The sequence below is a fragment of the Stegostoma tigrinum genome, chromosome 17, assembly GCF_030684315.1.
Source record: "Stegostoma tigrinum isolate sSteTig4 chromosome 17, sSteTig4.hap1, whole genome shotgun sequence".
Lineage (NCBI taxonomy): Eukaryota > Metazoa > Chordata > Chondrichthyes > Orectolobiformes > Stegostomatidae > Stegostoma > Stegostoma tigrinum.
The window spans coordinates 51,689,214-51,833,392 of NC_081370.1; the positions used below are offsets into that span (position 1 = coordinate 51,689,214).

At 40.7% G+C, this 144,179-nt stretch overlaps 1 protein-coding gene and 1 non-coding gene across 5 annotated transcripts; both read left to right on the plus strand.

Annotated features, from left to right (window-relative positions):
* Window positions 1–6,634: 6,634 nt before the first annotated feature.
* On the plus strand, window positions 6,635–114,926 carry ckap5 (cytoskeleton associated protein 5). 4 transcript variants are annotated; one of them, XM_048545281.2, is made up of 46 exons: window positions 6,635–6,749; window positions 14,402–14,553; window positions 17,840–17,929; window positions 29,642–29,835; window positions 34,164–34,370; window positions 34,602–34,773; window positions 34,856–34,985; window positions 35,722–35,819; window positions 37,075–37,188; window positions 38,329–38,433; window positions 39,879–39,968; window positions 42,254–42,418; window positions 42,528–42,656; window positions 47,860–48,033; window positions 48,444–48,545; window positions 50,966–51,076; window positions 52,272–52,364; window positions 53,610–53,795; window positions 54,481–54,575; window positions 54,890–54,947; window positions 55,033–55,158; window positions 55,447–55,580; window positions 59,012–59,186; window positions 60,008–60,121; window positions 62,255–62,383; window positions 62,459–62,653; window positions 63,112–63,232; window positions 63,693–63,796; window positions 67,726–67,851; window positions 69,268–69,417; window positions 71,355–71,558; window positions 74,500–74,635; window positions 75,314–75,507; window positions 80,703–80,872; window positions 90,705–90,728; window positions 91,567–91,746; window positions 93,208–93,328; window positions 97,280–97,459; window positions 100,059–100,246; window positions 102,116–102,194; window positions 102,292–102,480; window positions 103,178–103,315; window positions 108,520–108,603; window positions 109,499–109,664; window positions 109,784–109,941; window positions 113,785–114,926. In XM_048545281.2, exons 3-46 carry the CDS (start codon window positions 17,873–17,875, stop codon window positions 114,016–114,018), a joined length of 6,099 nt encoding a protein of 2,032 aa, XP_048401238.1. In that variant the 5' UTR covers window positions 6,635–6,749; window positions 14,402–14,553; window positions 17,840–17,872; the 3' UTR covers window positions 114,019–114,926. The 4 variants fall into 4 exon arrangements, with proteins under 4 accessions (XP_048401238.1, XP_048401237.1, XP_048401239.1 ...); XM_048545280.2 differs by lacking the exon at window positions 14,402–14,553 and having other exon boundaries at window positions 6,641–6,749; XM_048545282.2 differs by lacking the exon at window positions 14,402–14,553 and having other exon boundaries at window positions 6,641–6,749; window positions 109,787–109,941.
* Window positions 97,843–97,950, plus strand: LOC125459585 (small nucleolar RNA SNORD67). The gene has a single exon (XR_007249052.1). It is a non-coding gene; the product is annotated as a small nucleolar RNA SNORD67 (small nucleolar RNA).
* Window positions 114,927–144,179: the final 29,253 nt, after the last annotated feature.

Sequence of the window (144,179 nt, forward strand, 5' to 3'; positions counted from 1 at the left end):
CATTAGCAGATGTGCAGGTGAACATCTGCTTGATGTGGAATTTCTTCTTGGGGCCTGGGATGGGGGTGAGGTGTGAGGCGTAGGGTCAGATGTCTCACTTCCTGAAGTTGCAGGGAAAAGTGCCAGGTGAGGTGGGGCTGGAGGGGAGTGCGAAGCAGACAAGGGAGTCACGGAGAGAGTGGTCCCTCCAGAAAGCAGATAAGGGCGTGGAGGGAAAAATGTCTTTGGTCAAGGGGTCGGATAGCAGATGACGCAAGTGTTGGAGGATGATGCGTTGATCCGGAGGTTGGTGGGGTGGTACGTGAGGATGAGGGGGATTCTGTTTTGGTTGTTATTGCGGGGAGGGGCTGTGAGGGATGAGTTGCAGGAAACGCGGGAGACACGGTCAAGGGCGTTCTCGACCACTTTGGGGGGGGGGGGTGGGGGGTTGCGGTCCTTGAAAAACGAGGACATCTGAGATGTACGGGAGTGGAATGCCTCATCCTGGGAGCAGATGCGGTGGAGGTGAAGGAATTGGGAATAGGAGATGCCTTTTTTCAGAAAGGTGGGTGGGAGGAGGTGTATTCAAAGTAGCTTTGGGAGTCGGTGGGCTTGAAATGGATATCGGTTCCTAGGTGGTTGCTGGAGATGGAGACAGAGAGGTCCAAGAAGGAGAGAGAGGTATTAGAGATTGTCCAGGTGAACTTAAGGTTAGGATGGAAGGTGTTAGTGAAGTGGATGAACTGTTCAAGCTCCTCGTGGGAGCACGAGGCGGAGCCGATACAGTCATCAATGTAACGGAGGAAGTGGTGCGGTTACAGAATTTAAAAACTGTTGACGACTCTTTGAGCAAATTACAAATTATAATCTAAATTAGGTTTGCACCAGTTGAAGGTTTACACTCTTCTTTGTCCAGCAAATGCACATACTGTAGACAGTTACGTATACTGGTCGTGGGTTGTAAAGCCAATGTTTGAATTTGCGAATAAAGCTAATATTGAAGGAAGGTTGATTTCTGCTCTTGTCCTTCACTACTTTGGTGTAAGATGTTTCACTGCCTTGATCTCCTATCGACATTTAAAAAGATAATATGGCTTTCTATCTCTTTTATGATGACTCCTGAGCTCCATAGTTGGTCACCTGAGATGTGTCAATAATTTTATTGACATGTAAGTGAGAAAACGTCCCCCCACATCTATGTACTTTGGTTAGTCAGAACCAAAGATTTCTCATCGATGAACCATGTCACAACAAAACTAGTGAACAGTGCACCAAATTTTCTGAGTGACATATGAACAGGAGTAGACCATTCAGTCCCTCCATCATGTTCCACTATTTCAGGAGATTATGGCTGATCTGTGGCCAAGCTCTATATACCTGCCTTTGGCTCATATCGCTTAATATCTGTGCTTAACAAAAATTGATCTATCTCAAGACTTAAAACTAACAAATCTGGCATCAACTGCCTCTACCACTGTGTGTGTGTAGAAGTGCATCCTATTATCTGTACTGAACTGTCTAGCCCTAATTCTCAGACTGTGCCCTCTAGCTCTAGAATCTCAAAACAGTTGAAATAATTTATCTTTACCTACTGTATTTTTTCCCATTACTATCTTGAAGGCTTTGATCAAATCACCCATAACCTTCTAAATTCTAGGGAAAACCGGCCTAATTTGTATAATCAGAGGAGCAGGAAAGTTGACATTTCGGGTCAGGACCCTTCTTCAGAAATTTTGAGTTGTCAACTTTTCTGCTCCTCTGATGCTCCTGGCCTGCTGTTTTCCTCCAGCTCCACACTGTGTTGACTCTGACTCCAGCAACTCCAGTTCTTGCTATCTCTAATTGGTGTAATGTCTCCTCATGACTTAACCCTAATAATCCAGATGTCATTCTTGTAAACCTATATTGTATTCATTCCTAAGGTAAGAGATCCATCACAAGGCTTTCTAGATCTTCCCACTGTTCTTCGTCTCAGTACAAAATTATGTTGTCAAAGTCCGAGGCTCACTGTGTGTGTGAACTGTTACCTTTCTTTATGCCTGACTCCAATTGTTGCTAGCATCCTGCACTACCATTTAACATCTGATATACTTGCTCTCTTCTCTTCCTCCCGACGATGATTTTGATTCAAATGTTCAAGTGACATAACTGATTCTTTTTCTTGCAATCTGCAGTATATATCAATTGGGTCATTTTATTACCCCTCTTAATTACCTTCCATGGATCACTGAATTACACGTTTACACACTAATACCTTGTCTCCTGGCTGAAATCTAGTTGCAGCATGCTTGCCTGCCAATCCCTTCTTCTCTGCTTGTGATGTTTTTAAATATCTACATTTCTCTAGAAGCAATGGCACATAATCCAACATTGAGGATTTGACATTTTTGCCATAAAAACTTCTCTGTTATCAATATTATGGTCTTTTTATTTCATGCCTATTGATCAATTTGAATGAACTAAACAGAGTAGATTTATTTACTGTGTCCTTAGGTTATTTGTATCCTTGGCCCTGACGAGTGCAAGTACTTTCACAAAGGAAGAAACAAATCCTACCTGTTTCTTCGAGCCTAGAGTCCTTATGGAAGCTGGTTGTAAAATGACTCCTGTAAGGAAGACAGTTGTTCCAGAAAACGGTTTTCCTCCTTCTGCCTAACTTCTGGCACAGCATCCTAGCAGTTGGACAATGCCATTATATCCAGCATTCTCAAAGCAGAATTAGACAGGGTATCCATTCACATCATTTAAATACTGTAAATCACAGCATGTAAGACAACACCACCATTTTTCAGTATGAAAAAGCACATTTTTGCACATGCTTGATATATAGGTCAACCTCCATTTTCTGTCACAATGTGCTTTACTCTCTTTAGTAATAAGCAGCACTTGTTAATTGAACGTTTCACTTACGAGTATTTAAACTGGGTGCAAGAAATCAAACAGGCAACATCTGAATGTGCACGGGGAGGGGGTGGTTATGACAAGCCTGTACAAAGAACACAAATAGCAAATGACAAAGATGGTGATTAACTGCACCATTATTCACCTATACATTTGACATTTAATTTGACTGTCACTTTTGGGTTCATTTTTCAAGGCTTCAAAGTTTGACTGATTAACAGTGACCGATACTTTGGAATTCTGAAGGTTGGGCAGATGTGCTGGCGTACAGTACAAGAATGTCCTGCTAGTTGGGATTAGTGTTGAAACAAGATTGGTCCCATTATCTGTACTTAAAACATTCCTTTTTTACTTCACTACCCCTCATCCTGATGCTCATAATTCATAATTTGATTCAATCTGACACAGATAGGTTATGATAGTTTTATAATTTACAGATATTTGTGTAATTGTTTTACATTCAGCAGCACCAGGAAAGCCAAGAAGAGACAGCAGGTTACCTCAATCACCGAGTAGTACTGTCCTATCCTAATTTCCTAAAGGATGGCCTTGGGATCATAACAGAAGACTCTTATTTCCTAAATTAGTGACAGAAATATTACATTTCCACATTTCTCATCCTGTAAAATTCTCATCTCTGTAGAAGGCAGACTTAAAGTGCACTCTGTCGTGAGGCACAGCTTCAGACCATTAGTTTGTTTAAATGCATTGGCCTAGAGGTATTATCACAACAGTTAATCCAGAGACGTAGGTAATATTCTGCGTGCCCAAGCTTGAATTCAATTAAAAAATTGGAATTGAGAGTCTAATAAAGACCAAAAATCAATTGTCACAGAAAACACACACCTGGTTCACTAATGTACTTTAAGGAAGGCAAATGCTGACCTTTCCTCATGTGACAGCAAATGTAATTGATTCTTCAATGCTCTCTGGGCAAGTAGGGATGGGCAGTAAATGCTGTCCCAGCAAACAACATCAATATCTCATGAACAAATTAAAAATATGTTTCGACGGTTAGGGCATGGGAGGCAATGGCCCAGTGGTATTATTGCTGGACTGTTAATCCAGAGGCCCAGATAATGTTCTGGGGACCGGCGTTCAAATCCCACCACAGCAGATGGTGGAATTTGAATTCAATAAACATCTGGAATTAAAAATCTAATGATGACCATGAATTCTTCGTCAATTGTCAGAAGAACCCATCTGGTTTACTATTGGCCTTTTGGGAGGAAACTGCCATCCTTATCTGGTCTGGTCTACGTGTGATTCCAGACCCACAGTAATGTGGTTAACTCTTAACTGGCCTCTGGGCATGTAGGGATGGACAGCAAATACTGCCTAGCCAGTGACGCCCTCATCCTGTGAATGAATAAAAAAAGCATACATTTCCTGCATCAGTGATAATGGGAACTGCAGATGCTGGAGAATCCAAGATAACAAAGTGTGGAGCTGGATGAACACAGCAGGCCAAGCAGCATCTCAGGAGCACAAAAGCTGACGTTTCGGGCCTAGACCCTTCATCAGAGAGGGGGATGGGGAGAGGGAACTGGAATAAATAGGGAGAGAGGGGGAGACGGACCGAAGATGGAGAGAAAACAAGAAAACAAGATAGGTAGAGAGGAGAGTATAGGTGAGGAGGTAGGGAGGGGATAGGTCAGTCCAGGGAAGATGGACAGGTCAAGGAGGCGGGATGAGGTGGTAGGTAGGAAATGGAAGTGCGGCTTGAGGTGGGAGGAAGGGATGGGTGAGAGGAAGAACAGGTTAGGGAAGCAGAGACAGGCTGGGTTGGTTTTGGGATGCAGTGGGGGGAGGGGAAGAACTGGGCTGGACCACTCTCTCCGTGACTCCCTTATCCGCTCCACACTCCCCTCCAACCCCAACATACACGGCACTTTCCCCTGCAACCGTAGGAAGTGCTACACTTGCCCAAACACCTCCTCCCTCACCCCCATCCCAGGCCCCAGGATGACCTTCCATATCAAACAGATGTTCACCTGCACATCTGCCAATGTGGTATATTGTATCCATTGCACCTGGTGTGGCTTCCTCTACATTGGGGAAACCAAGTGGAGGCTTGGGGACTGCTTTGCAGAACACCTCCACTCGGTTTGCAACAAACTACTGCACCTCCCAGTTGCGAACCATTTCAACTCCCCCTCCCATTCCTCAGACGGCATGTCCATCATGGGTCTCCTGCAGTGCCACAATGATGCCACCCAAAGGTTGCAGGAACAGCAATTCATATTCCGCTTAGGAACCCTGCAGCCCAATGGTATCAACATGGACTTCACTAGCTTCAAAATCTCCCCTTCCCCTATTGCATCCCAAAATCAGCCCAGTTCAAGCCGCACCTCCATTTCCTACCTACCACCTCATCCCGCATCCTTGACCTGTCCATCCTCCCCGGACTGACCTATCCCCTCCCTACCTCCCCACCTGTACTGTCCTCTCTACCTATCTTGTTTTCTCTCCATCTTCGGTCCACCTCCCCCTCTCTCCCTATTTATTCCAGAACCCTCACACCATCCCCCTCTCTGATGAAGGGTCTAGGCCCAAAACATCAGCTTTTGTGCTCCTGAGATGCTGCTTGACCTGCTGTGTTCATCCAGCTCCACACTTTGTTATCTTCCAGTTCCTGCATCATTTGGGTGGATAATATAATTAATAAAGATTGTTTTCTTCTTAAACATCAGCTGACATTCTCCAGCTTAAACTTTCAACATCAACTCGCCTCAGCTTAGATAGCTCTGTTAACTCTCTCACATGGGACAGAGATTCCTGGCTCTTAGATCAAAATACATTGCCCGTCGAATGCACATGGCACCTATTTCTGGTATATTAATTAGTCATCCCGAGGATCATTTTGCCTGTTCGCCTGAAATGCCCATGTTTCTTCCTCAGAGACAGTTCCCTCTAGGTCGAGGATGAGTTGCTCCCACTTTGGTTGGGTGGGCTTGGAGATGACTAGTAAGTGCATTACACACTCGACTGACTGCCACATGTAGGCCAGGTTGCGAACGATGTTATCATTTAGTCAAGGGTCTCTCCTTTGTTCACTGAGCAGATGGCGTTACTGTCCTGTCCAAACATTGAGCTGCCATGATCTTACCCCATCAGCCAACCCCAAAACCTGAGAAGCAGACCGAACTATGTGCACTTTTGGGCACTGTACTCCAGAAAAAAAGACCATTTAATTAACACAAGTGATGCAAACCAAAATAAAATCTAATTTGCCACAAGGGCGTGCTTGAATGGGGGGGGGGCGAAATTTGAGAGGGGCGGTTTTAGTGCCGTTTTATCGGACGCATTTTTCCAATAGATTTCGGAATAACCGGCCAGATACATCCTCCACATTCGCTCTCAAACTCGAATATTTTTTCCCGCCAGCCTCCGACGGTGAGCCACGGAGACGAAACGGCTCCCATCCCTATAAACAAAGAGTTAACACCGTGAAGAAGACGAGAGGAAGCAAGCACCAACCGTCTCCACTGGCGAAGCCGCCCGCCCAAACCATCAAACAAACTTCCCACCCCCCGGAGTCGTGCTGCCTTTGGTGACCACCCACGGGTGGTTTCGCATTCCTATTGGTCACACTAACTATCAATCCATATGTCTGCCCCACCGACGCGGCAACCCAGTGCGTTTGAATCTGTCCAATGGGAGAGGTGGTTACAGATTTGCCTGGCGACCAATCAGGTGGAGCGTTGCTCGTGCGGGTGGGTGTGTGAGGGGGCAGGTTGGGGGGGAGGGGTGGGGAAAAGGATAATTTCAAACGCGCGTCTGCACTAACGGTCCCGTTCAACGGTGAAAGGCGCTTCTGTTGTTTTCAAATAAAAAGCAGGTGCACCCGTGGGACTGCGATCGGATCGGTAAGCCCGAAGCGAACGGGGGGGGCGGGGTAGTAGGCTTGTTGTTTATGCTGCCTTGGTATTTATGAAATAAATGGAAGCGTCACAGAAAGGTGAACTCCATTTTCTCCTCCTCTGGCGTGCGGGCCGGGACAATGAACCGGTTTGTCGCTGTTTCTTTCCCCGAAAAGCTACCTCCGCTTCCTGGGCCTGGGGCTCTGCGAGCCTGGCAGCGAGCGCCTTGTCTGGCGGGCTCGGTTTAATCCTGTCACCGCCGCGCCTCGGTGTTTGTGAGGCCGGGCGGGGGGAGGGTTGGAGGCCCCGCCTTAGTTTGTGGGGCTGGAGGGGTGGTGGGTGGTTGGTGGTGCTCTTGGTTTCGAACACCCTCGTTCTCCCTGTAAGTTGCTGTCTAGAAAAAGATGGATGTGTTTCATGGGCGATTGCGGAGAGTGCGATGATGAGGGCACTCGATCATCGCCACCAACCTCTTCTTCTTTCCCCCCCCTCTCTTTTTCCACACCCGTACCATTTGGATGCATGTTTTTTATTTTGGACTGGAGGAGACGAGTTGGATCGTTTAATTTCAGACCGATTCCTCACTTCTTGAGGCTTTCGAGAGCCGCTTGAGGCCTTCGGACTCGCTGGGTAGAAGGCTTGGCTCGGGTGGAGGAATCTAGAGATGCTGTACCTCTGGGATGGGGGATTGGAGCCCGTAGTCTTTCATGGTATCCACGGATTTCCACATCGCTGCCCTGTTTTTAAAATGGACATTTCTGACCCAACATCTCTGCTGTTTTTTTTAAAATCCCCCCTTCCCTTTCCAAGGTGCCTATTGTTTAAAGGGCCTGGTTCAGACTGTTGTGCGTATTCCCCAGGCCTGCTCATGGGATGGCAACAGCGCAGTCATGCGGTTTCCACCACTCCAAAATAAATGACTTACAGTATTTGCATATGATGGTTTAAAAATAATGTTGACATCGTAACCAGGTCATTCTTCCCGCACCTCTGAGCGGCGCTACGTTGACCCTTCCCTGTATCCATCGGTAGCTTGTATTTATAAATGCATTTTAAGCACCGTCGCTGCACCTTCACCATTACCTTCACGGAAATCTGAAGTTCTTTTATAATTTCGATTATTGTTCATCATAGATGTGTTTTGATTGGGACTTTATTGTATGTGAACCTGCAAGCGGTGAGTGACGTTTGGGTAGCATCTGAGTCAGATGAGCTTTGCTTTGGTAATCTTTTGGGGGAATTCTTTAATTGTGTTAGCTTTGGCAGATAAATGTTTAACACTTGAAAGTCCAAGGATGCTCTGACCATGAAGCCTTGATTTTGTAAGTGTTATACTTGGTTGGCTTGAGCTCTTTAACAGCATTTCCGTTAATGGGATAAAACAGCATGAAACTGGAAGAACACAGCTTGCCAGGCAGCATGAGAGGAGCAGGAAAGTTGATGTTTTGGGTCAGCGCCCTTCTTCAGAAGTGCTGATTTCCTAAGCGTGTTGAATGAACATTACTGGTCAGTAATTTGACTTGTGGCTACTGGTGGACTTTTTTAGGCAAGAGTCTGTCAAACAATAGGGGGCATCAGGGGCCTTTTCTCCCCTTGATCAATCAAATTCAAATAACCCGTTTATGAGAAGTGTTGAAACGGAACAGGGAAGTGTAAGTTGAAATTTGAATTCAAAGTCCAGTCAGGCAAAGAAAGCAAAATTATTGGAGGGCAAGGGTTGTATTGATAGAAGTAAATATTATTTCAATTAATTTGCTTGTTGAGAGTATTTTAGGGTTTTTAAACTTTTGATCTCTTTTAAAAAGTTTAGCTAAGTTGAACTTTTGTTATTGTTTCATTCAGTGTTTGCCCATCTTAGACCTTTTGGTGGTTTTGCTAACGCAAATGTAGAGCCCATATTTATCTTACTGTGTTTTGAGCTCAGGGGATTCACCCGAGGAAAAAGACTTTTTTTCCTGAATATTAGTAGAAGGAATGACAGACAAATCTGGGAATTTAGGTGTAGAGGCATTCATTAAAATTAATAGCTTCAACAAGATATCTACATGATTATAAAAACAAGAATAACATGTGACAAAGTGCAGAAATGCAGTTGTTATCAGAGTCTCCACAGTTGGGGCATCAGACATTGGAGATGCTACTGGGAGGATTTAGAACTAAGTTAGTTGGAGCCATGACAGCAATGGGAAATAACTGGTTAGGCTTGGTTTGTTTTCTTCCAACAAGAGGTAGTGCAGCTTCCAAACTCTAAGCTACTAAAAACTAGACTAAAATCCTTGTTCTGTGGGAGTTTGACACCACCCGTTCAGAGTTCATCTGTTGTTCTAACGTTTTTTTAAAAAAGAACCAAAGGCCTTGAGCTACTTACTTTATTGGCTTTGAGCTGATGCTCAGCATCTGTTGACCTTTCTTTCCTTTAAAAGGAATGGACAAAATAAACTTAAATAAAAGAAGCATCAATATACAAACATAAGTATGGAGCTGGAGGAATACAACTGGCCATGCAGCTTCAGAGCAGCAGGAAAACTGACGTTTCAGATGTGGACCCTTCATCAGAAATGGCAGAGTGAGAAAGGAGCTCTGAAGGAAATAGAAAGGTTGGGGGGCGTGGTTTGAGGCTGGGAAAGGTACGTGTGACTGCGAATAGGGAGTGCAGGTAGGCAGTGGCGGGGATTGGTCAATGTGGTGGGGGTACTGGATAGGTGCGAGAGAAGACGGACAGGTTAAGGAGGTGGGGATGAGAGGGAGGATTGATCATGGGTTGAGTCTGGGGGTGGGGAGTTTTTGAAACTAGTAAAGTACACGTTAAGACCATTGGGTTGCTTGCTCCCAATATGAAATGTGGTGCTGCTCCTCCAGTTTATGGGTGGCATTGTTGTGATACTGGAGGAGGCCCAGGATGGATGTGTCGACATGGGAGGGGGAGTTCACGTGGTTCGAGACTGGAAGGTATTGTCACTTGTCGTGAACTGAGTGCAGTCTCTCCGAGACTCAGCTTGGTTTCACCAATGTAGAGGAGGGTGCAGCAGATGCAGTAGACCACGTTAAGGATGTGCATGTAAACATCTGTCTGATGTGGAAGGTTTTCTTGGGTCCTTAAATGGAGTTGGGGCAGGTGTAGCACTTCCTGTGGTTGCAGGGAAAGGTGCCCGTGTCGTGGCGGTAGTGGAGAGTGGACAAAGGAGCTGCGGAGACTGGTCCCTACGGAAGGCAGATAGGGGAGAGGAGGGAAATATATCCTTTGTGGGATCAGATTCCAGGTGGCGGAGAATGATGCATTGAATCTGGAGGTTAGTGGGGTGATGTGAGGACAAGGGGGACTCTGTCTTGATGCAGGGAGGGAGTGTGAGGGCAGGGGTGCAGAGAACACGAAAACGCTCTCGACCACTAAGTGGGGAGAAGTTGCGGCCCTTGAAATACAGGGACATCTGGGATGTTTGGGAGTTGACTGTGGTGGGATTGGGAATAGCGGATCACCTTCTTGCAGGAAGGTGTGGCCTAGGTATCTGTTTCAAGCCCACTGACTCCCACAGCTATCAGGGATGGTGACAGAGGTCGAGGAAGGAGAGAGAGGTATCAGATCGTCCAGGTGAATTTGAGGTTGGGGTGAAAGGTGTTATTAAGGTTGATGGACTGTCCAGACTCCTCGTGGGAGCACAAGACAGCGCTGATACAGTCATCGATGTAGCGGAGGAAGAGGTAAGGGATAGTGGCCAGTGTAGCTGCTGAAGAGGGACTGTTCCACGTAGCCTATGAAGAGGCAGGTATAGCTTGGGGCCCATGTGGGTTCCCATGGCAACCACCTTGTGGGAGGAGTTGAAAGGGAAGTTAAGGGTAAGGATGAGTTCGGTTAAGTGGATGACTGTCAGTGGAGGGGGACTGTTTGGGCCTGCGGGAGAGTAAGAAGCGGAGGGCTTCTAAGCAATCTGCGTGGGGAATGCAAGTATTCCAGCATTGGCACTTCTTACTATCTCTGAGTGAATGTACAAAGATAGCTTTGTTTTAAGAATCTTTAGTCTTGTGGTATTAGTAGACTACAGTACGTACACCACATTCACTCTAAACATGCACACATTCAATTGTACAGTCCATTGCAGTCTGTCTTTGTTCCTGCCATTGAATGCTTCCGTCTTCCTCCTCCAAAGTTATAACAATGTGTTGGCAATTAGAACAGCTCATTCTGTCGCATTGCAAAAATAAGCCGCATCTAAACGATCTGGAATTTTCATCCCTATATATTTCCAAGGGGTTATAATCAGTATACGCCATTGTCTCAGACTCATTACTGGCAGCATAAATGTTGCAATGCTAGCACTATACTCAAGATCTCCTAAAATTTGGAATATTTTTGATGATTAACCACCTTTTGGAAAACGCACCCAATAGGTCTTTTTGTTGTCTTGCAAAGAACAGCAGCAACATCCTCATCTCTCACATCAATTGCTACCTTGAATGGCATTGTGTAGCTAGATGTGGCTAAAACTGGGGTGGTGGAAAACCATTTTTAGGCTGCCAGATACCTTCTGACATTCCACTGAAATTTTCTGCACTTATTCAGCAAGTCAGTGAGTGGCGCAAACACTTTGTTAAAATTCGGAATGAACTCCCAACCAAAATCAGAGTCTCTGGAATTGTTGTGTTATCATCTTTGACGGTGTGGGAAACTCCCCAGTAATCTTTGTCACATGGGGGCGTTTGGCCCAGGAAAATGATTTTGTGAGCTCACTCTTGGCCAAGTTTATCACCAAGCCTGCCTCCTGAAGTTGATCAGATAATTATGATAGATGCTCCATGTGTTCTTTGTGTGTGACTAAAAACTACCAGATCACATGACACAATAAGTGACTATTGTTTAATCTTCAGTGTGGCTGGCACATTTTTCATACCAAACGATATGACTTTAAACTAGTGCAGTCCATTCAGTGTCACGAAAGCCAAAATTTCGTTTGTTACTTTTGGGTAAAGGTGCCTGCCAGTATCCTGAGTAAGCCCAACTTTGAAATATAAGCTGCTTGTCCCACCTTCTCAATGCAGTCTTCCAAACAAGAAATAGGATCTGTCAGATTTTGTAACTGCATCAACTTTGCGACAGTCCCCACGCAGTCCTTGAATTCCATCTAAGTTTGGCACAGTTGCTATGAGTAAGCTCTGTTTGCTCTGACTGAGTTTGATTATACTGTCTCTGACCATGCAATCGACCTGATTTTGAACCTATACCAACTCTTTAGAGTGTTAAATCTATAAGCATGTTGCTTAATTGGAACAGCATTTCTTATATCTACATCTTGTCTAATTAGATTAGTACATCCCTGTTTATTTGCACATCTCCCATGTGATTGTAATAACTTTCAAGTCATTTTGATTTTCCTCTGGAGGGTAACTTAGCCATTTATCCAATTTTTGAGAACTTGCTGATCCTCCAATTTAGTTTGAAGAATGTCCAATTCAGATTCATCTGAACTTGGTCCTTCATTCTATGTAACCAGTAACACGTTCTTCTTTTTGCTTTCCTTTCCTATCAAAACACTGCTTGAGCACATTCACATGACAGATTTTTTAATCTGGTGTTTTATCAATTAATTCACCTCATTCAATTTCCTTTTCATTTGATAAGGCCCCATAAACCTTGCCTTAAAGGCTAATCCACCACTGCAAGTAACACAAACGGTTTATCTCCACCAGCAAAATTATAAATTTTTGATTCCTTATCTGCTTTATCACATGCTGTGCTACTTTTAAATGCTGACTAGCCAACTCTCACTCCTTAATCTGTCCCTAAAATTTGACACGCAGCTCAAATATGTGGTCTGTGATTTCTGACTCATTAATTTCACTAGTCCTCTCACCTCATGCCCAAAAACTTACTTAAGTGGACTGAATTTAGTTAATTTATTCAGTGCATTCCTAATTGCAAAAAGTACAAATGGAATTCTTTTATCCCAGTCCTCTCGTTTTGACTGTAAGCCCGCAACATGGTATTTAAAATTTCCCACTGTCCTAATGCTTGCTGCGATTCTGGATGTAACGCAGCGGATTTGAATTGTTCTGTTCCTAGGCGCTGCGTGTAAAATTCCTTGAATGACTTTGTAAAATTTGACTCTTGATCCAGTTGTATTTCTGTGGGCAGTCCCTATCTCTAGTAAAAATTGAGTATTCTTCTCCAGTACTTTCAACTTTGTTACTGTGTAATAGAATGGCCTCTGGTAACCATGGTCATCAAATACTGATTCTTGCTTTTTGTGTGTAGGACTTTAGAAATCACGTAAGACTCTTGTAAAAAGGTTTCTCAGAGGTGGGAATGGATTTTAAGTATGCTGGTTTTATCACTGCCTGAGGCTTTCCAATTAGCTGACATGGCAAAAGTCAGACATATCCTTGTGCATTCCAGGCCAATAAAAATGGTTTTTGTATTTTGGCTTGAGGTTTTTCTTACTCCGAAATGACCAGCTAATGATAATTCATGTGCTACCTGAATACCAACTTTCTGTAACCTACTGGTAATACCACTTGATGAACTTCTGGCCATTTCTCGTCTGCCTGAATGTGGTGATGTCCATTTCCTCCTCCATATTACTACTTTGGGCCTGAGACAGAACTGAGAGCATGGGAACAGTATTGAAGTAACAGGCAACTGGAAGATTGAGGTCATTTTTATGGACAATGTAGGTGTTTCGCCAAGAGGCCATCCACTCTACATTTCATCTCCTAATGCAGAGGAGACTGCATTGTGAGCAGCAAATACAGTAGGTGATGTTGAATGAAGTGCAGGTAAATCGCTGCTTCACCCAGAAGGTATGTTCAAGGCCTTGGCTAGGGAGCAGCTAAATGACAAATGTTGCACCTACTGCACTTGCATGGGAACGTGCTATGGGAAGTGTTGGGAGTAGGAAGGGTGTCCAGCGGGATCAATCTCTGTTGAAGCTGACAAGGAAGGGGGAGTGTGTCTGAGGTGGCGGAAATAGTGCATCTTCCTTCACGCTGGTTATGACGAGAGCCTGTAAAGAGCTTTGCCCCTGACTTTTTTTATAGTTTGTTACGGTGCCTTGGTGCTATACGTGGTCAAGGGCAGTCACACTCTTGAGTGCATCTCTGATCAGTTTTTGAATCAAGGTTGTAATGAAGCCCGGAGCTGAGTGTTCTTAGCACAGTTGAGCATCACTTGCACGCGGCTTGGTAATTGGCTTCTTTCGATTTGTCCTGCTTTTGTGTTCAAAACCGCCTAGGCTACTGTTCACAGCTACCGTTGTTGCCGTTTTGTACTGGAAAAGCTTGGCTAGGGTTTCAGCTTGTTCTGCAGCACTGGTCTTTCAGTATTTTTGCTGGAATATTGTCAGGGCCTACAGCCTTTCTGGTATCCAGTGCCTCTGTCTGTTGGAAGTTCCTATGGAATGAATCAAATTTCCTGAGAACTGGCACCTGAGATTCTGGGAACCTCTGCAAGATGCCAACCTGGATTAGACTTAATCTTAGGCCAGTTTGTCAGTAATAATAGTGCTGCATGACGCTTTGCGATAGAATCCAAATCCCCTACTCCGAGTAAATTCTGCACGTTAGAGCCACCCTCATTGTTTTCTCCAAGCAGTGTTCAACATGAAATACTGCTTCATAAGCTGAAGGACTGAGGGTAGGTGATAATAACAGAATGCTTCCTTATCCAGGTTTGACTGGATGCCGTGAGACTTCATGAGATCGGAATCTTGTGTCGAGGACTCCTCGGGCAACTCCCTGCTGTCACCATACCGTTGTGCTGTCACGTCTGCTAGGTCTGTTTAGTGGATACCTGAAATATTGCTACCTGAAATTTATCTAGGTAAATAACACGATGAGAATTTCTATTAAAGTTCAGTTCTCTGATTGTAACCTTACTAATTCACAGAAAAAGTGTGGGCACGTTTCACCCTGAATTAAAATGTTGCTAAACTGTTGTCTGTATGGGACACTCTATTTATGAAACAGTTCTCAAGATTTATTTTTCCAGTTAAGGAAACGTATCACATCCTCAAAACATTTTAAGATTCTATGTATGCCACTTATTGTTTGAACTACTTGCTCAAAATCTGAAAAGATGGCTTTCATGCATAAAAGTCAACCTGTCTGATCTAAGATTTTATATTGGGTCACATTGTATTTTTTTTAATGAAAGGTTTGAATAAAAGTGAAGCAATATTTGGATCAGGTGCCCATTTACAGGAGGGGTGATTAATGTGCTGGATTGCTTTAGAAACATACAGTAACTTGTGTATTGGTTGGGAGTGAGGGTGGTTATGGCGGTCTGAAAATAAGTTTGTTTTGGGATGAATAAATCAATAGGTTGAATGACCTTCCTCATTCAAAATTTGTGATCTTCAGTAGTTTACAGCAAGATGACTCATCTGCCTTGATAGATTTATGCATAGCATTGTGTTTTGTCTGCTGGTCACTAATGTGTTATGTTCTGTGTTCCCTAGCGCATGTGACTACTGATAGAACTTGTGATTTAGTCTGTGTGAATTTTATATTATTTTGGGAGAGAAACACTTGATCCATTGGAGAGTTTTTCTGAGTGGCCCTTTTCACAGACTTTGAATTTCATGAGTAATGTCTTGTATCTAGATGAGAGATCTTGGGGAAAATCTAGATGTTTTGCGTTTTGGTGTATACTCTGCTTGTTTAACTATTGTACCTTGTAAACTTGCAGGCAGAAAAGCTGCTTCCATCTGTTTTCTGTTAAAGCCTGTCATTACTCTGTTACTATTCTCACTGCATTTGGTTACCAGATCATTCATAGTCTTGGCATTCTTTTTAAATCAGCTCGTTGGGACTTGGGTAACAGAAACTTTAGAATGGTAATTTAACTTTGAGGATTGATTGAGTTAAAATGGTGCCCAGTGGACTAGGTTAATGATGTTTGATGAAAACTTGCTAGTAAAGTTAAGTTGGCATATATTAAAGCGGCTTTTGCTTTTTGCACGCACAGGTATTGTGTTAGCATGCATTTTGATCCCACCGAAAAGGTTACATTTTATTTTCCAGCTTGTTTTAGGAGTTGCGATTTGCCAGTGAAAGGTTTAGCCTCCATTCTCCAAAACGGCCATACAATGGAAAAATAACACACTTTGCAATGTGATACAAATAATGCAGCAGGCAGCATATACAAAGTAAAATGGAGATAGTGGTAGTAAAGTGAACTGTCACAGCTGCGGCTTTCATCAGTTTGAATGAAGGATGATTGGTGGCCAATTACTTTGTAGATGTTCCCGAGGACCACCTTACACTTCCTTTTTACGATGCTTTGTTTCATTCGTGATTCTTAAGTTAATGAAGCAGCCCATGCTCAGAGGTGCAAGACCTGTTAAACTTACAAGCTTTGACTTATTGGCAAGCAAATTGAAATTCTGTGAGGAAATCACATCTTTCAGTAGGTGTCTAAACATTGATATAAAGTGTCAATGTTTGAAATTTCCAACTAGCAAAGTCAGGGTACAGCCTTGACGAGAAATTCACTGAGCTACCCAGGTGAAATCACTTGGTTATTAGTGGGTTAGAGGCTGTCTATTGTGTCCATTTTAGCTGCTTGGTTCCCCCAAGATACCCTAATGCCTGCAGGACACAAGTCAAGAGGTAGCTAAAATACTTTCTGCCTTCATAGGTGCAATTGGAATAACAGACTTGTGGGTACAGTGTGTACTAGCTTGAACTTAAACTTCTACACCTTCCATTTCCCACGATCACAAGAGAGGAAATACAGTGGGAGTGGAGCATCATTTGTAAATTTGCCATTCAGGTCTCATGCCATCCTAACATTTTGTGTTTTAGAGCCTTACTTCAGTAATTGCTGAAAATCCTGAATCCAGTCTTCAAAATGACTAGATCCTTTCATACTTGCTCCTTCAAATTTATGAAATTCTTTTCTTTCATAGCCTTGCTTTTGTTTACCTTCCCAATTTTCCCATCTTATTGCTCCATTTTCAGTGCTGTTGTTCTCTAGGTGACATCCCTAAAGCCATTTAATCTTAGTCCTTTCAGATCATGGTTCCCTGTGCCCATGGAGCCTCCTTACTGATGTTTCTGCTGTCCTGGGATGCTGCCCCAAAATCTGAAAGGCCCACTTTTCAAAATAATGCTGCAGTTGGAGACTGCATTCAGGACTGTCTGAACTCTATCACTTAGACTGCTGTGCTGCTGATGTCTTCCCCTCAGTAACATTCAGCATAATGCTCTTTATTAGTATAAAGAATAAAATGCCTGGGTAATTCAAAAGTTTACCTTACCTCTTTGGAGTTTAGCAAATCTAGAGAAGATCATTCTGAAATGCTGCTTCTACATAAATTATTTCTGATCACTTAAAGTTGAAACCTGCAGAACTAAACTGTGTTTCAAGCTGGTTATGTGGCTATGACATGAAGTTTTCATCTGTGGGTGAACATGAATGTTCCAATTTTAGTGCCTATATTGCATTGGAGATGCTTTGAAAGCAATTTGATTGCTCAGGAACAAGATCAAGACTGATTTTTATGCTGCCATCTAGTGTTTTGGATGTAGCAGTGTAGTTAGACAATAAGATATAGAGCGGAAGTATGCCATTCTGCCCATTTGAGTCTGCTCTGCTATTCAATGAGATCATAACTGAGTTGATAATCTTCAACCCCACTCCTACCTTATCTCAATAACCCTTGATTCCTGGAATGGTTCAAAGTCTGCCGCCGCCTTGAATATACTGAATGGCCCAGCCCCTCATACCATCTATATGGTAAAAAATTCATCTTAAGAGTTCTTTTCCTGTACCCCCTGTGAGGACAAAATCCCCCTGTTTTAAATGAACAGCCCCTAATTCTGAGATTATATGCTCTGCTACTAAACTCGAGAGGGAAGCAGCCTTTCAACGTGTACCCTGTTAAACCTCCTGATAATTTTGCATTTCAATATGATCACAATGTGCTGAACTCCAGAGATGAAGTAAACCTGTTCAACCTCTCCTAAAATCCTTGCATGTTATGCTGTTTTGGATTCTGACTAAATGAGTGAAGAGGCAGAAAAGAATAATGAGATTGTGGAATCCACCAGTGTTATGGTACAGTGAAAGATGGCTTGGGTAGTAATACCTATTTATTTTCCAGGTTGCTGTTTACCGAGTACATTACGTAAGGATCATGGGGGATGAATCCGAATGGATGAAATTGCCGATTGACCAGAAATGTGAGCATAAGGTATGTGTCAAATTCTTCTTTAGTTACAAATTTTATTGGAAAGGTCACTAAATATTTATGCAGAATTAATTAAGCATTGATCAAATCTGTGATAGGTATGTGTGCAAGAATTTTCATTAAATGTATTGCGTAACATATCAACGATGTAGTTCAATTCTACGAGTTTTCATTGTTCATTTGTGGGACAAAGATGTCACTAGCTAGGCAGCATTTATTGCCCAGAGGGTGGTTGAGTCAACCACATTGCTGTGGGTCTGGAATCATTAGGCCAGACCAGGTAAGGATCGCAGTTTCCTCCCCGAAAGGACCTGAGTAAACCAGATGGGTTTTTCCGACAATTGGTAATGGATTCACAGTCGTCATCAGAATCTTAATTCCAGATGTTTACTGAATTCAGATTCCACCATCTGCCATGGCAGGATTTGAACCTGGGTCCCCAGAATGTTGTCTGGGTCTCTGGATTAAATGCCCAGTGATAATACCACTGGGCTGTCGCTTCCCCTAGAGTGCAGGGCTAGAAATCTGAGGGACTAGAATCTTTTGAATGGACAGTTGAGAAAACAGGTTTGTTTTTTTTTGAAACGTGAAATCTCTGGATTTTAGCAGTAAGTACAAAGCTGGCTAGTTCTGATAAGCCTTTTATAAATCGCTGTTTAGGTCTCAGCTGCGTTACTGCCCACATACATATTGTAGAAGATGTGGAGCTGGGTACAGAATACTGGGCTTCTCCTTTTGTAACAAGTGACTTGTGAGAGGTCTTCAAAGATCTTTGGCCAAGTGCATAAGAAACTGTTCCTACCTTTTCTCTCTCTCCCTCCAATACCTTGGCATAAGGGCCAGATACTAGTTGGTGCAGATTTGAACAGTATTGCCAAAAAACTTTGGGGTGACAACTTTGTGTTCAAAACGCATCTTTATTTGGCGTACGCAGTCTGAAATGATAGTGGGAGTTAATTCAGTAAAGTTGGATAAATAGGTACATAACATTAATAATTTTGATTTTAGGACTGTGGCAGGTTAAAGAGAAAGAAGCTAGCATCTGTAAGACCAACAATAAAGTTTTTTTTTGAAGACTGGGTTCTTTTCTAGTTTCAGTCTAACTCTTATTTTAAAATTCAAGATATTTTCCGTCAACATGTTCAGAAATGTTGTTACACACCACCTGGAGCAGGTGGGACTTAAACCTGGGCCTTATGGTTGAAAGTTACGATTTCAAGGTGGGAGGGGAAATGTTTAAGGGAGATATGCGTGCACAGTTCTTTATGCAGAGGGTGGTGGGTGCCTGGAATACGTTGCCAGTAGAGGTGGACACGATAGCGTAATTCAAGATGTATCTAGACAGATACATGAATGGGCAGGGAGCAGAGGAATACAGATCCTTGGAAAATATGCGACAAGTTTAGATGGAAGATCTATATCGGCGCAGGCTTGGAGGGCTGAAGGGCCTGTTCCTGTGCTGTAATTTGCTTAGTTCTTTGTTAGGGACACTACCAGTGCACCACAGACCCCTTTTAATCCACCTGGTGTTACCAGGTGGTCTCCCATCCAAGAACTATGCAGGCCTGAGTCAGTTTGGATTCAGATCATTTTATTAAGGCTGTAGGCTTGTAAAAATTATACAATTGCATTTAATTGAGCGCCCTCTGCTCACGAAGCTGCTCAATTCCTTGATGCTGCTCCACTGTCTCAGGTCAACTAATTGTGATGGACAACAAATATTTGCCAAGCCAGGGCTACCCACCAGACAGGATGAGTTGGCAGAGGCTCAGATGATGTGTGGGAGAAGCTAAAGAAAAATAAAGCAGAAATTACTGGAGAAACTCAACACATCTGGTAGTGTTGATGGAAAGAAAATAGTTAACGTTGAGTGCCAGTCTTTTCAGAACTGATTACCTCAGTTTTATTTGTGGATGGGAATGTTTTTGAGTTTGGCTAGCTGCTGAGTAATTGGAAAGGGAAGTAGGAGGTGCAGAGAAATTTTCATCTGGCTGATGAATGGTCATGAACTCCTGCTTGTGAGGATGGGGCAGTTTTAGAAGATAGCTGGGTATCTGCTGGTTTTAGTAACAGATTCATGCCTACAATTGCCAGGGTGGAGAAGATGCAGTTTGGAGCATTCTGAGCAATTACTTTTCAGCAAAGGAAGACGTCAGCATTCTGAAGTTCCCAAGGGCACTAATATTTGAAAGACTGACTTTGTATTTATGTAGCATGTAATTTGTGTTTATACTTGATGCCACTAGCACGTTATACTGTGTGAAATATTTTAGAAGTGTCATCATTGTTGTAGGAAATGCAACAGTCAGTGCACACGCAAGAATACATTTTGGCTGGAACCCAGGATAGTGCTGTCACACTTCTGCAAAGTGGTGTCATGAAATCTTTTACATCCGTACAAGCCAACAAATCGGGATTCATCTCACTAGCATCCCATTCTATAGATGGCTCCTCTGACACGACAGTTCTCCATTGGTATTGCACTGAAGTGTCAGTAATTTTTGTATTCAAGTCTCGTGTTGGATTTGGACATAGAAACATGTGACTAGTGAGAATATTGCCCATGGGGCCATGGCTGACACTTGTATTAACTTGAAAAATGGAGTTACCAAAATTACTTTTAATGAAGTAAATGCCACGGATGAATGACACTTTTGCAGGACCAGATAACTTGCGTCCCTTGCCTCAAAGAATCTAGTGAGAAAATTGCATATACAAAAATCTTTTTGACTTAAGAATTTTTTCGAAGGAAATTTGCACACTTCATTTGATTATTCATATGATGAAACAGGTAAATTATTTGCCAGTTAAATTAACACTTATGGTCAGGATCCATTAAGGATCGGTGACTGAACATTTTGAAAACTTGCAGCTCATCAGGGAGCCATTATGGGTTGATACAAGACGAGTTATGTCTGAACTGGATTAAACATTTTTTCTTAAAGTGGGCAGGGGGTATTCTATGAAACACCTATGTAAATAAACATAACATTCCTAATAAGTCACTGCTGATTTAAATTTGAATTTGAACCATGTGGATTTGAATGTACCCTTTTGCCTGAATAGGAAATTCCCTGACTGCTAAGAGACAATGATGAAAGGAATGCACAGTACTGTAATCAACAAGATGTGGTTCCTGGTGTCAAAGTCAGATCCAGCTTGAATAGTCAATAATTGACACTCCATTGATCACTTGGTAATAGCATTGAGAGCCACATCCAAATTTGCCAATGGCACACAGGCATTCAAGTTCCATGTATGTATATGGAAACATAATGTAACTAAAACTGTGAAATGGGGATTTTAAAAAAAAGGAAAAAAATTAACTCAGTTGTTAGTTGGTGTAGTCACTTCATATAATAAAAATGTCTAGAGTTGTTACAGAAGACCAAGAATCAGCGGTGCTTACCAGCAGCAAAAACAGACGTTGCTGGAAAAGCTCAGGTCCGGCAGCATCAGTGAAGAAAAAAGTAAATCAGTTAACGTTTTGGGTTGGTGACCCTTCTTCAGACCCAAAATGTTAACCTTGATGATTTTTTTTCACAGCTGCTGCCGACCTGCTGAGATTTTCCAGCAACTTCTGTTTTTGTTCCTGATTTAGGCTACCTACAGTTCTTTTGGCCCTTACCAGGACACCTTGCCACCAAAATTGCCAGCTTCCAGCAGCTTGTTAGACAGTGGCGAAAACAATTGTCCGTTATGTCACATCGGCAGCATTGAAATTCATAGATGTTTTATCAAATTGCCAGCATCTGAATGTGAACTAGGTTTGAAAATAGTTCTAGTTGATCTATTTAAATGTTAACTGTCTTAGTTAACCTGGAACAGGATATGACTGAAGACTTCACTGTTGCTGACATGAAAAAGTAAAACTGATGATTTATAAACTTAATACCATGCTGAAAAATCGAATTCCCTAAAGGAGGTTTTATGTCTATGAAAACAGTTTGGATAAATGACGATGTGGTGAATGTGTGAATTGACAACATAAATTAGTCATTTCAGTGAGCTGCTTTAAAGAGCTCAACTTAGTAATGTGGGATGCATGCAGATCCAGTGTAACTGCTTCAGGTGTCTGAAGAAATATTACTCAAGTAGAAATAATTGGGAGGGGGAGTTCTGTGGCAAATGTGTAAGTTTAACCATGTTTGCAATTGAATGGGTTCTTGATTAGAAACAAAGGCTTCAGGTGGAAAGAGTTACTGTCCTGCCTGGATTTTTTGAATTTTGTCTTCAATTCGTGGAATGTTATTTGTGCATGGACTGGCATTATAGCCTTTATTTTAAAATGCAGAATATCCAATTCAACAAAGAAGCTGAAGATCTGTTAGAGGGATGATTCTGAAACTGAAAGCACCAAACCTGAATCAGAGTAGGATCTGACTATGAATTTGTCAGCACTTTTTTGTAGAAAGTTTTTTAATCTCATTCTACAAGGAAAAGTTTTAAGAACACGCATTAAATATGTCCCACTGAGGGGGATAAAAAGACACTGGCTATGCGAACTGTACTTTGTTATATAAATGAACATCAGTTCATATCTTGGTTTATAAGTAAACCTGTGTGTTTTTGGAAGGATTATTCAAAGCATCAATGACAAATGTTAGACATCACAATCTAAGACAGTTAACATTTTTAGTTTGTGAACTTCAAGTTCATATGTCTCAAATGACAACAGTAACAATGACAATACAACACAAGAACAGGTCCTTCAACCCACTAAGCCTATGCCAATTAATCCTCATTTTGACCTGCTGCTTACTGCCCATGCACAGTTACTCTCCTGATTCACCTCCCATTCATATGTCTCTCAGTGCCTTAAGTGTTGCTAACTTGCCTGCTTCTACCGCCTCCACTGGCTGTGCATTCCAGACATCCACCACCCACTGAAATTTTCTCTGCACTTCAGTGCTAGGCTTCCTCCTCCTTGCCCTTGAGCCTGTGTCCTCTGTAACCTCTGACTATCCACCCAATCTATGAGAGATAATGGGAACTGCAGATGCTGGAGATTCCAAGATAATAAAATGTGAGGCTGGATGAACACAGCAGGCCAAGCAGCATCTCAGGAGCTCTGATGAAGGGTCTAGGCCCGAAACGTCAGCTTTTGTGCTCCTGAGATGCTGCTTGGCCTGCTGTGTTCATCCAGCCTCACATTTTATTATCACCCAATCTATGCCTCGCTTTAGGTTACACCTCAGCCTTCTCCTTCCCCCCCCCCCCCCCACCCCCCCACTGGAAAGACAGCTCAATCAATTACTCGAAAGAAATAAAATCCTCCAGACCAAGCACCGTCCTGGTAAACCTTCTCCAAGTGACTAGAACTGCATGCAGTATTCTAAATGTGGTCTAACAAAAGTTTTTTTTTATATACAGCTTAGATGTAACTTGCCAACTTTTATATTCAGTGCTGCTTCAGAAGGCGGCACGGGTGCTATATGCTGCCTTGACCAACTTATCCATCTGTGGGGCACTTAAAGGGATCTGTGGACCTGTAGACCTAGTTCCTTCTGTATGTCAATGCTGTTAAGGGTTCTGACATTTAATGTCTAATTTACGCCTGAATTTGATCGTCCAAATACATCACAAATTGCATTTGTCCAAACGAATCTCCATTTGCCATTTTTCTGCCAAAATCTGTAATCTATTTATATCCCACTGTATCCTTTTGACAATCATCCTCACTCTCTGCAGCTATGCCAATTTTGGTGTCATCTGCAAACCTAGTCAGACCACTGCATTTTCCTCCAGATCGCTCTCGTATGCGTTACGTATTACAAACAAAGTTCCCAGCATTGATCCTTGCAGAACACCACGAATTACTGATTTTCATTCTAAAAAGCTCCCTTCCACAACTGTGTTATATGACCAAGCCTGTTCCATATCCATCTCACCAGCACACCCCGATCCCATGAGACTCGACCTTTGGTACCAGCCTGCCATAAGGTCCCTTATCACATGGGTGGTGTCTTACTAAAGTCCATGTTGACAACATCCACTGCCCTTCCCTCATCAATCATTCTTGTCACCACCTCAAAAAAAAACTCCATTTGCAGGGAAGGTCATGCCTCACCGTAGACTCATGCTACCTATCACTAATAAGTCCTTCCAGTTCCTGTCTCTCTATCTTCAACAGCATCCCCACCACTGATATCAGGCTCACCAAACTCTAATTACCAGGAATGTCCCTGTTCCCCTTACTTAACTAAAGAAACAACACTGGCTATTCTCTAGACCTCTGGAACCTCTTCTGAGGCAAAAGAAAGCATGCAAAGATATCTGTTAAGACCCCATTTTCTCCTTTGCCTCCCACTGTATCCTGGGATAGATCCCATTTGGCCCTGGGGACCTGTCTACCTTAATGCATTTCAAAACAGCTAACACTTCTCCCTTCATTGTGTTGACCTGCCCAAGTGTAATCTCACATCTTTCCATAACCCTGACATTCCTCATGCTCCTGTCTTTGGTGAATACTGACTTTCTTCCTTTTTTTTTAAAAAATCATACTCCTTATGGATCGCGCCCATTTCCTCAGGCTCCCCACACAACCTTCCTCGTTTATTCTTAAGTGGGCCTACTCTTGCCTTAGCAAGCATCTTGCTCCTAATATATGTATAACCTGGCTTGGGATTCTCATTAACCCTGCTGGCAAAGGACATTTTATAGCCTGTTTCGCCCTGCTAACTCTCTGTTTGAGCTCTTGCTTACATTCTATATATTGTTCAAGGACTTTGTTTTTAGATGCCTAAACCTTGAGTATGTGCTTTTTTTTGACTCAACTGATTAATTCCCCATCATCCAAGGTTCCCGAATCCTGCCATTCCAGTCCTTTATTTTCACAGGAACGCTTTTGTCCGGCACACTGATCAACTGGACTTTAAGACTCCCAACTATCAGATGTGGATTAACCCTCAAACAGCCACTCCTAATTTACATTCTTGCCTGAGTTGGTTATAGTTGACCTTCCCCAATTTTAACAGCTTCACCCAAAGTCCTTATCAAAGTCCTTATTGTAAGTATCCAAAAACCTGTGGAATTATGGTCACTGTTCCCAGAAACTTTGATCACCCGACTGGGCTCATTTCCCAGTGTCTGGTCAAGTATGGCTCCCTTGCTTGCTGTATTATCCATATACAGTCTTGAAAAACCCTCTTGGACACCTAACACATTGCTTCCCATCCAAATCCCCAGCACTAAGGAAGGCCCAGTCAATTTGGGGAAAGTTAAAATCACCCACGACAACAGTATTATTTTCACGTCTTTCAAGAATCTGATTACATATCTGTATCTCCTGCTGGGAGCTGGAAAGTCTGCAGTACAATCCCAGCAATGTGATTGCAACCTTCCTATTCTTGAGCTCTACCCATAATGCCTCACTGCAAGATCCCTCAACACAGCTATAATATGTTCCCTAGCATAATGCAAATCTCCTCCAGAATATTTGAGATTACTACCTTTTGTGGTTCTGCCTTCTAATTTCATGCATATTTGCTTGTAATCCCTCAGCAAACCCTTTTTCCCTAATCTTAAATGTCACTGGTACCTGCATGGATCCAATCACTGGATCTTCCCCTCCCATTTCCTAAGTTCCGGTTCACCCTAGATAAGATGGTCTGAGTGGCTTTAAGTTGGCATCGCAGCTTTTGGGCATCTGTCTTTTCTGCAAAGTACAGTATCAGTGACCTGATCTATGCTTGTACCCCTATTGCTAGTTTTTCTTCTCCTGTACGACTGCCAACCCCAACTTTGTATCACAGTCTCATTCTCATCCCTATAGGGACAGAGTTCTTGCTCTCAGTGGGATAGGGGCACCAGCTGAGGTTTCTTGGGAGTTAAATTCCAGATCCTAATAGCTACATCACTTGTAATCACTGAGATAGCAGGAACTGCCGATGGTGGCGTTTGAGATAGCAAGGTGTAGAGCTAAATGAACACAGCAGGTGCTGCCTGGTCTGCAGTGTTCATCCAGCTCTACATGTTGTTATCACTTGTAATCACATTCTGTTATTCCTAAAAGTGTCCAGCTAATGCTTCACCCTCACCCCCTGCCCCCACTCCTAGTGCTCACACCTTGAACACTGACTCATCATGCACTAGTTCCCACAGAATACAATACCCAGTTATCTCTCTTCATTTAGTTGCTTAATTTGGATGTGAAGTGTTTGACCTAGTTTACTAATAAGCCTGTTCAGAGGTTGTTATTTCATATCTCTGGAGTAGATGGGATACTAGTAGGAACGCTTAAAAACTGCACCACAAGCTAGTGTTAAGTGTTTGAAGCAAGTTTCCTAACTACTCTTCAGCTGTAATAAATCTCCTGGTTGAAATGACTGCCATTTGGCAACAGCCACCAATCATCATGTGTGTTTTTGTGTGATGTAACACCTTGCTTCTGGAATGCAATAGGTTGAAAGGGCTCTCTGCTAGTTTTTATCACCCACTACTGCTGCCCTTCTTTTGCAGGTTTGCTCCTTTTTAGTGTGCAGCAAGCCAGCATCACTCCTTTTCAGTGTGAAGATAGCAGATTTCCTTCTGCAAAGTTTTTGCATGATTGCCATTAGACTAATTTGTGCTGAATTCCAGTTTCACCATCTGCCATGGTTAGATTAGAACCTGCATCTGCACAATGTTAGTCCGAGGTTCTGGATTACTAGTTCAGTGATGTTCCCACTATGTCGCCCCCTTGAAGCGTTTTGTCAGTCATCGAGGTGTACAGCATGGAAACAGACCTTTTGGTACAACTCGTTCATGCTGACTAGATGTCCTAAATACATTTTAGTCCTGTTTGCCAGCATTTGGCCCATATCCCTCTATATCCTTCCTATCATATACCCATCCAGAAGCCTTTTAAATGTTATAATTGTCCCAGCCTCCCCCACTTCCTCCGGCAACTCATTCCATACATGCACCCCCCCCCCCCGCATGTATAAAGTATTCATCCTATCCACGCCCCTCATGACTTTATAAACCTCTATAATGTTACTCCCCTGCCTCCAACAGTCCAGGGAAAATAGACCTAGTCTATTCAGCCTCTCACTATATCTCAAACCCTCCAACCCTGGCAACATCTTTGTAAATCTTTTCTGAACCCTTTCAAGTTATTTTAGTCTCTCATTTTCTCGTGATTTATGATCCATGAAGTATTTAGATACCTCATTGAAACATTAATATTATTGATAAATTGGAAAGCTCTATTTTAAATTTATCAAAGCTGGTCATTGAAATAAGAAATATAAATTAGTACAAAATTTAAGAGCTATTTTCAGGATTGGCTTTTGAAAAGTTCATGTTTTCATTGATCAGTAACTTATTCAAATAAAAATATCAGGGTTCTAATTAATGCTGATGTAAGCATTGGAATGAACTTTTGGACCAAATGATCTTTGACTCTTGTTTTCATGACCTAGAATGTACATGCTCATGGATGTTGGACAAGAATGAAATGGCCAGCAGTCTTCAGACCATAAGACAGGAGTAGACATAAGTTTGAGAGCGGTGGTAGTAGGAGGCCATTTGGCCCATCAATCTTGCTTTGCCATTCAATAAGATCTTGGCTGATCTACGTGGTCTCAGCTCCACCCACCTGCAATATCCCTATAACCCTCAATCCCCCTACCATGCAAAAATCTATCCAACTGTGTCTTAAATATATTTAATGATGCTGCCTGTGCTGCTTCCTTGGGCAGAGAATTCCATAGATTCACCACTCCCCTGGGAAAAGCAGTTCTTCCTCTCTATCCTAAACGTACCACCCCCACTGTTGAGGCTACGTCCCCTAGCTCTAGACTCTCCCACCAGTGGAAACAACTTGCCTGCCTCTATCTTGTCTATCTCCTTTCTTTCACAACTTTATATGTTTCTATAACATCCCCTCTCACTCTTCTAAATTCTAGTGAGCACAGTCCCGGGTGACTCAACACCTCCTTTGATCAGGGCACCTCCTTTGATCAGGGCACCTCTTCATCTCCAGAATCAGCCTGGTGAACCTCCTCTGCACCACCTCCAAAGCCAGTATATCCTTCCTGGAGTACAGAGACCAGAATTGTGCTCAGTATTCTGGGTGTGGCCCCACCAGCATCTTGTACATTGCAGGAGAACTTGTCTCCTCTTAAAGTCAATCCCTCTAGCAATGAAAACTAACATTCCGTTTGCCTACCTGTTACCTGTTGCAGCTGTAAATTGCTAAAAGTTGGTTTATGTACAAGTACTCCTCAATGTCTCTGCACAACAATGTGCTGCAATCTTTCACCATTTAAAGAATAATCAGATCTACTATTTTTACTTCTGAAGTTGATAACCTCACATTTTACCAACATTATATTACATCTGCCAGACCCTTGCCCTATCTTTAACGTATCTACATCTCTCTGTAGACTGTCCACGTCCTCTGCACCATTTGCCTTGCCACTCAAATTAGTGCCATCAGCAAACTTAGATACATTGTACTCAGCCTCCTTCCAAGTCATTTTTATAAATCACGAACAGTTGCAGGCCCAGCACTAACCCCTGTGCCACTCTGCTCACCACCGATCTCCAACCAGAGAAGCACCCATTTATCCCAACTCTGCCTTCACTTGATTAACTAGTCCTGTATCCATGCTAATACATGCCCCACAAGTCCATGTATTCTCTTATTTTATGGATGAGTCTTTTATGTGGTACCTTAACAAATGAAATGCCTTCTGGAACTTTTGAGTATACAACATCCACCTGCTCCCCTCTATCCACCGCAATTGTTATATCCTCAAAACTCCAGTAAGTTTGTCAAACACGACCTGACCTTTCTGAGTCTATGCTGTGTCTGCCTGATGGAACCCTCACCATCCAAATGTCTCACTATTTCTTCCTTAATGTTGGCCTGAAACATTTTGCCGACTGCAGATATTAAGCTAACTGGCCTGTAGTTACCTGCCTTTTTCCCTACATCCATTTTTTAAACCGCAGCGTGACATTTGTGGTCTTCCAGTCTGCTGGGACCTGCCCAGAGTCCAGCAAACGTTTTGGTAAATTACCATTAACACATCTAAAACTTTTGCCATTTCTTTCAGCACCCTGGGATGTATTCCATCAGGACTAGGGACTGATCTACCTTTAGACTCTCTAGTTTGCTTAGCACTACTTTTTTTAGTGATAACAATTGAATTGAGTTCCTCACCTCCCATCACATGCCAAAAGGACAATGTTAAATATGTTAGACATATCTTCCATGTGAAGACTGCAACAAAATAGTCATTCAAGGCCTTGGCCATTTCAACATTACCCAGTTTTAATTACCCCTTTTCATCCTGTAGGGACCTACGTCCACTTTAGCCACCCTTTTCCATTTTATATATTTACAAAAACTTTTCTATCTGTTTTTATATTCTGTGCTAGTTTGCATTCATAATCTATATTTCCTTCCTTTTATTGCTTGCCTCATGGTTCTTTGTTTTTTGGAGTTTTCCCAATTTTCCTGTTTGCAAATACTGTTGGTGATTTTGTAAGCCTGAGTCTGCTCTGCAATTTAGTGAGATCATAGCTGATTTAATGCTTGTGAAAACCTGTCTAATGGCACATAATTGTGTGGTGCTGAGTGTTCTTGGGTGCTGTGGAACTAAAATTTAAAAAGAGGTGGTGTAGACTCTGGTAGCAAGTAAATTTAAACAAGGCAGCAAAGTAATATTGGTTGGCCTATTGTGGATGGTAACTGAACACATGAAATTTCAAAATGTCTTCTAGGTGTGGAAAGCTAGACTGAATGGCTATGAAGAAGCTGCAAAATTGTTCCAGAAGATTCAAGATGAAAAAAGCCCTGAATGGTCCAAATACTTAGGATTAATCAAAAAATTTGTAACCGACTCCAATGCGGTAGCCCAACTAAAAGGATTGGAAGCAGCACTTGTTTACATAGAAAATGCTCATGTAGCAGGGCGGTAAGTTCTTAGAATGCCACAAGAATAGTTTTTTAGCCTACAAACTGAGCATCTAGAAATATTCTCGCTGAATGATTGCAAATGTTTGACTTTATATTTGTATGATGTTTGTTGCTTGGATTTTGGAACCTTTTACCACTTCACTATGGAATTGCAGGATTAAAAAAAGACCATAAGAACTAGGAGCAGGTATAGGTTATCCGATCCCTTGAACCTGCTATGTCATTAGATATTATTTGGCTGATCCTCCAAATGCTGTTTTCCTGCCTTTTGTTTTCCTTGATGCCTTTAAAATCTGTAAACCAATCCACCTGTTTCTAGTATATATTCAGTGTCTTGCTCATCAGAGCCTTCTGTGGTAGAGAATGCGACAGACTCGCTGCATTTGATGTTTCCTCATCTAAGTCACTAATGGTCTACCCATACCCTGAGATGGTCCAAATATCCCATTTCCCTTCCTAATTGCTTGTTGCACATGCCTGTTAACTTTCATTGACTGACTGGAGCATGGGTCACCCAGATCATTTCTCACACCAATAAATCAGCATTTAAATGATACTCCTTGCTGTTATTCATTATGAAGTACATAACCATCACTTTAGCCATGTTATACTGCATTTGTATTTGCCATTGTTTGCCCACTTACTGCACTTTGTCTTAATCACCTTGCAGTCTCCAAGTTTTGGTCTAGTCCTATTTTGTGTGGTCAGTAAACTTGGAAATGTTGCATTTGGTTCCCATATCCAGGCCCTGCCACGTGGAAATAATCCACTTATTCTTGCTTTATTTCCTGTCTACCAGTTCTTCCTCTGTCACTATAAATCTGCTAACCCATGTGTTTTAATTTTTCCCACTAACTCCTTCAGAAGAGTCTTCTGAAAATGCAAATACATCACATCCAGTAGTTAAGCATAATTTTCCTTTCATAATCCCATCTTGGCTTCATCCAATCACAGTAATGCTTCCCAAGACCTTTGTTATCACAACTTTTATAATCTACTCTTGTGTTTTCCCTATTGTTGATGTTAGGATAACTGGTCTGTAATTTTTTTTTTCTCTCCTTTTTGTAAAATTGTGGGAGACATTTACCACCTTCCAATCTGTAGGACCTGCTTCCAAGTTTGTAGAATTTTGGAAGATGACCACTAACACATCCAACATTTCCATGGCTACCTCCTTTAGTACTCAGATGTAGATTAAGTGTTTTTTTTTTGGCAGATAACCAAATATTGGTTATAAGTATTGTAGTTAGATATGTAACTGCTGTATCAGCATGCTTGCATGGCTCAAGAGTTGAATGCCTATTAAAGGAAGCGATCTCAGTTTTAAAATGGTTACTTCCGACTGCAGTCATGTATTCGGTAAATGTTCACTGCATCTGTTTGTCTTTCTGAATGATTGCATAACAGGCCGTTGCTCAATTATTGTCTATCAAAGTCTTTTACAGTGATAAAATATCTTTTTATTTTGATTTAACGTGGTAAGTTAATCGCCCCTAACAGTTTAGTTATGTCTCGACTTTTTTTGTTTTCTGCAGAATAAGCATTTATTTTAAGCAAAAAAAATCAACCTTTGGCTCATGAGATAGTAGGAACTGCAGATGCTGGAGAATCTGAGATAACAAGGTGTAGAACTGGATGAACACAGCAGGCCGAGCAGGAAGGCTGACGCTTTGGGCCTAGACCCCCCCCCTCCAAAAATGGGGGAGGGGAAGGGGGTTCTGAAATAAACAGGGAGAGAGGGGGAGGTGGATAGAAGATGGATAGAGGAGAGGAGACAGACAAGTTAAAGGGGCCGAGATGGAGCCAGTAAAGGTGAGTGTAGGTGGGGAGGTAGGTCAGTCCAGGGAGGTTGGACAGGTCCTCAGTAAAGGGCTCACCTTTTTGTCCTCCCCCACCCACACATCAAATACTGGTCACATTTGGACATCGAGCAGTTTTTCTCTCCACCTCCGAGTTTACTACTTCAACTGTGAGCCTAAGCCTAACCCTGCCTCCACATACCCTCCTCCTGGATGCCCTCCCCCGCCTTCTAACCTCCCTCGACCTCTTCATCTCCAACTGCCTTCGGGGCTTCAGTCACCTCACTCTCCACCCCTGTCACCCACTTCAACCTCTGCCCCGCAGAACGTGCAGCCCTCCACTCCAATCCCAACCTCACCATAAAACACACGAACAAGGGAGGTGCAGTTGTAGGATGGCACACTGACCTCTACATCACCAAGGCCAGGCATCAACTCTCTGACACTCCTGACCACCAAACCATTATCTCCCAAACCATCCACAATCTCATCTCGGGTGACCTCCCACCCACAGCCTCCAGCCCCACACTGCCCGCTTCTGTCTCCTTCCCAAAATCCACAAGCCTGACTGCCCTGGTCGACCCATTGTCCCAGTCTGCTCCTGCACTTGCCCCACCGAACTTATCTCCACCTATCTCGACTCCATTTTCTCCCCATGAGTCCAGGAACTCCCTACCAATGTCTGTGACACCAACCATGCCCTCCACCTCCTCAAAACTTCCAATTCTCCGGTCGCCAACACCTCATCTTTTACAATGTCCAGTCCCTATACACAGTTGGCCTAAAGGCTGTCTGCTTCTTCCTGTCCCGCAGGCCCGACCAGACCCTTCCACCGACACCTTCATCCTCTTAGCCGAACTCGTCCTCCTCCTCACAACTTCTCTTTCAATTCCTCCCATTTTCTACATACAAGGGGGGTGATCTTGTGTATGCGCACAGGCCCAAACTATGCGTGCCTCTTTGTAGGTTACGTGGAACAATCCCTCTTCCGTACCTACTGTGGCCCTAAATCCCACCTCTTCCTCTGTGGCATTGACTGTATCGGCACTGCGCCGTGCTCCCACGAGGAGCTCTAACAGTTCATCCACTTCACTAATACCTTCCACCCCAACCTTACGTTCACCTGGACCATCTCTGATCTCTCTCGCGCGCGCTCTCTCTCCTTTCTGGACCTCTGTTTCTGCCTCGACACCAGTATCCATTTCAAGCCCACCAACTCCCACAACTACTTAGAATACATCTCCTCCCACCCACCTTCCTGCAAAAACGCCATCACCTGCCCCTGCTCCTCACGCCCATCTTAGGCCCCAAGAAGAATTTCTACATCAAGCAGACGTTCCCCTGCACATCTACTAATGTGGTATACTGCATCCGCTGTTCCCGTTGTGGCCCCCTCTACGTCGGGGAAACCAAGCAGAGGCTTGGTTTCCCCTTTGCAGAACACCTATGCTCGGTTCGTAGTAAACAACTACACTTCCCAGTAGCAAACCATTTCAACTCCCCCTCCCATTCCTCAGATGACCTGTCCATCCTGGGCCTCCAACAGTGCCACAACGATGCCACCCGAAGGTTGCAGGAACAGCAACTCATATTCCGCTTGGGAACCTTGCAGCCCAATGGTGTCAATGTGGACTTCACAAGCTTCAAAATCTCCCCTCCCCCTACCGCATCTCCAAGCCAGCCCAGCTCGTCCCTGCCTCCCTAACCTGTCCTTCCTCCCACCTATCCCCTCCTCCTACCTCCTAACTTCATCCTGCCCCCTTGGCCTGTCCGTCCTCCCTGGACTGACCTGTCTCCTCCCTCCCTCCCCCACCTACACTCACCTTTTACTGGCTCCATCCCTGCCTCTTTGATTTGTCTCTGTCTTCTCCACCTATTTTTTTCTTCTTTCCATCTTCTATCTGCCTCCTCCTCTATCCATATTTATTTCAGAACCCCCTTCACCTTCTCCTATTTCTGAAGAAGAGTTTAGGCCTGAAACTTCAGCGTTCCTGCTCCTCTGCTGCTTGGCTTGCTGTGTTCATCCAGCTCTACACCTTGTTATCTCAATCGTTTACTCATGTTCTTTGGAGTTAATGACTTTGGTGAAACCATTGGGAAATACTTGGAGAGCATTCGTTTTGGTTCATCAGTTAGACTACAGAGAAAGTTGGGATGCGTTGTTCTGTTCTACAAAACTCCAGTGACCAAGTGCCACCTTTATTTTGCCACGTGTCATTGTCATTCTAACAGAAGACAGGCTTCTAACTTCCATGCAACAGTACCCTGAACAGACCAGTAAAATGACTGACCAAACAATGTTTGTTTGGTTTTTGCTGAAATTGATTTTTGAAGGATAAATGGTGGGCAAATTACAAGAGAATGTATGTTTCTAATAGTCTATGGCTTCTTTTGCATTTACTTGAGAGGGTGGAATAGAATTGAGATTGGAACCTCTGGTAACTGAAGCTATATTCAGTTATAGTTGCAGAATTATGTAGCTCCTTTTGAAAATTGTTAAACTATTTAATGTATTTTATGATTTCAGAACCACTGGAGAGGTAGCGTCAGGAGTTGTAAATAAAGTGTTCAACCAACCGAAGGCAAGAGCCAAGGAATTGGGAATGGAAATATGTCTAATGTATATAGAAATAGAGAAGCCTGAGCCTGTTCAAGAGGAGCTACTGAAAGGACTGGACAACAAGAACCCTAAAATTGTTGTGGCCTGTATAGAGACAATAAGGAAGGCTCTCTGGTAAATATGATGTATCTACTGCGTATTTTTTTTTCTACAACTGTAAGAATCATTCCAAAATGGCTTGTTTCCTTGTATTGAATGTTGTCATTTCCTGCCTTTTCTGAATTATGCACCATAATATGTCTGGTACTTAAAATATAACTTACCCTATCTAAATTGTACTTTATCTGTTTTGAGGAAAATCCAGGACAATTGTGCAAAATAGTGATTTTTCCAATTCCGTTTCAGTGAGTTTGGTTCAAAAATTGTACAACTCAAGCCAATTGTCAAGGCTTTGCCAAAATCATTTGAATCTCGAGAGAAGGCTGTTAGAGATGAAGCCAAATTATTGGCAGTGGAAGTCTACAAGTGGATTCGTGATGCCTTACGACCACCACTGCAAAATATTAATTCTGTGCAGGTATATTTTAATGTTTGTTCTGAAATTTGTAATTCATGCATCTAAACTACTGTAGAGTTGAGAATGGGTTTTTTTTCCTCAGTTGAAAGAACTTGAAGAAGAATGGGTTAAATTGCCAACTACAGCTCCCAGGCAGACCCGGTTTTTGCGTTCCCAACAAGATCTCAAAAGCAAGTTTGAACAGCATCAAGCAGGAGGTGATGATGAGGAAGGTCAGTGACATGCTTCAGAGAAAATCCTGTAAATTCACTGTTCATCAGGATCTTCGCTTATTGAATCCTTCATGTGGTACAGGTTTTGACTCGAAGATCCTGAATTTTTGGTAAACTGCGGCAAGAGGTTCCAGTGGATTAATAAAATACTTAAGTTCAAGTATTTTTTTAAGTGCTGGAAATTCTTGGGTCTGGCACCTTTGGGAGAGAAACTCATTAGTGTTTTGGGTCAAGGATCCTTTTTCCTCTTCACTGAAGAGAGAGATAAGTGTAGTAGGCTTTTGAGGGTGTGAGGAAGAGGAGAGTTTTCAAGTGTGAAAGGGATTGTCTGCCATTGGTTAGAGGGTGTGAGAGATTTGCTTCAATAACTGTCTGTACCCAATAGTTTCATGTTCTTGCCACCTTTTTATTGTTTTTAAGGTGAAGAAGTTTGGTTGAGTTAGGGATGGGCACAAAACGCTGCCTAGCCAGCGTTGCCCTCATCCTGTGAGTGAATTTTTTTTAAAAATCCCTATTGGGTTTCCTGATGGCCTCTTTCACCAAGAAGGGAGTCTCAGCCTGCCGTTCCTTTTAAGTATATACTTTGAGAAAATGGAAAATAGACAACCTGTTGCAAGGGACAGAAATCCTTATGGTGAGCATTTGTTAATGTCAGTCCCAGTTACAGCTTAAATTTGACAAATACTATAACTTATTATGTCCTTTTTGTAAAGATACCTAATGGTTTTCTTCATAGGTGATGAGGAAGATGAAGCCCCCGTTGTGGATGCGTATGACCTTTTAGAACCTGTTGAGATACTTTCAAAGCTTCCTAAAGATTTCTATGAAAAAATTGTAAGTGTAATCAAGTTTGTATGCACATTTTATATTGCAGAGAGAATTATAACTTCCTTCATAATTGTGCAGTTTGATTAAAACACTGGAGAATATTTTTGTAATTTTGATAGCATTCAGCAACCTTTACATAAAGTTCAAATGTATACTTACAGTACTGCAGTTCAAAACATAATTTCATTAAATTGACCATGGTTACTTGATAAGTTGTATACTGATTGGAAATTTTGAAGACTTGTTACCCTTTTTCCTGGGCTGATGGTTCTGCATTTGAAGCTGGTTGTTCTGAAGAAAGTATTTATAATGCAGAAATCTTTACCTTCTGTTTCTACAATCAAATGATATTGATGGATATTGGATCTGTTTCAGACTTCTAGTGAGCGCTTTAACCTATTGCTTGACTTTAGGCGAATAAAGTTCCAGTCGGCTTAGATTACCTGATTTTGCTACCGGGCCTCTTACATGTGCCCAATGTTGTTGCAATATTGCAAACAAATCTGTTTTTGAAACTCATTTTGGTAGCTTGGGAATTCTACAGCATTTAAAAGTAATGTTAGCTGCTCACTTGGTTTTTTTGTGTGTGTGTGTGTGTGTGTGTCTGTGTCTCTGAGCCTGAGAGAGAGAGAGAGAGAGAGAGAGAGAGAGAGAGTGTGTGAGGTATATAAAATATGATGTCATAGCTGGGACTATTCAAGAAACCTGGCTTTTTGCAAGGTTTCTTAAATTTCAAGCAGCCATTCTATAGGGGATCTTTAATTCTCTGGATGAGGGTGTTGGGCATTTATTGCCCAAGAGTCTCACGAAGGCCAGACCAGGTATGGATGTCAGTGAACCAGATGGGTCTTTATGATAGCACTTGTTTTGGATGTGGTTGCTGTTGGGTTTGCTTTTTTTTTCAAAAAATGCCAGATTGTTTGTTTTTTTTGAATCCCCAGATGCGGGATCTGCATTGCTAGTTGTGTGACATTACCGCTATGCTATGCCTTCTTTGTTGATCAATTAGCAAAAAACCCCTGTCGCCATTCAATCTGAGTAAAAATCTTTTTGATAAGCATGACCTGTGTTAAACTTTGCAATTTGACTTAAACTGGAGTTTGATGCAGAAGTTCATAACTACAAAGCACTGTTAATTAACTGGTGTTGGTAAGTGGCCATGGGTAAATCCTGAGTTGGTTATTCTAATGTTATCAATTAGCACACTAAATATGCAGTGTTCAAACTGACCTGGTGGCTTCTTTTATTTTAATTGAAATAGGAGGCCAAAAAATGGCAGGAGCGGAAAGAAGCCTTGGAAGCACTTGAGGCGCTCGTGAAAAACCCCAAACTAGAATCTGGAGATTATGCAGATGTTGTGAGAGCGCTGAAGAAAGTAAGTGTATATATATATATATATATATATATATAATCAGTCGGGCTTGTGACAAATTGTGCATAAAATTTTAAATGGCTACAGTATTAAATATTCCTTTGTCGAGCTGCTCATTCTCAATTTCTCACAGGTATATAAAATGCCTTTTTTAACCCTTTTAACTTTAACTTTGTTTGCTGAATGTATGTGGTTTTCCAGAATGCAGTAAGACTTCAAATTTAAGATCTTGATATCTGTACCAGTGAATTCTAAAAGTTCGGCATGTAGTCAGGAGTGTAACATGATAGCTGCAGTTTCTTCGGCTACAATGGGAGGTAGTTGCCAAGACTGTTTGCAGCTCAGTTTTTTTTTTGTGTTTTGTTATACTTCTTCATTATTCTGGTTTTGTAAGCTCAATTTCTATCCTGGAAATGCATTTTCAACAAATTTGACTACTGCCAGGAAAATTTCAGTTGGTTGAATTATGTTATTTGGTGCTGAGGTTCTTCAGGTAGAATGAATGGCATTACAAATACCAATTCATATTTGACTTTTCCTTTTGAAAAGGGCGATTGTCCCACATATCATATTCAGCACTTGACTCTTAACTTTTCACTCTGCTGCTTCATGATAAATATGTCCATCTCTCGAGAGTCAAACTGAATCTCTGGGTGTATGCATACCTTATTCAGACTGATAAATAACTAGTATTTCAAACTTGGCAAAGATTCACTCACTCAGTCAAGCCTGCATATGCCTCCATGGGCATGCTTAAATCTCAGTTTTGAGTATGACATTGACGTCTCTGCATGGAATTTCCCTTTATCTATTCAGTGTCCCTGTTTACTACTTGTAAGTAGATATTTAAAGAATCAAGATGTCTGTTATTAGTATTTCCATCACTTGTGATCCATGACAATTCAGAGCACGAGCTGTCAAAATGGGTTTCCTTGATTGTAGACCTATAAATTAAGAAAAGGCTCAGCTGGATTATTTGAGCCTGGAGCCGTCTATTCGTGCCTCCCTCGATGTATGTCAGCTATGCATTTTCCTAGTATTTTTAATCATGAGTAATCATGCATGCTGGGCAGTAAGAATGCTGTTTTGCCCAGTTCCAGGCACTTTTTTTCTTTTAAAAGAAGTATATATTTTCCCCTTCAGATTATTGGGAAGGACTCTAATGTATTGCTTGTGGCGTTGGGCGCAAAATGTCTTGCGGGTCTAGCTTCTGGACTCAGGAAGAAGTTCCAAACCTATGCTACTCATGTAAGTTTCAAAAAATGAGAAACTTCTGAATATTTCTTTGCGAAAATGTGTTCCATGTATTTGGCCTTGTCATGCTGCTGTACAAACAATAATTTTTATTGATGTTTCTTTAAAATTGGGAAAGGTGCTGGTGTGAGTTAAAACGGTTCTTTGACATGTCATTCTGTTTTTAGTGTTGACTGTGCAAGACAACTGAATTTTATGCAGGATTGTTGGCTTGAAGCTGTTTTCCAAGTGCTGGATCTTTAATACCCACCTAGAAATGTCTCTAGTTGGATAAAGAAAGGAAAGCTAGTTTGTTTTTTTCTTTAGTTTGTAATCATCATCCCTCTCTTCAAATTACCATGCAAGCAATATGTCGGTTCTGAAGTTAATGTTACAATATTGGAAATATAGTTGCCAGCTTGGGTGCAACAGGCTCTCAAATGGCTGCTCTTGTAATGTTGAATTAGGGATGAACATTGACCAGAACCTAATGAAAACCCCCTCCTATAGTTCAGAATATTGTCCTTGCGGCTGGGCAGACAGATGAGATCACTGTTGAATATCTCATTTGAAAGACTGCACCTCTGACTGTGTAACGTGCCTTCAGTCATGTACATGTGTTAGTATTTTGTGTTTCTCCATTCAGTGAAATTATGGTTGATCTGTTACCTTGTGTGGGAGGGAGTGCCACCCTTTGGAGCTAGTAGCCAGTTGAACTGACTGATACTCCACTTCCACAAACTGGAGAGGAATGAATGGGTTTTCCAAGCAAATATGAAGAAAAGGCTACTGTGTACTAGAGACTGTCCTGGATGGACAAAGGGCATCTTGCAAAGATGGTGTCTTGTTCATTCCTTTGTTTTTGAGAAGTGTAACAATGGGATCATTTAAGCTTTTGATGAGCTCAGTAGACTCGCAGTTATTTACATGCAGTGGAATCGCTGTTGATTTGAGTGTCTGTCCGCCCTCCATATTGTGGGGAGGAAGGTTGGAAGGTGTTGTCAATGCATTCACACTGTTTTACCTACCACCTCCCTGTTTGAATTTTAGTTTGACTTTGTAGGGAAAACATAGATGCGTTTTCGGTGTTGCTTGGGAGTTTTGGGATTTTAACCCAGTAACACCAAAACGAACTGTGATTCGCGATTCATCATGTTGGATGTTAGTATTATCTTATTTGCCTTTTGTTGACACTCTGCAGGCATACCTTTTTAGGGAAGGTTGGAATGTGATCCTCTCCCCCTCGTTCAGTATTGCAGTTTCCTTTTCCCTTATTGCAGTAGAGTACTAATTACTGATTACAGATGGGTCTAGAATTAAATCTGGGATTTGTAGTTTAAAATGAGCCAACTTGTAGATTTGATTTTTCTTTTCTTTCAGAAAACATCATTATCAACATCCTTTGATCACGGTCTTTCTTTTTTATTTTTATTTGATATAAAAATATTCAATCTTCTCAGGTGGTGCCAACTCTTTTGGAAAAGTTTAAAGAGAAGAAACCTCAAGTAGTTCAAGCTTTGCAAGAAGCTATTGATGCTGTTTTTCTTACAGTAAGTTCTCACTAACTTGTTTGGGATTTTACAGTTCTGGCAGAATTTGAAAACTTCAGCATCTAATTCACATGCTCATATATGGCTACAGAATCGAATATGCAGGACTTGTACAGTGGTTGCATACTTTGACAAATTTCTATACATAGTAAGGTCATGGTGTGTGGTTGTTTTTGCATTAGATGGGTGCAAGTCATTGTCCTGTTCCTGTGTTAATTTTATCTTGTTGATCATTCTTAAGTCCCTGTCACTGATTCACTGGTCATTGAAGACAATCTTTCTGTCTACATATTTTCATCTATTTAATGCTGCACGACTAACCAGGGCAGTCTTGAGCGCTTATGACTTGCATTACTTTCCAGACTAATCATAATTTTCAACTTATCCCCCCTTGAAATAATTTGTATCTCCGCCCATTGCAAATTTCTGTAGTTAGCCAGGAAAACCTGAAAGACATCCTGTATCTATTTCAGTTTTCACAATATTAATTGACTGAAGCTCTTTACGGCTAATTAAATATTAGTTAAGGTTGCTCAAATTGAAATGTATGGTAACTTACTTGCACACAATAAGATCCACAAGCAGCAAAGTGATAAACAGATTATTGTTAGTGATGTTGATTGAGGGACGTATTGAATAAGTTTTTTTTCTTAAACCTCCATTGAGAGAGGGGATTGGGCTTTTTAATGTTATATTTGAAAAGGTCACTGATTTGAAATCAATGTTCCTTTTCAGCATAGTGTTCAAGAGTGAACCTGGATTTTTGTCCACTAGTCACTGGAATGGTATTTAAAGTGATCACTTTGTAGGGAAGGTGGTAGTTTTACCACTTTAAGGCAGAATTTGTAAAATTTAACTGAATCTGAGAGGTCATGTTGGAGTAGGAAATTGTAATTAAGCCCGCTGTGCTGCACCTCCAATAGTGAGCAATATCAATTTCCAGTGGGCACTTTTTAAGGTTGCAGAATGTGGCTTCTAAAGGCCTTAACTTACAAAAATAGGAACACAAGTCAGCCTTTCGTTCCTTTGATCGGCAGAGCAGGTTCATAGCTGATCAGTTTGCATTTTTGAATTCCACATTTCCCATGTATCCTGATTATCCTTTAATCCCCCTGCCTAAAGAAAACCTAGTCTCGCATCCATTATTCTTGAGAGTTGAGATGCTTTTGCTTTGTGCACTTCATGCTGACACCATGAGCTGCAAGGAAGCATGGTTACTGCACTCTTCTTCCAAATCTCATCTTAACTATGTAACCCAGAGTATCCAGCATTGCTACAAATCTGCGATTGGGCCTTTCTTTTTTAAAAAAGTCTCCAAATGGGTTAATTTTTCCCACACTCCTGTAACAGCTGGGACTTGAACCTAGGCTTCCTGGCTCAGAGTTAGGGAAGAGTACTACTGCAGGACGAGCCCCACATGGGGCCATATAATTAATAGCTGAACTGAAACCCATATGAAACAAATTAGCTAAAATGATTACTGAGCATTCATATGTTACAAGTTGCAAATACAACAGATGTATTCTTAAGTGTTGTGCAAATGATTTTTGTCCTAAAATTCTGAAATGTACTCTCCACCCCCCCCCCATGTTTATCTGTCGTTTAGATGTCCTTGAAAAATTAGCTGTTAAATTCTCTTAGACTTCCCTGTCTCACAAATATTGTCTTGTTTTTTAAAACCATGCTTCAGAATAATATTTTGAGATGTAACTGATCTGATATTAAAAATTCAGCCAATTTTGTGCAGCTTAAATTTCATACTATCTTCCTACTTTTGAGGAGAAGAATAACTGAAAAGATTATTCATACAAAAGGTTTTTATGGTATTTGTATTATGTCATGTTAGGAGTAGCTTGATACCTAATTCATCATGTACTTTATTGTAACAGCAAATTGAAAGTGGACTTTTTCCAAAACGTGTCTGTCTTGAGCATAACTTAATCTCCACGCACCAATCAGAGGTCATTTTCACAAATCAGCTGCCACTGGTTCCAGCATCGGTAGCCTTGCATATCCAGAATGTCATATGCTGCAGTGATAATGAGCTACAAATGTAATAACCATCCTGGAACCACTTTATTCAAAGTGCAATCTCATTTTTGCACGTAAACTGTGAAAACCAAGTTAATCAATTATGTTTGACTAAATGTTATCCCATTCGTATTCCTGAAATCACGGTGCCTTTATTCTAGAACGTTCTCTGTTCAGACATTGAAAATTTGTTTGGAATGGATTTTAAGAATTTAGTTGCACTAATCAATAATTAACAAAATGCCTGGATTTAGACCACATTGCAGAACCTAAGTGAAGATGTGTTGGCTGTAATGGATAACAAAAACCCATCAATCAAGCAACAAGCATCTCTCTTCTTGGCAAGAAGTTTTCGTTACTGTACTGCTTCCACATTGCCAAAAAGTCTTCTAAAGCCGCTTTGTGCTGCACTGCTTAAGGTATGTAGGTGAAGATTGCATTGGTTATGACTCTTCAGTTACGCTGTTCAAGTCTTCTGTTTCACAATCTTGTGAACAAGCAAAACTAATGTAATCTAATTCCTTGCAGCAAATTAATGATTCTGCAGCTGACGTAAGGGATGCTGCCTTTGAAGCACTGGGTACTGCTCTAAAAGTTGTTGGTGAAAGGTTAATGAATCCATTCCTTGTTGATGTTGATAAGTTGAAACTTGACAAGGTGAGGTGCCATAAAAGTCACTTTTTAAAAAATTTTTCTTCGCTTTAAATGAAGTAAATATCATTATTCAAAAGGCATTCTTCCCAGAATCATATGTCAAGAAATCTAATCTAATTTTAGATGAATGGCTTGCTTTTCCTTTTGGAAATTCAGGCGGTGGTGTGAAGTTAGGGATGTGTATAATGACCTGTTCATACAGCTTGATGTACAAAATGTGGAGATGTAATATTGCAGTTAAATTTGTCATGTTAGCTGAACTCCTCTGACAATATAAAATGAATTAAGTTTCATCTTGTGCACATTGTAGGAAGCTTCATGTGGAAATGCTGAGGGAACATTCTCAGTCAGAGTGCAAACAGACCAATTCAGTGGCAATTGGGGTGACTTGAAGGGCAAGAGGTGGACATCTGGAAGAAACAGTTGATAGGGGATTCCTTAGGGCAATGGACAGGCATTTCTGCAGCTCTAAACACTACTCCAAGGTGTATGTTGCCTTGCTGGTACTGAAGTAGGGACATCTGGAAAGGGCTGCAGGCCATTCTTTAGTGGGAGAGTGCACAGCCAAAGATTGCTCCATCTTGGTTGGGACTGATGCCTTTACTGGGAAGGCAAATGAGGTAATGAAAGTAGCTATTAAGGAGCTGGAAAGGATATGCAAAAGCAGGACCTCCAAACTAATCACCTCCAGGATTACTACCAGTGTTGTATACTAGTGAGCACAAAAACAGGAAAATTGTGATTTAAGTATGTGGCTTGAAAACTGGTTTGAGAAGTAGTGCGTTAGATTTGAACCGTTGGGAGCGGTTCTGGTTAGATAAGGATCTTCACAGGATGGACAGGTTGTGACGATGCAGGATTGGAACTAATACCTGAGCAAAGGGCTTTGCTAGTTCTGTTGGGCTGGATTTAAATTAGATTGGCAGCTGGATTGGACCATAAGGAGGTTGGATTGAAGAGAATCAAAATTAGTATAAGAGTAGTAAGCAAAAAGAGGAGATTGTTGAAGCAATAGTAAACATCAAATAGGATCAACAGGAAGAAGACTTAAATTTACGATCTGTCTGTGCGTAGCATTCATAAAATGGTTGTTGACTTGAAGGCACAAGTTGAGCTAAGTAGATATGATTTTACCTGTCATTGTAGCACTCTAAAGCATGACATTACGTTAGCGAGAGGACCATTGATTGTAGGACCAAGATAACAGAATTAGTTGTGTGGAGTTAAGAAACAACAAGGGTAAACAAACTTTAGTGCTAATGTTGCATACACTATAAATTCAGAAAATCGGAGATGTATATGGATAATGCAGTCATGATGGGTGACTTCAGTCTGCCTATAGACTACGTTAACAAAATCAGTACTAATGCTGTGGAGGATGAGTTTCTGAATTGTCTATAAGATGGATTCCTGAACATTGAACAGCCATAGAGATACACAGCACGGAAACAGATCAATCGATCCAACTTGACCAGATATCCTGTATAAATCTAGTCTTGTTGTCTAGCATTTGGCTCATATCCCTCTTAAACCTTTCCTATTCATATACCCATCCAGATGCCTTTTAAATGCTGTAATTGTACCAGCTTCCACTACTTCCTCTGGCAGCTCATTCCACACATGCACCACCCTCTAGAAAAAGATAATAAAATGTGAGGCTGGATGAACACAGCAGGCCAAGCAGCATCTCAGGAGCACAAAAGCTGACGTTTCGGGCCTAGACCCTTCATCAGAGAGGGGGATGGGGGGAGGGAACTGGAATAAATAGGGAGAGAGGGGGAGGCGGACCGAAGATGGAGAGTAAAGAAGATAGGTGGAGAGGGTGTAGGTGGGGAGGTAGGGAGGGGATAGGTCAGTCCAGGGAAGACGGACAGGTCAAGGAGGTGGGATGAGGTTAGTAGGTAGCTGGGGGTGCGGCTTGGGGTGGGAGGAAGGGATGGGTGAGAGGAAGAACCGGTTAGGGAGGCAGAGACAGGTTGGACTGGTTTTGGGATGCAGTGGGTGGGGGGGAAGAGCTGGGCTGGTTGTGTGGTGCAGTGGGGGGAGGGGATGAACTGGGCTGGTTTAGGGATGCAGTGGGGGAAGGGGAGATTTTGAAACTGGTGAAGTCCACATTGATACCATATGGCTGCAGGGTTCCCAGGCGGAATATGAGTTGCTGTTCCTGCAACCTTCGGGTGGCATCACCGAAGGTTGCAGGAACAGCAACTCATATTCCGCCTGGGAACCCTGCAGCCATATGGTATCAATGTGGACTTCACCAGTTTCAAAATCTCCCCTTCCCCCACCGCATCCCTAAACCAGCCCAGTTCATCCCCTCCCCCCACTGCACCACACAACCAGCCCAGCTCTTCCCCCCCCACCCACTGCATCCCAAAACCAGTCCAACCTGTCTCTGCCTCCCTAACCGGTTCTTCCTCTCACCCATCCCTTCCTCCCACCCCAAGCCGCACCCCCAGCTACCTACTAACCTCATCCCACCTCCTTGACCTGTCCGTCTTCCCTGGACTGACCTATCCCCTCCCTACCTCCCCACCTACACCCTCTCCACCTATCTTCTTTACTCTCCATCTTCGGTCCGCCTCCCCCTCTCTCCCTATTTATTCCAGTTCCCTCCCCCCATCCCCCTCTCTGATGAAGGGTCTAGGCCCGAAACGTCAGCTTTTGTGCTCCTGAGATGCTGCTTGGCCTGCTGTGTTCATCCAGCCTCACATTTTATTATCTTGGAATCTCCAGCATCTGCAGTTCCCATTATCTCTCACCCTCTAGAAAAAGTTGCCCCTTAGGTCTCTTGTTTTAAATCTTTTCCTCCTCATCTTAAACCTAAGCCTTCTAGTTTTGGACCCTCCGCCACCAAGGGAACGGACCTGGCTTATTTACCCTATCCATGCCCCTCATTTTATAAACCTTGAAGGTCACACCTCAGCCTCCAATGCTTTAGTGAAAATGGTGCCAGCCTATTCAGCCTCCCTGTAGCTCAAACACTCCAACCCTGGCAACATCCTGGTAAATCTTTTCTGAACACTTCTTAGTTTCATAACATTCTTCCTATTGGATGGAGACCAGAAGTGCACGTAACGCTCCTAAAGTGGCCCGACCAAAGTCCTGTACAGCCGCAACATTTGCTAATCAAGGCAAGCATACTAAACGCTGCCTTCACTATCCTATCTATGGAACTGTGAGCCTGCACTTTTTGTTCAGGAACATTCCCCAGCATCCTACCGTTAAATGTGTAATTCCTGCCCTGATTTGCCTTTTCCAAAATGCAGCACCTCACATTTATCTAAATTAAACTCCACCTGCCACTCCTCAACCCAGTGAAGGGTCTAGTGATTTTTGGATTTTGTGTTGGAAATAAGCAAATGTAAACTTTTATTTCGAAAGTGGGAGAGTGGAAATTACTATCTGTTAGCTTGATGTCAATAGTCGTGAAAACTATTAGCATTTGTTATGTACGATGTTATAACTGAACATTTTAAAGAATAGAAAAATTAGACCATTACCACGGATTTATTTTACAAATCTGTTCAGTTTAGTGATTTTTTAAAAAAATTTTGCACATAGCATAGACAGTGTATGATGTATTTGGAGTTTTAGAAGGCTTTTGAATAATGCGTGGAGCCTTTAAGTAAAATTGGCGCACGAGAAATATATCTAGTATGACTTAGATTGGTTGATTCATTTCTTTGTTTCTGAGGATTGAAGTACAAATTAGAGGTTTGGTAGGGTAGATACTAAACTAATTCTAAGGGGTTTTTTTTTAAAAAAAGGTCCTTTGGAGAACTCTCAACTTCATCTTAATGTCATTGAGGAGGGAGATCAAAAAACACTGGCCCATACAAAAAATAGAGGACATCTGGACCACTTCTGCTCTTGTTCTTGTCACTTCTAGGAGATTGTCAATGCTGGGGCAATAGAAAGCAAAACTGAGAATTGGATTTTTGTTACGTAAAGGTCTTGGATTAAGATAAACAGTACTAAATTAATGTGCGATACATAACACCCCATGGTATAGAACATAGAACATAGAACATAGAACAGTACAGCACAGAACAGGCCCTTCAGCCCACAATGTTGTGCCGACCATTGATCCTCATGTATGCACCCTCAAATTTCTGTGACCATATACATGTCCAGCAGTCTCTTAAATGACCCCAATGACCTTGCTTCCACAACTGCTGCTGGCAACGCATTCCATGCTCTCTCAACTCTCTGCGTAAAGAACCTGCCTCTGACATCCCCTCTATACTTTCCACCAACCAGCTTAAAACTATGACCCCTCGTGCTAGCCATTTCTGCCCTGGGAAATAGTCTCTGGCTATCAACTCTATCTATGCCTCTCATTATCTTGTATACCTCAATTAGGTCCCCTCTCCTCCTCCTTCTCTCCAATGAAAAGAGACCGAGCTCAGTCAACCTCTCTTCATAAGATAAGCCCTCCAGTCCAGGCAGCATCCTGGTAAACCTCCTCTGAACCCTCTCCAAAGCATCCACATCTTTCCTATAATAGGGCGCCCAGAACTGGACGCAGTATTCCAAGTGCGGTCTAACCAAAGTTTTATAGAGCTGCAACAAGATCTCACGACTCTTAAACTCAATCCCCCTGTTAATGAAAGCCAAAACACCATATGCTTTCTTAACAACCCTGTCCACTTGGGTGGCCATTTTAAGGGATCTATGTATCTGCACACCAAGATCCCTCTGTTCTTCCACGCTGCCAAGAATCCTATCCTTAATCCTGTACTCAGCTTTCAAATTCGACCTTCCAAAATGCATCACCTCGCATTTATCCAGGTTGAACTCCATCTGCCACCTCTCAGCCCATCTCTGCATCCTGTCAATGTCCCGCTGCAGCCTACAACAGCCCTCTACACTGTCAACGACACCTCCGACCTTTGTGTCGTCTGCAAACTTGCTGACCCATCCTTCAATTCCCTCGTCCAAGTCATTAATAAAAATTACAAACAGTAGAGGCCCAAGGACAGAGCCCTGTGGAACTCCACTCACCACTGTATAGTTGAATGCCAGTGCAGACTTGATGGGTGGGAGCAGAGGCAGTGTGCAAATGGTGAATGCTTAACTCATTTACTCTTGCAATTATAAATTTGAGTTTTTATGGTTTAAATCTGCATTTGATTTGTGCTAAAAACAGTCTTTTGCATGATTACGCTATCAAATGGTGAAAACGAAATTACTGTCACCTCAGATTAAAGAATGTTCAGACAAGGTAGAACTGATCCATGGGAATAAAAGTGCTACTTGCACAAAAGCAGTAAAGCCTGCTCCACAAGTAAAAGTTGTACCATCTTCAAACTCTGGTGACAAAGTTGATGCTCCTGCAACAAAAACTGCTGGGCCTCCAAAGAAACCTTCAAACAAGGTAAGATGGAGTTTAAAATATGAATGTTTACTCGTTATGCCAATTGTATAATTAATATATTTGCACCTATGATCATGATGTCTTGTAACTTGTACTAGGCTTTGTGTTCTTGCAGGGTGCTTTCTCTGCCATTGAATGCAATAATGTTTAAATTTAGTGTTTGCGTTTCATATCATAAAAATCGTGTCCATTTAGTTTGGCATACAGTCATTCATTTGAAAATGACCTTAGGTTGTGATAAATCACCATCACAAACAGTGACATGAAATTTATTCAAGCTATTTAGTGAACTTGCTGTATCTCTGTCGTCTAATAATGTGGTAGCATAGCATAAAGTTCAGTATTTCTATATTTATGAATATAGGAATTAGGAAGGACTGTAGTTATTCAAAAGTAACACTGTTCTACAGGTTGGACTAACTAAAAAATTAAAAGGACCAGGACCTGCTTCTGCTCCAGGTGGAAAAGGGAAAAAGGCAATGGAGGTCAAAGAAGTGGAGCCTGAACTTAGTGTAAGTATTAACTTAAGTTTATACTTAAAATACTGCTGTCTTTTTAGATTGTATTTACAATTTGTAGGTGATTATTTTTTAAATTTATGTGGAAAGCTAAATGAGATTGATAACTTAATTGGTGTACAGTAACATGGCAGTTGGCTGTGGTCCAGAGACTTGAATTTAGATCTGTCAAAGACCGATAGGAATTTGCATTCAGTTTAGTATATCTGGAATAACCTTAAACAGTAAAGGTTCCTGGGAAATCATTAAAATAGATAACATCTTTGCTTCACAAAACTGTAAGGAATATGGGCCAAAGGCAGGGATCTGGAGCTAGGCTGCAGAACAGACATCTCATTGAATGATATAACAGCCAGAAGGGGCTGAATGGCCTCTTCCATTCCTGTTTGCCTAAAAGAGCTATGTAGTTCATAGCGACCCTTTCTCTTTTTTGGGGGGCGCGGGGGTAGGAAATCTGCCATCCTTAGTGGGTCTCGCCTATGTGACCCCAGACGCTCAACAATGTGGTTGATCCCTAACTGGCTTGCTCAATCATTTTAGAGGACAATCAGTTGTGCTCAGAAAAGTGTCTTACTATCTCCTTCAGAAGGGCATTTAGGAATAGGCAGTTGGCCTTGCTAGTCTCACCTAGAGATTTTTTAAAAAACTGCTAAGTGAAACCGATCTTGGTAAGATTTGGCTACAAGTTATTCCTTTAATTTTGGGAAGTAGCTAGAGATGAGTAAAGCAGCAAAGCTGATTCAGTGTTTGACTGCCAAAGCAGCTTTGGTCTGAGTGAGTAACTTTATTAAAAGCAGTGGAACTCCAAGACCCAATTAAGTTCTCCAGCTGTCGGAAATACGCCAGCCCAGGAGCTGTACAAGTATTTCTGTTTTCTCTTTGCGAGTGCCACTGATGTTATGCCTTGGAGTGTTGCAGTGTTTCTATGTTCACATATTCTCTACCTGTGAATGTGTGCATGCAAAACTAGAAGCTAAGGCATTATTTGGTTTCTGTCCCCTAAATATCATGATGTTTCTCTCAGACCTGTCTGGACTAGCCCTTTTGATAACAGGGTGCTAGTCTGCATCCAAAATATATTTCAGCAAAAGGAATGAGAAATTCTGTTTCACTGGGTTAATTTATTGTCCCTCTGTTGGGGTCAGGAATCACATTATCTGACTATTCTAACAACAGCCAGAAATAGCTTTTGGAGTTGTCTTTTCTTGACAGTTTGTTCAAAATCTTTTTAGGAGGCTTCTTGCAAAAGGACAAGAACTCTCCCCAGAAATCTGCTAGGAAATGATAGGAGGTTCCAGGGCTAATTTGTCTTTATTTTAAATATCAGGTCTTGGCCAGTACACACAACTTAAGTTTTTGTGATGGCCTGCAGAAATGTGTCCAAAAATAATGACTGAAATAGTTGCCAGAAATACTCAGTGGCATCTGTTGAGAAAGCGACCCATTCATTTGAACTTGGGAGTGCCTGTGATAAACACTTTTTTGAATGAAACAAAAAGGAAGAAAAGCTATAGGAACGAGAAGTGTTGTGGAAGGCAGTATTTCGAGCAATTTGTTATTTTGGATTTCCGTAAGTTGGAAACAGTTAAATATTCGAGGTGGGGTACAGTGGCATAGTGACAATGGCACTAGTAACCTTGAAACCCAGGCTAGTTCTTTGCAGAAATAAGCACAGAAAATGCTGGAGAAATTCAACAGATCCAAAAATATCTCTGAACGGAGAACTGGCTTGAAGTCATACCAGACTTCAACTGTTAATGTTTTTCTCTCCACAGACCCTGCCTGACCGACTGAGTTTCTCCAGCCTTTTCTGCTTGTTTCAGATATCCAGCATTCACAGCATATTATTTTAATTTTACTGCTTTGCGGGTATGAGTTCAATTTCCACTTTGCAGCTGGTGGAGCTAAAATTTGGAATGAATTAATCAATTTGATTTAATTTCAGATTTCTTTTCCAATAAAAGCTAGTTTGATTCACTAATGCTTTTATTCATGGTAAAAAATTTGGCATCTGCCCTATTTGTGACTCTCAGCAATGTGTTTTGACTCCAAACTGTCCACTGAAATGGCATAGCAAGCCACTAAGTTGAGACAAATACTACAGCAAAGTTTGTGTCACTTTGTGTCAGCTATACTTGCAGTGCATGGATTGAAGCAATTCAGAAAGCTGGTTCATCAGCACTTCAAGTACAGTTGGAAGTGAGCAGCAACTGTTGGTTTCCCATAATTCCCAAACATAATAAGAACCTTTTGACAGTGCATAGAATTTAAAATTTTTCATATCTTTATACAAGGGCTACTAATTTGTGTCGATGTCAGTAAATCCATTGCTGCTTTGTTTCTAGAACTTAAACAGACATTGAGAATTTTTTGTGTATGGCATTTTATTGATGAAGTCTCTTTTTTTAAAACAGCTTGAAGTTTGTGAAGAGAGAGCTGCATCAGTTCTCCCAGCGTCCTGCCTGCAGCAACTTGACAGTAGTAACTGGAAGGAAAGGTTAGCTAGCATGGAGGAGTTCCAGAAGGTAATTGTGTTGTGTTTAACAGGCTTGAATAATGTTACACAAACTTCAACCAGGATTTCTCACTCAAATGTGAGAAATCAAACTGCGAGTGCTGCCAATATTGTCTGCACTGTTGTCAGTCTTAGTTTTTCATGCTGGTGTGCCAGAGCTGCTGTTCACCAATTTGTGTTTTGCAAATGCTACCCTTGAGTCCTTTGTGGAAAGATCCCCTGGGTTGTAGAAACTAACTAACCAAACATTTCCAGAGGTGAAAGACCAATTTAGGACCAATTCCCTTTTAGAAGTAAAGGGGGATTGGGGAGAGAGCGGGAGGAAGGAAACACACGCATCCTTGTTCCATGATATGCCAGTTCAGTCCATCTCTTAATTTTTGTTGAAAATCTAGCAGATATGATAAATTTGTTTCTTATTGGCTGAAATCTTTATCTCTTTATTTCAACATGGTTATTGTTAGTCATTGCGGTAATTATTTGGTTTGACACAACTTTCCTGGCACATGTTTCTTTTAAGCATTTTAGTCTATACCTCTTGTTACTTTTTGGAAGCTCAAAGCCCAACCTGTGATATTTAATTATTGCGTAAGCCACATGTTCTAGAAAACAGCCTTGGCATCTACTGTACTGAAATATTGAAGCATATTAAAGTATCTCCATTTATGTTTGTATGAGTAGAACTAGAATTGATGCTCAGTGTCGTTTGATTTTAGAGCACTAACAATTTGACTATGATCACCTGGCTTTCTAATGTTTCAATTTTCTTGTTGTTTCAAATATTCTCTCTGCAGATGTAATCAGTTTTTTGTGTTTATGTATCATCTGCCTTTTACCAATTTGCACTTCATTTTGCGTTCTCCGAAGTGGCTTCGTTATCTCCTTCACCAATTTTGCATAGATTGAAAACTTCATTCACAAGTATAAACTTATAACAATGGTAGTTCAAATACATGTTGGAATTATGCCGTTCTCTTTCCTGCCTTACCCCACCTTCATGTATCCTGAATATCTGCTAAATGGAGTTGCACTCCTGGGTTTTCACATTGAAGGATTATGCTGTGTCTGAATATATGTCTATGTGCTATTGGACTTTATTTTTCTGAACCCAATTTGTAACTGAATAGCTTGAGCAGAGTTTGTTAAATATAATATGCATGTAATTGAAATGCTATTTGGAATTGATGCCTTTTTTCATTCTGTAGGGAGTAGAAGTTGCTGATAAGAAAGAGTTGCCTTGTCAAGCACTAGTGCGGATGCTGGCTAAAAAACCAGGCTGGAAGGAAACCAATTTCCAAGTATGATTTATTTGAAATGTGTGCTGTATATTGAATGAGTTTGAGATTACTTCCTCTTTTCAGAAAAATAAAAGTCTGGTTAGTTTAAATGAGAAAATAACTTTGTTGTAGAAGTACACTTCATAATGCATGATATATTGCACTGAGTTACCATCCTGTTGTTACCAGGCCTTCGATCTGCTCTTTCAGTGAAAATAGCATTTCACAGCACAGGTTGAAAAGGAGTAGTAAAATTCCCCTGGTGCCTTGGCCTACATTGCTTGGATAACACAACCAAGCATATTTTCCATTTTATTCGGATCATGGCGATTGGTCAGTACATTATCTTTATTTTACCCATCCAGCATTAAAGGTTTCTATGATCCTCTTTTAAAAAGACCAAAGCTGTTCACAAGATCATAAAGAGAATGGTAGAAGTGTGGAATTCTGTTCCGTAAGAAGGCAACTTAGTTTAAGTTGGAGGTGATTGATTTTTGGCTAGGTATTTTGTATGGAAGGACAAAGGAAGTGAAACAGGTGGAGTTGAGCTGCCAGTTAATCATTGTCTCATATTGGCAGACTTGAGTGAATGTCCTACTTTTGTGGAAAGTTCTTCCAAAACAGGAATCCCCTTACTGTGAAAGAATTCTGTGTTGTGGAATTCTTAAACTACATCCAGGAAAGGTGCCAGTACATGGTTCTCCTGGAGACGGGGCAATACTGAACCTAATCCTAGGGAATGAAGTTTGTCAAGTGTTTGAAGTTTCAAAGTGATTAAGAAACAGAATAATAGTGCAGAAGCTGTCTAAGTTTGGGGAAGTCCGATTTTGAATCATTAGATAGGACATGGTGAACATAGACTGCAGGTAGATACTCGTAGATAAATCTACGAAGGAAACATATATGTTAGGTAAAGCGCATCCAAAGCAGGGAGCCCTTCAAAAGTATAGTGAGTGGGACGTTACTTAAGGAGTCCACAGAGGGGCCATGAAATACCCTTGGCAGATGGAAGCAAGGAAAAGGCTTTTTGGAAGTATATCAATAGTCTTACCAGGGAAAGAGTGGGACCCATTAGAGACCGACGTGGGCGAACTGTACTTGGAGCCAATGGATATGGGTGAGGTTTAATGATACCTTTCATATGAATTCATGTGGGTTCCCTTTACTTACCATTCCTTCTCTGTAGGTGTTATATTAGTTACTGTGAGCATTCATGATTAACAATTTTTTTTTGTTTTGATAACTGAAATTAATTTTCCTCTTCAGGTAATGCAAATGAAATTGCATATCGTTGCATTGATTGCTCAGAAAGGGAATTTTTCCACAACTTCTGCTGAGGTTGTGCTGGATGGGCTAGTTGATAAAATAGGAGATGTAAAATGTGGAATGAAAGCAAAAGAAGCACTCACTGCAATAGCCGAAGCATGTTCCCTTCCATGGACTGCTGAACAGGTTAGTGAGGACTGCAAAGCAGAAAAAAGTGAAATAATCACAAGATGCTGGAAACATTTGGGTCAGGCAGAATCTGTAGAGCGAGAGATGGACTGAGTTTAGAATTGAAAGAATCAAAGTGTGGGGGTGAGTATTTTTGTGGCAGCTGACTTTCTGCCCCACATCAGAGCTGCCAGGTTGCAGATTTTGCCCATTAAAAGCTAACTGGTGAATTGCTCAACCTGTCGCAGGCCTCCAGTAGAAATCCTACCTCATCAGAAGCTGCCATCGAATTGGAAGCTGTCAGCTTCCAGGTCATAAAGACATCTGCCAATGTCCAATCTTCAAAGGATCCAATGAGGAAAGTGGTTTTTGCTGCTTTCAGGGTGGGGTTTTTGGGAAGTGGGCCTCAGATTGCTTTCAAAAGCCACCCCTGCTTCTGATCATCTCAGGCTGGCGGCAAATGGTGGTTGTCTCCATTACCCCATCTCCATCACCAAACAGGCAGGTCACGCCCACTCCTCCCACTCCACTGGAGAGAAGAACAGAACTTAAAGGAGTGCATTAATGGAAGCATAGTATCAGTAAAATGAAAGTAAAAATACCGATGTTTGAAAACATGAGTTAATTTTGGGGGGAGCGGTGTGGGGGATGTTTGTTTTTAAAAAATAAAGCCCCTGACACTGATGTTTAAAATTTTTTGCAGGTTGTTGCCATGGCTTTTGCACAAAAAAACCCGAAAAACCAAGCAGAAGTTTTAAATTGGTTATCGACTGCTATCAAGGAGTTTGGATTTGCTGGGTTAGTATTTGATCTCTTAGCCTGCTTATGAATAGATTTTCACTTTGGCCGCTTTTAATTGTTTGATTTGATTCTTGAAGAATAATCAGGAGTACACTGATCAAGTTTAGAGCACATTGTTATCTTATCCAATTCAATCTAATATTTTAGAAGCTATAAACATTAGAGTATTACAATTCATAAGTAACACCAGTAGGAATACTTTAATTGTACAAAGTGTTTGTGTAAAACTCTAACTCGTTGGCTTTAATTTTCTTGGAATACTTGATTTTTGTTTGCCCGTTTCAGTTATTTATCTTTTGTTTTGTTTGCAGGCTAAATGTGAAAGCTTTCATCAGTAGTGTGAAAACTGCTTTGGCTGCAACAAACCCTGTAAGTGAGGCTGTTTTTGTTGTTTATTTTTATGTATGTTGCAGCAATTGCTTCTGAATCCTCACTGCTTTCACACCTTCTGTAGGCTGTCCGAACATCAGCGATCACTTTGTTGGGGGTGATGTACTTGTACGTGGGAGCACCCTTAAGAATGTTTTTTGAAGATGAGAAACCAGCTTTGCTGTCTCAAATTGATGCTGAGTTTGAGAAGGTAATTTTTATTTAAAAGAAATGTAGAATCTTCTCGTACTGAATACCCATTGTTTGTTGCTGTCTGACTCAATTCATAGTTTAGCTAATACAATTTGTATACTCCTGATTCCATTATGCCAGCTTTGGCATCTTATGATTGAAGATTTGTTTTTTGATTAAAATTATCCCTATTGCCATATGTTATAGTGTCATCTTCAGTGCATCTAAAATCTTAAATATGAGCTTTAAAAAAAGTTTGGATTATTCAGATATCCCAAGTAGATCTAGTAAATCATTATCTTGATAGATGCAAGGACAAACAGCTCCCGCTCCCATCAGAAAACTGGTTAAACGTGATGCTGATGATGAAGAAACCCCTGAAGAACAGGATGAGGAAGAAAATGGAAATGTTCAAGATCTTTTGCCAAGGACTGACATAAGGTTAGTTCTTTTTAAACTTGAATCTTCTGTTCTTTGACATACCCCATTGTGCTTAAAATGCTAAAGGTGAAATCGTGAAACTAATTATTGTCTTTGGCTCAGTGATTAACCTGTCTAACTGATAGCAACGCGCAAAGCTAAGATACTGTCACTGCAGGTCCCATAAAGTCACATGGCATCAATTCACACATAGACATGAAGACCTCTTATGGATTTCTGCCTCCTACCCTCCCTCAGCTGATGACTCAGCACTCTTTTTCTTTTTAACAATCACTTGGAAGAAGAGCTGCGGGTAGCGAGTGCAATGCCCATCATTGCTGTTAACTCAATAACACCACCATTGGGAGGGCTTCTGAATCTCCTATCTGCCAACAGTGAGACTTGGAGGGAGTTGAGGGAACCAACAAGAGTAACAAGCATGTTTAACTTGCCCATGACAATTTACTTGTTGCAGCTTCACCTACCTATGACCACATTGGGTGTGACCACTCTGTGGTCTTTGGAGATGAGTTCTGTGTTTGCGCTGAGCATAATGTATTGCTACACTACATGATGGGCACATGCTCAATGGGATAAATTTTTAGAATGGATCTAGTCACTCAAAACTAGCACAAAAGATGGGTGTTGGTTGTTGGATCTTCAGTCTTCTGTTATTCAAGATGTTGCTGCAGGGATCTCTGAGGGTAGTGTCCTCAGCCCAACTATCTTAAATTTCTTCATCAATTGTGCCTCATAGTATAACTTAAGAGTGGCAGTTGTTCTTTGCTGATTTCAGTGGTCAGTATTTGCAGCTCCTCTGCCTACAATTAATATTCATGTTACATGAGCGCCAGGCAGCAGCCAACTCTCAAAATCTAATTATTCTTGCAAACAATAGTACTACTTTTTTTTTTGAAACCAGTGCCATTGACAGCCTGGGCTTAATCGTTAACCAGAATCCTTTCACTGGACTAGACATACAGATGGTCCTGCTACAAAGGCACATCTGTGGTAAGGACTTCATGACTGTTGCCGTGCTTCCTGACTTCCCAAAGGGGAAATATAAAGTGACTGTCTTATGAGGATGTTTTAGGTGGATTGAACCTGTACTGATTGGAATATAGAACAATAAGAAGCAGCCTCGTAGAAATTGACAAGATTTTTCAGGGACTTAACTCTGTAGATGTGAAAAGATTGATTCCTGTTGTGGGATAGGCTAAGACCAACTGGCAAGGGGGCACACTTTCAGGATGCAAGAGGGGAAATCTCCTCTAGAGTGTAATAAATCTGTTGAATTTTTCACTGCAGAGGGCTGTGAAGGCTGTGTTACCAAGTACATTCAAGGCTTACACGGACAGATTTTTAATGGATAAGGGAAGCAAAGGTTCTGGGGGAAAGGCAAGAATGGAATTGAAGATGATCATATCAGCCACGTTCTCATTTGATGTTGGAGCAGACTTAATGGGATGATCTATTTCTTTTCTTGGGTCTTAAGTTTGTTTACACAAAGATCATCCCATCCAGGAAAAGCCAACGCTGTGGCACTGAATGCACCACCTTAAACAACTCTCTCATACAGTGGCAGTATTGTGTACCAAATGAGACATGCACTGTAGTGACTCACCAAGGCTCCTTTAGAAATATCTTCCAAATCTGAGACCTGTAACACCTTAAGACTTAGGCCACAGGCACATGATAGTACCATCACCAGCAAGTCTCCAAAATGCTACAACTAAGTGCTGTTAACATTCTTAGAGCTCCTCCCCTAACAGTACCTTTTTGGGTGTAGCTATACCAGATGGACTGCAGGAATTGAACTTTGCTCACCATCAACAACCATATACAAAGATAGTTAGGAATGAGCAGCAGGTCCTGGCTTTGTCAGAACTGCTTGCATCCAGGTAGTTATAAATAATAGCTAAAACAGAATGCAGTTAAAACATTGGGATCATAGGAGGAGGCTGTCTGGCCCCTCGAGCCTGCCCTGCCATTTAATAAGATCATGGCTGATCTTTTTGAGACTCAGCTCCACTTACCCGCCCACTCACCATAACCCTTAAATTTTTGAACCCTAAAGGAATTATCTAGCCTTGCCTAAGACACATTCACCGAGGTAGCTTCAACCACTTCACTGGGCAGGGAATTCCACAGATTCACAACCCTTTGTGGAAAAAGTCCCTCCTGACCTCAGTCCTACATCTGCTTCCCTTTGTTTTGAGGCAATGTCCTTAAGCCCTGGTTTCATCTAGCGGGAACAACCTCCCTGCCTCCACCTTATCTATTCCCTTCATAACCTTTGTATGTTTCTATAAGATCTCCTCTCATTTTTCTGAATTCCAATGAGTGTAGTCCCAGTCTACTCAGTCTCTCATAATCCAACCCTCTCAACTCTGGAATCAACCGAGTGAATCTCCTCTGCACCCCCTCTAGTGCTAGTTATATCCTTTCTCAAGTAAGGAGACCAAAACAACTACTGTCACCTGAAAATTTTACCTTGCTATCACCAAGCACAGTGATAATTGGTATACCCAGGGTTTTCACATGTTGCCTAATATTAGGTCCCATTGCTCTTGCCTCACCAGGACCCTACACAGCCGCAACATAGCCTCCCTGTTTTTAAACTCCATCCCTCTAGCAATGGCAGACAAAATTCCGTTTGCCTTTTTAATCACCTGCTGCACCTGCATCCCACCTTCAGCGATTCATGCACAAGGACACCCTAGTCCCTTTGCGCAGCAGTGTGCTGCAGTATTTTACCATTTAAAACGTGGCCCATTTTGCTGTTATTCCTTCCAAAATGGATTTATCAATATTGTACTCCATCTGCCAGACGTTTGCCCACTCACTTAGACTATCCATATCCCTCTGCAGACTTTCAGTGTCTTCTGCACACTTTGCTCCATCACTCACCTTAGTGTCATCTGCAAATTTTGACACCAGACTTAGTCCCAACTCCACATCATCTCTAAATTATAAACAGTTGAGGTCTCAACACTGATCCCTGAGGCACACCACTAACTGTGAACCAGAAAAGTAACCTTTTACCCCTACTCTTTGCTTTCTACTGGTCAACCAATCCTCGGTCCGTGCCAAAACATTACTTGTAATACCGTGGAACTTTAACTTACGTAGCAGCCTTTGGTGTGGCATCTTGTCAAATGCCTTCTGGAAATCAAAATACACCACATCAACAGGTTCCTCATTGTTCACCATACAAGTAATGTCCTCAAAGAATTCCACCACTTTAGTTAAACATGACCTACTCTTCATGAACCCATGCTGGGTATGCCCAATTGGACAATTTACAAATGTCAAGTCCGTTTTAAATTTAATGAACCTGCTTGTGTTAATCATGTGATGGACTGTAATGAACCACTTTTTTTTTCGATACAGTGAAAGAAGAGTTAGAATGCCTAATCATCTAAGTGAAGTATTATTTTTCAATTTCATAGTGACAAGATTACTTCAGAGCTTTTAGAAAAGCTGGGAGATAAAAACTGGAAGATCAGGAAAGAAGGTTTAGATGAATTGAATACAATACTGAATGAGGCAAAACTTATTCAGCCAAATATTAGTGAACTTCCTGGAGTACTGAAAGGACGGCTAAATGACTCCAATAAAATTCTGGTAAGTCCATTGTGTTTAAGATGGATTAATTTGATTGTTTATTGTTTTCGTTTTGGTTTCAGATTTCCAACTTGTGGTGTCTTTGGAGCTGAAAGTTGGTTATCTGTTGGGATCATGCTTAAGTATTGAGAAAACCTTCCTGTACAATCTCTAGACTTGCAGTGCCTTGACTTCATAACACAGCTGTGAAACTCTAATTATAGGGTATGGGGAAGCTTTGCTAACTGCTTCTTAGCTTACACATTACTGCAGCAAATTCTTTAGCATTCTTCCTCACTCTTAGCCCATGTTAATTCCATCCAAGTTGCAAATGCTGAGTCAGCTATTTTAAAAAATGATCACTGTTATTGTCGACTTGGACATTGAACGATATACCATTTGAGAATGGCCATACTTCCTTGGAATAATCACTTGATGACTGATTTTGGTATGGAATTTCCTAGTCAAGACCTGATTTTCCAGTTGACTTTTTTTCCATCAAATAATCAGAACCCTTTCATTCCTTCATAATATTGCAGGTTTTTGAAATGAAACTATTTGAAGTTTTCTTCAAGAATCCATTACTGTACAGCCCTTGCAATATGCAATTGAATTTTTGAGTGTGGCTAGATTTAAGCCAGCATATTCCATGGAGGAAACTGACCTGCATTATAATTTTGAGATTTAGATATTTTGAGTGAGTATCAGACTGTATATTTAAACCTCAAGCTGCTTTACCCTTACTGTTGAGGATTCAGAATGGGTGGTGACCATCCTAATTTTGTTCACTCTTTTTCTGCAGCTTAAAAGAAGGTCTGAATCTGTTTTTTGATTCTCTCCAGGTTCAGCAAACTCTTGTGACCCTACAGCAGATGGCAACAGCAATGGGACCTAATATTAGGCAACATGTGAAAACCCTGGGTATACCAATTATCACCGTGCTTGGTGATAGCAAGGTAAAATTTTCAGTTGGCAGTAGTTGTGACCTTTCTACTTCAAATGGTTGAAGTATTTCAAAATTCAATTGTAATTTCTTAATTAACTTGTGGAGGGGGTTGGGGGAGGTTAGTGGTAGTGATAGTGGTAGGTGGCATGGTGGCTCTGGTCAGCCCTGCTGTGTCTCAGCACCAGAGACCCGGCTTCGATTCCAGACTTGGGTGACTGGCTGTGTGGAGTTTGCACATTCTCCCTGTGTCTGCATGGTGCTCTCGTTTTCTTCCATAGTTCAACAATGTGAGGGTTAGATGGATTGGTCCTTGCTAAATTGCCCGTAGTGCCCAGGGATGTGTAGGCCTGGTGAATTAGCAATGGTAAGTGCAGGGCTACAGGGAAAAGGTTTCGAGGGCTGGGTTTGGATGGGATGTCCTTTGGATGGCTAGTGCAGACTCAGTGGGTCAATTGGCCTCTTTCCACACTGTAGGGATTCTTGATTGGATAGGATATACAGCACAGAAATGAGCTACTTGGTGTAACTAATTCATTTGACCTCCTGCTCCTTTTGCTGCATAAATCATCTGGCAATGAAAGTAGAAGGAATTGAAGGGAATCCTTCAATAGAAGACAAGGTATTGTTTAGGTTCAGCGAGTGGCGGGATGTATGTGTGGTTGGGAATGCCGGAGATAGAAAGTATAAGAGGTGTGAGATCCTATCTGAAGCATGGAGAGTATACTTTGTAAAATTTACAGTGAAATGCCATTTGATGCAGCCAGTCCCTGCTGGTTGATTTTTGAGTCTCCTATCCTTCATCAGACTGAGCAGGTTACTTTCTTTTATTCCTTCATTGTTGAGTATCTGACCTCTTGTGTAAAAAGCATCTAAGTTGTTTACTTATGGCTATCGGCTGCAGTAAGTTGTAGATCTTGCACATTCTGGATAAAGAGCTTGCCTGTTCTTTCCTGGTTTTATTTCTTGGTGGCTCCCAGAAGTCGATGGTCTGTTGTTCCACTGATACTCAGGAGTTAGAGTAGACAGTGTGTTCTCTATGTCCATAATTCTGTGAACTGCTGATAACAGAAATATGTGATAATTAATCTTATTGCACTCTCTCCAGCACTTGGTTTGAAATTTGGTCACCATGTTACTTGTGCAACTTCAGCATAATTTCTTTTTTTATACAGTTTTATCTTGCTAGAATTATCAAAACTGATACCAGTAACCTTTTGTTAGGACTAAAGTTCTGCTGAAATATTTTGAAAGTTAGAGTTCAATTTTAAAAGCAGTACTTCCAAGTTAGTAATCTTGGAGTTACTCTGAGCAGTGGTAAACTGGCATGGGATAAGTAAATCAAGGTGTGAAAAACATGGCCCAGAGACTTCGGTGCCTGGGGCACAGGCACCAGTACTAGGGTAGAAGCAAGGTGTTCTTGTGCATGGCATCGTTTTGAACTATGCTGGGACCAGTGAACTGGTGAATGTAATAATGCAGACTGTAGAGACCTTCAAGCTAAAACTGGTGGCAGAGAAATTGCTGGTGCAGGGAGATGTAAGTTTATAAAACGAAAAGATATTGCAGCATTGTAGGGAGCTATTTGAGTAATAATGCCCAGAGTTGGACAAAAAGGGATAGTGTACAAACACAAAATGAGAGCAAATAGGATCAGATGGTGTTTTTTGAGGTTCACTTCAATGACAGTTTATTATAACTGAAATATTTAAGTTTTCTGATTAGAGTTTAATTTAAATCCGTTGAATCAATGATCATCTGTACTAAACGTGTTTTCTTTTGAAGTGTTGCTTCTAGACCTAACCCAGTTTTCGATCAGCTTATTTGTATGCATTATCCAACTGCATAGAATCCCTCCGGCATGGAAGCAGGCCATTCAGCCCATTGAGTCAGCACTGACCACCTTAAGAGCATCCCACCTCCCTTTCCCATCCCTGTAACCCAACATGTTTACCGAGTATTCTTGGAATTTAATTTCCTGTTGATTTTCCAAACAACTGGTTGAGTATCTTGGCTACTGAGAGGGTTAATAAAAAATGTGAAATATATACTGGTAGTAAGATCAGTTGCTTCCTAGATGGACGAATATGATTTAATTTTGCTTGCAAATTTGCCATAACTTGCAAGACTATATTTTTCCACCTAGGCTAACGTTCGGGCAGCAGCTCTTGCAACTTTGAATTCTTGGGTTGAGAAAACTGGAATGAAAGAATGGCTCGAAGGTGAAGATCTTTCAGAGGAGTTGAAGAAGGAAAATCCTTTCCTCAGGCAGGAGGCAAGTCTAAGCTGATTCATTACCTTCAGTAAAGCATTTACTAGACTAAATGCTTATGTTTTGTTTACTGCTTAGTTATTAGGCTGGCTGGCAGATAAATTACCAACGCTACGATCCGCATCGTCTGACCTCATTCTCTGTTTGCCTCATCTGTATTCTTGCTTGGAAGATAGAAATGGAGATGTCCGAAAGAAGGCGCAAGATGCACTGCCAATGTTCATGATGCACCTTGGCTATGAGAAAATGGTCAGGGCTGCTGGCAAGTTAAAGGTATTTCAGTTCTTTAAAACTTGAATTGCAGTTATGTTTGTTGGACTTTGTTTCATAAAATGGAAATGAACTAGTATCTATACATAATTAAATTTCCCCAAAGATTTAGCTGATCATGTGTTTCATTTTGTTGCCGATAAGAAAAGGTTTTAAATGTTTGAAATTCCACTTCTGGCCTTGAAGTAACCCCCACACAGCCTTGATTCTCACTGTCTCGCAAATCTGAGTTCACCAGAACTTTGTGTGTACACTTATTGTCCCCAAGACTTATTATTCCTGATTCTTATCACTTCACTGACTAATGAATACCTTAACTAATCTTTACTTGGTATCAAGTATTTGGTTTTTGGCAAGTGATTCAACTAACGTAAACCAATTGGAATATCAGTGTAAAATTCTTAGAGTTGTAGTAGTAGTTTAACTGTACATTTTTGTTTTAATGTTGCTTTTTACCTAAGCCTACCTCAAAAGACCAAGTGGTAGTAGCTCTTGAGAAGGCCCAAGCTATTGTGCCAGCCAAACCGGCAGCACCATCTAAAACATCTTCAAAATCCAATGCAGCCCGGCCATCAAGTACAGGTATGGAATGTCTCCTCCCAGTATTTATTCCCAAATTTAATAAAGTTTGCAGCGGAACAAAAATTAATTTGATCTTAAATTTTGATTGAATTCTGTTTTTGAACTTTTTATCCAACACCATCTAAATTTTCTTGGTGTCATACTTTATTACCTTCTCTGGTAGTTGTGTGCTTCCACTATTTAAGAAAGATCTTTTACGGCTTCTCCAGATTTTTGTTTACTTTTCTCATTCATGCATGTCACAAATGTGTATTTTCATCAATATACATTTTGCTGTTTTTGAAATATTTCAAAATTAGCTGTTTAAGTCATCACCTTTGTTCTTCCCACATTTGAGCAGATTAACAGAAATTTTGCACACACTCCAGTTTTTCAACTGTTTTTCATTTGCTGTAATATTACCTAAAGTGTGAAATTATTGATATCCACTTATACGTGTCTATCAACTTTGCTTAATCAGTCTCCGTGCGTGCACAGACTGCCACCACAAATGATGATACAGATGCTGTTGCACTTAAAAATGATCCTAAAAGGAATAAAAGTGGATCTACTGCCAAAATCAAGGTAAATATTGCATTTGTAAATTTGTTTTTAATTCATTGGTATCCAGTTGATTTTCCTCTGATCTCTCTTCCTCTTGTCACTGCACTCCTCTTGAGCTGCCATCTCCCTTGACCACCTCATTTTGCCTGTTCCAGAGGGTAACACGTTCGGTTGGTGAGTTGCTTCTTCCACCATGGAATGCATCTTGTTGTAGCTTCACTGGAATTTTTGACAAAAGCATTTGATTCTGATTCCGTGCAAAACTATTAATTAAACTTTAAAAGCATCAGCAATACATAATTTAAAATTGAACTGGATGAGGAAATGACTGCAGCGTGGATACTACAAATTTATTTCTGGTGATGGGAGAGAGATTCCTAATTGCTGCATGTCATTTACTTGGATCTTCATTCTTCAGTCTTCGATCTATCCTCAGATGATACTAGGTATTTTAATTCCATTGTCTGTTAAAATAAATTTCTGAAAATAATCAAACCAAAATGGCAGCTGGAATTTGACTCCATTTTGAATAAATCTAAAATAAACCATTTTTTCCCACAGTTACTTTTGTTTCTGTTGAGCTGTGTATGTGGCTTTGGAAAGGATAGACAGGAGGGAAAGGGTATTGTGGTAGCTTTGTTGATATGAGATAGAATGAGGACTGTAACGAGTAAGCATCTTTAATTGGAGGGCGTAGTGGAAATAAAAAGAGCGAAAAAGATACGGGTAGGCTGCCTAAAAAAAGCTATTGTGACTGAATAAATCAGAGGCTGTGTAACAAAGGCAGTACTTTTATTATGTGACTTCAGTGCTTATTGTAGATTGACATAGCCACATTGGCAGAGGAAGCCGTGAGGAATAATTCAGACTATTTGGAATTGTTCTGAGAAGCTATGTTGTGGATCTAACTAGGTTTCAGACTATTTTGGATCGGATGATACGCAAGGCTACTTACAAATAAATGAGGCTGGTGGGGACTGAGAAAATTTAATTGCAAAGATGGTTGAAGAATAATGGCACACATTTAAAATTAATTGTCCATGCCTCAGACATTCAAGTTAAGAAGCAGGACTCTAGGAAGGGATGAGTCAACCATGGCCAAGCAGGGAAATTTAAGAACAAAATCAAATTGACAAAAAAAAATACTGTGGCAAAGATGAGTGGTAAGCAAGAGGATTTGACTAATTTTGAAAGCCTACAGGGACTGAAAAAATTAGAGGGAGAGCGCAAACTTGGAGGCTAAAGTAATGTCAAGTAACATCAGTGGTCGGCAAGAACTGCTTTCAGCATATGAAAAGGAATTAAAAAGCCCAAGCGATCATCGGCCCTTTTGAGCATGGGTCTGAGAGAAGTAGGAAACAACAGGGCAGTTGATTAAAAGCTGTCCATCGGTTTTCACTGTAGAAGGCAGTAATAGCATTTTATAATAGCTAAATATTCAAGGGTAAAAGAAAGAGGAATTAAATGTGAACTGTTATAACAGGAAAACAGGTGAACGAAGGACCAGTAACTCCCCCTTGACCTGATGGGATGCATCCTAGGACATTTGAGAGAGGTAGACATACAGAGAATGCATTGGTGATAATCTTCTAGGAATTCTTTGATTTTTGAAAAAGTCTAAGAATTGGAAATGTCAGTACCCTTTTACTTGAAACAGGAAGGAGACAAAATACAGATAGCTATAAAACTAGTTACCTTAATGCCTGTGTTTATTGGGAAAATTTGACTGTATTATAGAAAATGTTAAAGGGCACTTCGAAGAACAGAAATGTGATTAAATCAAGTCAGCTTGGGGGAAGTCTCGAAGGGAAAATCATGCCTGATAAATTACCAGAATTCTTTTGAGGAGATAACATTTAGGATAGATAAAAAGCTAGCAATAAAGGTAGTGTGCTTGGATTTTCAGGTAAATAAGGTGCCATGGATTAGGCTACTTAATATGATGACAGCACTTATTGGTGGCGGTAGTATATTAGCATGAGTAGAGGATTACCTGATTCATAAAAGACAGGGTTGGGATGGGGGCATATTGTCAGGATGGAAGCCAGTAACTAGCAGTGTGCCATAGGGATCGGTGCTGGGGCCACAGTTATTTATAAATACGTGTCCATGTTATGGATGGGAAAGTGAATGTACCACAGTCAACTTTGTACAAAAATGGGCAGGCAGATAAGTGGGGAAGATGATATGCCTGCTCTGCAGAGGGATAGGTTAGCTCAGTTGGCTTGACCACGTGGCAATGTGTTCCAGTGACAAACACAGCTCCATTCCTGCACCAGCTGAGGTTTCCATGAAGATCCTGCCTTCTCAATCTCTTAGCTCCTGAGGCACAGCAACTCTTAGATGCAGCTGCTTGAGAGTTTAACCTAAGTTCCTCTGGACTGCAGCAGTCCAATCTATAGACTGGTTAAGCAAATGCACAAATACTTGGTAGATGGAATACAGTGTGGGAAAAGGTGTGTTCCGCACTTTAGCGGGACAAATAGAGAAGAAGAATATTTTAATTGGAGAAAGACTCCAGGAATCCACAAGACGCGTGAGTTTGGGAGTCTTTGCCCATGAATCCACAAAACTAGTATCCATGTTTAGGTAGTATGGAAGATGAACCGAGTATCAGTGTTGAGAGGTTCTGCTAAGTATATGCAAGGCACTATCAGACAACTGAACAGTTTTGGAATCATTATCTAAAAGATATACTGGCATTAAAAGCAGTCAGGAGAAGTTTCTCTTGGCTAATACCAGGTACGGAGGGATTGCCTTCTAAGGAGAGGTTAAGTGAAATAGGACCTGTATTCATAGAAATACAATAATGAAAGGCGACCTTATTGAAATATATAGAAATTTTCAGGTATTAGATAGGTGTGCATTGTTTCCCTTGTGGGAAAATCTAGGGCCAGAAGGCGCAATTTCAGAATAAGGGGTGGCACATCTTAGACAGTGAGGAGGAATCTTTTTGAGCTTCGTGAATTATGGAATTTTTTACTATAGAGCATTGTTAAGGCTCAGTCACTAATTCTCATCAGGGCTGACAATGATAGATTTTGAATTGATAAGGGAATCCAGGCTAATGAGGAAAAAGTAGGAATTGGATTTGAGAATTATCAGATTATCAAGGATCTCATTTGGTAAAGCAGACACGATGGGCTGAATGGCCTACTTCTACGCTTGCATTATATGGTTGTCTTTATTCAGCTGCAACACCTCCATTTCTTTACCATAAAGATGTGTATATCCAGCGAAATGGTATCTGATTCTTTCCTGTAAATTATCTAATTCCGCTATTATTCTGTTACAACTGAAGTTTGAGGTTTTAAGGAGTTCAATTTTCCTGCTATTACATTTTCTAGTTCCACATCCCACTTGGTTTCAAGATCAAACTTCAGCTTCTTCCATGTAATGTGGCAGTGATCCTTGTATTTCTTCACATGATTTGAATTACTGAGCCTGAATCCACTTTCAAATCTTACTGCTGCTGGTGAGTGTAGTGATAGGGGAGCAGAAGCTTTTTTTCCCTCCAAATCCAAATCATAGTTGGAAGTTGAATTTCAGTAAATGAAGACTCAGTAATTATGCTCTTACATTTAGAACTCTGTACCATGTTCCCCAACGTTTGATGATTGAATCTGGCTTTATTATTCTCCTTTTGGATGAAGACAAACTTGTCCATTATCTATATGATAAATTGGTACGTTGTGACAAATTTTTAGTATTTTCAAGTTGTATTAATGTGCGTTGTTCTCTTATTTGGTACTTGAGTTTTCCATTTTCTTTCTTTACCCACTGTTGGGGAGCACTTCCTTCCCCCCACTTAAACCTAAAGTCTACAGCTTTAAACACCAGTCTTATTTCCAGTACTGCAGTGTAATGTCTTGCACTTTTTTGTTGCAAACTGTTTGCATGTAATCAGTCGATGTCATAGTTTTATTATGAATGAATCTTTACTTTTCCAGCCTGGAATTAGTAAGAAAGTGCCAAGTAAACAAAATCTTAAGGATGATGACGATAAGTCGGGACCAATCTTCATAATTATTCCCAATGCAAAAGAGCAAAGAGTAAAGGATGAAAGAGCTTTAAAGGTGAGACTTTGCACTGTGCCAACCTTTTGAATTTAAAGTAACCTTTTTTAGGAAACCATACTGTATACTTTAGCAATTACTTTGCTTTTCTGAATGAAATTGGCTCTGTAGAATATTGTGTAAGCATATAAATGTAAAAGCTGGTGTAGGACATTCAGATCCTCTAGCCTCTGTACCAAGCAATAAGGTCATGGCTAGCTGATTGTACCTCCAACTCCACATTCCTGCTAATCCTCAAAAACCTCTGAATCATTTAGTCCAAAAGTAATCATGTCACCTCACCCTATTCCTGTCTCAAAAGAGTTAACGTTGTTCCATCCCTGTCAAGGCCCTTTAGGATCTTGTTTAAGTAAAATTGCTTCTGTTTTCTAAAGTAGTGTAAAGGCTCCACATGTCCAATTATTCCTTAAGATAAATCTACCATCCCAGGTATTAGCCAAGTGAACCTCTGCACTATTTCTAATGCACTTATATTCTTCCTTAAATAGAGACCAAAATTGCGCATAGTACCTCCCCTGTGTAGTCGCTTCACTGCTGAGTACAGATGTCACAAAATTTTGATGTCCGTTCCCTTGGCAATAAATGCCTTCCTAATCAATTGCTGCATCTGCATATTAATTTCAGATTCATGTAGCATGACAGTGAGATACTTCTGAGTTTTGCAATCTCTCTTCTTCTGCGTGGCGGAGGGGGAGCGAGGTGGGTATGAAAAAGTCTGCCTCCCAAAGAGGACAAGTTTTGTATTTTCCCACATTCTGCTTCAGCTGTCAAGTTTATGTCCACTCCCTAAACCTATCTATGGCCCTGCCAGTGTCCTTCACAATTCATTTTCTTACCTAACTTTTTTATTAACAACCGTAGCCACATATGTTTGATTCCTTCGTGAAAGTGATTGTTTACAGTTAAATCAGTCACTATCTCTGGATTCCACTGATTCTGTTTTACCAATCTGAAAATTACCATTTGCCTCCTGATGTCCGAGGATGTGTATGGACCACCCAACATCATGAGTTCCTGCCTTGTGTAGTGAACTTTTATGGAACCTTGTAATGAAATAACTGCACATCCACATGTTTTTCTTGTATCCCAGTTGCCTTTTTAAAAATATTCTTCAAAGAACTGTAATAGAGCCCATGGGTTTTGTGAAAAGAAAATGATAGTTCTCTACCTGATTACATTGATTTGTAAAGATCCTTCGATAACCTCGTTGATAAATTTCAACACCTCTCCTCTCTGCCCCCCTGCAGCCAGCCTCTTAGAGAAACAGATCCTACGCCAACTGGCCAGTAGTTTCCTGCTTTTCTTCCTCGAATAGAGGCTGCTTTTTAAAAATATTCTTTTTCATAACTTTTATTAAATTCCTCTTCGATAATGAAGGCTTGCATTGCTGGAAATGCTGCTTGTTTTTGCATACAGGTGTTGAAATGGAACTTCACCACTCCACGAGATGAATATACAGAGCAACTAAAAACCCAGATGTCTAGCTGTGTAGCCAAATGGTTGCAAGATGAAATGTTTCATCCTGATTTTCATCATCACATTAAAGCTTTATCAACTCTGCTGGAGGTAAATTTTTAAAGGGGGAAAATTCAATTTTGTAGGTCTGTTATACAATTATATCACTGCTTTTATGGTGTGGGATGGATTTGGAATTGGTGATCTGCTTATATTGTAAGGTGTTATCCACTTTTCCAGTTTATTGTTTTTTAATGGTATGTACGAACAAATCTGATTTTAATGTTAAAGTTCAAACCGTTTTTTGGTCTTTGGTTTAAATCTTAAATTTAGACCAATGATACTCATTCAATTGTGTCCAGATTACATGCTAAAAGGGTTTTGTTTTAGGTTTTTAAATACACATTTTTCCTGAAATTGCTGCTGTCGGTTTTTGACATGAATCTGCTAATGTAAAATGCTGAGGATGAAATGTTCTTGTCCTGTAATATTCCTGTAATGTACCCATAGTCTTTTTAAATGTGAGTCCTCAGCAAGCTATAGATATAGTCTCCTCGAACGACAGCCTGAAATAGTTTCTGTCACTTTTAGATCACCGTGCTCCTTTTCAGATTGATCAGTGGTTGGAGGTGCTAAAGGAACTTTCCAGAATCTTTTGTTTTTCCTTTTAGGAATGGTCCTTTTGCACATTACCACTTTTTAACTCCCTAGATATACATTTAGCATCCACGAATCTGTAAACAAATCTTTAATTGTCTGCACAAAGCAGGAAATAGCTATGTAGTGTGTATTTTTAGAATTTCCCTGGACTTATTCCCAAAGCTTTGTTTATATCTATTTGTAGAAACAGTTTGGAGAGCTGGGCGGTTTTGACTAATAAGAGTGGTAGTTGATGAATAACCAGCTATGTGCTGGTTCTAAAAAGAGATTTGAGCTATATTTTGTTTTCTCCCTTATATTTAAGTCCAAAGTCGACTTGATCATTTTGAACTGAACGGATGTAGCTATGCTAATTGAGTAGCCATTTTTTAAAAAATCCTCTGTCATTAATTACTTGCCCTGGATGGGGTTTGTATTTTTTTGACCCTTGACACTGAGCAAATTGCAACACCAATTTCACTTGATGGGAAACTGTAGGATTGTACCATGGCACTACAGATTACCTTACATTTAATTTAGTCGACAAAGTTAGAAATTTTCATTGGTTAAAGAGTGAACTCCAGGTAATAAACCTTCAGTCAGATTGGTTAGCGCACGATATAAAAGTCTGGACTTGCAAGTGTGCGTTAGAATTCAAAGCTGATGTACAAAACTCTCATTTTTCTTCTTTTTATTGGAAAGAAGAGTGAGGGCATTGCCAGTAAGCACAGAATACTTATTTTAATTTCATGGTAGGTAACATACCAAGTAAGGATAGAATGGGACGGATTTTAAATTGGTTGGCTTGCTTTTCCCCCATAAAGCTCGGCATAGCAAAATATTTTGATTTGCCATCCTTCCCTTTTTGTTCTTGTTCTTTCCTGAGGTAGACCAAAGAGTGTTCCCCAACCCTGATTTGTCAGTTGCACTTTTTTTGAAATCAACCCAGAGAAAACTTGTTTCAGATGAAATTGGAAGTAGGGTTTACTAACAAGACTTTCAAATCACTGGTCTACATACATGTGAAATCATATGGGGTTACCATTTTTGCATTTCCAAGGGTTTCTCACTCAGCTGTACGCTTGCTCCCACCTGTCCTTATTGCTGTTCTTGCATAAAGAATGCCATTAGCCTTGCTGCATTTATGATAGATTCATACTCAGTTTTTCAGTAGTGTTTTTAAAAATTGTTGTTGACTATTGACCCAATTCGCTTCATGAAAAATATTTAAACAATTCCTAGCAGAAAGCTCAATGGTAACAGGGTATCAGGAGGCAAGAAGTTACTTGATTGCAGAATAAAACTCTTAGGGGAATGTGATTCAAATGTGCTTGCTTGTTTTTTTGAGAAAACTAGATCTTTGAACACTAAATATTTGGTTTAAAATTTAACTTTTTATTTTCTCTTAGCATTTGGAAAGTGAAACAGAGGGAACTGTTGCTTGCTTAGATCTTATTCTGAAGTGGTTGACTCTACGGTTTTTTGACACCAACACAAGCGTACTGATGAAAGTCCTGGAATACTTGAAACTAATATTTACAGTGCTGAGCAAAGAAGATTATCATTTAACTGATAATGAAGCATCTTCATTCCTCCCCTATTTGATTAACAAGGTAAATTGCTGTGTGGTTTTGTTTAAATGGGATAAACCTTGCAAAGAAAATGATGCTGTAACAAGTTTAAGCAGCAATATAGAATAAGATGCTGATATTATTAAATGATGTTCTTTTAGCAAGAGAAGAAGGACATCTAAGCTTGAGCTGTTAACTGCCAAATAACCTGCATGCTGTTCAAGTATCAGGCACTGATTTATCTCTGAGGAAATGTCAGCCACCTCTCCTAGACATTCATTTGCTTACCCAGCAACAGTATCCAAGCAATACCATTGACTGGAAAATATAGCTGGGCTAGCCACTAACTGACTTCAACAACATGTGTCTTTGGGAAATTATTAGAATCCATCATTAAGGAAGTAATAACGGGACATGGGGAAAGTGAAAACACTCCATTCATCATCATGGTTTTATGAAGAATAAATAGTGTTTGACTAATTTTCTTTGAAGATGTACCAAGCAAGGTGGATGATAGGGATCCAGACGATACAATATATCTTGAATTTTAGAAGCTGTTTGATAATATGCCACATAAGCCGAATGCACAACACAAGATCATTTGGGATTAAGGTTAATTTTAGCTTTTATATTGGATTGGCTAACCAACAAAGCAGAGTCAGAATAAATGGGTTGTCTTCCATTTGGCAAGATATTACTAATGGATGCCACAGTGGTTGGTGTTTACTTGCAATCCATATTAATGACTTGTGTGTAAGAATAGCAGGTGGTGTAGCCATAGATGCCACAAAGATAGGTAGAAAGGTACCTTGCAAAGAAGACATAAATGTACAATAGATATGGCTAGTCTAGGTGAATGGGCCAAAATTGGGCAGATGAATTGAGATCTGGATAAGTGAGAAATTATCCACTTTTTGATCAGCATTCTAAAAAGGCAATTTACGATCTAAACAGAGAGACTTGTGCGCTTTGATGCAGAAGGATCTGGATATCCTGTGTGAAGCTGGTATGCAAGTACAGCAGGTAATAAGACAAATGGAATGTTGATATTCCTTGCTAAAGGAATAGAGTACAAAGGTAGTGAAGTGTTGTTAAGACTACATTTGGACTATTGTATGTAATTTTTTTCCCCTTTTGAAGGATTGGAGGCAGTTCAGGGAAGGTTAATTAGATTGATTCCAGAGATGAGAGAAGAATGAGGAGCTCTAGTTGAGGCATACAAGATGTTAAGGGGACTGACAATTTTTTTGCTTTTTAAGTGTTTTTTTTAGACATGAGTTGAAGGGTTATGGAGAGCAGGCAGAAAGTTGATTTGAGGCCAAGGTGAGTTCAGTCATAATTATATTAAATAACAGAACAGGTTTGAGAGGCTGTATCTCCTTATCCTGCTTTTAGTACTTAGTGTTTGACATGTGTTCAATGTTGAGTGACTATGTCTTCCCCCAAGCCTGCTCACTAACTGCAAAGCACTCTTGACAACCCAGTGCTGAGCAAATTCTCTGTCCTCATCCACAACAATGCACACCACCCTCTCCATTTCTGAAGAAGAGCCCCAAACCCGAAACAACATCAACTTTCCTCCTCCTGCGATGCTGCCTGATCTGTTGTGTTCCTCCAGCTCCACACTGTGTTAACCCTCTAACTAAATTTCCTTCGGAAGCAGCATTCTACGAAAATAGTGTGGACTGCCTGAAATTTATTCAACAACAGCTCATCAAGTCTCCTTCAATAAAAGCTCAGTTTCTGCTGCTGAAAGGATATGGGCAGCAGATGAATGAGAATACTGCCACCTGGTAATTCCCCTTCAAGTCTTAACTGATGCTGACTTGGCTCAGTGGTTAGCACTGCAGCCTCGCAGTGTCACGGACCCGGGTTCGATTCCAGCCTCGGGCGACTGTCTGTGTGGAGTTGGCATGTTCTCCCCGTTTCTGCGTGGGTTTCCTCCCACAATCCAAAGATGTGCAGGCTAGGTGGATCGGTGATCCTAAATTGCCTATAGTGTTCAGGGGTGTGTGGGTTATAGGGGAATGGATCTGGATTGGATGCTTCAAGGGGCAGTGTGGACTTGTTGGGCCGAAGGGCCTGTTTCCACACTGTAGGGATTCTAATCTAATCTATTCTTTCTCCTTTGCTGAGCTGAAATTTTGGGGCTCCCTCCTCACCTGGACAAAGCATATTCCTTCACACAAATAGTGGTTGAAGAATGTGCCTTGCTGGACCCAAACTGCTGACAATAAGTGCTGGCCTTAACTAATGTCATGGAAATAGTAATTTTGAAAATCGCCACAAAATCCAGAATGAGATGGTGAAGGTAAAATTACAGCAGTCGGAATAGAACCCATAGTTTTGGGAACAAAAGTATTTATCCTCCAGTTGTAAAAATTCACGAATCCGTTTCGAAGTATCTTAAAGCAAAACTCTAGTTCTTGAAAATCAAGAAGTGTATGATGAACAATTCAAATCCCAAAATGTTCTGTTTCTTATTCTATGGGCATATTGTCATAATAGCTACAAATGCCTTTCGAGGATACTACAGTAATGTATGCAAACATGGAAGGAGTTAATTTCAAGGCCTTGAATGTAGCTTTTTTTTTTCATACTGTATGAAGCAGTGTTTGGTGCTGCTTGTTGGGGGCGGAGAGCAGATGGGGACACATTCACCCACCAAACGGAATTGGGCAAAGATGAATCTTGAAACAACTTTCAGAATCTGCAGGAACTAAGATTTTGCTAGAGAAGTTGGCAATGATGACTTTAATTCTTTCTAAGCATGAGAAGAAACATTTCTTCATATTTCACATATTTAACAGTTTTTCATATTGGAGAAAGATGGGCAGTGTATCCAGAGTCTGCAGATAAGTGCTGAAATTAGATATTTTATGGAGAAAATTCACCGCATTTAATTCAGTAATGGAGCATACACTGCATTTGTTTAATTTAGCAAAATGGAATGACAGCCTGTGGAACTTTTCCTCCATTTCAGGTTGGAGAACCAAAAGATGTCATTCGTAAAGATGTTCGGTCCATTATGAACATGATGTGCAAGGTTTATCCAGCTAGTAAAATGTTTAGTTTTGTTATGGAAGGACTGAAATCAAAAAACTCGAAACAGCGAGCAGGTGAGTTTCTGTGCAATATACTGTAGAGACATTTTTTTTTTTGTTTATTTGTCCCTGCTTCAAACTGGAGAGGTTTAGGGTTTGTGAAGGTTGATAACCTGCACCAAAGCTCAGTAGCTTTCCCATTAGTCAAGCCTGAAAAAGGTATCTCCTACGCTGACTGCATGTATGTTCTGAGAGCCAGCATGAGGGGAAAAGCCTACTTGACCTCATGCTCATCAACCCATCTGTTAAAGTTGCATCTGTACATTGTAATATTAGCAGAGTGAGCACCCTGTAGAGCGTGAAGAGGCAAAATTCTGTCATCTTGTAAGATGTTCTCAAAGCATGGGCTCATTGGACCAAAGGATCTGTTTTCATTCTGTCTATGACTGGTCACAGACTGTGTGTGTTTTCTACATTCCTTAATTTGTCCACCGTCCACAACACACAATTCAGGAGGGTCATGGAATGCATGTAGATGCAACAATGCTTAACACCATTCAGTCTTTATTTTTATTGGCACACCAATCACTTCCAGCATTCACTTCCTCCTCCCTGCTGCACAATGCAAGTATAATCTGCTATTTCAAAGATGCACTATGGAGCTTTACAGGGTCAGTGATATAACTTTGTGCCAGAATTTTATGGTGAACATGGCACATTTGAACCTAACATGTTGCTGTTGGAATTTTTCAGAATGCTTGGAAGAGCTGGGTGCTTTAATTGAAGTTTATGACTTAAATGTCTGCCAACCAACTCCGGCCAAAGCACTGAAAGAAATTGCAAGCCAGATTGGCGATCGAGATACGTCAGTCCGTAACGCTGCCCTAAACACAGTGGTTACTGTCTACAATATCTGCGGTGATCAAGTTTTTAAATTGATTGGGAATGTAAGTATTTTGTGACCGAATTGGGTAAAGAATCTTCTCCCAGGAGCAACATACATTAAGCAAAGAATGTAGCAAATACAAGGTGAAAGTAAATTATTCAATGCTAGCGAGTTTTGAGAGGATTTGTAGCTCAGGTTGAGGTTCTGATGAGCCTCTGATGAAGCGCTGGTGTTATGTCCCGCTTTCTATTTAGGTTTCCTTGGGTTGGTGATGTCATTTCCTGTTCAGGAAATGACATCACCAACCCAAGGAAACCTAAACAGATAAATAGAAAGCGGGACATAACACCAGTGCTTCATCGGAGGCTCACTGGTGATGTTACCTAGAATGGTGACGAAACGTCTGAAAACTAACCTTCCAGCTCAGCGAGCAAACTCACATCCAGAAATTATTCAATGTTTCATTTAGTGAGGAGCCAAAAATCTTTCGATCCTATGTTACCAACTGTGATATGCGGAATTGACATGGTCAAGAAGAGGTTTAAATTTATGGTTGAAAATGTCATTTGCAAGATTGATTTTTGATTCAAGGCGCACTGGTGCAAGTATTGGGATATGAGGGAGTTGTTCCATTGCAACAAATTTCCAAACTTGTTTCCAGTGAATCAAATAATTAAGGAGGTAGATTAAATTGATAGGGATGGGTTTAAAACAAAAATTGAACAAAAAAAAATAAAATCAAGGATGTCTAGTGGTGTGTAGTACTTTAGGGTAAAAAACCAGTTTGATCAAGAATAGGCAGTGTTCAATCAAGTTAATAGTGTCACATCAAAGTTAACAATGTCTATTTATAAAGCGTCTATCATAGTAAAACATCTCAATGACTTGCATAGATGCAAATTATTAATCATCATCTATTTGGGGAAAGTAATCTAAAATCAATAGCAGTATATCTCTGTGAAATATTTGTAACACGACAGACAAATAACTGGACAGTAGAGATGAACATATTAATTCTAGTAGTGTTTCAGAGATAGTAGGAGCTGCTGATGCTGGAGAATCTGAGATAACAAGGTGTAGAGTTGGATGAACACATCAGGCCAAGCAGCATCAAAGGAACAGGAAGGCTGACGTTTCGGGCCTAGACCCTCCTTCAGAAAACTAAACATTTTTCTGAAAAAGTGTCTAGGCCCGAAACGTCAGCCTTCCTGTTCCTTTGATGCTGTGTGGTCTGCTGTGTTCATCCAGCTCTACACTTTGTTAATTCTAATAGTGGTCATGTTTGCAGTGTGTCCATTGCTGGGTTCTGAATATTCAGAATGTTTGACTCGGACAAAATAGAAGGTGTGGGTTAAACGTGATTATTGAAAGACGGGTGAAAACAGCGGAAAGATACAATGACAAGATTCTGTGTCGGCATGTTAACTCTGCATTGACGAAGCATTGGAGATCGTGTATAGACTGGTGTACAGATTGTAGGCTGGCATAATTTAGGTAGGTAGAGGAATAGAAAATTAAAAGAATTTTAGGAGGTATTTTGATGGGCGAGGGATAAAACAAATTGGAATGTAATTCTTATTGCAGTTCATGGAATGCATTTGAGACGAGAGTTCTCCAGGATAATGAGTTGGCCATCCAAGTGGGGAAGAGACTATATTTTAGTTCTTATTAAACATGCCTCATTATTAATTAGTAATGGTGTAGTTGAGAATTTCTTGGAAAGTGCATCATAATAGCATCAATGCCATAATGATTAGGCCCAAATCTAATGCCTTAAATTTAAAGATTATTTTGGAGATTTGAAGGACAATTCTATAGAGGTCGATTTTAAGAAACTAGTTAAAATGCGACTAAATGAATGATGGCAACAATTTGAAGCAATAATGCTTAATATAAACATTGCACAAACTTAAAAATACTCGTGCAACAAAAATAAGTTGATGGTACGGCTAAATTAAAAGTGACTTTATGTTGCTAAGAAAAGTAGTACCCTTGAACTAGAAAGCATTAAAATTAGGAAAGGGGTGATCAAGAAGAGGGAGAAGGAGAAATATCTTGATTTACTTTAGGAGTCTGGTTGAAGGAAGAAATTGAGTTCCTTGGAGAGACAAACTAGAAAATCTATAATAGATATTAAGTAGATGTCCAAGATTTCACCTTTCTGTACAATAAAAAGAGCAGAGCACACTCGATTGTGGGGAGCCAAGGATGAAAATGAGAGCATTGAAGCCACCTTTTTGTTTCTTTAGTGGCTTTTGAATTTTATTCGACCATGTAAGTTCTCCTCAAATGGTCGCACATTGGCCAAATAGATTTGAAAAGCATCAGAACTAACTAAACTGTTACAGACATCCTCAAATTTTGTCCCTTGAGAATAGAAAGATTTTGATTCACTCCGTCTGGTCTTGCCTTTTGAGTAGTGATCGTCCAGCTTTGAGCTATTACTTTGGTTGATAACACTTCCAGTTTGCTAGTCCAAGAGTTTAAATCATTTATGATGTAGCTGGGATGAGTGTGCTGAGAGTGAAGGCTCACTGTTCCTCAATTATCTTAACTACCCAGTTAAACCAGGAAGATGATCAATTTGTCTGACTGAATTACTTTTGTCTTGCTAACAAACTGTTTCAGCTTTACAGACTCTATTATAAAACCACTTTGCCTCTGCTTTTACTGAAGAATAAAAGTATTTGTAATTTACTGCTATCCAACTGAACCTATATTTCTTAAAACTCAGAATATACAATCAGTCGTGTGCAAGACAAACAGAAGACAGATGGTTTGCTACAAATATTTGAGTGGAAAAATATAAAAGTTATAGGAGTGGGTGTGGGCAATTTGTCCTTTCAAGCCTGCTGCACCGTTCATTATGATCACAGCTGATCATTTGAGCACAGTATACTAATGCCGCCATCTCTCTCTTCTCCACATCTCCTTGCTCCTATAACTCTTGATCCCTTCAGCCACAATAGCTATTATCTATTCCTTCTTGAAATGCACACTGCTTTGGCCCCAATCACTGTGGAATTCCACAAGCTAACCACTTGCAGGGTGAACAAAGTTCTCCTCACCTCAGTCCTAAAATGTGAACCTCATCTTTGAGCTACAACCCCTACGAGTGCCCCACTGTTGAGAACGTTGTCTTTGCTCTATCTAACCTTAATTCTGTAAAAATGTAATTGAGATGCACCCGACTTGCCACTCAAATTTACTAAACTCCAGCAAATTCAATTTCAGCAAAATCAATCTGGTAAACCTTTGCTGCACTACGTCTGTAGAAAGAATATCTTTCATCTGGTAAGGAGGCCTAAAACTGCGCGTACTAATCTGGCGATGGCCTCACCAATACCTGTATAATTGCAGCAAAACATCCTTATTCTTGTACTCAAATCTTTTCACTTTGAAGGCCAGCGTAGAGTTTACTTGCCCTCACTGTCTGCTGCTTGCTTACTTTCAGCAGCTGGTGCATGAGGATATGCAGTTATCCCTGAACATTAGCTCTTCCCAATAGAGAGCTATTTCAATAACCTGCACCTCCCATTCATCCACATTATGCTGTATCTGCCATGCATTTGCACACATTCTCAGTCGGTCCAGATCACACATCCAAACATCTCTGCATCGTCCTCGCAGCTGCTCCTTCCACCTAGCATTCCATTCCCTCATCTAAATCCTTGACATTTGTTATGACTAACTGGGATCCTAGTTACAATCTCTGCAGAGCCCCACCAGTTGCTGCCTGTCATTCAGGAAGATCCATTTATTCCTGTTCTTCATTTTGTGTCTGCTAACTAATTTTCTATCCGTTTCAATCCACTGTCCTGAATCTTGTGCTTTGATATTACACCATAATCTGTCGTGGGACTTTTTTGAAAGCTTTCTCTAAGTAAACCACACCCATTGGCTCCCCAGTCAATCCTCAGGTTACATCCTTGAAGCATTTTAGTAGATTTTGTCAAGTATGATTTCCCTTTTATAAATCCATGATTATTCTGTTTCTGCTACTGTTTTCTCTGTACTGTGCTCTGAAATCCTTGAGAATGGACTCTAACTTCTTCTCCACTACTGATGTCTGATTTGCTGGCCTATAATTCCCTTTTTTATCTCCACTTCCCATTTATCAAATAGTGGGGTTAGGCAGACAAAACACTTAAGATCAAACGCCCACCTCTCAAAATTCCCAGTTTTTTTTAAATCTCACAATGATGGCAACACTGTAGAGTAATGGTTGTTCTTCCTGTTTGATAGGTAATAAGATGGAGGCCTTTGCTCGTATTTGGAATTCTTTCTTTCAAGTTTGTTTTTATATCTTTTCACTCACTGAAGGAAGGAATGATGGTGTTTTCTGCTTGCCATCTCCAGGTGTTTCTGGCTGCACTGCTCCCACTTAGCCACAGCTTGCTACAGATAAGGGCCATTGTCAGACAGATTTTTCCTTGACTCAAACTTGTGATGGTGTTCTGACCTGACTTAAATATAACTCTTTCATCACTCCAAAAGCAACGTGATCTTGTACAGCTGCAAATGTACTACACTGGGCAGCACGGTGGCTCGGTGGTTAGCACTGCAGCCTCACAGCGCCAGGGACCTGGGCTTGATTCCAGCCTTGGGTAACTGTCTGTGCGGAGTTTGGACATTCTCCCCGTGTCTGCATGGGTTTCCTCTGGGTGCTCCGGTTTCCTCCCACTGTCCAAAGATGTGCAAGCTAGGTGGATCGGCCATGCTAAATTGCCCATAGTGTGGGTTATAGGGGTTGGGTCTGGGTGGGATGCTGCAAGGGGTGGTGTGGACTCGTTGGGCCGAAGGGCCTGTTTCCACATTGTAGGGAATCTAATCTAACTTTTTTTTGAGTTGAAAAGCACTCGTAATATTTCAGTATCTATCACTATTAGTCGTCCATTCCAGCTTACAGTCAGATATCGCATGACACCAGGCATTAGTCCACTTTATTTGAAGCCACAGGCTGAGTGCTGCTGTTTCATTGGGTGCCAGTGCTCCAAAAGCTTGTGATTTCCAAATAAACCTATTGGACTATAGCCTGGTGTCAAGTGACTTCTGACTTTGCCCACCCCAGCCCAATACCAGCATCTCTACATCAAGCTTACAGTCCAAAACTAAATGGTCCTTTGCAATGCTATTCTAATGGTTATATTTATAAATAAAACAAATACTATAATGTGCAGACTTCAGATAAACCATGTCAAGGGAAAGTTTATGGAATTGATTTATGTTTTGTTCTTGGATTTTTTTTAATCTCAGCTTTCTGAGAAAGAGATGAGCATGTTGGAGGAAAGAATCAAACGATCTGCTAAGAAATCATCAACTGTCTCAGCCAAGCAAGTAGAGGAGAAAGCTTCGCGAACGCAAGGACTAAATCAAAATGCACCTGTACCACGCAAGGGCTGTGAGGAAATGCCATCCAAACTGAAGTATGTTTATACTGGCTTCTGTTTGGTCTAAATATCAATATTTGCAATTATGCACATTTGACCTCACGCTTGTTTTGCTTTTCATTGAGATCATACATAATTTGCTTGTACTTACCCATCTCTTCCTCATGTCTTTTGATATCTTTGGCTGCCAACAAGCTTCAATTACTCAATTTAAAAATAAACTTTTGTTTTTGGATGAGTCCATCTAAATATCACTGCTTACTGTGAAGTAATATTTCCTAATTTCGCTTTGCGATGGTTTAACTTTAACTGTTGGCTGTGCCCTCTAACCTTGGACTCCCAAGCTGTGCTTCTCTAATTCACTCATTTCTGTTTCCCTTTAATCCATTGTGAAGTTATCCTTTTTCTCTTGTGACATTACATCTCCAGTTGCACTGCTTGTAATATCACCAAGTTTGTTGGTTGAGTTTGACTGTAGCTTTATACTCTCTTACCAAAGTAATTAATTCAGGGAATGCTGAAGTGCCTCTGAGGAAGGCTGAGGTACAAAAAAGAATGAGGGAATGAATTCCACTATTGGGCACAACCTGTAAATTGAGCAGGAGGGTTGAGCTTTAACCAGTAGAAGATCAAATTGATCTGCGAAATATGTTAGGGGAGCTAGGCAAGCACTGGAAAATCAATATGCTGGAAACAGCAGAACTGGTAGCTTCAATGGGGAGAGAAATATTTGATTTCTAAAGTTAAATTGAAAGCAAAATATTCTGGATGCTGAAGATCTGAAATAAAAGCCAAAGTACTGGAGAAATTCAGCTGGTCTGACAGCACAGCAAATGTTAGCACAATCTCTGCCTCCACAGATGCTACCAAACTTGCTGTTTCTCCAGCACTTCATTTTTTTAGTAACATCTCCTGCTGCTCTCCTTTTTGTTATAGCTGGGAACTGCTACTTGAACTGATTGCTCCCCTTTTTCTTTGCATTCATGGTTATCATATTTCTCCTAACTTCCAACCCATTGCTGTCTTCCTTTTTGTCCTTGCTTCGTATTCTTGCTGTTCTACCACAACCAATACCACCTCCCCACAAAGAAAACCCTACATCTCTTAGCTTTCCATGTTCTGTTAAAAGGTTAGCAACCTGAAATGCTAACTATGCTCCACAGATATGGCCAGACCTGTTGAGCATTTTCTTTCTTATTTTGGATTTACAGCATCAGCATCCACTGTTTTGCTGATGTATCAAAATGATTGAACTGAAGTGTCTGTATGAAGATTTCACATTAGAGAAGGTAAGCAATAGTCATGTGTCATGGCAAAGCTTGGAAGGTTAGAAAGTCACTCAATCAAAACCCACAAGCTAATGATTAGTTTGGTTTAGTGTTTTTATAGGGTAGAGAGGGGAAGAAAATCACACTGTTAAAAACATCAAGAAAACCATTGGTGACTTCTGCTTTTATCCTTGGTGATCTGGCGAAATTGAATTGTGTGCAGATTTTTGTATGCACCTGGTCATTCTTTGGTTGTGGTCTGTTTTATATATGTGCACAAACATCTAAATTCCTTAACAGGATCATGGTTGATCTAATTGTAGCTTCTACTTTCCTGTTACGCTCATTTGCTTTGACTCCTTTCGTCAGTCAAGATTCTATCCAGCTCGGCCTTAACAATATCCAGTGACCCAGCCTCCTCCTGTTTCTGGAAAGAAAATTCCATAAACCAACTTCAGAATATTACCTCAGTTTTAAACCTGAGAACCCAGTCCTTTCAATGAGTGGAAACATATTCCAACAATTTTTTTTTCCATTTCTTATTGTTCCGCTGGCTAGGTCAGCATTCATTGACCGTCCCTAGTTACTCTCTCTAAATGAACCCCACCTTGAATTGCAGTCTGTATGTAGGTGCTCCCGTCATGCAGTTCGTGTATCAGAATTGCTGAGCTTCCTTCCTTGCATTAACGGCACTGATTTGTTTGAAAAATGTATCAAAAAAAACCTTCTTGCACTTGAATTGTACCTTGTTTTGGAATTGACTTTACAGCTTTTAGCCCATTGAAGCCTGCTTTGTGTTGGTTCCAATTGATTTGCTGTTTTTGTGTTGAAACATCTGCTTGCCAAGTGAATTATGAAGCTCTCTGTATATGGTTCTTCTGAGTTTTAAGGATACCCAAATTCAACTAATCCAAGAATACCAGCATCTATGGTTGTATATAGCTATTATGTTTTAAGCTGTAATTCAGATAACAAACTTAATGTTGGAGGAAGGCACATGCTTCGGAGTTAAACCCAGGTGCTCTTTGTCCAAAGTGCTGACAACATTACCATTTCCAGAATCATAATTTGAATGATATTGTCCAGTTACGCTGCATCTCTGCTGGAATAGAATGACTTCTGCTTCTTTCTCCCCCTTCCTAAAGACATTCTTTCTGGGATGTGGTGTGCACCCATGGTTTCCTTTTACCTGGAACCAAGGTTAACTGTCAATGGAGTTTTTACTTTGAGAACTTTACAATGTATATCACCAGAAAAAAAACATACATTTTTCCCACAATGAAATCAATTTTATTTTCCTGTAAATTTTGTGGAAAATTGAAACGGAAGAAACAAAACACTTTCTTATTGATGTTTTGTACTTTGAAGTTTTACCCCTAAACTTATCTATCTTAATATGGTCCTAGACAAGATGTTGTTTTTGTGCTAACTCTGTTTCAATACCAACTTGTAATCTTGTGAATTGTTTAAAATAACCTGTAAATACAATTGGTGGTTAGTTTGCAGCATACGTTTTGATAGTTTTTTTGAGCAATGGCTTAATTCACAGTGACATTGCGTGAAGAGCCTAATGGTTTTATCATTGGACTGTTAATCCAGAAATCCAGGTAATGCCTTGGAGACCTGCCCCCATGGCAGATGGACTGGTCTTGAGATGACTGTGAAATCTATTGTCAATTGTCAGAAAAAATTATTTGGCTCACTAATTTCCGTATAGGGAAGGAAACTTTCTGTTGTCCTTACCTGGTCTGGCCTATGTGACTCTAGACCTGCAGCAATGTGGTTGAGTCTTAGCTGCTCTCTGGGCAATTAGGAATGAGGAGTAAATGCTGGCCTAGCCCATGATGCCCCTATTGTGTGAATAAATTGGGAAAAATACTAAACTTTGCTCCTATATGGGGAGCTGCCCAAAATATTACAGCAGTGCACGAAATTGCTGCAGGTTGTTGTGGAAATTGATTATAAGCTAGACGTGTGCTGAGTGAAGATATTGTTGGAATGTTTTCGTGAATGAATAATCTCCACTAATCTATTTTAAAGCAGTCATTTCAGCAAAAGAAAAAATTGGATGAAGTTAATTCCAGACTCCCCTTCCCTTTTGAGCTCTAAGTCAGGGCAAAGATTGCCAAAGGGACTTTGATCATTAGAACATAGAACATAGAACAGTACAGCACAGAACAGGCCCTTCAGCCCACAATGTTGTGCCGACCATTGATCCTCATGGATGCACCCTCAAATTTCTGTGACCATATGCATGTCCAGCAGTCTCTTAAATGACCCCAATGACCTTGCTTCCACAACTGCTGCTGGCAACGCATTCCATGCTCTCACAACTCTCTGCGTAAAGAACCTGCCTCTGACATCCCCTCTATACTTTCCACCAACCAGCTTAAAACTATGACCCCTCGTGCTAGCCATTTCTGCCCTGGGAAATAGTCTCTGGCTATCGACTCTATCTATGCCTCTCATTATCTTGTATACCTCAATTAGGTCCCCTCTCCTCCTCCTTTTCTCCAATGAAAAGAGACCGAGCTCAGTCAACCTCTCTTCATAAGATAAGCCCTCCAGTCCAGGCAGCATCCTGGTAAACCTCCTCTGAACCCTCTCCAAAGCATCCACATCTTTCCTATAATAGGGCGCCCAGAACTGGACGCAGTATTCCAAGTGCGGTCTAACCAAAGTTTTATAGAGCTGCAACAAGATCTCACGACTCTTAAACTCAATCCCCCTGTTAATGAAAGCCAAAACACCATATGCTTTCTTAACAACCCTGTCCACTTGGGTGGCCATTTTAAGGGATCTATGTATCTGCACACCAAGATCCCTCTGTTCCTCCACGCTGCCAAGAATCCTATCCTTAATCCTGTACTCAGCTTTCAAATTCGACCTTCCAAAATGCATCACCTCACATTTATCCAGGTTGAACTCCATCTGCCACCTCTCAGCCCATCTCTGCATCCTGTCAATGTCCCGCTGCAGCCTACAACAGCCCTCTACACTGTCAACGACACCTCCGACCTTTGTGTCGTCTGCAAACTTGCTGACCCATCCTTCAATTCCCTCGTCCAAGTCATTAATAAAAATTACAAACAGTAGAGGCCCAAGGACAGAGCCCTGTGGAACCCCACTCACCACTGACTTCCAGGCAGAATATTTTCCTTCTACTACCACTCGCTGTCTTCTGTTGGCCAGCCAATTCTGTATCCAAGCAGCTAAGTTCCCCTGTATCCCATTCCTCCTGACCTTCTGAATGAGCCTTCCATGGGGAACCTTATCAAATGCCTTACTGAAGTCCATATACACCACATCCACAGCTTGACCCTCATCAACCTTACTAGTCACATCCTCAAAAAACTCGATAAGGTTTGTAAGGCATGACCTACCCCTCTCAAAGCCGTGTTGACTGTATTTGATCAAGCCATGCTCTTCCAGATGGTCATAAATCTTATCCCTCAGAATCCTTTCTAACACCTTGCAGACGACAGACGTGAGACTTACTGGTCTATAATTGCCGGGGATTTCCCTATTTCCTTTCTTGAAGAGAGGAATTACATTTGCCTCTCTCCAGTCCTCAGGTACGACTCCAGTGGAGAGCGAGGATGCAAAGATCTTCGCAAGTGGCGAAGCAATTGCATTTCTCGCTTCCCAAAGCAGCCGAGGACAAATCTGATCCGGGCCTGGCGACTTGTCAATCTTAATGTTTGACAAAATTTTCAGTACATCAGCTTCCTCTATCTCTATCCATTCCAGCATGCACACCTGCTCTTCAAAGGTTTCATTCACTACACAGGTCGTTTCTTTCGTAAAGACAGAAGCAAAAAACTCATTTAGGGCTTCCCCTACCTCCTCAGGCTCCACACACAAGTTCCCTATGCTATCCCTGATCGGCCCTGGGATTGTCTGACTGGACCCTTGGTTGATCTTAATGGATGAATGATTTTGTTGAATGGTTGACCTGGTCCTTTTTTCCAGTTGTCACTGATCTGTGTGAGACATTTCTTAACCTTCATTTCAAATGGCGATATTGGCTGTTGCAGGTTAGTTTTATCTGTGGAAGGTGGAACTCACTGCAGTGTTACGCAGAATTCGACCGAATAATATAGAATATCCTTTATTGTCACATGTACTCCACTGCAGGAGTGCAGTGAAAAGCTTTTCCAGTGGCTGCCTTCTATTGGTGCTATCTTAGGGTCAAACACCCAGGTACAAATCTTGGATACAAGGGGGGAATAAAAGGAAAAGTAGTAGCATTACTCGGTGTCTAAAAAATAAGTAGAAATAAGATAGTTAAAGGACTGACATTACAGACCGGTAAAGAATTTCAAATAGCAGTAGCTCAGCATGTGGTCTTGCCGCCTGCATCAAACTCTACTCCAAGCCTCCAACGCCAGCTGCACCAAGGTAAATTGCACTGCCCTGGGACTCCTAAAAAGAGAAATAGAAAATAAATGAAGAATAGGTGGAGCAGAGGAACTCTGGGTGGAGTGCCCTACTTTGCTACCATCTTGGAAATGCTAGATTGTTCACGTATTGCTTTCAAAGGAATTATAAATCATAATTCTGATTAGATTTCTCCTTTAAAATCCCTAATTTTTATACCCCAAAAGGGGCATTTAACCGTTAGTCAGTGAGACTTTGGCACTCCAGACAACTCACTTCTATTTTTCCATGCTATGGTGCTAAATTCTAGTATTTGTGCTGTTATTTTTGATTACCACATCAAGCCTCTGGTTTGAGCAGTGATTGTCTGAATCAATAATGAGCATTACCTATGCACGTTTCCTTTTCTGAATGTAATAAAGCATCTTATCTGGTGCAGTAAGGTACAGAAGAGATCTAGAATAATCTGAAATGTTGTTAAATGCCAGGACAGTACAGTAGTGCCTGTATACTTGACTTCTGGAATAAAAGCTCTCCACAAACAATCTGCTTCAAGGAATTGTTGATCTTATTGGCCAAGACAGTTTGCCTTCTGAATATTGGGATACTGTAGCAGATCAACCTGTTGTGATTCTATGCACATAGCATCATAACTTGGACTATGTAAGGCACTTATTAGTTAAATCGATAGAATGATTCTTGAAAACTAGGTTAGGAGAAGAACTTCCATTCGTTGCTTGTAGGACTGGAATTCCGAAGAGTTGCTGCTTTAGGACTTGTAAGTGGATTATTTATCTCGAGACCTGAAGCAATCTGGCTGATCAGAAACAGAAAAGTTGCTTGAAAAGCTCAGCAGGTCTGACAGTATCTGTAAAGAAAAATCAGGGTTAATGTTTTGGATCTGGTGACCTTCCCTCAGAACTCTCGTTCTGAGGAAACATTGCCACCCAAAAAGGTAACCATGATTTTTCGTCACAAATGCTGCCAGACTTGCCGAGCTTTTTCTTTTGTTCCTGATTTACAGCGCCTGCTGTTCTTTTGGTTTTTATTCAGCTATGTTTGATGTTGTTCTGTATCTATTCAGTAAAGGTTTGGAGTGGCTGTGAAAGCACTGGTTGTTATGGTACTTTCTTTCAGATCCCTATGGGATCTGAATGTGGTTCAGAATGTTAAAAATATGTGTTAAGGGATATTACCAAATATTTAAAACCATTGAGTCAGGTACTAGGGATAAACTGGTTTGTTTTTCTCTTTTTTTTGATGAAGGGTCTAGGCCCGAACGTCAGCTTTTGTGCTCCTAAGATGCTGCTTGGCCAGCTGTGTTCATCCAGCTCCACGCTTTAAGTCAGGTACTGGTATTTGTATAGCTAGCTGGCAGAGGACAGAATATGCCTTTATTTCACTTATTCTGCACTGCCTTCGCCAACCCCAGCCGTGGATCAGGGTTGGAAACTGGTGTGAATCTGAATAGTTGTACTGCTCCCAGATCTTTTAGATCTGCCGTCTTCTTGCATTTCTGCCTAGCATATTTAATGTATGCCAATAACTTGGTTTTCAAACCCAGTTCTGGATTTTTAATCAGCAAGGTTTCCCACTTTTTTAGGCCAAGGGAAATTTAATCCACAACTGTTAGTGAACCATGTTTGGTTAGCCTGTCCATTTTACATTTTCAGTTTTCACCCTAAATATTTCCTTTTGAGAATAAGAGTGATGTTAATTCAAAGCAAATCATTCAACATTATGCCAGACAAATGTAAAGTGCCAAATCAAACATAAACACTTTATCACTGCATTTATGCATAAATGCAGGGGGATGAGGTGGGGAGTAAGAAAAATTAAAGTCACTCTTGATTAATGAACGAATTTTTAGTATGTCTTCATCTCCTGATTTATCCTCCTGTCAAAGAGGAAAAACTACAAGAAACCTAAGTATAAACTGATGACCTACCTTATTTTAAAAATTTATAAAATACAGTTCAGTCCTATCAGATGCTTTTCCTGTACCTGAGTCACATGGTGGTTCATGCTATCACTTCGTTGGTCTAACTGCAGATAGATTTCTTGGTCAGTGCCAATTAACAGCTTCTGTTCACTTCAGTCTGTTGCGGTAAACTTCAAATAAAGTGAGCACACTGCACTCCACCCCACCACCACCACCACCAATTCTAAAGGACTGCATTGGAACAAGAATTTGAGGTCGGGGCTAAGGTTGCATAAACAGCCTTCAGTGATGGAAACTTTAAAGTTAGGATGGACAAGATGGCTGAATTGTAAGCGTTAATGTTTTATATGTAGCGGGGACAAGTTTATCTGAGGTAGGGGTGGGAGAGCCTGTGGGTCAATTTGCAAATTGAGATGTTTTCTAACTGAGCCAGTGTGTGGCAGAAAGCTCATCAGTGACCAATTTCGGATTGAAATCAGGCATTGTTGATGGAGGCCCATGGAAAGTCAGTTTTGTCATTGAGTAGATGTGATCTGCCGACACTACCACGGTTACAAGAGGAATGGTTTAACTTCTGAAGCAAGTTTATGGAAATAATTATCGATAGCTTGATTTGTGTTTGTGGTTGAAACCGAAGAATTGTATTGGAGAAATTCTTACTGGTCCAACATAGGATATCTCGCCAGCAGTGAGACGATATGGGAATGTGGAAAGATTGACAAGTCTAAATGTTGATGTGCAAGTGATATCTCCCAAGGGTCAGCATGTCATTGAGAAGCATGTGACCAATGATGCTGTAAATTCTGAAGGAACTTCATATATCGTGGAAGTGTGAAAGAAATCCAGTACAGGTGTTTCTCTGGCTATGGTTTAGCAAATAAAACTAAAAACGAGCAAGACCGGTTCTAGCCAACTGCAGAGGCTTTCGAGGAATACTGTATGGTCATATGCTAAGGCTGGTTGTGGGTTGAATGATGAGGTAAACTATTTAATTGCAGTAGTAACATGTCTTTTCTAATTTTGAGAGCCTTTTACAATCCTGAAGCAGCACCAGCAGAGGCTTGATTGGAGGCATTCAAATTGAAATTGCCGGGAAGACGGGCAAGGATTTGGAAAATTGCTACTTGTCGAAGGATTTTGAAGAGAAAGACAAGTTTTAATAATGCGGCATTAATTTACAAGCACAGAGGGGTTCAATAATTAGCAGTCGAATTTCTGGCCTGATAGGCATTACATGTGGACATTTGGACCACGGATGTGACCTTGAGAAACTCCTGCAGCAGTGTTTTGGGTTGAGATATTTAGCCAATACCAATTGAATTTCCTTCCAGTATGCTAGGTTTTTCCACATGATGATAATTGGTTTTGATTTGGGGACTTTTGCAATGTTGCATTTAAATGCTGCCTTTGATGTCAAAGTAGGTCAGTGTCTCCTTGTCTTTGGTCTAGAGGCCGTTGGTCTAGAAGTGTTGACAATGTCTGAACCAAGGTTGCAATGACAAAACCCAAAACAAATTTTGTGGATGCAGGTAGGAAGCGAAGTTATTGTTCTTGACTTTTGTCCCTCAAAACAATATGAAGAAAGATCAGATCAGAGTTCAGCCAGATGTTTAATGTCAAGTAGACTGCAGCACATTCTCTATCGTTTGTTAACTTAGTGTCTTGTGTTTCTGGTCAGTGGGATTTGAATGAATTTTGATTCAACCCAAGTGTTACCAATTGAGCCAACATTTCAGTTCCTTGTAGTCTCTTTGGGAAGCTTCAGCGGTTTTCGCTACAAATTGATCTTGTGTGTGGTATTTGCATTCAGCAAGACAGATGTAATCTAGCCGACACCAGTGCGAAACAATCCTATTCATTTACCTGTTTTATGTTCAGTAACAAGTGGTTTATAGCCATATAGTCACATTCCTCATCCTCCAAAGAAGAGGAGGTGCATATAACTGCAAAAAACCTTTGTTCTTTCTGCTTCACCCCTGTTAAAATGCTCCTAGGTTCTATCAGGGTGGGCAGGGGGGTGGGGGCAAAACCTTTCAGTTTAGAATTATGTTTGCAACATGTTTACGGACACTTTGGATTCTTGGAAAGTTTCAAACTGTTGAATTTTAAATAAATTGGACTTTTGTTAACTGCGGTGAAGCAGATGCTGCAAATCGGTGTGCCAAGAGCAGAATGCAGTTTCCTTTGCTTAACTTTCTTTTTGTACTTCGTGTCTGTTAAAGTTGTGCTTTTGTCTAAATCTGTCTTCTGACTTCTTTCACCGCAATTCCTTGGAAAGAATAATGTATCGAACCTATCGAATGTAAGTAAAACTTGTTCTTTGGTTGTAGGTTGACTGTGCCCTGTTATTGAAGCAGCATAATAACTTGTGTTCACCACTGTTACGACTCTTCTTAAAATTCTCTAGCTTATTTGTATGTATAAATTATAACTATCAATTTTTGAATTTGTTCTCAAAATCTATGCATGCAAGTTCCAAGGGTTGAAATAACAGCACGTGTAGAGTCTGGTATGGTGTGGTGCTTCATTCGAGTAACAGAGCCAATTTCACGGTATTGGTTGAAGCTGCTTTGACTATTTTAATTATTGCTTTGAAAATTTTTAAAAACGTTGGGGAGTCTATAAAACAACATCATTCCTTTAATGCCTTCTTTGGATTTCTTAATAGGGTGGCATGTATTTGGTCAGTATCAAAATGATGGTTAAGGGAATATGTAACTGATTTGTATAAACCTGCAGCTCCCTGGTTTGATTACTGCTGGGTTTGTGCTGAGCTGGTCAATCTTAACCAAGGTTCTCCAAGTTCTGAAATTTCCTTCCATGTTATAGAGCAAGATGTGGAAAAAATAGATCATTGTTTTGCTATTGCTTTTGCCATCCATTTGACATAAGCCAAAGGCACGAGTGCAATAACATTCGTGCCACCCAGATACCAGATAATGATCACTGTACTAGAGAAGTGCGTCTGCTGAACCAAGCTCTGTAGGAGTTAACATTTGATTTGGACGAACCGAGGCAAGTTGGATTAGAAAATGAACTAACTTGTTAAAATGTACCCACATCTGGTTTTGGAGGATTTTGCTGTTGTGATGTAATGATTATTAGCACTGTTTTTGCATGCAAATATTTATTTATTGCAGTCAAGCCCGCTCCAGCAATGCTCACTCCTCATCTGAATCGAATCCCACGATTCCAAGGGAGTTCCAGTTGGATCTTGATGAAATTGAAAATGACAATAATGCTGGCAGATGTGAATTACCAGATCTGGTGCAACACAAACTTGATGACCTGTATGAACCAGTTTGCCTTCCAGAACCAAAGTAAGTTAATTTTGCCAATTTAAAAATAATTAGAAAGGAAAAGATGCACTCTCATTGATACCTGTACTCTGTCATTATACTCTTCTTTTTTGCTCTTTTCATTGACGTTATAAAGATGAAAAGATTGATGTTTCAGTTGTACGTGCCAGTATATGTCAGATCACATTTACGTCTGTTCAAATTAGTTTGCAACTTCACTGTTCTAAGTGGAGGTCTGTACACCAGTTAACCAGCAGCTACTTCTTAAGATCTGCTTTAAAATAGATGGAGAAAGGGGAAACTGGAACATTAATCTGGGACTCAAGTCTCAGGTGGGAGTTAGTATCAGCATCTTGAGCCACTAACATTTTCGCATAGGAGGTTACATTTTAATATTTTTTAACTCTATGGGCTGATGAGCAAACTTTGAAAAAATTAAGTTTGGGGCAAAATTAAGCATTAAACATGAGTTTAAATAAGTTGTTGATATTCAGAAAATGAGCAACTTACTGAGCAAAATGAAGTCAAAGGGATAAATTGATTAGTAGGGATGATTGAACAATCTGACCACCTCTTATGCTCATATCACTGTTGGAACGAAGGCTAGAGTATAGTGTACTTGCAACTAAATATGTTGATTGGTCTGTTACTATTTAATACACTCACATTTATAATTTAAGTTTTTATTGCTTTGCCCATCTCAAAACACTCTGAACCTGGATTCCTTTCCAAGAGGAAACCAGAATTTGTGCCAAGTTTAATCTGTTGTTTCCCTTAACTTGCAATTGAAATGGAACAGTGCAAATTAGTGTGCCCTCTGCACATGTTTTTCCTAGAATATATCAAATTAGTCTATTTCCTATTGTGTATGGATAATGTGTAAATTGAAGTGTAGTGGTCCTAATATTTAAATTATTTTCAGTTTTAAAACTGAATTTATGTAGTGCTCCATGAATGCAGTCATTCCATCCTAGACAGTTTTTAAACCAACCCTTGCAAGCTACTGATGCCATTGATGAATTAACATTTTGATCTGCAGGCGTAGCTACCTTTTTTATGTTGGCAGCTAAGCTGTGTCAGAAGTAATGCCTAACTTTACTGTTTTTCTGTGCTTTACTGTCTGAAGGCACTGTTTGATTTTCCTTTTGTCTCAATGCTGCAGCTTTGCAGCCTTCATCATATGCTACCAAATAGTCTTTGGAAATGAATAGCTGAAGAGGTAGACATCCCTGGTGCCTCTGCATTGCATTGGTATAACTATATTGTCCTTGCGCAAGTAATTGAAAAATTGCACCCATCTTGCTCATTAAACCCACTGATAACAACAAGTTTTTAATTTGTGAAAGTGCCAGCTGCGAGTAGTTTCCTGGATGTTGAGCACGCTTGAGACTGTATGGTCTTATTTTGAGATTGATGTGCACCATCAAAGTTTTTTGATCTAAATTTTAAAGCTTCTTCTCCTATTTCCTTGAATGTTTTCAGAAATCGCTCAGTTTCACCACACTTTGATGAGATACATGGCAGCACTGATTCTACTATCAATTTTGTTGTGTCGCAGGTGGCAAGTAGTGATATTAATACCAGCATCCAGGCTCTTGCACAGGTAAGATATGTGAGATTCCCGTGGAGCTGGCTGTGTAATTGTGTGAATATGTAATGTGCATCAACTTTTGTCTTTATTAATGTCCATGCTTTTGGGCAAGAAGTTAAACACTTCTGTTGCAAAGACGTACAAGGCTGTAAGCCAAATACTGAAAAATTAGATCAGAACTCTTAGTAGTTTTTGACTAGTGCACACTCAATAGATTGAAGGACATTTTTTTTCTCTAGATGTCTGACTAAAAGATCTCCATATATAGGGTTTTAAAATTGTAGTGGGAACGGTCTATTAAACAAATAAAGCAAAGACTGCCTTTAATCAACATCTTGTTTGGCAGAAATTTTTACAGTTAGAATATGAAATCTTGATTGCCCATGTCCTGTCTTGTCTTGTTGGAAAAGTAGCTAACTTCAAATCTTGCATCGTAACTCAGAATTGTGGCATCTGTTATCAGGCACAAACCTGAACCTTAGCAAGTTCAGAATAGCTGATCAATACCAGGGGTTGTTTTCTAGTCTTGTGTGTGATAGGTTAGTGATGATGGAACCCCAGTTTTCTCCTTTGCTTGGGTCTCTCAAAAACAATGTTCAAGAATATTGTATTTGGAAGTGGGTAAGAGATAATTGAAGGAAAAGTCATGCAGTTCGGAAAGTAAAGTTAAGCTGGGTACCAAATGGTGACAAGTACTTAAGATATAATAAAAGGATCGATTTTGCTTTCTTTTAATCATCAATAACAGTCTGGGTTTAACAGTTCAGAAGACAAATTGACTGCATTTACAAGGCAGGGAGGAAGGAATGTAACAGCCTCACCTCAGTTTTGTATGGAAGAAGATAAATGTAATATTGTGGAACTGACAGAATATCAGAATGCTGTAGAACTAAACTCTATCCCATTCACTTGGGGCAAAGGGATATCCAAGAACTGTATTGTAAGGATCATTAGGAAGGACTTGAGATTGAGTTTTGCAAGGAGGCAAATGAAAAGTTGTTGCAGATACCCAAGTAGACTAACTTATCAGGAGTATATCAAGGCAGCATTTGACATCAAAGAGCAGCAATAATAAAATCAATGGGAATTGAGGAATGAGGAAGCTGTGCTAGTCAGTGTCATGCCTAATGCATAAGTAGATGATTAAATACTAAAATACTAACCATCTGTGGTCTTAAAAACACAAGCAGCATTGCCCTGGTACTGTACCTGGTGTGTGACCTTAGTAACTCCTTAGTCAATGACATTTCCTCCATCGTAAGGTCTGAACTGAGAACACTGAACATTAGTAGTTTTGGCAACATTTGCAACTCTTTCACGGACGTGTGTTAGCAAGATTTGAACATTTATTTAGATTGGATTAAGTATCATTCATGTCATTGAAATGTCGGAAAATGGCTGTCTTCAAAAAAGCAAAGTTTTGCCACCTTCCCCTTGACAATCAATGGTATTAAGTTCCCACTATCCTTGGATGTGATGGGGAGAGGAAACAGTGGGTCACCTCCTTTTACTGTACCAACCGCATGAATACCATTGCGCTCAGAGCCAGGAATTCTGTTGTTTAACTTGCATTCTATCTTGCCCACTGCCTGTTCATGTGCAAGTCCAATTAAGATGGCATTCTCTCCACTTGCCTGGATGAGCGCAGCTCCAGTAACACTTGAGGACCTATATCATCTACGACAAGCAAAAAGTAGCCTGCTAGATTGGTACTCCATTCCTCAACTTAAACATTCACTTCTGCCACCACCAGTATTTAGTCTCAGCTGTGTGTGTGTTGCCCAAGATGTACTGCAACAACTTGTCAAAGCTTCTTTGACAGCTTGTCCTTCCAAATTTGTAATTGCTACCCGCTAGCGGAATGAGGGTGGCAGACAGATGGAAGTGCAAAACAAACAATTAGATGTTTCTCCCAGGTTGCACGTTATCCTGACTTGGAAATAGCTTGTGAGAGATAATGGGAACTGCAGATGCTGGAGATTCCAAGATAATAAAATGTGAGGCTGGATGAACACTTGGAAATAGCTTGTGTTTTTTTTTTCACCTTTTGTGGTACAATCTTGAAACTTCAAACCTAACCATTGTGAACAATTCTTCACAAGAAGGTAGCTCATGCCATGAGAGGATGGTATTGTAGCACTGCCACTGGATTAGTAATCCAGAGACCAGGAGGTGGATTCCAATCCCATGGGGAATTTGCAATGGGCTTAGGAATCTAGAATATAAAGCTAGTTTTAATGGTAACCATGAAATAAGCATTTAAAAGCACAAATCAGTTGCACTGGCAAAGTGACAAGGAGGTTGTTCAACTCATCATGCCTGCTCTGGCTCATTGAGCATCATTATCTAGTGCTAACCTCCCTCCTGTTTTATTCCTCATACCCTTGCACTTTATTTTATCCAAATAATCATCCAAAGACTCTTGAATGTCTCAATTGAATCTGCCAGTACCACACTTCCAAGCACAGCATTCCATGTCTTAACTGGGTGGGAAGTTTTTTTCCCTCACTACTGCTTTTGCAAATCACTTTAAATCTGTGCCCTTATTTTTTTAGTTCTTTTACAAGCGGAAACAGAAAATTACCTTCTCCTTCACAAAACTTGCTTTTTTTTTTTGGAGATGGTCATTTTCTGGCATTTGGGTGGCAGTGTTACTTCCCCAAACCTGGAAAAAAAATGTATGCCAGGAAAAGCAAAGGTCCCAATACTGACCCTAGGGGACTATCGAGCCTTTCTCCCAGCCTGAACAATATCCATTGACCATGACTCTTGTTTCCTCTCACTCAACCAATTTTGTTTCCACGTTGCTTCCATCATTAAAAGTAGGATTGCAGGTGCAGCAGGTAATTGAAAAGGCAAGTGGAATTTTGTCTGCCATTGCAAGAGGGATGGAGTTTAAAAATGAGGTGGCTATGCTGCAGCTGTATAGGGTCCTGGTGAGGCTGCATCTGGAGTACTGTGAGCAGCTTTGGTCTCCTTACTTGAGAAGGGATATACTAACACTGGAGGAGGTGCAGAGGAGATTCACTGGGTTGATTCCAGAGTTGAGAGGGTTGGATTATGAGGAGAGACAGAGTAGGCTAGAATTATACTCATTGGGAATCAGAAGAATGAGGGGAGATCTTATAGAAATGTATAAGATAACAAAAGGAATAGATAAGGTGGAGGCAGGGAGGTTGTTTCCACTAGCAGGTGAAACTAGGACTAGAGGGCATTGCCTCAAAACAAAGGGAAGCAGATGTAGGACTGAGGTCAGGAGGGGCTTCTTCACACAAAGGGTTGTGAATCTGTGGAATTTCCTGCTCAGTGAAGCGGTTGAAGCTACCTCGCTGAATGTGTTTAAGGCAAGGCTAGATAAATTTTTCGTAAGGGAATAGTAAAGGAATTAAGGGTTATTCTGTGTGGGCGGGTAAGTGGAGCTGAGTCTCAAAAAGATCAGCCATTATCTTTTTAAACGGCAGGGCAGGCTTGAGGGCCCGGAAGGCCGCCTACTGCTCCTAGTTCTTAAGTATATCTTAGGTACTGTTATCCCCCACAAGAGGAACCATATTTTTCACATCGACCCAGTCATCCCTGTGTGATCTTAAATGTTTCCACTGAGTCACTTCTGACTCTTCTAAACTTCAATTGAGTCATAGATATAAAACAATTGGCAAAAGAATAGGAGCAAAAGTAAATTTATTCCAAGCTGTTGAGATCTGCATAACAGCTGAAATTGTTAAATTGGATAGAAAAGTTGATTGTATGAGTATTTGAAGAGGACTAATTTGCACAATGATGGTGTAAAGGTTAGGGAGTGGAGCTAATTGGATTGCTGTTTTGAACAGCTGGCGCAGGGAAGATTAGCTGAATGGCAGCCTCTTGTACTAAGGATTCTGTTTCCTTTAAGTCATATTGGCCAAATGAGCATTTCTTTATTTAGATTTTCTTGTGCAAATTCCAACACTTTTTTTTGCCTTTCAGATTGATGAAGTTTTGCGACAAGAAGACAAAGCAGATACTATGTCTGGTCACATTGACCAGTTTCTCATTGCAACTTTCATGCAACTTCGATTAATTTATAATACACACATGGCTGATGAAAAACTTAATAAAAGAGAAATCCTGAAACTCTATAGCTGCATCATTGGGAATATGATTACGGTATGGTTTCTAATGCCTTTGCAGTATTGTATTACTATGTAAGGCATTTATAATACTGGCATGGATGATTTTTGTGAATTTGGGAAAAAAAATTGCAAAAATTTGCAAAAAATGTTATTTGTCCTAAAGCGTTGTTTTTGACATGAATGTTACATGGGAGAAACCAAGAACCAGGAAATTGCTGGCAGCTGAATCTTAAAAAAAGTATCAATGTTACTACATTGATAGTGGGGTTTACTGCATCTATAAACCTTTTTAAAATTTTCATGGAATTTGAATATTTTGAGGTGTAGTCCTGAATTTTAAACTTTGAGACCCTGTATAATTTTTAGTCTTGTATGCATTTATTCAGTTGAGAAAAATCCTACTTTTTTTGGAGAACATGTGAGAGTGATGAGTTGCACTATGAAGGAGTAGTTGTGCAGTGACATTGCTGCTCCTTTCTGAGCCCTGAGGACTAAACCATGTGCACAGGGGCCATCTGACTCACAGATTGATACAATAGAGAAATGTTTCTCTTAAAAACAGTATATTTCGTGAAAATATTTAAACCTTTTCAGAGCTAGACCTCTGAATTGTTGCTATTTAAAAATTTGGGAGTTGAACATATGAGTACTACCTCAGAATGAACGTGTCTGCAGAGTGGAAGAAAATCAAGTGTGTTTAGCAATCGTCTGGCATAATCAAAAATTGAACTCTGGATTCAGAGGAAAATTGAAGGACTGTCTATTTTTCTAAACTGACAATGCCTCAAGTAGAGAGTAGACTAGAAATGAAGAAAAGAAGTTAAGGACTTGAAAACCCTGGATATTCATGGCAAGATTATTGGTATCTGAAAAGATTTCCTGTTGGTACATGCCGTCACAATGGAGAGAGTGATACTAATAGCGTCCATGAATCACTTCTGAAATAAAAGAAAGAAGACAGCTATTAATGAGCATTTTTGTCTTGCTGAACAAAAGTTAGGGGTATGCAGGAAGATCTGCAGTGAAACACAGTGCTTTGGATGATAGGAGGTCGTAGAAAGGGCCTCTGAAAAAGATTACATGTGAAAATGAGCCTCAAAAGTGACAGCATAGTAAGTTAAAAGATATGAATGTAATGAAAACTCAAGCCTGCTTGTCACCTGTTGGGTGAGGACTTGAGGCATAGCTGTCAAATGATTATTGACTGGTTCTTGCACAAAGCAGGAATAAAATTTCTCTTGGCATTGTGGTGAAAATTTATGCAAATTTTCACCTATATTTGTCGGAGTTGAATCAGCCTTCTCATTTCTGCCACCCTGTTCAATGATACAGTTGTCTGTTTCCAATTGATGTGTTAATGGAGGAGTGAGGATTGTGGTGGGCAGGTATTGGCAGGAACCAGTAGTATCAACATAGTGAACCAAAACAAGCTCAACAAACATGTTGGGAGTCTGTATGTTTAAAATTTCCTTCTGCGGTTCCTGGTGTTGCTCCAGATCTCAAGTGGAAAGTCCCTACCTAATTCACCACAAACACTGAAATAATGATATCACAAAGTCTCTTGCAAATAAAAACATGGTACTCATTTCAGTGAGTGTCAGACTTAATGTAAATTATCAGGAAATAGAGCTGTGGAGTTGATCAGCCTAAAACTCAGTAAACCCTAATTATGAATAGCGTCTTATCCACATTAGATGAGAAAATGGTTAATTCCTACGTGATCAGGTTGAGGAGTGATGTAATCAAGGTGTTCAGCATTTATGGTTATCGAAATCAAGGGATAATAGGTATTTGTAGGATTGGGCATAAACGGTCTTTCTCTTGGAGTTAGAACCTAGTATCATCTGAGATTTCAGTTGGTCAGGTCTAGAAAACTGGATGCAAAATTAGTTGAGGGATATACAAAGGAAGTTAATAGACCTAGGCCTTCCAAATCATAACTGCAATCTGTGGTAATTGGAAAAACAAGGCTCCCTGTCCTCCTGTTGATTTGAAATTGGCTCAAAGTTTAAAATCTCCAATAGTAAGATGATTTTTATACAAATGACACAGACTGCTTGTATGATTTCAGTTGGGCATAGTTAAAATTGAACAGTTTCAAATTAAGAGTCATCTAATATTTAGAAAGCTACGGTTGTGAAAAAGTGGAAGTATACAAGTTATGATGGACTGTAACTACTAAAAGAATGGCAGTGTAGCTCAGGACACGATATTGAAACTTTTGTACATTTCTGTAACTATAATTTGGATTTAGATTGAGAATTGAATTATTTGGATTATTGAGATTTGAATACAGTTTGGTTAGGTTTGCTTTAAGCTTTTGGTCTGAATAATTGGAAGGTTGCTTGCTCTGAAAATATTAATGTTGGGTAACACAATCAAACTTGCCCCTTGCACTGTGATCCAGGATATATACACCTTCCTTTTGCTATTTTAAAAACTTGTCTTCCAGCATTTTAAGGGTCAAACTCTGGGGAGCAGAACATTTTAAATTTTGAATGCTAAAATTTAAATGAAAGTTGTTTCATATAACATTTTGCTTGCTTTTTTGACCTTCATTATAGCGAAGATGATTTTTTTTAACATAATGCCTTAGAACAGGAGAGAGATTCAATTTAAATTTTTTTAATCAGTTGTTCCAAATAGAAACATTGGCCAAGGAGGCGTCAATGGGAGTCCTGAAAGATCTGATGCATGGATTAATATTATTGATGTTGGACTCACGCTTGGAAGACTTGGATGAAGGTCCACAAGTTATACGATCAGTCAACTTGTTGATGGTCAAGGTCTTGGAAAAATCAGATCCAACCAACATCCTGAGGTAAAATAGTAAAACAAAGTTGATGATGTAGCTATATTAGGTATGAACACCTGAGAATTGTTTTGAAACCCCTCTCTTTTGGAACTCATTTTAGTGAAGGGACATCTGCATTTAAAGTATCCCATTTTGGCACAATGGCTATTTTAACTTATGTTCAAAAGCAAAATACTGCTGATGCTAGAAATCTGAATTAAAAGCAACATATCCTGTTATACTCAGCAAAGTAGTTGACATTTTGAATTGTGCAAGTTTGTGTTTTGTGAATGTTAATGGACAAACGGTAAGTAACATTAAGTTTTTATTGATTAGTAGATCAAGCCACTTCCACTCATGATCTTGACCACACCATTTAAGGGTTGATTCTAGCTAAGTATGAGATGCTTTCTTGTAAAAAGGCAGGAAATGAAGTCAGTTATAACTTAAACATTGTTGCCAAACTGTCTGACAACTACAGAACAATGTTAATCTTAATTTAACAAGTGCAAAACAAATCTTTAATTATACTTTGCTGCAACATTTCCTGCTTTTAAAATATCTAAACCTATACCATCATCAAAGCCAGCTGCGAATTGAAGCTCTTCTTTGCTGTAGTTGGAACTGTGGATCTCAGGACTGACATTTAGTGTACAAGATGCCTGCAAAGTCAACAAATAGTGCACAATTAGTCCATTGCATTCGACCTAAAATTCTTTAATGTACTTAAAGAAAATATGTAAACACTGGATGGGTAATCATTTAAGTAAACCAACTCTTTTTTTTTTTAATCTGACACTTTAAGTTTCTCTCAACATGTTTTTGAAATGATGTTTGATGCTATTTAGGATTATGTTGAATTCTGAATATTTGGAAGGTTGCTTGCTCTGAAAATATTAATGTTGGGTAACGCAATCAGACTTGCCCCTTGCACTGTGATCCAGGATTTTGAAAATAGTTTGCCATTTATTCATTAATCTTTGGACAAAGGGCTTCTGCAGGCAATCTTACTTTCATCTGGTTAAATATGTCATGTCAACCAGTTCTGCACGACTTTTTTTTTGATGTACTGTCTGCTTCAGATAATTGCTAAGTATTCCAAGCACAAATCATTCAAGGTGTCTCCTTTATTTTAAATCTAGCGTTTAACCTTAAATAGATGCTCCTTTTTCTAGACTGTATTAGAGATGCTTGGGCTTGATCTTGTAGGCAGAGAAATAACAACTAGTCTTGCTGGCAAAGTGATCTTTGTTTGGAAATGGAATCTCCTGTGGCCTTGCTTTTTGTTGTCATCTCTACCTGGTGTATTGTTCGTGGGCCACGATGACACTTAAGTATTTTGAACCAATCTGGTCAGATCTGTTATGACACACGTATGGAGCAGGTGGGACTTGAACCCATGCCTTCTGGCCCAGAAGTAGTGACACTGCCACTGTACTGCAAGAGCCCTGTTTCTTGGGCTCTTTAAAAAAATTTGGATAAATGGAAATGAGTAATCATTTTTAATTAGCCTGTCCAGTGTGTTATGACACATTGGGTAAGGCGTCAACCAAGTCCCTCTGGCCCAGGGGTAGGGACACACTTGCTGCGCTCAAGCCCTGTTTCTTGAGCTGTTCTTTATGGAGTGAATGGAATTGAGTAACTTTTTGTGATGACATTCTGGTTTTTCGTTTGTCCTTGTCTAGCCTACATATAGCTCTAGACAGTTTAAAAAGTAGATAGGGCAGTAATGAACTAAAAGTAGAGGAGAAGCAATTCCCCACTTGTTTGGAAGTCTGAATGACTTTCATGATCAGACCAGTGAAACAATTTGCAGCCTCATGATTTAACTGATTGCTTTGCTTTGAGATTTATTGTGCTGATTATTATTAGCTAAAGAAATACTTTGCGTTGCAGTTCCTTGATTGTGCTTCTGCAGGATAGTCTTCTGGCTACAACAAATAACACTCCAAAGTTTTCAGAACTAGTTATGAAGGTAATGTCCGTCACACCTTAAACATGAATCCAATTTTTTTTTTTCTTAAAGCTCTACACATACTAATTGGTTAAATTCTGTTCTTTCATGTTTTTAGTGTTTGTGGCGTATGATACGCCTTCTCCCAAATAATGTGAACATTATCAATGTTGACCGAATTCTATTGGACATACACAATTTCATGCGGGTTTTCCCAAGGGAGAGATTAAAGCAGATGAAGAGTGATCTTCCCATGAGAACACAGAAGACGTTACTTCATACACTTTGCAAGTTATTGGGACCTAAGGTTTGTCTTTTTTTTTGGTATTTGCTATTTAGAGTGCAGATGTTGCTCTTTTGAATTAGAGGACATTGTTAAAAAGTTTCCTGACAACCAAGTCAGTCTTTGGTGTGACGTACAGTGGCTAAAGTGGTAAAGGAAGTCGGACAAGAGATTTCAGTTGCAGGTGATGTAAACTTATTTTTAGTCATGATGAGTTTTTATTTTAGAACAGCTGCATTAGGCACCACTACTCACTGGTAAGTGAGTAATTTATAATTGTTCAAATTCCAGGACACAAGTTGATCTTGTTCTGTCGTGTGCAATGGATATGCTTGTTTCTCAGCTGAATTCTTTGGTAGTAAAGAAATAAGATGCGTTTAAATATACATCTTTTTTAATGGGGAAACAAGTTTCAACAATTTTTTTAAAAATGAAATTGAGCCTCTTCAATCTTCACTGTTCACTAATGAGTATTTTTATACTCCAATTGTTTATTCTGATTAGACTATTGAAAACTACTTCAAACATAGCAAAGATAGATTTGGAAATTCAGACATTCCCTTAATTAAATTAGCCATGTGTTTTCTCAAATGGGATGGTGCAGATTGAATTTAGATTTCATTTAATTTCTCTGTAATCTGGATTATAATTTTATTCACAATTTGAGTTATCTGGCATTATGCTCAAAAGTTTAACTTGTCTCAATTGTTCCTTCTACCAGATTATGGATCATCTGGCATTAATTGAGAATAAGAATGAATCTGAACTTGAGGCTTATCTGCGACGAGTCACTAAACATTCAATGGCTTTATCAGGTGGAAAGATTGATTCAGACACAGAAAAGGGTGGCTCGACAATAGTAAGTACCATATAGGCAAAAGCAGTTAAAGTCAATACAGTGTGCAAATGGAGGAACACAGCACGTCTGGCAGCATCAGAGGAGTAGGAGAGTCAATGTTTCAGGCCTGGACCATCCCTCAGGACTGGGGCGGGGGTAGCAAGCTGGGAAATAAACAGAAGGAAGAGGAATGAGGCTGGGGGAAGGTAGGTGGGATGGCATTAGGTGGATGCAGGTAGTGGTAGTGAGGATTGGTCAGTAGGAAGGGTGGGTGGATACATGGGCAAAATGATGGACAGATAATGTCAGATCAAGGAGGTGGGGATGACAGGGAGGTTTGGACATGTGGTGAGGCTGGGGGGATTTTGAAACTGGTGAGTTCTATGTTTAGGCCAATGGGCTGTAGGGCTCATGAGGTGGAAAAATGAGATGTTATTCCTCCAGTTCGTATGTGGCATCATTGTGGCACCGGAGGTGGTTCCGGATGGACATGTCACCAAGGGAGTGCAAGAGGAGTTAAAATGGTTAGCAGTCAGGTGATGTTGAATATGGTGTATGGAGTGCAGATGCTGTGCCAATCTGTTAGAGTCTGCATTTGGTCTTACTGAAGTTCCTGATGTCACCTCCTGTACAACAGATACAATCGACTAGGTTGAAGGATGTACAAATGAACCCCTGTTGAATACAGAATGTTTGGCTTGGGCCTCGGATGGAGGTGAGAGGAGAGGTGTGGGGGCAGGTGTAGCACCTCCTGCGGTTGCAGGGAAAGGGCATATGGGTTTGAGCTATGCCTGCCTCTTTGTAGGATATGTGGAACAGTCCCTCTTTGGCTGTTACACCGGCACTATCCCTCACCTCTTCCTCCAGCACATAGATGACTGTATCAGCACTGCATCATGCTCCCATGAGGAGCATGAACAGTTCATCAACTTTACTAACATCTTCCAACCCAACTTCAAATTCACCTGGACCATCTCTGATGCCTCCCTCCCCTTCCTGGACTCCTCTGTCTCCACATCCAGTAACCATCTCAGCACCCACATCTATTTCTGACTCTCAGGTTCCTTGACTACACCATCTCTCACCCATCTTCCTCTCACTCCCAATTCCTCCGCTTCTGCCATGTCTGTTCCCAAGATGCAGCATTTTGCTCTGGGACATCCCAAATGTCGTCCTACTTCAAGGTCCACAATTCTCCCCTCCATTGATTGAAAATGCTCTCAACCACATCTCTCTTGCATTTCCTGCACTTCTGCCCTCAAACCGCCTTTCTCCAACAAAATGAGAGAGTTCTCCTGCTACTCTTCTACCACCCCACCAACCTCCGCCATTTCTGCCACCTACAATCTGACCCCACCACCGAAGAGATTTCCCTGCCCACCCCATCTGCCTTTTCATATGGACTGCTGTCTCCACGACTCCCTTTTCTGCTCCACGCTGCCCACCAACCCCACCACCTATCCCGACAACTGCAGGAGGTGCTACACGTGCCTCCATCCAAGGCCCAAGACAAACATTCCATATCCAACAGGGATTCAGCTGTACATCCTTCAACCTGGTTTACTGTATCTGTTGCTTCCGCTATGGCTACCTCTACACCAGTGAGGCCAAACGTAGACTTGATGACAGACTGGCAGATTTGCAGATCGCCTGTGCTCTGTATGCTATAGGCCAACCATTACATTCCCTTGGTGATGTGTCCATCCTCGGCTCCCTCTGGCACAACAGTAATGCTATGCGCGAGCTAGAGGAACCACACTTCATATTCCACCTCCCTGGAGCCTACAGCCTAGCAGCCGAAACATTTTAGAATTCAACCAATTTCAAAATCTCGTCATCCCGGTATCCAAGCCTCCCTCTCTCATCCCCACCTCCTTGGCCTGACACTACCTGTCCATCTCCTTCACACTGACCGATTTTTACGCCACCCCCCCACCCCAAACTGCATCCACCTATCCCCTTCCCAGCTCCCTTCCCTCTCCCCATTCCTGATGAAGGGTCTAGGCCCGCAACATCGACTCTCCTGCTTCTCTGATGCTGCCTGACTTGCTGTGTCAGTTCAGCTCCTGACTCTGACTCCAGCATCTACAATTCTTACTATCTGCTAATTAACAGCAGGTAAACCTTGTATATCAAGTTTGCAGCTTTGAGTCAATGGCAGTTATCTTTGAATGTGTAAAAACATTGAATGAATGTTTTGAATGTGTGCACACTTTTTGGATTTGCTTTTACCAAGGGGTTGTAGGTGTCTATGCCTTTGCTACGAAATTCGTAGCTTGCTTTTGCCTATTTGACCAGAAGATATGACCTATTTCTATTATATTTTCTCAATTATTGAACGGCTTCTGCCCCAAATATCTTTGCGTGGATATCTTTTCAGTTTCAAAATTTTCAATTAGTCTCACCCCGGGAGATTTTTCTGGGGAAGGACTTCCAACTTGAGCAGTCCTCCATGAACAACCTAGCTCCAATCTTAACTTTTTTCGACTTTCCTGAGTCAAGTAGATTTTCTCTGCACTACTGGCTTCTTTTAATCATAAACACGAACTGGTTCATCCCTTAACTTCTATATCCTGTGAGTACAAATCTGGTATACAAAACCTGACCTCCAAACTTCATTGTTCCTGTGTAATCTTCCTGAGGTGTGCCCAGAACTGAAATATGGTACTGTAGAACTAGAAGCTGCTTTTATTTGTTTACAGAATGTGTAAACCAGCACTTATTGCCCATCTATGACAGCCCCTGAGAAGTTGCTGGTGAACTTTTTTTTTGAACTGCTGTAGTCCTTGGAATGCAGATTGACCCATAATGCTGTTAGGAAGGAGGTTCCAGGATTATGACCCAGTTACAAAGGAAGCAGTGATTATAATTTAGAGGTCAAGATGTTGTGTGGCTTTTTATTTTTTGAGAGGAACTTCCCACTGGTGGTGTTCCTACATATCTACTGCTCTTGCCGTTTTTTAGATGGTGTATACTCTGGATTTGGAAGGTGCTGCCTAAGTAGGCTTGGTGAGTAGTTGTTATTTTTAAATAATTCACACTGTTGCTATTATTTGTTGGTCGTGGCAGAAGTGAATGTTGAAGGTAGTGATTGGGTGCCAATCCATTGAGTTTTTTTTTGGATGGTGTCAAGCTTCATGAATATTGGAGCTACGTTATCCAGTTACATGTACGGACTAATCAGTCATACTCCTGGTGTCTAGATGATGTCTGGAAACTAGGAGACAAGAGGTGATTTACTCTTAGTAACATTCCTGGTTCCTTGTAACCACAGTAATCATATGGCAGGTCCAGTTCATCTCCAGTTAAAGGTAATCCCTCATGATATTGCTAATGGGGAATATCATTGAATGCCAAGTGGAGAGGATTGGATTGCTTCTTGTTAGATGTGTCATTACATGATACTTGTGAATGTTATTTACCATCCAGCTGCTCAAATTCTGATGTTACCCACAGTTTGCAGTGTTCGGACACATGCAAAGCTTAAAAATATTGAGAAAGCTGGTTGTCTTCTGTGAGGAGAGAGAAGGCTGATTGTCTGATTTTACTTTTTTTCTGCAAACTAGAAAATGGGTAAGGGTTACATTGGTCGGAATAGCCAAGGATAATCCCTTAAAAATAGAGGCTACTGGGTGAAAGATGAGGACAAGAAGGGCCCTGCAGTGGTTATCAGTGGGTAGTGCTAAGGACAGAAATGCACTGGATGCAGTCAATGAACCTGGCAAACTGCTGCAGAAGTTGACATTTGTTAGAAAGCTGAGGTAGAGGATGGAGGGGAGTGGAATAGAGTCCTTGCGTGGTCATAATTGTATTTTTGTAGGTGTTGGGAACCCTCTATATTGGTCAAAATCCTGTAACTTACTCTCAGCACTGGTGTAGTTACATGAACTGCAGCAGTTCAAGAAGGCAGGTGATCAACATCCTCAGGGCAGTTGTGGATGGACAGTTAGATCCCATAGCCAAACTTTTAAATAAACTTCGAAATTGCTTGCGGAGCGAAGGCTGTTTTCAATAAGTAATGTTGTCCTTCTGCCTGGCTAATCTGGTTCTTGCATTCCCTGTTACTTCATGAAAAGAAACGAATTAACAATGATGTTAATGTAGCGTGGAACTATAAAGAGTCAAACACTTGAAGTTGGTAAAAGAAGCAACTTCCTGTGCAAGTATCCTTATTTTTGGGAGCGCTCGTCTGTGATTATGGCAAAGAACTAAAAATGTGAAGATCAAAACGAAGTGGTTTAAATTGTTTTGGTTGTGCTGATTTTTGAATTAGCTGATCTCAGCCCATGTGCTGTAGTTAACCATTTATGTCCATTTTTGGAAGGGAAGATTGTCCCAAGATTCTAATTTTTGGGAGCATTTGTCTGTGGACAAGATCAGAGTTGACTCTCGTATGTACTCTTTCTCTTTCCATGGAGCAGTTTCTGGCAGCTTTCCCTTGAGCATATTAAAATGAGTGTGCACAATATTCTCCTACAATGTCATTGTAAAACAAATCTAATTTAGTGCACATTTTAGAATGAGCCTTCTGTGAAAGTGAAAAATTAACTAACCAAGATGGTTGTATTTTGCTGAGATAATAAGATGTGAGGCTGGATGAACACAGCAGGCCAAGCAGCATCTCAGGAGCACAAAAGCTGACGTTTCGGGCCTAGACCCTTCATCTAGGCCCGAAACGTCAGCTTTTGTGCTCCTGAGATGCTGCTTGGCCTGCTGTGTTCATCCAGCCTCACATCTTATTATCTTGGAATCTCCAGCATCTGCAGTTCCCATTATCTCTGGTTGTATTTTGCTGTTTGTTATTTGCACATAAGCTGGCAAGTATTTATCATAGAGAAATTTGTGATTTTTGAACTTTCAGAATAAAGCGTGCGTGTGCGTGTGCGTGCGTGTGCGTGCGCGTGCGTGCGCGTGCGTGTGCGTGCAAAAAATCATTGGCTAATGTGTCCTATTGCACAATAATTCAATAGTTATTTGCATTTATCTACAGTGCTTGTTTTTTATTTTCTAATGTACTGAAATGATGAAGGAATAAGATTTTAATGTGAACCTATTGGTGAAGATTTCAAAATCTAATTGATTTAGAAAAGTTATCAAATCAAATTCGGAAAACAAGATCCTTGTGATTTACCTTGTAGCAGAATTTAGACTTTCTAAAAAATGTAATAGTGAATAATAAAATGTCTTTAAGTATTAATATTTAAAGATTATTAATTTTTCTGTAGGAAGATAAAGAATCAAAAGCAAAGATAAGTGAAACTTTGGCAGAAATATTCAAGAAGATTGGATCCAAAGAAAACACAAGGGAGGCAAGTTTGAATTGTTTTGAACACATTCTTTGCTCACTTAGTTTCTTATTCATGCGTACTCCCTGGCCTGACTTCATGGGTTTTAACTCAGAAAATGCTTTCTCAAACCCCATGACTATGGCAGTGCTTTCATTGCCCCTCAGAGGGTAAGAAATGGAATTTCCTTACATAATGGAAAGTATGTTTTTGGAGCTCACATTCACAGTAAGCGCAGGCCCAGCATTACTGTGAAATTGAGGCACGCTGCAGCCATGCCTCAGATTTTTAGGTGGTAGGCTCTGAAGACCACATGTCAAAATTATCATGCTGAAGTTATTTCTGGACACCTACTCTTTCTTTCGCTTGTCTCAAATAAACATCACTAGCTGCCATGAGCACAAAAGCTGATGTTTCGGGCCTAGACCCTCCTTCAGAGAGGGGGTTGGGGTGAGGGTTCCCTGAGGTTTTATTTAATAGTCTTAGTGTAGAAACAAGCCTTTCTAATATTAAAGCATCACACTAGCTACCTCCTACCTTCCACCCAAGCCCCATGAACTCCCTTCTATTTCTTTCTCCCTGATGCATTTATCAAGCATCCTTAACTTAATCTTTGCTAGTCATGTCAGCTGCTCAGTATTTTTCTGGTGTTTCCCCTGGAATTATTAGTAGCCATTTTTGTTTTTGCTCATTCTGGTCTCTCGCACATATGGCTGTATCCTTCTTCCCCTGTTAACTGTATTGAAGCCTTTCAGGACATTGAAAACAACCTTTTGTCAGAAAGGTCAGACCTGAAAGGCTGTTCTTTTGTCTCCATAGATGCTAACTGATCTGCTGATTTGCTTCTGGCATTTTCTTTTTTTTAACCTTCTAAGTAATGCTGTACTGAGGAGTTAACCTTATTCCCTTCTCTGCACAGGGGTTAGCGGAACTTTACGAATACAGAAAGAAGTATTCTGATGCAGACATTGAACCATTCTTGAGGAAATCTTCTCAGTTCTTTCAGAATTACATTGAAAGAGGTTTGCGACTTGTAGAAAATGAGAGAGAAGGAAAAGGAAGGATTTCTTCATCTTCCAGTTCTGGTAGGATTAGGATTGAATACAGTAGAATCCTTTTTCTTGGAAAAGGGCTTGAGAATGGGCAGATTGGATTCTCATTTCGTTTGATCCCTTTTTTAATGTGTACTTATTTCCATTTTTAGCAGGGTTTTCATCACCTGCAGACGAGTCACCGTATGTGGCAAGTTCCACCTCTGTCCCTTCTGCAGTTAGTACTAATGGGGAAGAAGTTGGTCCAGCTGTGTACTTGGAAAGATTAAAAATTCTACGGCAGCGTTGTGGCTTAGAAAATAATTCAAAGGTAACATGAGTTTTGTTTTCATTAACATCTTGGTGTTTTGAGAGCATGTTTTTTCAGATGATCTGTGTATCCTAGCAACTTTCCTTAATCAATTCTACATTGTTGTGCAGTACAAGTTCTAATTGCCTGTTGCTGCTGTGAGACTCTAGTTCACAGCTCTCTCTTTCACCCAAATCACATACCATACCTTAACCAGCTACTTTTGCTTAGGGAGAAACTAGCAGGTGTGGGACACACCATCACCTGACTTGGAATATATTGCTGTTTGTTTTAAGGTGCAAAAAGGTGATAACATTTAAAGGTTCAGGGCAAGGCTAGAGTATTTTTAATAAATGCTAGCACAATGTGTTTATTAACGATTTCATTATTGGAATGCAGACTAAAATTTCAAATGTTGACAGTGATCACACCTTTGGAAGTGTGGCAAACTGAGGATGAAACCAGTTAGTTCCAACAAGATATGTGCCCGCACAACGGCAGTAAAGTTGCAAATGGAATTTAGTGCCAAGAGGTGTCCAGTGATGTATTTTGGGCAGTGGGGATAGGGAGAAGTGATTTGTGTGATAAGTACAGGAAGGACAGATCAAAAGGCTCATGTGTGTAAATCCTTAAAGATCGCAGAACATGCGAAGAGAATATTTAACAAATGGGATCTTAAGCCGAACACATATTTCTTTTAAAGGTGAGCCGAGGTCACAAATGAAATGATTCCATTCAGATCTGTTCGTCATTTGTTTAAGAAATGGATGCAGAGGAGATTATCAGAATGGTTTCAAGAGGGGTGGATTTGGTTAATGTGAGGTTGGAGAAGCTGGTGTCTCCTTGGAACAGAAAAAGCTGTGACAGCCTTTAGAACTGTGCCAAGTTAGGACTGGCTTGCATGAGGCAAACAAAACCCTGCTCACTTCAGTTTGATAATACAAAGACTAGGAGACATTTATGGTTTTAGGAAGAGTCACAGGAGAAATATAGGGTAGAAATTTTACACTGGTAATGACCTGAAACTAATTGCTTGAGAGGGTTTGGATACTGCAACAGTGTTAGACAAATTTGCAGCCAATGGGCGTACAGTGAGAAATTTGAACTGATTTGGATTGCTCTAGATCAGACATGGACTTGATAGGCTGGCGGGTAACCCTTTCACTCTTTGAATGACGTGGGTAATGTTTTTGGAATTGCCACTGGCCCAAAGCAATACTGCTTACTGTGGTTCTTCAGCCATGGTCTATTATGATCATTGTTTAGTGATCTATGACTTCAGTCAAATTTAGTAGACCTCTCCCACAGAGTAGTGAAGCAGCAGCCTGCAATTGACATTGACAGAACAGACTGAGATGCTGATGTATTGATATGGTTCTGACACCATCCTTAGTTGTGTCCTGGGCAGTACAGAACCAATACAGTTGTGTCAGAAGGAAGTAGCCCTGGAATTCATGAACACTTTGAAGTTGGATCACATGACATCTCATATCTTCACATCAGTTCACACATAGGCAAAGAAATGGTCTGCTTATTGCCTGTTACCCTCAGTTAGCTGATGAATTAATACTCCACCTTGAGCACCTACTGGTCAATACATTCAGCTGTTACTGAAGGAACTCCCCATACCATTATTTTGTGGTGACTGCTATAGGATCCTTAAAACACATTTGGTCTTTACTGGAGACATACTCAGTGTTATGTGGCATTACTACTTTGCTAAATAGTATAAATTTTGCACTAATTTTAGGTGATAAGCTTAGGTATCTATAATGAACTGTGGGCTATAATCAGAATTATGTTCCACCACAATCAGTATCATCCTGGTCTGGCAAATCCCTCACTCTTAGCGTTATTATCAACGCAGGTGATCATATGTGCTTCAAGAGAATGTAGGAGAGCATCCAAGGAGCACACCAGGTATCCAAAATAATGACAGCCTTGTAAAGCCTCAATACTACATTTTGTGCTAAATAAGCAAACTATCGATGAGTGATCCAACAACCAGTGGGTATGATAAAGGTCTACAGTACTGCCATATGGTATAATGAATGCATGGTGGAAGGTCAAGCAATTAGCAAGAGAATTGACAAACATCCCTATCTTGAATGATGGCAGCATGCCAGGGCAAAAGACGCAGCATTTTCAACCATCTTTTAACCAGAAGTCCTGCTGGAAATCTTAGCTGCTACCCTAAGAACCTCCAGTATTTTAGACGTCATTTTTCAGTCCATTTCAACCATTTCAAATTCCCTTTCAAGTCACACACCATCCTGACTTGGATATATGTCATTGTTCCTTCAGTGTTGCTGGTTCAGAATCTTGAACTCTCTCTTCCTAATGGAATAGTGGATGTAACTCATCAAATGGACTGTGGCGGGTCAAGAGATTGTTCACCTTCGAGTGCCACAAGGAATGGGCATTAAATGCTGTCCCTGTCAGTGCTGCTCATATCCCAAATTAAAAATAAAAATTGTTGGATCCTGTGTCTTCAGCTGTGATACTGAAATCCTATGTTCTGGAACTTAGTGCATCTGCAGGCAAATTGCTCCAGCATATCCAAAATGCTGGCCTCTGCTCAATGAGGAAAATTCCCTGAGAAGCAGAACAAAGTCAAACCAGGCAATTACTGCCCTATCAGCCACTCTTGAACATCTTCCAGAAGATCATGACAATACTAATAAGCAGCACCTGCGTAACAATAACCTACATACCAGTGCTCGACTTGGGTTCTGCCAGGGGACATTTGGCCTTGTATCTTAGCCTGTGCTAGTCTAAGCATTGACAAAAGAGCTGAATCCCAACTTTGAGATGAGGATGACCTTATTTGACAGCAAGGCAGCATTTTGATAGTGTGACAAGAAGGACCTCTTGTAAAATTGAATTAGGCAGGAATACGTCATGCCAAGCACAACAGGAGAGCATTGACTGTTGGAGACCAATTATTTCTGCATAGGACGTCATTGCACGTGTTCGTCCAGGTTAGCATTCTTGCGCTGGCCATCTTCTGTTGCTTTATCAATGACTGTCACTTGATCATAACGTCAGGAATTGGGGATTTGCTGACAGCTCAGCATTCACTTCAGTTAAACTTTTCCGAAGGTGAAGCATTCTGTACCTTTTGTGCGGAATGCCCATATTGTCACAAGAGCCAGGTAGTGATCAAGTCCAACCTTTACCTGCAAAGCTGTTGCCATTCACTGAATTCCTACACCAGTATGGTCCTGGAGTTTGTTCTTGAGCAGGAACTACCCATCTGTACCAACTACATAAATAGTGTGACTACAAAAAACTTCTTCAGACTGGAAATTGTCGTGAGTAACTTGCCTCCTTACTCCACAAATATTGTCTGCCATCTTCTAGACACAAGTGAAGACTGAGTACTGTCCACCTGCTTGGATAGAGGCAGCTCCAACAACACTTGAATCTTGATAGCATCGAGGACAAAGTAGTCCATTTAATTGGCACCTAATCCAGCACCTTTTAGACACTGATTCCCTCTGCTGCCACAATGCTGTGGAGTTTGGATATGCCCACTGCAAAAACATTTGACAGAAGAAAAGTAAGGGCAGTAGATGCTCAGGAGTACCACTATCTGTAAGTACCATCCAGGCCCCATACCACCTGATTTGAAACCAAACCACCATTCCTTTGGTGCTGGGTCAAAATTCTGGAACTCCTGTCTAAACAGTGCTGTGGGTGTACCTACACCAAATGGACTCTTAGTGGGTCCTTTTTAATCTCTGGATTCACTTGTGAAATTTAGTTCACTGTTTTGTTCCTCAAAAATGTAACTTGATTTCATGTATGTTTTACTACACGTTGAGTGGCACTAACATCTTTTTCTCATCTACTTTGGTACAGCATGAAGAAAGACAGCCTGCAACCTCACTTCTGTCTAAACCAACGGTCCCTACAGTTGCATCATCCTCTGAGTTGCTACATAATAAACTTGCCCATCTTCGAGATTCACGGGAATACAACCAAGAACAAGAATCTCATCATCCACCAATGCAGACCAACAGTAATACCACTTCAGCAGCTAACCTTGATGATCTGAAGAAAAGACTGGAGCGAATAAAAAGCAGTCGTAAATAGATAACCCATAAATAGCGGTGCAATCGTGAAGTGTGGTAGAGGCCCCTTCATTGTTATTGGCCTCCTGTTGACCTAGTATGTATAATTTTTCCATTTATGTACAATACAGTGACTAACTGTGTATTGTGACATAATATATTTCTGTATATAGGCTTCTGGACTGCATTAACAACATACTAAACTGTTGTGCACTTGTGAACATTCACACTGACATTTCTAGAACCGGTTAAATTTTTATAATTGCAGCTAGCTTCTTTAAGGTTCTCATACCTATAATCAAAAACAAGACCATCTGGATAGTATCAGAGTAACTTGCTGGCTACTGTGATTTGCTCATGTCTCCATTTGAAATTTTATTGGCATCAGGTGATAAGATTGAGGCTCTGAGCTTATTTCAGACCTTGCTGTCTGTATTTCCGTTTTTTGACTAATGCAGCACCATCTATTAAATATTGAGATGAAAATCTGTTATCTGACTAGATCTGTCTGTTTAGTTCCTTTTAGAAAGTTTAGAACGTTCTGACTGTTGCTTGTTGTGTTTTTTTTCATTCCCTGTGATCAGCTCAACTTGAAATGTGTTGATTCTGTACGGAATCATGAAGCATGACATGAGGTTATGAATATTTAAGTGTTTTTTTAATAAAGACAATTAAAACAAAGATCTGTGTTACAAGTTAACCAAATTAAACTGTATTATAATTAAGATTTTTTTAAAGCAATAACTTGTGGATAGTTATAGTAGTTAAATTGGTACTTTTATAGCTAGGGCCCTGTGTAAGTCAAACCTTTTATAGATTTCATGGAAGGATCATGACCAGAGCGATTTCACAATTGGAAGGTGTTTTCCTTCTCATTAAAAACACCGGGGAAACATTTACAACAAACATAATAAATGATAAATATTGAAATCTGTTTGGGTGCCACTTATTTTCCCACAAACTAGTGAAATTTAATTCGAAGGGGTTTGAATATTACTTTTGTGCAAGTTAGCTGATAACAATTTCTCCAGTAACGATCTAAAATCGCAATGCTGAAGCCTCCAGGCAATTAGGTAAGTTTGTACAAATTTGTGATTAAACTACGAATTTCAGCCTTTACAAGTGGGATTCTTGCTTTTGATGTGTGTATCTGACTTACACTGGACCATACCTATAACTACTAGAAAAGCTCTTAAAATGGACATTTCAAATGGCTTTGTGAAGTTTTGTTTTGGAGTTTAACTTTTCTTATGAACTAACCTTGTGGGGAAAGATGGTTCAGTGGGAGGCATGGAGATGTATTTTCTTTTAGGTTGTGAGGGCACAAAAAGGAGTGAAATCTTAAGATTTGTAAACCTTGTTTGTGTCTATCGTAAATGACTGAATGAATATCCCATAGGGCTGCAAGAGAGAAAAAAAAAGTTTTTCTCTTCCATGCAAGTAAATGTATGTTATCATCCCAGATCCTGCACCATTTTGTTGGTTGCTCACATTAGGTGAGGCCTTTTCTCCTCTCTGACACCAGTTTAATAGTTCTACACAAAGGAATACCTCCGACTGTGTTGTAATAATTAATTTCCATTGCGTCTCCAGCCACTGAATTTCTGTTCCTCCAGCAATATGTCGGCAAATACAGTTTATACTGTTGTTGGTTCTCAACTGCCTCAGAAAATAAAATGACAGCTATATAAGACTGAAATTAGGAGAAATTTATTCCTTGAGTTCTTGACTCCAATGCTAGGAAAACAATGTCTTGTAATCACCTCTGTCATTATTCTTGTGTTTCAATTAAATCTCACCTTATTCTCAAATTTTATAGAATATTTATACTGAATTTCCTTAGAGCAATCTTCTCATTCCAGAAATTATTCTTCTGAACCTCATCATGGAAGAATATACCAACCTTGTCCTGTGAAGGCTGGTATGTTCTTCCATGGTGAGGAAACAATAATCACAAAGTACTCTACATGTGGACTCACCAAGGCTGTACTAACTGTACTAAGAGTTAGTTTTTATAGAATCCTACAGAGTGGAAGAAGGCACTTGGACACATCAAGTTTACACTAACTCCAAAAGAGCATCCTGCTCAGAGCTATCTTTATAAACCCTGTATTTCCCATGGCTAATCCACCTGGCCTTGACACTGTGGACAATTTAGCATGGCCAATCCACCTAATCTGGCACGGGGAGAATATGTAAACTCCACCCAGTCACCCAAGGCTTGAGCCACCATGCCACTCATTTTTAGACTTCATAACAAAGAGATTGGGTATTATAGAAACTGTGTACCATTTCCTTTTATTAGTTGTTGGCCAGGCTGTAATGTTAACTTTGATTTGGGATCTCTAGGTCTCTCTGGAAATACCAATTCCCTGTGTCACAAAAAAAAATTTCTTCCAAAGTGAATGACTTCATACTTTCACAACTACTTTCGTAGAACCCTCACCATGTGGAAACAGGCTGTTCGGCCCAACAAGTCCACACTGGACTTCAGAGCATCCCACCCACCCCCCAACACATCCCTATGGGCAATTTAACATGGCCAATCCATCTAACCTGCACATCTTTGGACTGTGGGAGGAAACCCATGCAGACATGGAGAATGTGCAAACTTCCACACACAGTCACCTGAGGCTGGAATTGAACCCAGGTCCCTAGTGCTGTGAGGCATCAGTGCTAATCACTGAGCCATCATGCCACCTGCCTTTTCTTGCCCATTTATTTGTACCATGTACACTGACTTTCTGACAGTTTGCTGCAAACCAGGCTGTATTATATCTGCTAGTCCTCGTCCAATTCATTTTTATAGATTGTAAATAAATGTTTCTACTCTTGTGTTTATAGTGAGTGGTCCAAAAGTAAGCTTAGCTTATTAACAAGGCAGCTTGACCATATGTAGAGACCATTCTGTGGCATGTCGGACTTGAGGTCACTGCATGTGACCCAGATGTGTGAATACATGCTGGAAATGTTAACAGCTGCTGAAACATAGGCTCAGATCTCTGGACCACTGGGATGGCTGGAGTCTCCATGTGGATAGCATGTTTAGGAATGTTGTCACATATGCAGATGAGGAATGGGTGCCCAAGTGGCAGCCTGAACAAGCCATGGGGGTAGTGCAGCAGTCTCCTGACATGATTTTGCTCTTGTCTGTTTCAGGTATGGGTGAGGACAATGATTCCTCAGGAATATAACAAGAGACAAGCCTGTGGCATAGTGGGTCGCTCAGTTGTACAGGAGGACAGGAATGGGCATTCAGGGGAACAGTGTTCCAGGATGTCACAAAGCAGCCGCAGGCCATTTTTCTGGGGGAGATTGAACAGGCGGAGGTTGGTACGAAGGCGGATCACAATGACGTAGGTGTAGAGCAAGGGATGTGTTCTTACAATCTGAATTTGGGGATCAAAGTAGAAAATTATCGAGCAGGATCTCTGAAGTAGTAATCTCTGCATTACTATGTGATTTTCAAAAGGAAGGCAGAAAGGGACTGGTGATGGGGCAGCTTTGCTGGGGTAAGATGGAATAAGTGTGACAGCAAAATGATCTTTGATCAGTTGACGTAGAATCCACATGCATGGAGGTTAGAAATGGCATGGGGAAAATAAACAACTTCATGCAGGACAAAGAATAAATCATGAGATAATGAGTATATGTTTCTTCTGTTTTTAGATAAAAACATTACACCAATCATGTGTGACTAACCCTGTTTTAACTTTGGAAAATTAAATTGGCATAGGTAGCCAGAAGGAAGAATTCATTGTTTCTTTAAACGGTCCTGAATTCAATATATTGTGGATCCCACCATGGATCAGGTTATTTTGTATCTGATAATTTTGTAATGAGATATTACTACTAAGTGATCTTCATAACAGATCACCTAGAAAACAATGATCATAACATGGTAGAATTTAGCATTGTTTGTATTTCTGAGCCAAGTTACTCATTCTCAAACTTAAAATAAGGATGATTACATGGTGATAAGAGCTAAATTGACTAGAATGGGCTGAGGAAGAAGTTTAACAGAAAAGACTGAATGATATCACGTTTAAGAAAATTTGTGACTCAGCAAAGATGTATTCCATAGAGAGAATAATTCTGGGACTGACCTTGGTTTACCAAAGAAGTTGAGGGTTGTATGTCCTTTTTTTCTTTTTAATGTGGTACTATGTGGCAAAGCTTAGTGGTAGGCCAGAGGATTGGGAAAGTTTTTTAAAAAACCACCAGAAGATGACCACATAAAGAGCTACATTAAAAACACAGTTAGGAGCTTCTTTAAATACATAAAGGAAAAGAGATGCCAAGTATCCTTAGGCTTGGAAAATAATGAAATATTGGAACGGCAGAGGGCTTGACTACGTACTTTACATCAGTTTTCATAGTAAAGGATATTTAGTGTTTTTGGAAAGGTAGGCATAGTGTTTTGAGGTGGGGTGGAAGGGAAAGAAGATAACTCGCAATAAGTAGAGCGAAAAGGAAACTAATTGGATTAAAGGGTGACATAATTGTTTGCATTTTAGGGTTTTAAAGTGTTGCTGGAGAGAGAGTGAATGCACTGTCAATAATCTCCCAGGAATGCTTTCATTTGGGAAAGGAGCCAGAGGATTGAATGACCTTCGATGTAGCGCTCTTATTCAAAGAGGGAGGAAGACAAAAATGCAGGTAGCTATGGATCGCAACTTGGTATCTGTTATTGGTTAAATGTTAGAATCTGTTATAAAGGATGTAGTAGCAGAGCATTTAGAAACACATATAATCAAGTAGAATAAGCATGGCTTCACAAAAGAGAAATCGCACCTGATAAATCCATTACAGTTCTTTGAAGACATAACAATTAGGGTAGATAAAGGGGAAATTAGTAGACGTAATGTGTTATAGATTTTCTAAAAGGTGCCTGATAAGGTAACTATATGCAAGTCCTAAAGTCCTTGGTGTTGGGAGTAGATGAGCTTGGATCAAGGATTGGCTAACTAATTGATTTGGGACAAAGTGTACATTTTCATGGTAGCAGCTGTACCTAGTGAAGTACCACCGGGGTCAGTGCTGGGCCCAAAATTATTTACAATATTTCTGGGTCAGGAAAGTGAATGTACTACTTGCAGATGACAAAAAATTAGATAGCAAGTGTTTAAAATTGGGGTTAATGTGGGTTTAAAACCATATTTTCTTAATATTTCCTGTGGCATTTGAGCCTGCTGCCATTCTACATGATCACGGTTGATCCTCTATCTCAATGTTATTCCCATCATCTTTCCATATGCCTCAGGTACTTTTATTTTAAAGGCACTATCTGTTTTTTTAATATTTGGCCTCTGCAGCCTTTAGTGGTAGAGAATTAGACAGTAAACCTATGAGTGGAGAAATGTTTCCTGATCTCCTGTCAAAATGGCCTACCCTGTATCCTAAGCTCTGGCCTCCACCTCTAGACTCCCTGAATAAAGAGAATATACTCTGTCTAGTCAATCCAGTCCTGTTGGAATTTTGTGTATTTTAACCAGATCCCTTCACATTCCTTTAAACCTGGGTGAATGCAGGCCCAGTTGATTGAATCTCTCCTTGTTGGACACATCAGCCTGGTGACCTTCAACTAGACTGTCTCCATTACAAGCATATCCTTTCTTGTGCAAAGAAACCAAAATTGCATGTAACACTTGGGTATGGTCTCACCAGGGCCCTCCTTAATTCTAGTAAAGACATACTTGCTTCTGAACTCTCATTCTCTTGCAATGAAGGCCAATGTACCATTTACCTTCCTAATTGCTTATTGCATCCGTCAATTATCATTAACTTGTATAGAAGGATTTCTGGATCTCTGTTTGTTGGGATGGTGAGGGCCTAGTGGTTTTATTGGTGGAAGGTTAACTCAGAATGCAGGTAATGTTCTGGGAACTCGAGTTGAATTCTGCCATTGGCAGGTGGTAGAATTTGAATTCAGTGAAAATCTGCAATTAAAAATCTAATGATGACCACGAATCCATTATCAATTGTTGGAAAAACCCTTCGGGTCCTTTAGGGAAGGGGACTGGCATCCTTAACTGGTCTGGCATTTTGGGCAATTAGGGGTAGGCAATAAATGTTGGCCGACCTAAATGGTGCCCTCATCCCATGAATGAATGGAAAAAAAATCCACATTTCCCAATACCATTTAAATAATACGCATGCTTTGTTTTTATCAAACTGAAATATGTGACAACATTTAGCCGTGTTGAACTGCATCTGCCTTGCTTTATTGGCTACCCTCTCAACTTCTCTAAATCACCTTGAAGCCTCCTTTGTATCCTTCTCACAATGCACAATCCTACAATTTTGTTATCTGTGACATCAGCAAACTTGGAAATGTTGCAATTGGTTTCCTTATCCACGTTGTATATTTATATGTATATATCTATAATAAATAACCAGGGCTTAAGCACTGATCTTTGTGTCTAGCTAGTTAGTTTGCTACCAGAAAAAAAGAACCAACCTCTGATGCTGCTTGGCCTGCTGTGTTCATCCAGCTCTACACCTTGTTATTACCGATTAGTCACCCTGTTTTATATTGAATAGCCATTCCTCAAGCCCATGAGCCCTAATTTTGTAGAAAAATCTCTTAAATGGTACTGTATGAAACGTAGTTTGAAAATCCAAGTTCATCTATGCTAATAGTTACAACCTAAAAAAATTGTAATTTGTCAAATACTTGGTCTGTTTACAAAATCCACATTGACTGTACCTGAATATATATGATTTTCTAAATGCCCTGTTACTGTTTTCTTGAATAACAGATACTATTATTTTATACTACCAATGTCAGATTAACTGGCTGGTAGTTAACTGATTTCTGTCTCCTTTTCTTGAATATTGAGATTATGTTTGCTCTCTTCTAATCCATTGGGGCCACACTATCATGTATCCACTGTCTCCACCTACTTCCCTCCAATGCCAAGGATGTGCATCATCAGATACAGAACTTTTATTTTAAAAGTTTACTGCTCAAGGAAATGTTCATCTAGTGCAAGCTGAATTATTTCTTTTGGATATTTGCCATTGCTTTTGCTTTGTTCAGAGTTATAGCCTTATTCACTTGAGCTCAGTATTCCCAAGGGCTCCTTTGCTATTATGTTATTAATTAACTCTGCCCCAATGCACAATGCTAGAGCTAAAATGTTCTGCTTACAATTTCTACATTTGACTCAGTTGACATAAGCAACGAAAACTGGCTCATTCCCCATACTGTTGCTGGCAGAGTGTTATATTGTTTGAAAATGAGATTCCACATTTCTAGTGAAAGCAATTTGAAGCACTTGATAAATGTTGTAGAAGAATTTACTCTTTTTTTTCATTTTGGGCCATGGCAAATATACATCCTAGAATTTGCACTTGTTAGTAGAGTTGAGATATGGAGTTCCAAGAAGAGAACTGGAGGAATGTGAATGTCAAATTTGTAAATGATTCCTGTACTGATAACTAATATTAAGTTTGCTTCTTCAGGTAGCAGGTATGTGTGCTGCATTGGCCTGTATGTGGGCTTCGTTGTGTCAGGTTTCATTGTCAATGGTACAATTAAGAGACTACTCTAGTCTGAAGTTTATGTTCCTATAATATCTCTGCCGACCCAGGTGTATGCTAAGGATTTCTGGATGGGATCATGGCAGGGCCAGGTTACACCTACAGAGGTGTAACTTCTATCCTGTATATAGAACTTGTGAAATTCTTAAGCTGTGATCCCATCCTTCTGTTGCAAAACATTTTGTGCTCTGTACTTTGCAGTTCCTGTTTGCCGTCTGAGAAATTTGTTTTTCTGATTGTTTTGCTTTACCTTTAATTTTACTTGGCAACTTAAAAACTTTGGGACAGATCACAAAACGTAAGGATTCTACTTTTCAGTTTGACGTTGTCTAAAAATCAATTCCTAACACAGAATAAACTCTTAAGGAATAATAACTTTTCAAAAGAGGAATCATTTTTCACTATTCTACAGATATTTCTTGAGCTTTTCCATTTCAATTTTCTATTATTTGAGAATGGAGAAATAGATACCAAGAAGCCTTGGTGTACTTGTTGAATGACAGCAGCCTACCAATTTAAATGGCATCATCTAATAAGTTGGAATCTCACACAAATTTCAAACCTGGGCTCTTTATGCATTCAACCAGAAAAATGTCCAAGTGTAAGTAATTTGTGCACATCATTATCTGAACAATTTATGTATTCAGTTGTAAATGCATAGTGGAGAAAGTACAAAGGCCCAAATTCTCAGAAAACTAGGATAAAATTTGCTGTCAAAATAATAATGAATTTATGTTCAAAATACACAGCAATCTCAGACAATACTTGTATGCATGATTTGTTGCTGAAATCAGTGTTGCTGTTTTGAGATTGGCTGTCTTAACCTTTACAAAAATAACATCTTGTCAGCTGAATTAACATTTTGAGTACAATATGACTTTTGTATTGGACTCAAAACCTTAACTCTGCTTCTCGTTCCACAGATGCTGCCAGACCTGAATTTCTCCAGCATTTTGTATTTCGGAGTGCTAGTATCTGTATTTGTTTTTATTTTGTCATCAGGCTTCCATTAAAATGCTTTAAACTCTTAACTCACCAGCACCTTGCTTGATTGCCTGCTGTTTCCAACTAGTCTTACAGCTTGACCTTGACCTTGAATGCTTGTACCTCCAACCAAATACTAAGAGCAAAGCCGTCATTTTCAGTCCTTGCCACAAAATCCATTCCTTTGTTGCCAACTCCATTCTCCTCCTGACACGACTTCAGTATTTACACAATGTTGTCCTAATTGACCCTGAGGTGAATTTCTGATTATGAATCTACACCATCATCAAAATCATTTACTTCCATCTTTTGTAACATCTCTTAACTGTGCCCTTCCCTCAGCTCATCTGTTGAAACCTTCACCTGTGTCTTTGTAACTTCTAGACAACTCCTGCTGGCCAGCCTAACTTTACAGTCCATTAAAGAAAGCAATAGATCATAAAATGGTACTGACAAAGAGAGGCATTTCGTCAATGGAGTTTGTCATTCCTTCAGAGAAGAATCAAGTCCTACTCCATTCTTTTCATATGTAAATTTCAGGAAGCTCTAGGCACACCAGTGAGAACTAGGCTGCATATAGGGCACAGGAAAAAGAGTTTAAAATATACCCAGCAATTTCATGTCACTCAGCTTAAACTCATTCATGTGAAAGAAAAAGAAAGGATAACACTGCATCCCAAACCCAGCCCAGCCTGTCCCTGCCTCCCTAACCTGTTCTTTCTCTCACCCATTCCTTCCTCCCACCTCAAGCTGCACCTCCATTTCCTAACTACCACCTCATCCTGCCTCCTTGACCTGTCCATCTTCCCCGGACTGACCTATCCCCTCCCTACCTCCTCACCTATACTCTCCTCTCTACCTATCTTTTTTTCTCCATCTTCGGTCCGCCTCCCCCTCTCTCCCTATTTATTCTAGTTCCCTCTCCCCATCCCCCTCTCTGATGAAGGGTCTAGGCCCGAAACATCAGCCCTCCTGAGATGCTGCTTGTCCTGCTGTGTTCATCCAGCTCCACACTTTGTTATCAAGGATAACTTGTCACTTGGAAATGAATGCTTGCCTTAATAAAACTTTAACACAGTAGCTTGATTTGAGCTTTTTGGTGAGGTAACAGAGGATTTATGTGGACAATATGGCCAATGATAAAGAATTTATCAGCAAAGTTGAAACCCTTTATCTGTGTTTATATCGTTTCTAGGTGTGGGTTTATTTCTTTTTAGACTTTCAAGCAATTGAACAACCAAGTGACTCGCCAGACCATTTCAAAAGTTGGTTTAAAGTCACATGTAGTCAGACCGGGTAAGGACATCTGCTTTCTTTTCTAAAGGGCATTCGTGAACCAGAATTTTTCTTTTGTTCTGACCATTGTCACAATTTGATGGTCATTATTGGACTTTAAATTTCAGACAATTATTGAATTCAAATTCTACCATCTGTCTTGAATCTTCCAGTATCTCTCTAGTTAGCAGCCTGCAAACAAGAAAATAACCCATTCAGACCTCCTGGTCGGTCTGTTATTTAATCCTTAATCCATGCCAGTACATTACTTCCTTTAAGATGATCAACCTCTTGTGGGGACTTTTATCAGCAACCTACAACGTTCCAATAATGCAAACATGATACATTAGCCACGTCCTTTGTCAATTGTATTACTACTATTACCAATCAACAGATTCAGCAAACACGATTTGCTGCTGTCAAATTCATGCTGACTATTCCAAACTATTTTGTTATTAGCCAAGTTGTCATTTATCCTGTCCTTTATAGTAGATTTTAGCATTCTCCCTACTAGTGCTGTAAAGCTAATAGATCTGTAGTTCACACATTTCCTTCTTCCTCCCTTCTTAAATCGTTAGATGACATTTGTAACTTTTCAATTTACAGGAACAATTCCAGAATCAATAGAATTTTGGAAGATATTCAGCAATGTATTCACCATTTCCAAAGCTGCTTATTACCACACTCTGGAATGTAAATTATCAGATACCAGCGACTTAACAATCTTCAGTTCCATTACTTTCTTCAACATAGTATTCATAAGGAGGCTAATTTCCTTCAATTTCTTATTTTCCCAAGCCCTTTGAATCTCTAATTCTGGAAGATTTCTTGTAACTTGCTAAGTGAAATCAGACACAATGTAATTATTGAGGCTGTCTGTCATTGTTCTATTTCCTATTAAAAAATCATGTGTCTCTGCCAAATATTTCCATTTTTTGTGCCATATAGGAGCTTTAGCTGTTGGTTTTCCTTGTCTTTTGTTAGTTTACAATCCTATTCTGTTGTCTCTGTATTTACCAAATTATTGTGCCTCCTTTGCTGTATTCTAAAATCCTACCAATTCTCATATTTGTTGTTATTTCTGGCAACTTTATAGGTCTTTTCTTCTAATCCTGTACAATCTTTAATTCCTGTTAGCTACAATTAACTGACCACCTTTTGGGTCTTTTACCTTGAAGGAATGTATAGGTTACAGCAACTATGTAATAATCTTTAAAGTCTATTCATTGCCTATGTACTGTTACATCTTTTAAAGTTTTCACCAAGCAGCCTCAATCAGTCTTCCCTTCATATCTTTCATAAGTTTCTCACTCAGATTTATAAACATGGTGGAACAGGATCGAGAGTAGGCCACTCGGTCCTTCGATCCTCCTCCACCATTCAATAAGATTGCGGCTGGTTGGATTTTATTACCTCAACTCTGCATTCCTAAATGTCCCCAATTGATAGAATCATAGATTTGTACAGCAAACAGATCTGTCAGCTCAACTTGTTCATGCCAACCAGATATTCTAAATTTAATCTGAGCCCATTTGGCACATGTCCCTCTATACCCTTTCTATTCATATACCCGTTTATATGCCTTTTAAATGTTGTAATTGTATCAGCTTCTGCAACTTCCCCTGATAGTTCATTCTACACACGTTTCGCCCTCTGCGTGAAAACATTGCCCCTTAAGTCCCTTTTATAACTTTCCCCTTTCACCTTCAACCTATGCCCTTTAGTTTTGGCCTCCCCCACCCCAGGGAAAAGACTTTGGCAATTCACCCTATCTAGGCCCCTCATGATCTTATAAACCTCTATAAGGTCACCCTCAGCCTCTAATGTTCCAGGGAAAATAGCCTCACTGACTTCAGCCTCTCCAAATAACTCAAACACTCCAACTCCAGTAACACCCTTTGTAAATCTTTTCTCCATCCTTTCAAGTTTAACAACATCTTTCTAATAGCAGGGAGACCAGAATTGAACGCAAATTCCAAAAGTCGCTTAACCAATGTCCTGTACAGCGACAACATGACCTCCCAACTCCTGTACTCAATTCCCTGACCAATAAAGGCAAGTCTACCTGCGACTCAGTGTTCAAGAAACTGTAAACATGCATCCCAAGGTCTCTTTGTTTGGCACTGTGCCCCAGGACCATCAGGTGTATAAACCCTGACCTAATTTGTCTTACAAAAATGCAACACCCCACATTGATCAAAATTAAGCTCCATCAGCCACTGGTCCATCTGATCAAGGTCCCATTGTATTCTGGGATAACCTTCTTTACTGTCCACAGTCATATATACACAGTTATTATACTACCAATTTTGGTATTATCTGCAACTTTACAAACCATACCTTCTAAATTCACATTCAAATCATTTGTAGGAATGACATAAAGCAGTGAACCCAGTACTGATCCTTGCAGCACACCACTGGTCACAGGCCTCCAGTCCGAAAAACAACCCTGTACCACCACCCTCTGTTTCCTACTTTCAAGCCAATTTTGTATCCAATTGGTTAGCACCCCGTGGATTCCATGTGACCAAATCTTATTAATCAGTCTACCACACAGAACCTTGTTGATTGGTTTGCTGAAGTCCAAATAGACAATATCTATCACTCTGCCTTAATCAATCATCTTTGTCATCTCTTCAAAAAAGACTCAAGTTAGTGAGGGACGATTTCCTGCGCAAAAATCATGTTCGCAATCCCGAATAAGTCCTTGCCTTTCCAAATACATGTAAATCCTGTTCCTTAGAATCACCTCCAACAACTTGCCCTCCACTCAAGTTAGGCTCACCAATCTGTAGTCACTGGCTTTTCCTTTCCTTATTAAAGGCACCACATTGGCCACTCTCCAGTCTTCTGGCACCTCATCTGTGGCTATTAATGATACAGATGTCTCAGCAACGTGTCCAGCTTTTTCCTAGCTTCCCACTAAATTCTGGGATACACCTGATCAGGTCCTAAGGATTTCTGCACCTTTGTGCATTTTAAAACGCACAGCATAACCCCCTCTGTAAATGGATATTTTTCAATATATCACTGTTTGTTTCAGTAAGTTCTCTAGCTAATCTTCCATCCCCTTGGTAATCAAGAATCTGTTTACCTTTGTTTTAAAAAATTTTAAAATTCTGCATCCACTCCCTTCTGAGGAAAGAAATTTGAAGATACTCAATCCTCTGAGAACGTGTAAAAAAACGCACCCCCTCATCTGTTTCAAATGGGTGACATTTACTTTTAAATGGTGACCCCCTAATTCAGAATTCTCCCACAAGAGGAAACATACATCCAGTCAAGACCCCTCACGATCTTGTCTGTTTCAATTAAGACACCTGACTCTCCTAAACTCCAGCAGATATCTGCACCCGGGCTTCAGGTTGAAATACCTCACTTTCAAACATATAACATGATCATGTAAAATTTCTGTCCAATCGCTGCTAAAGATTATTTTACTCCAAGATTAATTATCAAACTTCTTTTGAAATAATAAATATAAAATAGCTTGTCCTGTCATTGGTTCCTCAACATAATGGTCTGGCTAACCTTTGTTAACATACCCTTGAGGGTCATCCACCATAGCATTAGTGCCCGGGGAATTTACCCAGTCCATATACAGATTGAAGCCACCTATCAGCACTGTATTACCCAAGCTACATGATTCTCTAATCTAATCAATACGTTACCACTATTGGTTAGTGAGTTTTGAGAACATTTGTAGCTCAGGTTGAGGTTCTGGATGTAAGTTTGCTCGCTGAGCTGGAAGGTTCGTTTTCAGACTTTTCATCACCATGCTAGGTAACATCATCAGTGAGCCTCTGGTGAAGTGCCGGTGTTATGCCCCGCTTTCTATTTATGTATTTACGGACATAACACCGGCGCTTCACTGGAAGCTCACTGATGATGTTACCTAGAATGGTGACGAAACGTCTGAAAACGAACCTTCCAGCTCAGCAAGCAAACTCACATCCAGAACCACTATTGGTTATTGGTGTGGCGTTACCAGTTAATTGTAATAGATTAAGAAAAGTTGATAGACGAAGGGACCTGAGTGTCCTTGTATATCGATCATTGAAAGCAAGCACAGAGATGCAATAAGCAGTTGGGAAGGCAATAGTATTTTGGCCTTCATTGCTACAGGGTTTGAGTACAAAAGAATTGTTATCTACCTATTACTCTACAGGGCCATGTTGAGATCGCAGCTGGAGCATCATGTGCAGTTTTGATCTTCTTGCTCAAGAAAACATATACTTTCTATAGAGAAAGCGCCGTGAACCACACTGATTCCTGGGCTGGCAGATTTACCATATGAGGGGAGATTGGATCAACTGGGCTTGTATTCATCAGAGTTCTGAAGTATGAAAGGAGATCTCATTAAAATATGTAAGATTTTTATGAGACTGGGTGCAGGGATAATGTTTCCACAGACAGGTGTCCAGAACAAGGGGGTCATGCTCAATATATGCTGTAGACCGTTTCAGACTGAGATCTGGAGAAATTATTTAAGTCTGTGTTGTCAGCATGTGAAATTCCGTATCTCAGAGGGCTATCGGGCCAGGTTATTGAATACCTTACCAAAAGAAATAGGTTGCTAGAAGCTAAAAGTGTCAAGGGTTATCAGAAGAGAGTAGACATGTGCTTTGAGATAGAAGATCAGTATGTTTATATTGACTGGTGCTAGGGGTTCAGTGGGCCAAATGGCCTGCGCTGCCTCCTATTTACTGTTTCTGTTTACATTTATATAAGTTAGATACTGCGCCAGACAGCTGAATTCTCTGAGACGTCTCTCTATATGCTGCTTCTTTTCTGACCACTCTGAGTTTGTCTTCTGGCATCAGAACAACATCATCAGTTACATCATTGTCACCTGTATTTTCCATTATACGTCATTTCGCCTCAAGTTTCTCATGCATATCACATCACAGCAGGTAGTATCACAGGTAAGTAAGTACCTGAGGAATGCAGCATTTGTGGAGGATCATCTTTCAAGTGAGGCATGAAACAAAAGCCCAACTTGATAGTTCACGGAGTTGGGGGTGGTGTTTGTGAAGTATCTCATCTGGCACCTCATAGGGGCAAGAGCAAGAGTTCTCCCATTGTCTTGGCCAGCATTTATTCATCAAATAATCAATTAAAACAGATTAACAGTCATTTTTCTTCTAATTTTTGTGGGACTTGAGTTACACACAAGTTGTTGGTGAAGTAATCATGGTCACTTTTTAAAGGTGGACTGTGAAGTAATTGCAGGGGGACTGAGAACATAAATGGCAATGTGTTAAAAATGTTCATTCTTTCTTGGAAACTTGCAAATTGTAAGCCTGGAAATGTCCAGCAGGGAGAGCTGTTGACAGCAATGAAGGAAAAGAGCTGGAGAATTTCCACCAAAGCCAGCAGTACTGGCAACATTGGGGAAATAAAGTTAACATTCAGAATCATTGGACAAAACCCAGAATATTATCAGAGTGAAAGAAGGAATAGGTGAGAATCTGATGTCAGGAATTACAGCAGTGTTAAAGTGAAAAGCTCTTGGTATGATATTCACTATCTACTTAGCTGAAACAGTTTAGCCTCAATGATCATCGGCTGGTGATTATCTATTTAAATCTTATGCAAGCTTAGCATCAATCTCCACCAGTCTCATAAGTTCTAGAATATGGATCTTCATACTAATAACATGAATTTTATAATCAATCTGTTCAGAGATATTATTACACACGTCTGGAGGTGACACTTGAACGCAGACCTCCTAGCTCAGAGGAAAGGAATTACTACCTTGCCACAAGGGACAACAGAAAGGTTGAAATTATAGTGATTGGACTTTTTTGTACCTGTTACACAGGTATAAATCTGTTGCAGTGAAGTTTGGTTTTAAGGACGTGTACATGGAAAATTGTGCCTCCCTAACTTGATTGAGTTTTTTGAAGAGTGACAAAGAAGACTGATGAAGGCAAAGTGGTAGGTTTTGTCTATCTGAACTTCAGCAAAGGGTTTGACAAGGTTCTGCATGGCAGACTGGTTAGTAAGGTTACAACTCATGAACCCCGGGAGACCTAACCAACTGCATACAAAATTGGCTCAAAGATAGGAGACAGAGGGTGTGGTCGAGGGTTGCTTTTCGGACTGGAGGCCTGTGGCCAGCAGTGTGCTGCAAAGATTTGTGCTTGGTCAACTGCTTTTTGTCATTTATATAAATGAATTATATGTGAATACAGGAGGTATGGTTAGTAAGTTTGCAGATGACACTGAAATTAATGGTGTAATGGACAGTGAAGAAGATTTTCCCAGTCTATAATTGGACCTTGATCAGATGGGCCAATGGGCCGTGGAGTGGCTGATGCAGTTTAATTCAGATAAATATGTGATGTTGCATTTTGGTAAGGCAAACCAGGGCAGGACTTATACTGTTAATGTTAGGACCCTGGTGACTGTTGCCAAACGAAGAGACATGGGGATGCAGGTGCATAGTTCCTTGAACATGGAGTTGCAGGTAGACAAGGTAGTGAAGAAGACATTTGGTACACTTGCCTGCATTGGTCAGCGGTTTGAGTATTGGAGTTGGGAGGTCATGTTGCAACTGTACAGGACATTGCTGAGGCCACTTTGAAAATACTGCATTCGATTCTGGTCTCCCTGCTATAGGAAAGACTTGAAAGGGTTCGGAAAAGATTTCCAAGGATGTTGCTAGGACTGGAGAGTTTGAGCTATAAGGAGAGGCTAAATAGGCTGGGGTGTTTTCCCTGGAGTGCCAGAGGCTGACGGGTGACCTTATAGAGGTTTATAAAATCATAAAGGACTTGGATAGGGTGAATATCCAAGATCCTTTCTCCCAGGCTAGAGGAGCCCAAAACTAGAGGGCACAGATTTAGGGCAAGAAGGGAAAGATTAAAAAGAACCTAAGGGGCAATATGTTCACACAGAGGGTGGTGTGTGTATAGAATGAGCTGCCAGAGGAAGTGATGATGGGGGGTAGAAATACAACATTTAAAAGGCCTCTGGGTACATGAATAGGAATGGTTTAGAGGAATTTGTGCCAAATGAGACTAGACATTTAAGATATCTGGTTGGCATGGATGAGTTGGACCAAAGGCCAGTTTTCATGATATATTACTCTATGGCTTGTGGCCTATATCCATGAGGTTGGAATGATTGACTGAACTCAGAGATAGACCCACATTAGCTCATGCAATAGACTCACTCGTGCCTTATGAACTATCAGGAAAATTGGCCTGGTCTGACTGGTGCTGTCTTCAGGCTTGCCAACATAAGTCACAAAAAATGAGTATGGAGCAGGAGTGGTCTTCCTGCCTCATGGCACATGTAATGGCTTTTACAACACTCCTCCTCTTCCGACAGACCTTAACTGAGGCTTACAGCTCGTCCTAATGGACTCTGAATATATAATGTTTTACTTTAGTATTTTAAGTATTGTTTTAACCCAATGTCTAACAGACCAGTTGTAACATTTTTGATGGTTAATATTTATAATAAGAAGATTTGTTGAATTCTTTACATTAAGTGATATCACTGCTGGCATACCATCGGGTTCAATGAATAACAAAAGGTTCAGGGACATTCCCAATTCAATGGAGAGAAAACAAAATGAAGAAATGCAAAATGATCTTCTTACACACTATTACCTCTTTTACAAAAAATCATGATTTACCTCACTGGCTCCAAATCCTTTATAACAAAAGTTATCAAAATATTCAAGGATGCAGAAACATGACTGAGACTGACTGAAATGTAGGTTTACTTCTTAAAGATGGTGAGCTATTTCTAACTCACATCCAGTCTCTCCATTGCATAACCCATGCTGAAAGTCCTAATATCATTCTTTATAAACTTAAGATAGACTTCACCAAAGTAACAACATGATGGAACCAACTATATGAAATGTTACAAATTGACCAGGGAAGAGCAATGCATATTTTTGGTGCATCAGTTTATATTGGTTGTGAAATAGTTTCCAAGATTATTGAATTGGACTATTAGGATGTTTTAAAGCTGTGTGTCCCTCAATATCTCTAGCCAAGTTATAAAAATGGAAACAAAACAAAAACCATCGATTTATTTATAGGTTATAACCAAAAAGTTTGAGAACTGTTGGATAGCATTCTATTTCAATTCTGTTTTCCATGATCAAAATAGCAACTAAGAAGTTTCCATGTCACCACAATATGTGTTTAAATTCTTTTCAATGAGGGTATGACTGGTGGGTCTACAGCATGGGTTTTTAAAAAATCATTTGTGGAATATGGGCATTGTTGTTTGGACTAGTGTTTATTGCCCATTCCCTGGAGAAGGTGGTGGTGATCAGCCTTCTTGAGACACTGCAGATTAGCAAGAGAGTTCCAGGAATTTGACCCAGTGAGAATGAAGGCACGTTGACATAGTTCCAAATCGGGATGGTGAGTGGCTTGGAGGGGAATATGTGGGTGATTGTGTTCCCATGTGGCTGCTGCCCTTGTCCTTCTTGGCAGGCTTGGAAGGTACTGTCTGAGTAGCCCCGGTGAGTTGTTACCATGTACAGTGTGTAGATGATACATACTGCTGCCGCTGTGTGTTGTGTGGAGGTAGTGATTGTTGAAGATTGTGGGTGGATGATATTGAGCTGCTTTGTTCTGGTTGGCGACAAGCATCTTGCACGCAGATGACTGATTATGGATGACGAAGGCTGGCCATTCATGCAGAATTACAGAAATAATTTTCACTTGGCGTGAATTATGGGTTGAAAAACACAGATTAAGTTAACAAATCGTAAAACCAAAGCTATTGCAGCTTTTCATGTCATCTGAGTCAATTCTTTTAACAGCTCATAATTCAACTATTTCTCTAGCCATTGCACCTGTTCTATTAATGCACACTTCTATTTGACTCATTCTGTGCTTACAATTCTATTTAAATCTTTAATCTTCCTCTCCCTTAGTTCACAATATCTTCAATCATGTGGAAGAAACTGAAACTGTCAGCTGATTAAACTGACAATATCTGCTTCCCTTTCACTCTCTAAATGCCACTCTGTGAGATCACATCAGATCATTTTGGCTGCATTCAATTGACTATTCAATCTTTAATTTGGTGTAATTGTCTGAAAAGTGAAAACCGATGGGATCCACGGAAAAATGGCAAATTACATCAGAAATTGGCTCAGTGGCAGGTCTTGTATTTGCTGCCTCAGAGATGTGCAGAGATGAATGAAAAAAATGTCTTCTCTTTCATTCTTATGCTTGGTTTGAGCTTACCAAGCTATGTCCATAAGCTTGTCTGACAGTACATAGCACAAATGAATGGTTAACAATGATATAATCCCAGATCCAGACTACCAATCTTTTGTTACAATCTGGCTAGGGACCAATTTCTTTTGTGTTAAAGTTAACAGAATATGAGTTTCCAGGCACTTAGTAAGAAAATAAAGCCACAGATTCCATGGTTTTGAACAAATAATATTAAATTTTATGATCTCAGAACAGCCATACAATCTACATTCAATTCAAAAGAACAGGGGGAAGATATAGTTAGCAGACACACTTGTGGTCAGAAATCAAATAACAAATGTGGTCAAGAAAATACCCTGGATTTCTTGAAGACTTCCCAGATGTTAATGACATGGTGGACATTAAACATTTATGTGGCATTCTAATTTCTTCTCCTTTGATAAACTTGCTTTGGAACTCCCTCAAAAGCCAATCCGTTTTGCCCTGCCTCAGTGACTACATATTTTCTGAGAGTTCCCTATCTTTGGAAGGGAGGAAGCCGACTGGTGATATCATTTGAAATTATGGGGGATCTGGATGAAATGGACAGGAAGGGACTGTTCAAACCATTTACTGTCTATTTAACAAAGTGGAATGTATGGAACAGACACTTTCCCCTTAGCGAAGGGGTTAATAACATTGGAAGATATATTTAAAGTAATTGATAGAAGATTTAGAGGGGAATTAGTGATTTTCTTTCACCTTGAGAGTGGTAGGAATGTAGAACATGTTCCAGAAAAGGGTGGGTACAAGCATAAACCCAATTGCATTTTAAAAAAACCTTAAATTTTGTTTGAAGTACAAGGTTACAGACTGAGAGCTGAATATTGCTTTCAGAAGTTTCAGTTGCAATGTATCAAATGCACTTATTCCATGCCAGAAACTTTCTCTATGAGTTAATACAGTTTTTCAGTTGGTCCAAGATACAATATTACATTGGTTTTAATCTAAACTTACAAATGTATACAAATTGGGTTTGATGTCATTTATAAAGATATTTAAAATATGAAGCACTCAAGTTAAGGTATCTTCATAATCGAAAGCTTTAACTGATTTTATGCTCATTCAGCATTCCATGTCAGGATCCTTAGTTTAAGTAGCTATGCAATCTTACATTTGGTAATGTACTCAAAGAAATCATAGAACCCTTGCAGGGTGGAAGCAGGCCATTTGGCCCATCAAGCCCACACTGACCCTCTGAATAGCATTCAACCCTACCCCTTTAACCCTCCACATCCACCTAGTCTGCACATCCCTGGACACTATGGGGCAATTTAGCATGGCCAATCCACCCTAACCTTCACATCTTTGGACTGTGGGAGGAAACCGGAGCGTCCGGAGGAAACCCATGCAGACACGGGGAGAATGTGCACACTTCACAGAGACAGTTGCCTGAGGCTGGAATCAAATCTGCATCCCCAGTGCTGTGAGGCAGCAGTGCTAAGCAGTGAGCCATCGTGCTGCCCTACATGTACTTTGAACATATTTTACAAATGTTATGTTCCCATTTATGCCGCTAATTACTGTAGAAACTTGTTAGACAGGATTTCACAGCCCCTTCAGCCTTCCATCCCCAGCATCTCACCACCACACCCACAGTCAGTATATTTGTGTGGGAAGGAGGCATTTAAACTAGGATAGGGGGCTAATTCACCAACTTCCTGCTCACTCAAAAGCTGCTCCCCCATTCTCAGGACATGGTTGGCATGTAAGACACTAGCCAGCCTGCCCATCATCAAACTTAGTAAGACCCATAGAAAGCCCTGAACTGGCCACTTCAGGAGCTGCGCCCATCTCCTCTGCAACAACTCATACAGCTAGGAAAGGCAGAATGTAAGGGACCAGGCAGCTACTTCAAATATGGTGAAAAGGTGAGAAGGAAGGAGGAAGATGCGGTTACCACCTTTAGGAGGGTGCTGCATTGTTCCTTTCCTTTTCAACTTACACCCCACTGCACCCACCAGAAGCCTCCAAAAACCAAACCCCACAGTCCTCCATCTCCACCTTGCCCCTGCATCCCAAACATTCTTGATGCTCTTCAACAAGAACTGTGCATTGTGTCATAGTACCAGAGGCAGCCACTACTGAGATTTGGCACTGCTGGGCAGTTCAGTGGTCAGCCACACACATTAGCCAGCAAGGCTGGACTTCCTTGAGGGTTGGGGGTGGTAGGATCGGTGAAATCAACTCCTCACATGGTACAAATTCCCCACCAATGGTGTATTATTGAGCTGGGTAGCCTTTTAAAAAGTCACCCTGCCCTGCTCACAACTGACTTTTCTGCTAAGCAGGTGGGCATGCTTTCTAGATTGGACAATGTCATGCGAATGATAATAACCTAATGCGCATTTGCTCTTGCAGGGTTGAGGAATTCTGTGGGTTAGTTTTTTTTAAAAGAGTAAAAGCTATCATAAGTTAGAAAGTAGACACTACAGCAAACTAACTGGGTTTTTGAGTGTGCAGATGACAGACATTTAGCAGACTAACTTGTAGCAGGCATAGCTAAAACAATGTGATCAGAGATAATGGGAACTGCAGATGCTGGAGAATCCAAGATAACAAAGCCTCTCTGATGAAGGGTCTAGGCCCGAAACATCAGCTTTTGTGCTCCTGAGATGCTGCTTGGCCTGCTGTGTTCATCCAGCCCCACACTTTGTTATCATAGCTACAACATTGTATAGTCATGGTGCAGAGCCTTTAAAGGTGAATTCTCTTAAAGGCAAGGTACTTATACAAAAGGTAGTGCAATTCTTGAATGCCCCGGCGTAAAATTAAGCAGATTATAAATACGCTATCTCACCAGTCATACTGCTGTGCCACCATAGCTTCACATTTCCCCCAACTGTTCAAACAATCCCACTGAGGAGCTTAAATATTCTTCAGACTATTTTTTCCCAAATTGACCTCTTGATCAGCAGTTGAATATGTTGATATGTATTATTTACAGTATGTGAAACTGAAGACAGAAAATGTGAGTTGAAGTTTTTGCTCCACATATTGGTGGGAGAATTGTGGGGGTGGGGGAGTCAGACCCATAAATTTGGGTGTCAAGCCATTAGAGATGTGTCTGCAGCCTGATCACCTCATCAAAGACTGTGATCTTACAGGTGGTAGGGAAAGAATGGGGGGAGGGGGAAGACACCCACTTGTGGCCCAGTTGATCCCTTTAAGTCATGAATTAGTGGGTGAGAGAAAAAGCCTGCACCCTGTGGGATTGGGCTGGGGAAGAGGTTGAGGGGATGGTCTCTATCTTGTGCCCATTGTGTAACCGGAGGTCTCCAGGCTATATCTCCAATTTCTATCTGTGCCATTTCCAATCTGGCACGATTCCTCCTCACTGGGGCCTCTTAGCTGGCCCTAAGTGATGTCACAGACTTTCTTTTGGGCCAGGGTCCATCACTGTCCACCAGCTCCTTGCCTTAGCTGGAGTACTGGCAGCGGTCACTGCTCCTAATGTGAAGTACAAAGCTGCCACCCTCTCACTGGCAGTTGGCAGCTCAATGGGGCTAACTTCCTCCTGGAGATAGACTGAAGTCCTGCCTTAATAACTAATTAAAGGGTCACCTTTGGAATAATAAAGGCAGGCTGGGGTAACTAGGTAAATGTGGACTCACACTCAGCATGTACTCCAGCCATGTGACTTCAAAATGGTGACTTACACCATCTTATAATTACAGATGACATTCTTCCCCTCAAAGCAATGCTACAGAAGTAACTGAGTAGATGGAGGTGCTGAAAGTTTAAGAGAGCAGGTCAGGTGACCCTGAGCAGCTGAGCTTGCGTCCAGCCTAGAAGTGACTGTGAAGGTATGACCATCATCAATTTGGTGTACTCATTCATGTCTACCTTTTATCTCCCTGGTATACAATTCCCAGTCCCAAAGGAAGCACCAACATAACAGTAACATATCCTTTGTTTCCAAAATACGTAAATGGATTTCCAGCTAGAAATGGGCAAGGGAGCCGAACCAATCAGAAACAATGGGGTGAAAATGGGAGTCAGCAACTAACGTTCCTCACTGAATGTACGATGATGTCCAAAACAACTTATGTTTATGTGGCACTTTTAACACTATGAACTGTCCCAAGGTGAATAAGGTATGAAACCTAGCCATTTAATGTGGTATTAGGTTGGATGACCTAAAGTTTGGTCAAAGAGGTAGCTTTTAGGGAATGTCTTATGGGGGAAATCAAGGTGAAGGGGTGGACAGAGACTCTCAGAACTTGGAGGCTTGGTCAACTGATGCACTGCCACCAATAATGAAACTATCAGGATTGGTAATCATTGGAGGAGCGCAGAGACCTTGGAGGATTGAAGGGCTGCTGAAGATTACAGAGAAAATCTTGTCAAAAGATACAGAGCTCTGACTCATAAGCATGTGCTTGTTTTCTCATAAGATTCCTGGTTGGATATCAGTGAGACAGGGCTGGGATGGGGTGTTATTTTCCACATTCTCTGGCTCGCAAAACGAAGTTGTGGTCATGGTTTTAAAAAGTTGCTGTGCGCTGTGGATTTGGCATGTGTAGGTCTGGAAAATAGATTTTGTTTCAGAATCATTTAACTGTAAAGACTATCACTGAAATTGTCCCCCTCAAAATTACATCTGGCATTTTTTAAAAGTAGTTTAGGTAGTTGCTTCAGCTTAAACGATTTATCACTGTATGGATAAAAAAGAGTATACAACACCATGTAAATCTCCCTTTTTGTAGAAAAACACAATGATTCATGTTTTAGGCCAAACTAATGATCAAATTATGTAAACAAGTATTTGGAAGCAAGGTCTCAATTGTCCAATAGATACATCATGCTTAACATAATGAAAATGGAGTGCTGGAAATGCTCAGCCGGTTATACAGTCAAAGAGATATACATCACTGAAACAGACCCTTGCATCCAAATTATCCATGCTGAGCAGATATCCTAAATTAATCTAGAATTTTCCACATTTGGCCCATATCCCTTCCTATTCATGTATCCATCCAGATGCCTTTAAATGTTGTAATTATGCCAGCCTCCACCACTTCATCTTGCAGCTTGTTCATGCATGCACGAACCTCTTAGGTCCCTTTTAAATCTTTCCTCTCTCAACTTAAACCTATGACCTCTAGTTTTGGACTCCCCTATCTTGGGAAAAAGACCTTGGCCATTCACCCTATCCATAACCCTCATGATTTTATAAAACTCTCCCCCCTAGTCTCTGACACTCCAGAGAAAATAATTGCAGCCCATTCAACTTCTCCCTATAGCTAAAACACTCCAATCCTTGCAACATGCATGTAAATACTTCCTGAATTCTTGCAATTTTCACAACGTCTTTCCTATAGCATGAAGGCCAGAATTGAACATGGTATTCTAAAAGTGGCCCCATCGATGTCCTGTACAGCTGCAACAGGACCTCTCAACCCCTATACTCAATGCACTGATCCCAATAACGTTGGAGGGTAAGTGCTGAGGGGTAGCAATTGTGGAGATAGAAATCGAATCATTGGTTGATTTCAGATCTTGGTTACTGAACTGGAGTGTTGGGATTTTACGTCTTTGAGTGAAGGTAGGCAACCTATTCACCACCCACACACTGCCCCCACAGTAGTTGTGCCAGCGGTATAGGTGACATGGGGCAACCTGCCTACCAGTGAGCCAGAGAGGCTCTAGGGTGAACAGGTGCATTCCACTTAAGGGTTTCATCCCTTTACCAATCCCCGCACCCCACCATGTACTGAGATTTAACCATTGGCAGAGGAGAACCACAGCAAGGGGCCAGCCTGGCAGCTTTCCCCAATGGGGCTGATCGCAGACATGAAAGCTGACTTCTTAACAGGGGCCCATGGCCCCCCAGAGAGCTAAGGTTTCACCTCCACCCCCCCAGATTGCCCTCCCTTCACTGGCATTTCATACCCTAGTTCCCAAACCTCACCCCACCTCTTCCTCAGCTCCCTCGCTGGGCATGTCAGCCTGGCATCTGGCAAGACCACCAAATTAATCCTGTGCCAAACTTCAGTGTCTCAAAGAGTTGAAGAGCTGCTAGCCTCCAGAATGGCCTGCAATTCTCTGAGGTGGGTTCACCTGATCAAGGAAGTCAGAAATCCTGCCTAAAGCCTATTAACAACCAATTTGAAGTTAAATGGCCATGGTGCAACTGTTTGTCCCCATGATGAGACTCCTCCACGCTCTTCCCAACTTTCCAGTTGAGGAAACCTCACAAAACCCAGCCTATTACTTCTATGTGCAGGTACCCCCTGACCTGCTGAGTATTGCTCCTTGGAGAACTGACATAGATTTAATGGGCTAATGTTGTAAATAACTTTGTGACTCTTAAAACATCAAAAAATGTGCCTTCTTAAGACATCTTTTCTGTGTCCTTGAAAGCATTAAATTCTTGCTTGACTTAAGTTCTACTATGTTCAGTTTTACAGCAGTCAACTGGAAAGTGTATTAGGTCAGTCACGATTCCCCTGGAAACCAGCAACTTTTTCCATAAGATTAATTTCTCAGCAATCTATAGAAACAACTGAGAAAGAAGGTTTTATATTTTAAGACTTTTACTGTAACAAACAACTGAAATCACCTCAGACCAAGAAATACTTAACAAGCAAATAATTTACTAAACATTTTTTTAGAAGATGCTACTTCCATGTTGACTAACTTGATGTACTTTTCGAATTCCTTTTACCGAGTGTGATATCTTTGTGAGATGTCTTGTCATGCAAAAACAAATCCCAAGTTACTCCCAATTTTCCAGATGCTGTGGATCAAGTTTTCTACTGTCCTTCAAAGATTGACCTGTCAGGCTCCTCATCCAGAACTGACCTTTTCCTGCAAGGTCACCTCAGCTACTTCACATTCCTTAACTTTCCAAAAGCCTCATATGATCAGTCCTCTTCTTCTGGGCAGAAAGTCAACGTGGTTACTAACACAGAACAACTTTCTTTTTTTTCTGTGACTGTCACTTTTGCATGTCCTTCTCTCTCCACATCTTTGCCCCTGTCTCTATCAGAGTAACTGTCCCAAAATGTGTGGCAAGATGTGAAAAACACCTTATTTTTAACATGTTACGGTTTGGATTTCTTTCCCCTGAAAACCAGGTCACACGGGTCTGTCTTTGGTAAGGTGATTAGTTTGACTGCGATACTGTCTCCAGAAAACTTTATGTCACCTTAAATAATGGGAAAGTTCAACATTCGTAACAAAGCAAATGAACTGAGTAAATATTCTTGAGTTATATATGTGGGAGAGGCAATGGCCCAGTGATATTATCACTGGGCTGTTAAATCAGAGACCCAGACAACATTCCAGGGACCTGGGTTCAAGTTCCACCATGACAGATGTTGGAATTTGAATTCAATAAATATCTGGAATTAAGTATCTAATGATGACTGTGAATCCATTGTCAATTATTGGGAAAATACCCATCTGGTTCATTAATGTCCTTTAGGGAAGGAAACTGCCATCCTTACCTGGTCTGGCCTATGGGTGACTCCAGACCCTCAGCAATGTAGTTGACACTTAACTGCCCTCTGGGCAATTAGGGATGGCCAATGAATGCCAGTGACGCCCCTCATCCTGTGAATGAATTAAGGGGAAGAAACTTGGTTGGGCATGGATTAAAAACATTATCTTGTTTGATAGCTCAGTTATCAATTCATCCTAGTTTTGTGATCCGTATCCTTGGAAGTCTATCTGACTCCACAACTCAGTTCTGAAAAGCCATATATCTATCTCGAAGATAATGGGAACTGCAGATGCTGGAGAATCCAAGATAACAAAGTGTGGGGCTGGATGAACACAGCAGGCCAAGCAGCATCTTAGGAGCACAAAAGATGATGTTTCAGGCCTAGACCCTTCATCAGAAAAGGTCTAGGCCCGAAACGTCAGCTTTTGTCCTCCTAAGATGTTGCTTGGCATGCTGTGTTCATCCAGCCCCATACTTTGTTATCCAGCACTTCTGAGTTTTATTTCAGATCTCCCGAATTTTGAAACATTTTGCCTACAATCTCTATGTATTTCTTACATTATTTGCACACACCGTATTGTGTATTCCAATTCGCTCCCTGACCAACATCTTTTCCTCATCACAAAATGGTGCAGATACCTGAGAAATGGAGGCCACAATTACTGGTGTAATTTGTTTGGATGCAATTAGTATACTCAGTCAGAAAGTCTGCTTGATTTAGTTGTTTGACATTGAATAAAAGTGATCAAGAAAACTGGAGGCATAACGATAAAAATCAAAACCGATAAAAGAAATATTATTTGCAAAACTGCATTTAGGACAAAATATAAACAAAGATCAGCCTCTTCATGTACTGCATGAAACTTGACAAATAATTTGAATCATACGATATATAACATAATGAGTAACACTAAAGAAACTTGCAAATTGGTGATCTTCAGATGCCAAGTTGGCAGTCAGAAGTGTTAGTAATGCTGGGGTCTCACGTAAAGTTTCAGATGTGGATATAAATGGAGATGCAATTTGGACAAAATTACTATTTGTGTTTGGCATGGCTCTGAGGATTACTTCTATGTAACACTCAGGAAATTAAACAGCAGTTGGAAAACAGCAGCCCTATCAAACGCAAATCATGAGAAACTTGTGCAGAGTAATGAAAAGGGAAAACCTAAACAGAATAATAAAATGTGAGGCTGGATGAACACAGCAGGCCAAGCAGCATCTCAGGAGCACAAAAGCTGACGTTTCGGGCCTAGACCCTTCATCAGAGAGGGGGATGGGGGGAGGGAACTGGAATAAATGGGGAGAGAGGGGGAGGCGGACCGAAGATGGAGAGTAAAGAAGATAGGTGGAGAGGGTGTAGGTGGGGAGGTAGGGAGGGGATAGGTCAGTCCAGGGAAGTCGGACAGGTCAAGGAGGTGGGATGAGGTTAGTAGGTAGCTGGGGGTGCGGCTTGGGGTGGGAGGACGGGATGGGTGAGAGGAAGAACCGGTTAGGGAGGCAGAGACAGGTTGGACTGGTTTTGGGATGCAGTGGGTGGGGGGGAAGAGCTGGGCTGGTTGTGTGGTGCAGTGGGGGGAGGGGATGAACTGGGCTGGTTTAGGGATGCAGTAGGGGAAGGGGAGATAATATCCCTAAACCAGCCCAGTTCATCCCCTCCCCCCACTGCACCACACAACCAGCCCAGCTCTTCCCCCCCACCCACTGCATCCCAAAACCAGTCCAACCTGTCTCTGCCTCCCTAACCGGTTCTTCCTCTCACCCATCCCGTCCTCCCACCCCAAGCCGCACCCCCAGCTACCTACTAACCTCATCCCACCTCCTTGACCTGTCCGTCTTCCCTGGACTGACCTATCCCCTCCCTACCTCCCCACCTACACCCTCTCCACCTATCTTCTTTACTCTCCATCTTCGGTCCGCCTCCCCCTCTCTCCCTATTTATTCCAGTTCCCTCCCCCCATCCCCCTCTCTGATGAAGGGTCTAGGCCCGAAACGTCAGCTTTTGTGCTCCTGAGATGCTGCTTGGCCTGCTGTGTTCATCCAGCCTCACATTTTATTATCTTGGAATCTCCAGCATCTGCAGTTCCCATTATCTCTAAACCTAAACAGAAGTTGCTTTTACATTGGTACTGTTTAAATTCAAGAATTGGGAATTTGAAGCCTCTGAGCCAGTACCAGACGCTGCTGGTTCCAGTTGCGATATCAGAGTGACAGATGCCCAGTAAACTAGGTGCATAGGTCCAACATCAGTACAATGGAGCTGCACATGAGTGTGTTTTTTTTGTGCCAGCTGACAGCTCATGGACACTAGACCCAGACAAATAAAGAACACAATGACAATATTGAGCATTGAAAGAACAATTTCTGGGTTAAACCAGGCATTATAGAGTTTAATTGGGAGGAAGATTTAAACATACTGCCCCAGCTGCAGAAGCCAGGCTCATTTTCATGCTGCACCCCAGTAAACTATTTTCCAAAGGGGCTGCCTTGCTGGGCTCTTTCTTTTTTCCATTGCTTCATTGCACAATATCTTCTGTGCTGCCTCAGATATGCCAAATTCAACTATGTTACCAATTTAATTTCAACTTCCATACTTTTCTCTACAATGCATCAGCAGTCGCACAGTTACTTAATTTTGCTTAGAAGACGAGTTGTGCATCTGTGCATAAACAGACTGAGTACATAAGAACTAGGGGCACAAATAGAGCATTCAGCCCCTCAGGCTTGCTCTGCTAGTCAATAATAATGACTGATTCAATGGCAGGCCTTCACTCCACTTTCTGGTCTATCCCCATAATGACCCAGCCTCCACTATGGGGAAGAGGAGTCCAAAAAGCAACAACTCCCCAGATAAAGAAATTCCTTCTGTTCTCCAGCTTAATAGAATTTTAGTTTTAGAATCCCTACAGTGTAGAAACAGGTCCTTTGGCCCAAGAAGTCCATACTGACCCTCAAAGCATCCCACTCAGACCCATTCCCCTACAACCCACCTAATCTACACATCCCTGAACAAAATGGGCAATTTAGTATGGCCAATCCACCTAGCCTGCACATCTTTGGAGTGTGGGAGGAAACTGGAGTACCCCGAGGAAACCATGCAGACACAGGGAGAATGTGCAAACTCCACACAGTCACCCGAGGGTGGAATTGAACCCGGGTCCCTGGCCCTGTGATGCAGCAGTGCTAACCACTGAGCCACCATGCTGCCCCATTGAATTGGAGATTGTTCTGAAACGGTGCCTCACAGTTCTAGAATACCCCATCAGGGGCTACATTTTCCCAGCATCTACTTCACACTTTCCTGAAGTTTCGGTCATGGCTCCCCAATGGGGTCAGTAGCTGAATGTTTGGTGTCTCAGGCTCTGACACAGCAATGACTGCCATGCAACTCAAACGTTATCTCTGCTTTCTTTCCACAGATGCTACCGGACCTGCTGAGTTTCTCCAGCATTTTTCGATTTCCAGCACCTGCAGTTCTTTGGGTTTTCTCATTTATATTAAAGATTGATTGATTGGATTTATCCTCCACAAGTTACTGTGGTAGAATTTGAACTGTTACCCCCAAAATATCACCCTGGGCCCTATTGAATTACTAATCTGCTAACCATCATCGAGCCGATCATAAACCTTCAGCCACCAACCAGGCAACCAGCCATGGACTCAGGCCACAAGCTTTAGACAACATATATT

Coding starts and splice junctions, on each gene's coding strand:
- ckap5 (XM_048545281.2), top strand. CDS start 17,873: ATGGGGGATGAATCCGAATGGATGAAATTGCCGATTGACCAGAAATGT. Junction 54,948..55,032: donor CTTTGGCTGCAACAAACCCT/GTAAGTGAGGCT, acceptor CACCTTCTGTAG/GCTGTCCGAACATCAGCGAT. Junction 60,122..62,254: donor CCGTGCTTGGTGATAGCAAG/GTAAAATTTTCA, acceptor TTTTCCACCTAG/GCTAACGTTCGGGCAGCAGC.